Source organism: Cuculus canorus, chromosome 3 (genome assembly GCF_017976375.1).
Source record: "Cuculus canorus isolate bCucCan1 chromosome 3, bCucCan1.pri, whole genome shotgun sequence".
Taxonomy (NCBI): Eukaryota; Metazoa; Chordata; class Aves; order Cuculiformes; family Cuculidae; genus Cuculus; species Cuculus canorus.
Genome location: NC_071403.1, coordinates 95,759,766 through 95,903,944, shown reverse-complemented (window position 1 = coordinate 95,903,944; position 144,179 = coordinate 95,759,766). Strand labels below are relative to the sequence as shown.

Genomic DNA, 144,179 nt, shown 5'->3' with positions numbered 1-144,179 from the left:
GAACAGCCAAGAGTGTCATTTCAGGTAATGAGGATTTGACTAGGGGGAATACAACATGGAATAATAAAACAGCTTTCTGCACCGTTAAGCAATAGATGATACTAGATGATGTGATTTCAGAATCTTAAAGCTGTATTGAGGGAAGGTGAATTACGCTGTGTCACCCTCGTTCTGGTTTGGATACTCAAGAAAACCATTCTCTGTCTTTGCTGTTGAGAAGCTGGGTTAAGTGCTTAGGTTGCCTCTTCCTAAACTGCTCCTGTTTGAAAACTCAGAGAATAATACCATTTTTACACTGATATATGGACGAAGAGTGAAAATGTGTTTTATGGATGAAAGATGGTATAATTTACACGAGGAAACTTTAACACTGAAAGCTGACCTCTGAAATCTGATAGCTCGCCACTGTACAGATGTAGAGCTACTGCAGTCTCAGTCTGCAGAAGCAAGTTTTTAGACTCTTCAGAAAAACTAAGCAAATTACAGTCATTTCCTGTTCTCCTTACGTACATCACTACATTTTTAATTGTCATCCATATGTGCACCACAACCAAAGATAATTCCTGCCCTAAGGAAGTGTCAAATCTAATTAAAGATTGATGAAAGTATATTATATTACAGGTAAGCCACTTCCATATTCTATAAGTATCCAATTAAACTTGAAAACATACCTGGGGAACCATCCGGTACCTTGTATTCACAAAGATATGACTTCTCTAACCGAGTTAGGCAGGAATATGTATGCCCAGTGCACATCAGCAATGCTTGCTGATAGGTTTGCACTCTATTCCTTCGGTATCTCTCTGGGGGCCCTCAGGCCAATAAGAAATCTGTATGCTGTTTATTTTCATTTTAGGCTCCCTCAGCGACCACATAATTTGTTCACTGACAGCACACTTGAAAGGCTCTGTCTCTCTAGTGGTTTTTACTTACAGGCTGTTCAAGATCTCTTTGGACGCCAAGGTGATAAGCATCACAGCGGGCTCATAACGCGGGCTAGGAGGGCTCACCTCTGGGGAAGGTGGTAAGAGGGGAGGTGCTATGGCTAGCTTGGGAGAGCATAAACAAAGTTATCTTCACAAGGAGTAAACAGATCTACTCGGTGTGGAAGAAAGGTGGGATTTAAAGCTGGATTAACTTTCTCTGTTTGTGTTACTGTGGTTTTAATGTGTTTGTAGAATGAGTTTAGAGAGATGTTCGAAGTTTACAAAGACCTTTCTGCTGCTTTCTGTTTTAAATACATTCTCCTTTGAAATACTGAGCCTTGAGCCAAATGCTTAAGTCTTTAATGAGAATTTTGCCAAAGTAATAAAATGAATAATGACTTCAGGTTTTGGCCCTGGATAAAAACAAATGTTCTTCCTGTGACAGAGAGAAATAATCCATTGATATGAAGTATCTAAGTGGTCACTGACACCATAAATCATTTCACAAATCCCTGACCACTGATCTTTCAAATGCATTTTGTTTGAAATTGATACAACACATGCTTTAGAAAGTCCTTCATTACGTTGGTTTTCCAATCCAAGTTATCAAACCTCTCACATGAATAATACTTGTTTTTAGGACAAAGCCGAGAGAGAGAGTGAGGTTAGCTGGCCTTCAGTGTGATGGCTGTCTCCTGGGCAGATGTACTGGAAGAGAAAAGGGCCCTTCTGACACATCCATCCACAGGCAGCCACAGCTTAGTTCTCCTCTCTGGGTAACAGCACCAAAATATTCCTGTCACATCATTTACTTCAGTAAACCCTCCTCCCCTTCATGATATATTGGGTAACATTGCTGCGTTCATACGAAGCATAATCAATACTGTGACTCAAACAACTCCCAGTTTGGTGTAGCAGCAAGATCATAGAATCATAAAAGGGTTTGTGTTGGAAGGGACCTTAAAGATCATCCAGTTCCACCCCCCCTGCCTTGGGCAGGGACACCTCCCACTAGATCAGGCTGCCCAAGGCCCCATCCAACCTGGCCTTGAACACCTCCAGGGATGGGGCATCCACAGCTTCCCTGGGCAACCTGTGCCACTGCCTCACCACCCCCATCATGAAGAATTTCTTCCTAATGTCCAATCTAAATCTTCCCCCTTCCAATTTAAAGCCATTCCCCCTTGTCTTGTCACTACCTGCCCTTATAAAAAGTCCTTCCTTTCTTTTAGCCCCCTTCAGGTACTGGAAGGTCGTTATAAGGTCTCCCTGGAGGCTTCTCTTCTCCAGGCTGAACAACTCCAATCTCTCTCACCCTGTCCTCATAGCAGAGGTGCTCCAGCCCTCTGATCATCTTTGTAGCCCTCCTCTGGACCTGTTCCAACAGCTCCATATCCTTCTTATGTTGAGGATTCCAGAGCTGGACACAATACTCCAGGTGAGGTCTCACGAGAGCAGAGTAGAGGCGGAGAATCACCTCCCTCGACCTGCTGGCCACACTTCTTTTGATGCAGCCTGGGCTATGATAAGCCTTCTGGGCTGCAAGCGCGTGTTGTCAGCTCGTGTTGAGCTTCTCATCAATCAGCACCCCCAAGTCCTTCTCTGCAAGGCTGTTCTCAATCACATCATCTTCCATCGTGCTTTGAAACCATGGATTGCCCTGACCCAGGTGTAGGACCTTCCACATGGCCTTGTTGAACCTTATGAGGTTCACACAGGCCCACTTCTCCAGCTTGCCTAGGTCCCTCTGGATGATGTTCCATCTTTCTGGTGTGACAACAGCACCACTCAGCTTGGTGTTATCTGCAAACCTGCTGAGCCTGCACTTTATCCCACTGTCTACATCACTGATGAAAATATTAAACATCACTGGTGCCAGTATGGCCCCTTCAGGGACTCCACTTGTCACGGATCTCCATCTGGTCATCAAGTCATTGAACACTACTCTCTGAATGTGACCATCCAACCAGTTCCTTATCTATCAACCAATCCAACCATCAAATCCATACTTCTCCAATTTAGAAAGAAGGTTGTTGGGGGGCACCGTGTCAAAGGCTTTACAGAAGTCCGGATAGATCACATCCATTGCTTTTCCTGTGTCCACTGCTGTGGTTTCCCCATCACAGAAAGTCATTAGGCTGGTCAGGCAGGACTTGCCTCTGGTGAAACCGTGTTGGCTGTCTCTATTCACCTTCCTGTCCTGCATGTGCTTTAGCATGTTTTCTAGGAGGATCTGTTTCATGATCTTCCCAGACTCAGAGGTGAGGTTGACAGGTCACTAGTTCCCAGGATTGTCTTTTCTATGTATTTTTAAAAATGGCCACAATGTTGCCCTTCTTCCCGTCACCAGGGACTTCTCCTGACTGCCATAACTTTTCAGATGTCATGGAGATTGGCTTGGCCACCACATCAGCCAATTCCCGCAGGACTTCAGGATGCATTTCAACAGGTCCCATAGACTTATACACATTCAGGTTCCTCAGCTGGTCACAAACCTGATCTTCCCCTATAGTGGGAGGGGTTTTATGCCCCTGGTCCCCATCTTGTTGTCCATTGACCCAGAAGGGGTAAGGAGAGTGGTTGTCAGTGTATACTGAGGCAAAGAAGTTGTGGAGTACCTCAACAATCTTCCTGTCTGTTGATACGAGGTCATCATTTTCATCCATCAGTGGTGGTATGTTCTCTCTAACCTTGTTCTTCTGACTGACGTACTTGTAGAAGCCCTTCCTGTTGGTTTTCATTTCTGTTGTCAAGTTCAGCTCCAGCTGCACCTTGGCCTCCCTGACCCCACCCCTACACAACTGGGCAGCATCCCTATACTCTTCCCAGGTTCCTTGTCCCTGCTTGCACTGCCTGTGCAGTTCCCTCTTGTTCTTGAGTTTGACCAGCAGGTCTCGACTCAGACATAGCTTTCTAGCAGGAAGCTAGCCTCCAGCTCCTCCCGTTTGTTGCCCAAGCTGTGTGCTTTTGTGTACAGGCATTTCAGCTGGGCGGTTGGCTGCATCGCCTTCTTAGTGGAAAACCCCTTGTTTCCCTTAAGGTGTTCCATGAAAGTTTTCTTCCTGGCACCTACTATCTCAGGATCCTCCTGCTCATTTCCACAAGACTTCAACTGTGCTGTGGTATCTCCAGCACGCCCCGGGACGACAGGTGGAGGGCCCATACCAGCACCCTATCCCCTCACCGTTGTGTGTCCTCCCATATCTCACCGCATTCAAGTCTGATATTATCCCTCTCCTCTTCTCACCTAGTTTAAAGCCGTATCGATGAGCCCTGCAAGCTCCTAAGCAAAGACTCTCCTTCCCCTTTGAGAAAGGTGGCTCTCATTTGATGGCTGTAGGTGCCATGTAGGCCATCCCATTGTCAAAAAAACCAAAGTTGTTATGGTTGCACCAGCCATGGAGCCATGTATTAATAGACTGGATCTGTCTGATCCTTACAATATCACCGCCTGCAACTGGAAGGAGGGAGGAAAAAATCACCTGGGCCCCAGATTCCCTCACTGGCTGTCCCAAGGTGCTGAAGTCACTTTATATCACCCTTGGGCTACGTACTGCAGCTACATATGGTCCTCCACAGCTAGAGCCTCGTATCTGATGTGCAGAGGCACCTGGGGAGGTCTGGGCAAGGAGGGGGTTTGTTTGCTGCCCCTTTGATGGACTTGCTTCCACTCACTACATCCCTTTAAATCCCTGACTATATCAGGGGTGCTCAGGGTGTGGTTCCACCAGTCTATCCCTTGCCCAGACTCCCTGGTATTCCTCAGCATTTCTGATTCCTCTCGCAGCTCTGCCACGAGGCTGAGGAGACCTTCCACCTGCTCGCACGTCACACAGCTGTTGCCCCTGCTGCCCTCTGTTTCCAGTGCCAGCTGGTGGCACTCCCTGCAGCCTGAGACCTGGATGGCTGCATGTTTTCCTGGGAGCTCAGTCTGGGCTGACATGTCCTTTCTGGCAGGTGCAGAAGATATAGCTTCCCAATGGGTGGACACCATGGCTGGGCTCCCTCTCATAGTCCTAGAGGACTACATTGCAACTTCTGTCAGTGACTGCTCCTGGTGCATTATCTCGCCTACAGCCCTCTTTCAGAATCCTCTTCAATGGAGAGTTTTTTTGTTCTCCTAGATGCTGTGTACTTACACAAATACAAGTGACCAGGAAAGGAGATCCTGAAGGAAAAAAAAAAAATCCCAGGTAATCTGCTGAATTTGGTTACTTTCTTGAATGTGATATTCCTTTCCTGAGTTTCTTTAGCATCTCTGCACTATGCCAGAATTTCTTCCCCTGAGTGGGTGAGGTAGAACAAGTATGTAACATTTCCTAAAAGGCAGGGAGTGAGATGCATCCTCAAGATGCAGAGCAAGAGACAGGTCCATGAATCTCCTGGACAGCTTTGTGTTTGTCATCTAAGCGGTGCATCATCTGGCCAGGAGTGTGTGTGATGGGAGATACAAATAGGACAATGGATTGGTTATGCAATTCACTTCCCCCACTCACATACTCAAACAGGGTCCACTGGTTGTTATCAAAGAAGACAATCAAACATTTCAGAAGTCTAAAATCTACATTTTTGTTCCACATTATTGAAGGAAAAGACGTATATTTCCCTAAGCTAGGCTTAGGTCAGCAACTTGATATATTCTTAAGGCTGAGTATTTGAATATCAGTAAATTACCCATAAATTAGCCCATTATCTCTGTGCGAGGTCTAGAATTTTAGTAATAAGGTTTTTTTCTGACCAGGAGAACCAAGCTGATTTTTAAACAAAACTGAAATAATTTATTTCTCATATGCTCTGGGGGCTAAAAAAAAAGTGGGTAGGTATATTTGCATAAAATTTGCAAAAGTGACTATTCTTAAATTGCCCCATTTGTTCACTCAGATGTGTTTCTCTCCCCATAGATATTTTGTAGAGGAATAAAGCTCTTATCTTGTGTGTTTAAAATGCCACAAACCCACCAACCACGCAGTGTTCAGCTCTGTGATGTGTAAGTTTCCTGAGAGGCTCAAAACCCTCATTAGGGAGACACCTTTATTACAGAGCATCCACTTTTGATGTCACAAGAAATCCCCCTAAGCTGACGGGATACTTTTTACATTGCTACTGAAACCTGCCAGTCTAACCTCCATCCCAAGGCAAACCGTGAGAGGTACATAATGGACCAGCTATACCTCCTCTCACATGGCACAGCACTTCACACCATCTTCTGCAGCTCCGCAGTTTCCATGCATCCGTGAGGGTCCCTCCAGCAGAACTGAAGCCTAATTCCTCTGCGTCAAGGAAGAAGCCCGATAAAACCTTTACAAAGAAGGACAAAAAATTATGCATTATTTTTTCTTCTATAATAGTGACCACAGCTTTACGCAAGAGCCTAAGGAAGGAAGTGAATCAAGTGGGTTGTCATGCTCTCCCACACCAACAACTTTCTGCAGCTCCTCAGGGTAGCGAGAAGGGGATCTTCTGAAATGTGCTATGATAGGCAAACACAGCATTGGGTGTATCAAGGATGTCGAGGGTAATATTAACCATATCCCAGGGTATCTCTTTGTCTTTCTAGTTCAGATGCCATATGCAAACATCAGACATATCGACAAATAAATACACTACATATCAGTACCATGACTATGCTTCCAGATGGGATGAAGCAGGGTAGAACTTTGCTGAGTAGCTGCCTAACATTATGTTTGTTTTATGAGCCAGATTCAGCTGCACACAACTCACACTCATAGAAGACTTGCCTACTGTATGCCACAGCTAAATTAATTGCTTGTGCTTATCAGCTAAGTAGTTTGCAGTTCTTTTTCTCCTGACTTAAGACACACTTACAGTCAGAGGGAAGCTGATGCACAGGTGGCATTTTCTTCATCAGTGTTTCTATTTCTTGAAGGGAAAGTAGTTTGTTGATTTTTTACAAATGTTACCTATTTTTCCACAATAATGAGCCTTTCCACACACTTCCATGGCTCTGGGACAGGTGTCTCTTCATCAGACCCTGCACAGCTAAACCCTTCCTGCAGGCAAGTGCCTCCTTTTCCAGAAAAAGATTCAATTCCATCCTCAAAACTAATCAAGCACTGGCTTCTGATTAACACTCATGCCCCATCTTCAAAAGTTTTCACCTTGTGCTGCAAATCCCACTTTCGCTCGCTGTCAGTGCTGCCAGTCCCAGTACAGCGCCTGCCACCTTCCTGGTGGTCTTGACAGGAAAGAAACAAAAGTGGAGAGGGTTGTGAGGGTCCCCTCAGTGCTGGGTGCATTTCAGCTGTTCCTGTTTTAAGTTCACAGCCTTCTACATGGCAGCTGAATAGGATGCTTTCCAAAATCTACAGGAGGCTGGGAAGAAATCCAGCATCACAAGGAGTATCCTGACGGAAACAGAAGAACTGGCAAATAAGCATATGTGAAATGTACCCCTTTTTGTCACAACCAGAGGCACTGTTTTCCCAACAAACAACCTACCCATTAGGAAAAGAACAGTCACTACCTCTTTCTGAAGATATCCAGCCAAAGAGTTTAAAGCAAGCAATCCCTCCTGCCTGTACATTACACTGATCCTATCTCTTGTTCCCTTCTCAGTGCTGCTACCCTTTTTTTACCAGATGGTATTTTTCTGATATCCTAGACTTACAAACTATAGTAGCATCATGCAAGTGGGTTTGTTTGCAGGGGCAAAGACTTACTACAAGCATGAGTTTTGAAGGACCAGGTCTTATATTTCTCCTTGAAATCCTTGCAACAATTTCTTTCCTGCCAAATCCCTTTCTGTCTAGATCCTGCTCTTACATTCAGACTCCATTTCCTGTGGCTTTGGTTTGGCTGGGGTTTGTGGCTTTTTTTCCCTTTTTAATCCCTCAACTTTCTTTTGCTGTATAGTTTTTTTGCTTCTCAAGCTCCTAATAGCGTTTCTGTAATCAGATTTCTTCTGCACAGCACTGGCAACACTGTGTGTCTGTCTCAGAGTATTACTTTGCAAGCCTGGGAAGAGGCACAGAAAAACACTGTGTTTAAATCCTACCCTTTAAAGTATTATAATTCATTATGGCCGCAGGAAGTCTTTAAATGTGGGGGTTTTTTAAGGATTATGATATCTCAAAAGTCATACACGTTGCAGGCACAGACTTTGTAAGTCACAGATTTGAGCCAAAATCAGTGCCTCCTGGACTTTCTCCATAAGCAGAGTGCCTAGCTCTTCCCTGATTTGCCCTTCCCTTTCTCCAGCAGCTGCAATAATACCAGTAGTAATGCAGAAAAGAAAGAGGCTCCCGCTCTGTGTATATCAGTGAAAAGCCCAAGGACAGAGCGAGCCAGTGTTTCTGGCAGCACAGCCACATGATGATTAAACAGCCCTGGTTACATATCTGTCGGTGCAGGAACGGCATACTTTCCTGGTGAGTTGGCAGGGGCAGGTAATAAAGCTTGCATGCTCACACGTTGATTATGAACAGTCCTATTAGAAGCCTCTCCTCTCAAAGGAATGCTGTAGGATACATGGAAATGAGTCTGTGGTCACCCAGCACTTCACCAGTATCCAGCTGCGCACTCAGCAGACACCCAGCATGCAAAGGCGTACCGCGCCTCCCAGGCAGAATCCAAATACTCTTGCTTAGAGAGGAAGGATCCTTCTCATTTGAACAAAGAGTGGGTCCATTTGCTTTTAGCAGTTTGGACCACAGAACGAAGCCATTTCTCACTCTCTTCGAAGGAAGATGGTTGTACATACGTGCATGTATATACCCCAAGGAATTTTTGCTCCATCTACAGTCATCTCAATTATTTCACAAGTTTCCTAGCCAATATCTCATTGATTACCGTTGCTGTAACTCCTAAACAAATAATTTCAAGGGCTCCAGAGAAAAGAATGTCCCCTCTCCGCACTGACGTGTGTAGAAATGCCTCTCATGCTTTCTGGATCTAGCTTATCTTTCCCAAGGGCTGAGGCATGACAATCCTTTGCTATTCTTTTTCCTAGCATTTAGGACAGTGCTTCTGCCTTTTTCAAAGGATGAGGGAGGTCAGAATCTTCTCCCACAGATTTTGCTGAAGTTACAATATTTCAGACAGTTATTAATGTTAATGTTACTAATTGTTTTGGAACATATTTTTACTGCCTTATAGTATTTATAGATTTCATTGTGGATAATCTAACTGTTCCCTTCACAAGCATTTCCTTTGAAGTAAGAGGTACAGTGTAAAGGCTTGAAATCTCAGGGTTTAGTATTCATGTAATGAAGATTAGCATTTCCTTCAGGAACTTCACGTTTCTGGAGTATCCTTAACATTGTACTCTCACATCCCTTGGACACTCAAAACTCCCAGAGGATCTAGGGAAGTTACAGTCCAGCCAAGTCCACACATTCCCACAGTTCGCTTTCCACAACTCATTTAAAAAGTGATCCAGGATTTCTCTTCAAAGCCTCAGCAGTCCTGCACATGAAGAAAAACCTTCAGAAAGAAACCAGCATATGCTGTTAAGTGCATGCAGTTCTCTGAGAGGGATTATATGGCAATAAGGAAATATTTCTGTGCAAAAAACAAAACAGAGAAATATTTTTACAAAGCAATGCAATACATATGAGGCCAGCAGCTCTGCCTGAGTCCAAACAAGATTCCAAGGCCTTCAAGGATTCATCTGTGCTTACAAGTTCTGCTACTTTAATTATGCTAACACAGAGCAGCATAATGCCTTTCTGGCATTGCAGCAGTTGTACTGGTATGGTATCATCCACTTACACAAGGCAAAACAGGGTATACCGGCATAAACTGTTTTACAGCTCTGTATGCAAAGGGCAGATTTTACTGGCTATATATCAACAGAAAAATCATATCGATGCCAATAAAGCCTTGGTGTCAACCAGGTTTAAGTCCCAACTAAAGTCACCTTTACTTGAACTTGCTCATTTCCCTATCATTCCTCTCAGGATGTTTCTTTGGCGATTTCTTTATCACACACTCACTTTGCCTTCCCTGCTGGGCTTTTGTGTGTGCTTCCACAGCTTCCAAACCACTTCCCAGGTATGACCCCACGCCGAACTCCTCCCAATCCATTTGCAATACTTTCAGATCAAACTGATGGGTTTGATCATCTAAATTCCAATTTCCCCTCCAACAGTTTCTTTCTCTTCCTTCCTGTCAGATGGGTTACCAAACCAGCTGCAGCAGGCAGCCAACATGAACCCAGTTTTTCCAGCAAGACAGGTCGATGTTAGGCAATACTGTTACCTGCTTATCCTTGCATTTTCATATAGGAAGAGAGGAAATGAATACAATTTGAGAGACATATAATTTTTGTTCTTACCATCAGACTGCCTCCCCAGCCTATTTTCCATTGCAAAGAGGTTTCCCTAAGTACAGACCTTAGTTTTCCCTACACAGTTTCGCTCTGAGGCTCTTGCGCATTTAGATTTATCAGCTATTTGACTTAGAAATTAACAACCACCTCACGAAACTGGGTAAGGTACCTATGTGTGTACACCTCTCTTCCCTATGGCTTCTCTACTGCAAGTCTTCCTTGAAGATGGGGTAGGTTCTGGGCGACTGCAAGACATCCACAAGCCTAGCCAAGAAAACTCACTTTCGCCTGAAATGCTTTCAAGCTTCTGGGAACTGGGGAAATGAAAGGCTGCACAGTGCTGAATGCAGTGGGGTTTTGATCCCTGATTACTTGGTTTTGGTCATTTAAATAAAGTAAGAACAAAACAAGGAAAGAAGCTAACTGACATGACTACTAAAGAAAAAAAAAGCCAAGTGTCAAAATCTGACTTCATGTTTACTCAACTCAAGTAAGAACAGACAGACTGCACACAGTGGTAAGAGTAGGAAAATGGAGCTCTGTATTGATTCAAACATTAGCCTGAATCCTGCAGTGACCCAGATCACAAAGATTAAAAGCACCACAATCCTTGAACTAATGAAGTAGGTAAGTGGATAGAAAATAATGATGGTGTGATACTTGGGTTACAGTTTTTATACATCTTGCAGTAAGGAGAAACTCTTTGGCTAACCGATGAATTTACTTTTCCCTGTCTTCCAGCCTGTCTGGAACCAGTACTCTCATAGCATTTTGATCCTGCCAACAATTCTGGGAGAGATATTAACTGCTAGTAGCATCAGAAATGTAGTTGTACAGAAATGGCTTAACTTTCTCCCCATCGGCTGCTCTTTTTGATTTAGTTGCACTGTGAGCTGTTTAACTAGGGCAGGGACAATTTGTTTTTATGGATTTGCATATTGGATGCAAACCATAGCTCCTACATTTCACTGGGACCATTAGCTGCTGTTATAAAAAAAATAAAATAAAAAAATCATACAGGGATGTGCAGTGACGAAGCCTAATGGTAACTGAAAAAAAAGCACATATAGAAAGTGATACATAGTACAGTTATGTGACAGTGACAGAGACAGCAAAGAATGCAATAATAGCACTTGTTATCAAAGGAACGGTTACAGCACTAGCAGATGTGTGTGAATGTGAAATCTCTGTAGAAAAGCCTGAACTTATATCATGCTGCTTTGATAACCAAAGCAAACAAGACACTGAACTACTAAACTGCTACATAAAGAAGAAGGACGACACAAGAAAGTTGAGCATTATTGCGAGTCACTTCAAATTTTAGGTAGCCCCCAAATATATCACATTTTCTAAACCTATATGTAGGCAAGCACCAGCAGTTAGAGCTTGCAGCAATGGTTTTATGAGGTGTTCAGGTGCCACAGTGATGTCTGCCATAGATGTCTGCATGCTTAGAAAATATTTCATCAGTGGTTGCTGCTATGGAACTCTCTTTCCATTTTCAAATGAGTAGCATTAGGCTGCAAGGGGCATCACACAGTGGGAGAGACTCTGTCAAAATTAGTAACCACTAAAAGACTGCAAAACAGGATGGTGTAGGGGGGATGGTTTTGTTTAGGAAGAGACAAATCATGGAATGTGATGCACTTCAGCAGGGCTCTCCAACCCTTGGGAGACAGGATGGCAGTTCTGGAGCACTTCCGTGGACCAGCTCTGACTTTTCCTGAGCTCCATAAGCACAGAAGCTGGCAGGACTTTGGGGTCCATCCATGTGCAGGGATGTTATGAAGCCTTGGGCTATAGCCTTGCCGTTAGGTACCCCTATATTACTAACTCTGCATCTCTTCTAAGACCCCTTACAGACTAAATACTTGGATTATGCATCTACATGCTGCAGGAAAATACATTATCCTGAGCCCTAACATGGCTACCAGCCTTGTACTGACTGCTTTTTTGTAATCAAAGGAGTGAAGACTGCAATTTGTTGTTCATCTTTCAAGCCTTTATTTTCAAGAAAGTAACAATTCCAGCTACAACCAAAATAATTAAGACAGAAGAAGATGCAGAGCAGATGAGTAAATAATAACCATCTGACTCATCTCCTCACTCAGAGATGCCTGCAAACTGAAATTAACAAGTCTCAGAGCAAAAGGCTTCATCTTTCAGCAATCTCGTCTTTTGTTTGTATTGTACGTGATGAGAGAAAATTCTGCAGTGAGTGGGCTTTGTGACAGTGTCTTGCTAAGGCCATTAATAGAGGAACTTGCCCTTTGTGATATTTACAGGCACACCATGCCTTGAATAAGAGCACATGGCCAGCAGATCTACAATGCCCTGTCATGAGCCGTTGGCACCATGGGGCTCTCTGTTTCTGGGCCCTTCTTATTGCAGATGCAGGTTGTTACGTATGATAATGGTCAGATGGATCCGGACTGATTTTAAAACAAAATTGTGTTGCTGCAAGGAAGGTTGAGCTTTAAAGAGTAACTAGCGTGAATTAGCAGCAACCACAAATGAAAAGAATCCTTCTTATGTTCATGAATGAACTAACCGGCTGAAGGTGGCTGGTCTCTACCAGCCACTGCTGACACCAGCCTGCTTTTCTTTGCAAATATGTTGATTCACAAATAGACCTCAAGGACTTAGGAACTAAATTGACTGCTCTTTGTGAATCCTACGTATCCCTTAAGCTGTAAAGAAGCCTAATTTTGAGGGTCTAAGCAGCACACGACTGCCATGTAAGGAACCTTGCCATGGATGTACTCACAGAAATTCGTTACAAGAGTGAAAACACAGTATAGCTATGATTCATTGACAACTTGCTGTCTGGATTTAGGAGGTCAAGAGATAAAATGTTAAGGCAGATAAGAAAACCGCTTCACCTGAATGCAATTTGAATGTCCAACAGAATGTCATTGCAGTTCCAAGTCACCCAAATAAATGACTGCTGAGAAATTAGATTCAAGGAACATTATTCAGAATTTCAAATTAAGGAGTTTAAAAAATGGAGACAGCCCACATTATTCATAGGGGCTGGCCTAGTAAGTGACCCAAAGAGCCCAAGCTTTCAGAAAGTTCAGCCAGTGATGATCCCCTGTCTAAAGCCATTGGACCCCATATATCACTCCACCACAGAGGAGTTCACCCACAGTAGAGAAGCTCAGATAAAAACAGGAAATTGTTAAGAAAACAAAAAGTCAATAACAATCCTGAGCAACAGAAGATAGCTTTCAAATCTATGAATCAGTTGCTTCATTCTTATGTTTGTATCTTTGTTCTTAAGGGTTTAAGAGTAGAACAAACTGTACCAAAACCATAACCAAAAGATATGGTCTACTTACAGTTTTGGCAATTATCAAGTATGCTATTTTGAGTTAATACAACTACTAGCAAAGGTTTAGCAAACATTTTAGATGCCCTGATAATTCAAAACAGGCATGATATGTGCTCGCCTGTACCTGCAGCAGAAACAGACGTGTTGAGGTCTTGTTGTCCTCCTTGTCAATGCTCTAGAGCCGCTTGCCTGCTCCAGCAGTCTCACCAGCTGGCTGAGGAGCAGTGCCTGTACAACAGGCTTTAGCTTCCCCAGCTGCCCCAGCAATCCCAACACTGGTAGCAATGCGAGGCTTCCCACCCTCACGTCTGCACCGTCTGTCTTCAGAACTGAGGTGTACTTTTAATCTTTCTATACGGTCCCAAGTGGCCATCCCCTTGGCCCTTCCTCTCTTCTCCTGCCACAGGCTGTCTTCCTGTCCCCATTACTCAGCAGCTCTCCACCCATTTTACAGTTATTACGAGTCAAACCCAGGAAAAAGCAGCAAAAAGACAATTTTTGATGAAAAGCGGTCAACTGAACAACCCATGCACATCTTCATCTGGCATATCACCTTTTCCTTTGCCTTTATCTGACCGTGGCTTTAGGAGGCTTCTCATGCAGCCTTGTCCCCATTTGTACTACCCATATAGCTTCTGACCTAGTTTTCTGCTGAAATTCCTAGTTGACATTAGCATGACTGTGCATATACAGCCAGCTCAATGTAAGCACAATAGTCTTTCATCCAAGGTGACACAGTCACTTTTCTCCCTCCCTTTTTACTGCATCTTTCAGAGGTGGAAAATTTAACTCTGTTTGACTCCAGAGATTTAACCGAGCCTCTTAAGCATCCACACCCAACCATCCCCAGCTCACTGAGGCTGCAAGAATGTAACTTCAGCCCACCTATCAACTGCCTCTCTCCACTGACTGGTGGGGGAACATAGATCCCTAATTCAAGTGCCTTAGTTATATGCCCAAGATTAATTTCTAGGAATCCACGCAGTCATGTGTTGATTCGTATGAGTACTGACGTCTGATATATATATGTATATATCTTATTTTGAGTAGTTACCATATTTCTGTAGGCTTATCCATACCCAGGGAATGGGCCTGGAGCTATTCTGGAATACAGATAAAAATAACTATGTGCAGAAGTTGCATGGCTGGTGCGGAAATGCAGGTTCTCAAGCCCTTGTAGAAAACCTGCCCAAGGCAGGAGCTCTTTAGCAGCCTCAGGGGAGTTCTGCATCTCAGAACTCCACTGTCAGATGCAGGCTTCATGAGAAACAAATATGCCAAGTCCTTAAAAGGAACCAGTTTGGATCCTAGATTCTCCTGCTTGAGCCAAAACACAAGTGAATGCTCAATAAGGAGTACTCTCTACACACCACTATCAATAGACAGAAGACATCAACATTCAACATTATGGAGCATTTTCACCACTATGGGTAGGAGCACTACCTTTATGTGTGTTTCACTTGGGCCCTGGAATCAAATATGTTTCTTCCCTGTACAGTTGTTGTACACTAGACGGGTGAGCACAGCCTAAAGAATTTTTTTTGTTCGTTTAAATCTTGCTTGGAGCCACAAGGTATTGAAATTCACACTTCTTTTCAACTGCTGATGCAATAATTCAGGATGTCATATCACAAAAGCGAGGCCAACTGCTTTCCAGGAGGAGCTCTATCATAAAATAAAATAAATTATAAAGAAAAATGGGCCAATGTAAAAGCAAAAGAAAAATACTAGAATGTAGTAACATGAGCAATCAAAGAAGGAAGCAAAAAACCCATACAAGAGCTCACATCAGTCTCTCAGTCCACCAAAATATTCGTATAAGAGCAGCAGTATTCAGTGGAAACTACACAGCAGAACCATTGTCCAGCTGCTTTATTCTTCTCTCATAAAAGTGGATATAATACTAACACTGCAGGTCCTCATTAGAACATGAGGAACTAATGCTGGCCATGCACTATGAATCAAGGCAAGTTTTGATCTGCATTTAAATTTTCTGGGCCTTGAACAAACTGACCCAACAGCTAAAAATACAATCCAGTTCCCATTTCTAAAATCTCATTTCTGCCCATTCTAGCGGTTCATAGCTAGTGATGGGTCATTGTGAAGGGACCAGAGATGTGATACAAGCTCTTACTGATTGGCGTGGGTAGGTATTCAAACAGACAGTTTCTCTGAGCTATCAGTTCTTACTTCGGTGTTGCCCAGACATGATGACAAGGATCTAGAAGTTAATTACCTTGTACTTTTCCTTGCTTAAAAATATTTTGTAAAACTGACTTCTGGCTCCTGCTACAAGACTGTGGGAACACTGTTAACTGCCTATTTTCAGTAGTGAGTGGCACTGGCAGTAGGAAGCAGTGAAAGCAGTGTCTTCTCACCTGCCACAGAGATAAACCATAGAAAAGTAAGAAAGAGTGGATTTAGCATCAGAAACACCACATTACCACTTTTCTAAAAGATATAAAGTTCCACACTGTCAACTCTGACCTACAAAAACATCATTCAAAAATAAACTGACAATTAAGAGTAAGTGGCTGTATCAAATTTTGCCTAGGTATCTGTACAATACTATGCAGACAAGGCTAATTTGACTTGAATTTCAATTGGACATGTAGACCAAGCCTTTACAATGTGGAATTGAGGTCTTCTGTCCTGTATAAAGCATCCCTATTCCGTAAGTCAAGTTTGGAAAATAATAATGGTTCTTATGTAGTCATGTAACTACATGATCAAGAAACTTCTCCAAATACTGCTAGTCACACAACACATTTGGCAATGCCGTGTAGTGGAAATAAAACAACTGCACAAAACAGGGTTATTTCATGGAATGATAGAATGTTGGGTTGGATGAGACCTTAAAGATCATCCAGTTCCAACACCCCTGCCTTGGGCAGGGACACCTCCCACCAGACCAGGCTGGTCAAGGTCCCATCCAACCTGGCCTTGAACACCTCCAGGGATGGGGCATCCACAGCTTCCCTGGGCAACCTGTGCCAGTGCCTCATCACTCTCATAGCGAAAAATTTCTTCCTAACGTCCAATCTAAATCTTTCCCCTTCCAATTTAAAGCCATTCCCCCTTGTCCTATCACTACCTGCCCTTATAAAAAGTCTCTCCCCAGGTTTCCTGTAGCCCCTTCAGGTACTGGAGGGCCACTATAAGGTCTCCCTGGAGGCTTCTCTTCTCCAGGCTGAACAACCCCAACTCTCTCAGCTTCTTTTCATACAGAAGTGCTCCAGCCCTCTGATCATCTTTGTAGTTCCTCTGGACCCGTTCCAACAGTTCCATATCCTTCTTATGTTGAGGATACTAGAACTGGACACAATATTCCATGTGGGGTCTCATGAGAGCAGAGTAGAGGGGTGACCACATGAGTGGAGACAAGAAAAGCAATGGATGTGATCTAGCTGGACTGCTGTGAAACCTTTGACACAGACCCCACAAAATTGTTCTCTTTAAACTGGAAAGGTATGGATTTGATGGGTGGGCTGATTGGTGGACAAATAATTGTTTGGATGGTCACATCAGAGACAAACAGTCAACTGCTCAGTGTCCAGATGGAGATCCATAACCAGTGGAGTCCCTCAGGAGTCTGTACTGGGACCAGTGATGTTCAATACCTTCATCAATAACATAGACAGCAAGATTGAGTGCACCCTCAGCAAGTTTGCAGATGAGACCAAGCTGAGTGGTGCAGTTGCCACACCAGGAGGACGGAATGTCATCAAGAGGGACCTGGACAAGCTGGAGAAGTGGGCTTGTGTGAACCTCATCCAGTTCACCAACGCCAAGTCAAGGTCCTATACCTGGATCAGGTTAATACGTGGTTTCAATACAGGATGGGGGATGATGTGATTTGGATCAGCCCTGAGGAGAAGCATTTGGGGGTGTTGATTGATGAGAAACTCAACATGAGCTGACGATGTGCACTCGCATCTCAGAAGGTCAGCCATAGCCTGGGCTGCATCAAAAGAATCGTGGCCAGCAGGTCAAAGGTGGTGATTCTCCATTTGTTTAAAATAACTAGCAGATCTGATTTAAGAGTACACATTCCTTGAAAATAAAACCAGGTGTCTTTTCAGAGGAGTGGTGGATCTTGTGTGAAAGTTATAATCCCATTTAGCTGGCATATTCATTTTGACAGGAAGCATGTACAATTATATTTTTACAATTCTTTGGCCACGAGAACAAAAAAGCGCTCCTAGGTCATTAAAAACAAACCATGTTAGAGAAGGCTTATGCAAAAATCATGGTGGTAATAAAATTATATAAATTTTAAATTGAACACTTTAACTGATAAATAAGAGTTATAAGAATTTGTAATAAGTGAAAGAGCTGCAATGGCAAATTTCAGAAACTTATCTGTTAACCGAGGGATTAAATTAACTTTATAAATAAAGCAGGAATTTTCATAAGTTTGTTTTGCAAATAATGCTAGATTTTTTTTTTCTCTATACATTACGCATTGTTTGTATCTCATGCTCATTTTCTTCTGCCCTCCAGCCAGGAACAGCACTACCACAAAGTAGCCAAATTTTGACCCATGACTGGTAATTCCTTTTCATTCTCAAAACCACAAACCTATCCCATGCTGGAGCAGAGGGTCATTGTTCTCCATAGAGGCAGAGACCCAATCTGGGACTACCCCAGAGAGCTGAGAAGTCATTATTTCTTGGGTACACAGTAAAGATGATCTATATCTGACCGATGACCTCTCCTAGTCCCCTAGGAGTAGTAGGGGTAGACAAGGAACATTACCAAAGCTGGCAGAGCTGGAGCCTGGTTCATAAATGACCCTGGAGTTCCAAGGGAACCATGGGTGCAAATCTTGTGCAAGCCAAGGGGCAGGTCCCATGGAACTCTTTGGTTGAAGGGCAGGCATTGTGGCTAGATCTGGGCATAGGTGAAGTGTATCTCAGGCCAGGATTGAGAGTGCAGGCTATAGATCTGGGGTCTCATGGGGATGAGTGGGGCAGCGACAGCCAGCTGTGTCCCACCATCGCATTCCTCTAAGACCTCCTGGCTGCCGCCTCCAGCCTCACGTTGACTGATGCACTGGTATGTAAAATGGATGTCACTTTATTACACCCAGAAAAATCTGATGGTAGCTACATCTTTGCCTGCTTTCTCAAGGAAATGGGACTTGCGCAATCACACCGGCTGTTGGTACGTACGTTAGATGTACCCCTGCAACAACCCCCTGAGTCTGTTGGCCAATTTTAACCACAACTGACAGAAGGGCAAGGGTCTTAAAGATAAAAGCTCTTCTAAATGCTATGCAAATCAGCATGTAGGTTGCAGTGGGGAGAGCACAGCAATTACTCTAGTGTGAGAGAGACCAATATAAGAGCTCAACAGCCATGGGGATTTTTGGCTGGTCAGCATGCAGTAGACTTCAGAGCCAGCTATGGCATCATCTGTGTCCAGCCCACGGGAGCACTGAGGAGGTCATAAGGACCCACAGAAGACACCTATAGTTAGTAAAATGCTGTAGGGCATTGGACACCTATCACATGAAATCAGGATCCATTAGTTCTGCTCTGCAGGTTGTTGTTCTTTTCTTGAAATTAATCTACAGAAGAAAGATTCTTATTAAAGGTCACAACAACAGAGATTAATTTTGCAAGAAAGTGTGTTCAAGAAGCCAATATTTTAATGTCTGATACTTCATAATGTGTTGCACTGATATTATAGCATGACAACATAATAATATTCTAACTTTTGATGCTCATATAATCTGTAGGTTACCATGCTGAAGCTCTCATTTGAAAAAAAAAATCCTACTACCTTATTATTATTTGGAATTTTATGTTGAACTAAACCTTTAAAAGTCTCTAACTCACGCAAAAAAGAATGAAAACTGAAGAGCGTAAGTAGTTTTCTAGTGTCTTCTCTCATGAAGATGAACAAGCGTCTTAGGAAGCCATTAATCCTTAGCACTGAAGGGAGAAGTATGTGAAATCTGATGAGCATACTAGGACCAGTTTGCAGTCAGTTGATAATGTCATCTTCTAACTGTGAAAGCATCATAAAAACCTGTATTTCCTCACCTTCCCCATCACCACCAGCATTTTCTGCACAGAACTATCCTAATCATGAGGAAAGCAGCACATCTTGAGGTACCAAACACAGGAGGATGTGGTCTGTGCCCCTGGAAAAACCCAGAATCACCAGTTCATAGAATCATAGAATGGTTTCAGTTGGAAGGGACCTTGAAGACCATCTGATTCCACCCCACTCGCCATGGGCAGGGACACTTTCCAGTGGATCAGGCTGCTCAAAGCCTCATCCAACCTGGCCTTGAACACCTTCAGGGATGGGGCATCCACGACTTCACTGAGTAACCTGTGCCAGTGCCTCACCACCCTCACAGTAATTTTTTTTTTTTCTAATATCTAATCTAAATCTCCCCTTTTTCAGCTCAAAACCGTTACCCCTCACTCTACCACTACACTCCCTGGCAGGGTCCCTCCCCAGCTTTCCTGAGAAGGAAGAAAAACTGAAAGTTTCAGAATCTGAATGGCAACCATGAAAGCAGCATCCTGCTTCTTTTAACCATTTCCTAGCTAGAATCAGGAATGTTCAGTTTATTTTCTGTAGAAGAAGAAATTAAGACCAATATTACATCATTCAGTTCTGTTAATTTATAAAGAAGGAAAAAAATCCTGCCACTTTGAATGCCAAAGGAATCAAGTAGCAAGAGGCATGGGCTTTTCTCATAAATCCAATCCCCTTTATAAGCATCACTCTGACCAAAGGTCCTCTTTTTAAAAAGTATTTTTAACATTTCCAGACTATTGGTACTTCTGTGGCTGTTGCAATCACTTTCTTGCTGCCCTATCTCAGTTTCTCTGGGGTTTTTTTGCCCTTCCTCACAGAACCACAGATATTTACCAAATAGCAATTAATAAAACCTCTTTACCTGCTTATGCTTGTGCATTGGAAAATAGCTTCTACTGTTTCAGCTATCTGCTCCAGAAAAGACCCCTTTTCTTATCCAGTTATTAGAAGTTACCTAAACTTATTAGAACTACTTACTCCTTTTAAGGCCTAATTAATGTTTAGATGCAGCAAAATGATAGCCCCGTGCAACCTGATTAAAGACACCCAGCATGATATGACCTACAAAAGTAATACAAGGAATTCTATCTGTGTCCTACAGAACTAAAATCTACATCACATGGTGCTACAGCTCCTACAGTGACAAATTGTTGCAGTTAAGTGACCAGTGGTCAGTGAAAACAGTAAATGTAATACAATAAAAGGGTGGGGGGGGAGAGGAGAGCAGAAAAAGAGACTTATTAAAAAACTGACAGATGTTCAACTAACATAAATCGGTATATCTTCAGTAAGGTGATGAACGTATTTAATGTAATGGAGCAGAGAAAAATGGCCAAAACAATTATTAGAAATTGTGATAGTCATAAAAGGACAAGGGAGAAAAAAGAATAAATTATTGGAAAGTAGGTTCATCACTTTGCATTATCTAGCAAAACAAAAATACTTCAAACAACAAGCTTATTTTTACTCAAATAAATAGGACATTCTAATATTCTAGCTATAAACCAAATAGCCCTATTCCTTCGAGTGCTGCTGACAGTCTCCTCTTGTCACCTGAGCAGACTTCCAAGTATCTTCAAACCTACTTCCAGTACTATTCCTGGAAAGAATCAAGTGCCTGGATTGTGATACCCTCTTTCTAAGGCATTAGAAACAAAGAGCTTGTATCTGGGAAGCGTCCCTCTATAAGGAGAAACCAGCCAGACAAAGGGAATCAGAGCACATAGACATTTTGCAGTTTGGGATAACACAGTGACTTGGCCAAGGAGTAACTGCAGGCTGAGCAAATATATAATGCAAATGAGTGTGAGCTGATTTACAGGTGTTTCATGGGTTAAGTATACTTCTATTCTGATGAAGTATTTCTGGAAACCAATTCTTGGCACTAAGAAAACACTTCTAACCTTAAACCCAGGGCAGCACTTGTGTGTGGCACACTGGCGGCTTGGGAAGGTCAGCCTGGGCCAGTTGCCATTCCAGTAACATACCAACAGAGATGGGAGAGTCTCAGTACCTGGGTACGATCCCTGCATTGTTTAATTTATAGGTATAGTCACATAGTCTCAGATTGCTGGTGATCTTCATGAATTCCCTTCCATAGCTCCAACTTTATAGAAGTTTTGGCCTTTAGAAGGCGAAGTGTTGGTCATGGCTGGCACCTATACGGTATAATGGTCATGGTAAGCTACTTCTGTAGTCAGTGTAGAGAGAGAGGTAGTCTCCAGAGAGCAATTCAGCCCTCTTGAGATGTGACTTTCTGCTACAGAGTGCCTAGCTCCCTCCACTGACCAGAGAGCACCTTGGTGATCAGGCTTAACATTCAGGTATTTCAGGTTGGTGCCTGCACTGGGTAGGATCAGGCTGTGTGTAAATCTCTGGATGTCTATGCAAAGCAGTGTTCATAGCCATGCAGACTTTGTACTGAACTCTAAAACAAGTGACTCTGTACTTAGCTTGTAAGAGAAATACACAGTCATGCAGAGAATAATAAAATTTAACAATATTTTTCCAAGCCTTGGTTTCCACCTTGTTATTTGTCGATACGTCAGGCATCCTTTTGCACATATTCAGTCTTCTTGCATCTCACTGCTTCTCCTCAAAATCAAGGAACCCTCCTCTGATGTTGTAGGATCTTATAGTTAAATCAGATCTTTTTTTTTCTCCTTCGTAAAAAATCACCTTTATTTCTCATTCAAAACCTTTGAAACACTTCATAAATATTCCCTTCTGTTCTCTCTGTGAGTCCCTCTGGAAGTGCCATTCTCTTAATTTCTGTTCCTCCTTCCTGTTTGAGAACTTTCCACTTTATCTGGTACAGCCATTAAAGTTAATGGCTCTTCATCACTCTGGCAAATATGTGGTATAGATCCTGTCATCAGATGGTCTGTTCTACGTTAAAAATATGACATTCATAATAACATTGTCCAAAATTCATAAGATATGTAGAACACACTGTCCACCCCATGTGCCTGGGATCAAATTAGAGTTTAAAAGGGATGCACTAGGGGGTTTTCTAAGACAAAGCGCAGGACGGAGCTTACTTTAATCTCATAAACAGCAGCTGACCAGCCAAGTCAATCAACCCAGATATTTAAGTAAGACTTTGGTAACAATGATTTTGAAATGTCATTCATTTTTTTCCCCAGAAAAACAGGCAGGCAATCATAATAATAAAAAAGCAGAAAAAAAATGCAAGTAATTGAAATCCCCACTGTCTTCTTGGGCAAGGCAAACAAACACTAAAGATATTTAAGTGACAATACAGATTTGTGGTGTTTAATAATTGTGCGTGTAGACAGCAGGACATTCAACACTGGACTACAGTAAAGGCACTTTTTAAATTAAAAAAGAAAACAGGAACTTGTACATCCTCTGAAACTTCTGTGGTAAAAGTTGCTGAAGAAAGAAAATGATTTTTGGTTTAGAACACACATTCAGAGGTATGAATGGGCCATTTCCAGACACAAAAATCAAATATATATAGCAATTTGTCTATGTCATTTTGGAAACAAAGTCAACATAAAGAGAAATTGTCATAAGAATTAATCCCATCTTCTATCCATAAGAGCGATCCAGAAAAATAGCCAACTATGCCTATACTCCGCAAAACTGGAAGACATCTTTTTACTACACCCCTGTCTTTTTCTCAACACTTCAGTTTGCATGGAGGAAAAGCAGGCATATGTTTCAGAGCACCATACCTGACACATGGCCAACACAGCTGTTCACTTCGGCAGAACAGAGACACACTGCACAAGAAGCTCAAGAACCCGCAACAGAACTTACCAAAAAATCCCTTCTCACTTTATACACTTACTAGTGATGCTTCTTAACAGATAGAAAAATCCAAAAGTGAGAGTAAGCATTCTTAGGCTAGACAGGAGCAATAAGGTCTATGCTGTGATGTCTGGGTTTTTTTCTTATGTCATACAGCTGAAATCAGTAGTTAAGCGTTTTGGGATTGGTGAAGAGCCTGTTTCACCAAGGACTGTGTTGAAAGAACACGTAATGTTTTTCTGCCTTATTTTTCAGAAACAGTTTATCAAGTATCCGCTCAGGTGCATCAATGTTCTTTTGTGATAAACGCATGTTAAATGTCTTTAATCTACAAATTAACCCATATATAAACCTACTTATAGTTTTCCTTGATTGTCTTAATTTATCACCCATGAAATAGACTCCTATTTCATAAGTTTCTAAGCTGCCTTGAAGGCGTGTCCCCTGTGGTGGCTCCCCAGACAAGAAGATTCCACAAGTAGTGGTGTAGTAAGTGGGCAATGCATGTAGTGACAGAGTGATGCATCCTATGGAAAAGGTGATTGCTTTTTTTTCTTCCTTATGAAAGCCCTCTCAATCATTAAGACAAGGAGAGTAAACTCAGGCACGGTCCTACCCTTTGTTGCACTGGTGCTCAACTCAAAATTGCCTGTAACACAGGTGAGGTGTGGAGTGGGCTGATAAATCCTGTGGGACTCATGCCAGCTCTGGGCAGAGGAAGTTAAGGACAAAGTCAGGTGAATTTTCCAGCTGGGGCCAGAACTCATCCTGACTGCAGCCAGCGGAAGCAGTGGGAAATCAGAACACCACATGGGTGAAACAGGGAGGGGAGGCAGCAGCACCAGAGCCAAGAAGCACAAAGATGCTGAAGGCATCTAGTGGAGGAAGGATGCAGTGTGTGCAGTCCAGCAGGGCACATGCGAGGAATGAACGTTAACGGGAACCAGCTACGGAAAGACTGACAACCAGTGCTTTGTGTGATACCCTGCTCACAGTGGGACGGAACCCTTACACATTTCATTAACTTACAGAAGGACACAGCAAACGCATCTGTCTTTGTTGGATATTTTTGGTGTTAAGGGTTGCATGGATCTTGAAGACCTGTTACTGCACTCTGCAATTACTAGGCAGATAATATAGCAAAGAGTGGCACAGTGCAAAGGAACATCACAGGCCCTTTTATTCTGTCAAATCAGGGGACAGTCTTGAACTCAATTTAATCTTAACAGAATAAATAGAAGAGAACATACAGTATTAAATTAAATATGAATTTGTCATTTAACATAACACAGGGGCAGGACACTAGAAGCAATCAGACAGGCAGCAGCAATGGAGCTGGATGTCAGCAAGATGTTCCAGGCCATTTGAGCGCTCAAAGAGATAGAGGTCTCGTGGTCCAAAGTACACGTATTTCAGAATATATATAACTACATACACCAAATAAAACTTAAGTTTCCGTATATGTATTAGTCCTGTCCTATCCCAGTACATATTTAATGTTTTTAAATGTGGAAAAGTGATTAGGATAATAAGTTGCTTTTAAAAGCAGCCCTCTTAGAAGCGCACTGAGCTTTACTTACAGATCCGCTCAACTTCTGCTGCCTATCTGTTCTGTCAGAAAATGGATGGTTTTACTTTCCAAACATCCGCTCCAATTTTTTTTTAAGAAAAATTTAAGATTTAAAACAAAATTTTAGTTTCGGAAAAATGAAGTCTATACTTTTAATTTAGCAAATCCAGTTTTTACAGGAGAGGAAAAATGGAAGAGGAATGTGAGACAGCCATGCATATTTTTCTTTTAAGGTCTGTTTTATGTTTTAGCTTGTTAAAAAGTAAGAAATAATCTAGAAACGAATTACAGCATGTGCTTAGTTATATTATAATTATTCTGCTTCATCTCAGATAGTTCTGATGCCTATTAACACAGATAATAGCCTGATTCTGTTCTTTCCTTAAAACCTTGCAGCTTTTTAACTAAGAGATAGACCAGACTAGCATATGTAGTCATTGCAATATGTTCTGTTCAGTGTTGGCTAATTAAGGCTTTAGCTAATTTAATTTTGAAAGATGGTTTGAGTTAGAATCTGAAAGCTCTTGTTTAATAATACAAACGAGAACTGAAAACATATGTTACAACTGAGACTGAAACAGCACTTGTACAGCTCGTCTTAATGAAGGCTGTAGGTGTCACTGACAGCAGTTCATTTCACATTAACAATTTCAACTCAAGGAAGACTGTCTTATTTAAGAATGAAATAACCTACTGGTAAACTCCGATATTTGAAAACGGACACTAAAAATGAGAAAGTCTAAGTAGGAATTGGTGGGATTGAGTGGAAAACCTTCAAAAAAGTCTTTATTCTCTGTAAAATTATGTTTTCCAACGATTCAGTTTGGTTTCATTTGAAGAAACGTCAACACAAATATGGAAATGGAAAAAAATCCAGGTCATTGGCCTTTTTAAATAGACCTCCGGCAATATTAGTTTGACCAGCTATGGGGAACATTTTCCCCAACACCTTGAACTAACTGTCTCTCCAAAGAAAAGCTCTGCCCTTGCTCCTTGGCGTTTTCCTGAAGGACTAAGCAGGACTGGTAGAACTTGTTCACAGGCAGCTTGCATCGCACGGTTACTCCATGGCATACTGTGGGTTGAGCCAGAATAATAGTAAAGATATGCTTATAATTTACTGCATGAGGTTCAATTATCTGTGTTGTCCATTCTACTCCTTCCCCAGTAAAGACGAGATTTTGAAGAAATGTGGTCAGGTGAGATGATGGCTTTGGCCTGAGAGAATTTCATTCTGGTCCACCTGCTCCATGGCTCAAGGGGAGAAGTGTGTTGTTACCTCCGAAGCCAGCTTTAGACTGAAGTCAGTACCTTGTAATGGCACAGTAAACACCACAAACTTTAGAACACATATTGACTGGCATTCAGTATAAAAATTGCATCTTTTTATGCTTTTACATGACTGGGTAAAGATAAATATGTCTACAGCAAAATTTCATGTTTGAGCCCATTATGCTTACTGTCATCAGCTAATTTCATACTATTAAAATCATTATGTATTAAAAAAAATGTTTGGCTCATCTTTTAAGAATATCAAACATATTTAATATTCCTGACATTTGTCTACCTCTTTGCATTCACAAAGCTCTGTCTTGAAAGTGAAAATACAGCACTATTTTCTCAACAATATTTAACTTCCTTCTTCTTAAATAGTATAGCTATACTGCTATTTAGATTGCAAGAACAGCAAGAAGAACCTTTGCTCTGTTTAAATCTTCCCCTTCTGAAAACATGGTTTACTTATTTATTTATAATACATGGAAACACACCTGGGGGAAAAAAAGTAAAAAAATAAAAGTAACAAATCAGAATTATGAACTGAAGCCACTATAACAGTATTAAAAGTCAAATATTCAGAGACTAAAAACATGCCATGCTGATAACTGGTAATTCAGGATGGATTTCATCTTTTCTAAAACTGGCAAGGTTGCATACTGTCTGATCACATTCATGCTACGTGAAGTTTTATTTCTCTCAAAATCTTTGTCATTTTACTTGGTGTTAATCTAAGATGTTAGAAATCCTTGCAATCTACAGCAACAAGGGGGAAAAAGCCAGTTGTTAAACATGTCTGACTCTTGGAGATAATTCAAATGGAAAAAAATCCAGGTCATTGGCCTTTTTAAATAGACCCCCGGCAATATTTACTCCTCCATAAATAGCACAGTCACATGAAATAAAATTGTGCTCAGTAAAGCCTGCAAAACAAAAGAACAATTTACAGACTGAAACGCAAACTGTGGCTCATGTGTTCGCTGGGTAGGATTAAGTGAGCTTGCTGCACAGTCTGTGCTTAGTGACCGCGGTGTCAGATCCACTGGAAGGAGAGCAAGTCGGGTCAGTGAAGGTGGTCCATCTTTAAGAAGAAGCAGGGAAATGCTCAGATCCTGCTCTAGACAGTGACCAGTGAGAGACAGATTTTGCTATAAGGTCACATTTCGCTGTGGCAGAAACAAGTACTGCTGCCTCTACCATCATGATTAGGAACACATGTAGACAAGGAAAAATCACGGGCATTCCTATGCTGCTTTAATTTGACCACTGTGGCTCAATCACTAAAGGAAAAGCAGTACATTTCCCAAAGATAGACAAGTCCTAACATGGAAGTACATACTTATGAAATCTCATAAGACTATTTCTTTCAACTGCTGGCAAAAGATAAATCTTTTTGGATGCTACAAACAAAAAGACAAATAACTAAATAACTATAAACATAATTTACATCCCTCTAAAGCTCATGACAGGTTCTTCTGTGCACTTACCCACGCTTATCACTTTATCTCAAGTCTTACTGCTTTCCTTCCCCCTCAAAGATCCAGCTTTGGGAATCACATCATTACATAACAATCACAGCTGTCTCTTTTAAGTCTTTTTTGCAGCTCTAAAAACAGTTGTGAAAAAAAATGAAAACATGAAACAACTACATACAAAAGCCACGTAACCTATTTGAGAAATTAATAGTATCCACAAGTGCATGGGACTTGGTTTCATTCATTAATTGAGGAGTGGAAGGATTGATTATAATTAATCAACATTTAAGACTCCTCCTTAGTAGCAACACTCATTCTGCTTTTGCAAAAAATAAGTTACAAAAATGTCCCTGAACAGGTACAGTTTGAAACTGATCTTAGTTTGAGAGGGCAGACCTGCGGATGATGGGTGCCAGCCCACTTGCTAGCAGCCTGCTGAGAAAGGGCTATTTGGCAGACTTGTTTCTTTGTTTCCACTTGCTCAACCACAGCAGAAACAGATGAAAAGATAAAAATACTTTTCCTGCTATTATTCTCCAAGGAGAATAGAATGACAAGGGAATAGAACTACAATTCAAGATGCAAACCCATTTTCTTACAGAAAGTATTTGACATTGCCAAAGTTTTCAGAAACCCTGGTACAGTGAACCCTTTCCACCTTGGATTTACGTGGAGGTTCCCCTATCCTCTTCATATTGCTTCACTACAGCCTATATGTCTGGCTTAGAACCATTGGCCAAATTTTGTACTTCTCTGGCTGCCACACTAATTAAGTTTCCAAGATTCTTAGCATGCAGTAGTGCTTGTTAGCCTGCTGAGAAGCTGACAGAATAAACCTTGCTATTTGTTTGTTTAATTCCCTTCACTGAGCATTAGGAATTATTTCTGAAAGAACTCAAGCTTCCAGGTGTTTGCTTTTGCATGCAAACATTTCATAAAGAAATAGCTCCCTTTTATTTTCTATATGCTATGTTGAACAATCCTTACCGAAGACTGTAACAGCAAGGATAGCTCTTGTTGGCATTTACAAAGGTCTGGTTTGCCACAGACAAAAGCATTTAGAAAGTAGTAGAGGAAAGGCTACAGTGTTTCTTGGTGTAGTGGTTGATGGTTGTTTTTTTGTACATTGCAGCAAACGCAAGTGTGATTTTTTTTACATTTAAGAAAACTCTGAATCCAATCCTCTCACTGAAGATCTTCCCCGTTTTACACACAAAATGCAAACAAATCTTCAGCACAGAGAACAGGTTAATAAATAGACATACACTCATGTTCTGTCGCTTTTTGCTAAGGAAATGTCATTACGGCAAAGATGCTAACTGACTCTGAAAGCTTATTTGTAAACCTCATATCCCTCAGGGATGCTTTGCATCTTACTGAGCCCTCAGCATTGTTTCCACCCAAAATGACAGTTCAAGATACAGGCAGAATTAAGGAGTTTGATACATTTCCATCGGAATACGGGTTATGATAATCAGTGTATGTGCCCATCCGTGTGCCTGTGTGTACAAGCTTCTTAAAATACATTGTTTATTTGAAACACAATCACACTGGATTGTCTGACAGGAGATTTAATTAAAAGGCATTTAAAATAACAACATGAATCAGAGCTAGTTTTCACAATCCGTTGCCTGCACATACCCATACACATAGTTTTGCCTGCAAAGACTCTAATGATGTATTTATAGGTATGCTGAAGGAAATCAAACTCAGGGCTCTCACAGAGAAGGTCTCACCAACTGACCTCTGAGTTCCAGTCCCAGAATTTCAAATGCTGCTCTGGGAGGAAGGTGACAGATGGTCCCTGAGATAACCAATGCCATAATATTTGAGGATTTACCAAGCAGAAGACTTGGAAAGACTTTTGCTAGGTAGCAACTAGCCAGTGCAGACCACAAAGCACGTAAACGTACAATTTAACCCAAAGCACATGAATGGCTTATTTGATTTTACTGGGACAGTCCAAGTGCTTCCACTTAATTCCATGCATGCTTGAAAGAGCACAGCCCTAGCCCAGAATGTAAAGTTAGTTGAAATACCCTGAAAACCTCATGGAGTGATTCAGTAAACATAAGCACGGCTGCAGCCAACAGGGCTTTTCCTTAAGAATCTGCATTTTGAGAAAGAAATAAAAGTAAGTTTTCATAACCTTTTTCCACAAGCCTTCCTGGCTGAGGGTTCACCCACTTAGGGCATCCTCCTTACTAAAATATTCAAATATTCCTCCCACTGCCTCTAAGAAGAGCAGGATTTCTTGCAGCTTGGCCTCTAAGCAGCTGTAGAGAAGAACAAGAAAGCAGAGCTATGGTTAACGCCTTGTCTGCAGGCAACCATGCAACTCCCTGTAGCAAACACTTGGTAGCAACCTGGTACTTGAAGCGTCCCATCTCCAAGCCAAGTTGGTCAGGATTCTGCAGGTTACTCAGTCACCTTTTCGAAGGTTTCCCTCCTGTGTAAAAAGATGCTAAGAAGGTGCAGGAAATAAATCTCTATGATTGAATGAAAGGACTGCAAATGTGACTCTCTAGTCAAATCTGTTCCAGAATGTTGCTTATGAGATTTGAATAATGATCATGAATGCTAATGACTTTTTTTCCAAGCCAAGTTAGAAACACGTGTGAGGTTTTGCAGAATCAATACTTCGGTGCATATTGAGGGCTCTGATTTAACAGTGGGAATAGCTTGGCATAAAATTACTATTCACAACATTCTCTGCAGACACCTCAGACTTTTATGAATTGGATTTGCAGCCAGCAGTTTATAACCTGGCATCATAGCTGTCTGCCTTTAAATACACTCTAAAAACCAGGGGGTTCAGAAGCTGAGTCAGAGCAGCTCCAACAGCTGTGTAGGAAGCACTGTGTGCTGAAATTGGGGAAGGGCAATCTTCAGCCTTCTCAAACACAGCTATTTTGGATTGCCACTCAGAGATCTCACTTTCATTTTATTTTCTGAATATCCCAGTCCCACAAACCCTGTATGCTCCAATGATTTCATAGATCCATATAATTCCACTGACTTCAAGAGTACATTAACTCAAATATTACCACTTCAGTTTGGGAAACTGTAGCTAATCTACAGAGCTGCTGCTGACTCTTTCCCCAAAAGATAAAGAGTTACATTAAAAAGGCAAAACAAAACTCAACAGCTAAAATTACTTATCATTTACTTGAGAGAATAAAACAGTTTCCTTTTGTTTGGCTCAGATTTCACCAACATTTCTTTTGTGAGCGGTACATGAAGATACTGTCAGAAAAGATCTTCCAGTGCAATTGATATGAAAATGCCATCACTGCACGACTACAGCTATTATTTACGGAGGTCTTTGCATCATGAATTTCAACGGCCAACAGTTTTTTTACAACCTAATTTTAAACAGCATGGCAGCCATTCCGAAGCCTAGTAATCATGAAGAAAATATTTTAAATCTCAGAAAAAATATTTTTACATTACTTAGATAACGCTTTTCATTAACAAATCCCTAACTATTTAATTGATGAAACTTTAAGGTAGATTCTTTTATGCTAGGAACAGGCAGCGAGGCTTGAGCTGCCAATGAACAGTATACAGGACATACGAGACAGGGTCACTTTCTAAAAATGGGTGCAGAAGAAAATGACAGCTGTTAGAGGGCAGGCAGGAACAGAGGAACACACCAGTACGAGGTCTGGGCCTTTGCATTTTCTCAGTAGGACCTGCGAGCCATGAAGTGAAATCTGCATTAACCGGCTAAGGAATGCAAGGATTTCCTTTACTGCAATACCAGCTGGCCATTTAAAGGATGAGTGCCTAAAGACTACTCTTTTGTCTGTAAAATGGATTTTATAATACACTGAAAAAATGAAATAAGAAGTGTACACACCTACAAGAAAGGTAACAGTATATTACACTTGCCAACTATCATTTCTAGAGATGCTGTATTCAGAATTGAATTGAAAGTATACAGCAAAGAATTCTCTTTCAGTACTCTCCATCATTCTAAAGATTATTTCACCAAAAGCAAAAAAGACGAGAGGTACACAAGTAATCATACATTAAAAAGTTGGTAGAGGTAGTGCTGACAGAGGAAAGGAAAAAGCAGAGTGACCAGAAGGAAACACAGACAACAGTTTTTATTGAACAGGCTTCCACAGTCTTTTTATGATGTTCACATAAAGCCATAGTCTATACTTGTTTTTTGAGTAATGGCTCAAACATATAAAGACTAAACCCTAACCCATGAAAAAGTTTAACAAACACCCATGATTACCTTGCGGTATTTATGTCAGAGGCTGACATGTGAGTGTGTATTTCAAATACTACAAATACTTCTTTGCTGAACTGGTATATAAAACTGTGTAGCAAGAAGAAACGTGATTATGTGCATAAAACTTATCTCTACATTAATAACTATAAGCCAAGGCACTTGTTTGCAGGTCAAAAGGGGGGGTTGTTCATACATGGAAATGGCATCAGTCAGACTTCAATGCAGCCATGTCCTGCACACACAATCATCATTTTCACATGCAATCGGAGTTCTCATATCTCACAACCTGACTTCAGCCTGAACCATACAAATGGTACAAAACAGAATTAGCAACTCCATAAATAGTCACTCCTTGAAAGTGCTTGTTTTGGGCAATTTTGTGCTTTCAGCCTACAAAATGGGACCGTGACTCAGTGCGAGAAGGTAAAACACCACGGTAACACAGACTCCTGAGCCTCCAACTCATCCAGAGATCATAGAATAGTTTGGGTTGGAAGGGACCTTAAAGATCACCTAGTTCCAACCCCCTGTCTATGGACACCCCACTAGACCAGGCTGCCCAGGGCCCCATCAAGCCTGGCCTTGAACACATCCAGGGATGGGGCATCCACAACTTCCCTGGGCAGCCTGTGCCAGTGCTTCACCACTCTCATAGCGAAGAAATTCCTCTTTATGTCTAGCCTAAATCTGCCCCTCTCCAGTTTATACCCATTCCCCCTAGTCCTATCACTACAAGCCTTTATGAACAGTTCCCTCCCCAGCTTTCCTGTAGCCCTTTTCAGGTACTGGAAGGTCACTATAAGGACTCCTCAGAGCCTTCTCTTCTCCAGGCTGAAAAAGCCCAACTCTCTCAGCCTGTCCTCATATGGGAGGTGCTCCACACGGTGCTCCAACAGCTCCATATCCTTCTTATGTTTGGGATTCCAGAACTGAACACAATGCTCCAGGTGGGGTCTCACTAGAGAATAACAGAGAGACAGAATCACCACCCTCGAGATGTAGGGAAGACTAAAAACACGCTGAGCTGCCGGGAGGGTGTGAGGAAGAAAAAGCGATAGAGGCACTTGGAGGGCGGCACAAATCGCAGCTGCTCGCATTTAACACCCTTTTTTCACCTTCCATCGGCGAGCAGCAGCCGCGGTCGCAGCCCGAAGCTCCCCCAGCGGCTCCAGCACTGCCCGCCGGCCCCCAGAGGCGGGATTCCCGAGGGGAACCCGTCTGCATCTCTCTCCGCGCCTCCCCAGAAGCGACAGCGAGCGGCCTCCGCACGCTCCGCAATCACCGACGTCCGGGACCCCTCAGTAAGTCTCACGCTGCTCCCGCTCCGCCCCGTCCTTCTCTCGCGCCCGCCCCCCTCGGCGCCGATTGGCCAGTGCTGCGAGAACCCCGCTCGGAATGGCTGCCGTCTGCGCCCGCCCCTCCCCCCGAGGCCGATTGGTCAGTGCCTGAGTTCCTCCAGCGCGGATTGGCTGGCGTCCGCGTCTGTGCCCGCCCCCAGCGCGGATTGGTCGGTGGCCTCACCACGCCGGCGCGGATTGGCTGGCGTCGGCATTCCCCCTCACTCCCCAGCGCGGATTGGTCATTGCCCGCAACCCACCCCTCCCTCCCCCCCTACACACAGCGAGGACTGGTCATTGCCCGCTCCCCCCACAGCGCGGATTGGCCATTGTCTGCATCCCCGCTGCTCGGATTGTTCGGTGTCCCCACCACCCCCCGGGGGACTGATTATTGCCTGCCCCATCCCGGCGCGGATTGGCTGGCGCCAGCTCCTGTGCCCGCCTCCCAGCGCGGATTAGTCAGTGCTCGCGCCCCGCGTCCCCCCGCGCGCGGATTGGTCGGCTCTCGCCCCGCCCACCGCCTCCACCCCCCGTTTTACGTCACCGAGATCCCGCCCTCTTCCTATTCCGATCGGACGCCGCAGCTGTCAATCACCGCTCGCGCGCCCCGTCCCTGCACGCTCCCCCCTTCCCATTGGCCTCCTGGGCTCCATCCATCCCTCGGCGCCTCCAACCGCGGCAGCTCCCCTCGCCCCTTTCCCCGCCTCCTTTACTCGTCGCTCCGCCCCTTTCCCCTTTCCTCCCTCCCTCCCGTAACTCCGCTCGCTCCGCGGACTTGCGCGGAGGGGGCTTTGGCGTCGAGGCTTTGAGGGGCGCGAAGAGAACGGCTGGGGGGGACACCAGGATGACGGCGGAGGCGCGGGGAGCGCCCGGCGGTGGTTGAAGAAAGGAAAGAAGAAAGAAAAGAAAGAAACAAGGAAGGAAGGAAGGAAAGCGTGGGAGCCTCCTTTGCCCATGGAGCTCGGCCGATGACAGCGCGGGCGGGCGCAGGGGAGCCCGGCTGAGCGGGGTTGGAGCCTGCTCGGAGGAAGGCGGCAGCTCCGTGGGAAAAAAGACAAAAGTTTGGCTCCCTCCCCGCTGCGGGAAAAGTTGTTTCTTTGGCTTTGTTTGTTTGCTTTTTTTTGTTGCCTTTTCTCCTTTCCGCTCCCCGAGGAGCCAGCGCGGAGCCCGCACCGCGTGTGTGCGCGCTGAGCAGCGAAGACTTGGTTGTTGCTTCTTGGGGTTTATTGGGTTTTTGTTTTTTTTTTTTTTTTCCCCCCAAGTTTTCTAAGCCCCTTTTTTTCGCTCTCGGCCCGCCCGGTGCGATATATGGTGGCGGCGAGCCCCGTCCCGCCCAGCCATGTCGGCGGCCGTCTCCGCCGCCGAGAAAGTGGACGGCTTCACGCGGAAATCCGTGCGCAAGGCGCAGAGGCAGAAGCGCTCGCAGGGCTCCTCGCAGTTCCGCAGCCAGAGCAGCCAGGTGGAGCTCTCGCCGCTGCCCCAGCTCAAAGGTACCCGCCCGCCTCCCTCCCCGCCGGGGCTGCGGCTCCGCGCACCCCTTGGCCTCACACGGGTCACCGTCTCCGCGCACCGCCCCTCGTGTCCCCCTTCTCGCCCCCCGTGTGTCCTCGTCGCCTCGTGTCCCGTCCCCCCCCACTTGCCACCCCATCCCGTATGTTTCCCCCGCTCGTCCCCCACCTCGTGTCCCCCCTGCTCGTCTCTGCGTGTGCCCTCGTGTCGCCCCCCGTGTGTCCTCCTCGCCTCGTGTCGCCCCCTGCTCGTCCCCGCGTGTCCCCCGCGTTCGCCTCTCACCCCGTGTGTGTCCCCGTGTTCCCCCGTCGCCCCTTGGTGCCCCCTTGCTCGCTCCCTATGTCCCCTGCTCCATCCCCGCTTCGTGTCCCCGTCTCCCCCCGTGCCTCCCCCTGCTCGGTCCCGCGTGTCGCCCTTTATCCGTGTCCCCCTGCGCTCCCGGTGCCTTCCAGGCGCAGTTGTCTCCGCAGGCGGGCTCGCTCCTATAAACCAAAGCCGCACAGGTCGGTTCTGTTTAAACCAAACTCGTATAGGTCGGGTCTCGCTTGCTGCCGCGGGGACCCGCTCCCTGAACTCGCCCCTTTCCTTTGGGAGATCCAGGAGCCGGGGCTGGCAGGGCAGGTGTGATTTTTTGAGGGCTTACCGGTGGAAAAAAGTAAGTTGAGTTTAGGAGTGCAGGGAATTGAGCATGAAAACTTAGGAGCGAGTGATGGCTCCTCCCACGGGGGGGATTTTGCAAAGACGGGGCTCTGTGTTATAATATCCTGAGTTACCGGAGAGAGTTTGCCTTTGGCTCAGAGGTTACTTCCCATCCCTTTTGGACAGTGTTTGGATGACGTTTTGCTTGTCTTGTTTTAATGATCAGGAGTTGCCTCGGAGATCTTCTCCTGCACAGCGCTGTATGTCAACACTCGAGTGAATGAAAATTGTAGGTGCTGGCGTTGATGACATTTCAAATAGGTAGTGAAGGTTTTAACCTTTGTACTGGAGCTAAAATCTGAAAAGACTAGTTTCAGAATAGAGTCTGTTAGATTACAATTATATTCCCTTTCATTTTTGTAACCTTCCACGCCTTTGAACATCAAAATAAGTTTCTGTGTATTTCCTCTTTTAAAAATTACAGGTATAGTTATTAGGCAGAGAATATGAACTTGTTATTAAACTATTTTGAAATGAGAGAGTTTTTACCTTAACTTGACCCAGCACAGTAATTTCACCTTACTAGTGTTAAAGTCTTAAGGTTTTTGATGCTGCCACATGTGAGCATGGAAAAAATCTCTCGAGAATTTTGCAGCAAATATCCAAAGTCTGAGTGAAATACAGCAAGCTTAAAAATATTCCTAGATACTAACCTTTTTTATTTTTTTTTTTTCTGTTTAATTTTTGTGGCTTTTACGGTCACATCTGTAGTATTACAAGGTTGGGGGTTTTTTTCCCCCCTACTTTTTAGTGGCAGATTTACATGAACCATAAAACTGGCAGAAATGTTGCTAAACACAAATAAGCTTGGGCAGGAGAGTAACTGAGAGAGGGTTGTGGTTTTTTTAGCATGTCGTTGCAGCAGCTTTTGCTGTTACTTTTAATAACAGCAGGGGTGTTCTTACTACTTGTTTGGGGCTTTCTTTTCTCTGTGAAGTTGTGTCCCACCTTAGTACACTGGTTTGGAATAATTTGATTGAAATCAAGATTTAGTTTCTGCTATTCATGTGCTGCTTAGACAGGGTATTTTTGAGATCATTTTCATGAAACCACACTTGAGACCTTGCAAAAGCACTTGGTAAGTATCACACATAGGTGGCAGACTTAAGAAAATCTGAGTCCTTATCCAGCAAACAGTTAAACATACTTTATGCACACAGTAATTCCAGCTTAAATCAGCAAAATTTTCAAGTTTACATTCTTTGCTGAGCTGGGACTTTAATATTAAATTTTTAACTCTATATGATTAAATCTTGTTGTTTTGTGAGTGAGGTTTTACAGCTTTTTACTTAGAGCACAGAGAAATTTCATTTGGCATCAGCAGATCAGATGTTCAGAAATTTGAGGCAATAAAGTATTGGAGGAATTTTTTCAGTTACAGAGTTTTATAGCAGCTTGAATTGCCATAAATTTCTTAAAGGAAAATCACATCTGTCTTTTTCCTTATGGTTTAAATGTGAAGACTTGCCCTCTAAACCTGTTTCAGAGCTTAAATTCTGGGCAGAATTACACTTTTATGAATTGTAGTATCCCAACTAGCCAGTTATCAGAAAGTTGAGCGGCACTCTTCTGTGCATTTTCTTCCCTGAGTTTGTGATGTTAGATTTGTCCTGAAGTAGCTATGGATTTCTCTCTGTCTGCTTAAGACTTCTGCTCTTCCTTCCTCTCTGGAACCTCATCTACCCCTCAAACCAAAAAAGCTTCCAGAAACAAAGCTCTCTGTAAATCTATTGTTTTGTAAGACTTATTGCTCTAATCATGCATCTTGGGAAGATGAACCTTTGCTTTATCGTTCAAAGCCAGTATGGAATTCAGTAATAGCTGTGATGCTGTCAGTGTAGTATCATCTATAGAGCAGTAGCTGGAGTTTCCAGAGAGGGGCTGAAAAAAGGAACGTATGGTCATCATACTGATACCCAAAGGTGCTCAGCATACACTTATGAAATTTGATTAAGACTTTTTGCTTTTCCAGGTGTCTTCAAATAGATAGTTAAATCTGAGATGTTCGAAGCCTGTACTAGGAGAAAAGTAGTGTTTTGTAGCTGAAAAAGCAGTTCGGTATTATGCTGCTGTGAAACATTTAATCTCTTTTATAATTACTGTCTTGTTTCATCACTCTTAAGGAAAAATATCCTAAACCAGATATAAACAGTATTCTAAAACTCCCCAATAGGTTTGCCAGACTGCACCAAAATACTTACCTCTGTTTTACTGGAAGGAGAGCCATCCCAGAAGGAAAAAAAAAAAATAGTTACCTGTCCCCTTAAAAAGTACCCTTTGGGATAGGTAGCATTGTGGAGGGTTTTTTTTTCTATTTATCTTGGAACTGTTGTTTGTTCGTCACTGAAATGTCCAGATCAGATTGTGTAACACGCTTCCATAGTTGTGTTGTTTGAAAGCCTGTAGACAGATAATCTTAAAGGTACATATTTCTGGAGTTAACTGTACTGCTACTCCGTGTTACCAGAATTCCTTAATTTGGCTATGTATTGTTATTGCTGGCAGGAGAAGAAATATATCTGTAACTAATAGGTAACAGTCCCAAACATTAATTACTCTTACCTCCTGAGGTTTTGTTGGAGGAGTGAGATTGAGCGGAGGGGCAGCAAGATTGTGTGTTGTCTTTAATGTTCAGCTTATTTAGTGTGTGATGATGCCTGTTATTGTTAGACAAAAGCTCAGTAAAACCTGACCGATTTCAGGATACATAAAAGAAATCAGTAATGTGTTCTTCAGTTAAGTTAGGGGGTATTCTATGTATTTGTTTATTCAGGAGGGTGTCTATTTTACTGTATTATTTAAAAGCTGGATAAGAAGTACTGAAGGCCCAGTGACTGTTTTTAAAAGAAAAAAAACCCAACTCATTAAAGCTGTTAGAAGATGAAGTTACTTGCTTTCCCCCTTATCCTTTTCATTTTGTTGCTTTATAGTTTACATGATACAAGTCCTTTCAAAAATCTGCAGCCAAAATAACGTGCCGGTTAACAGCAGGTTTTTATCACTTCATGGACAATTCTGAGAGTGTTGAGTTTAAGGAAATCTGGCAAAGGAAGTGTTATTTTAAAGGGCTTAAGAAGTGGTAATTTTGTTTCCCTAGCAAGTTATTTTAAAAGACTGCAATAGCACATGCAGTTATCCTCATTTTTTAAATAAAGAGATAAAAACTTGATCTTGGAACCTGATCTGACTCATGACAGTAAAAGAAGGCATACTTGTTTCTGCACTTTTGGTTGAAGAAGCCTGTAAAAATACAGGTGGAAAATGATGAATAGAAAATACAACTTGCTGCTTTTATTTAGCACAGTTAATATGGTCTGTCAGGCTGTAAGGCAAATGCACCTTTTCTTCCTGTGTACCAAATGTGTCAAGCACAGCTGGAATGAATAAACATTTCACAATGCCTTTCTGTGATCTTCTCAATAGCGAATATCCCTTTGGGAAGATGCATATCACTGTAGGATATCAAGCTTGGAGAACAAATACATGAAAAGAAATTCTTGGTATTCACTTTCAAATTAAACCATCTCCTTACAGAGAAAATGGTAGCCCTTTTAGCAGAAGAACTAGAAAGTGGTCCAAAAATCTTTCAAACACAGGCTAGCAATGGTTTTAACGATCTCTGTGGAGCTGAGGGTTACAGTGATGAAGTGTCCTGGTATAAGAGATTTTTAAGAAGACCTTCCAATGTGTAGTTTCAGCATTAAAATATGAGGTCTAAAATAGGTGTTAACAGTAGTATTTTTATTACTTAAGCCCTTGAGAGAGAGCTTGGGTTTGACTGAAAACCAGGTTCTGTGTTCAAGCTAAGCTTTTGTGGAAATGTTACAGGAAAGCCTAATAAGCTTGCTTATGGGTAAAATTTTAATGTTATTAATTCTACCAGGGTCTGTTCAAACCTTAAACTTTGAGTGTTTTGAGTCATGTGGTGTGTGCCTCACAGTGACAAAAGTAAGCAGAGTTAAAAACAGCTGGGAGGAATTTTCTTCTTGTACCAAGTTGCCTTTGCTCCTCAAAAGAAAATGTCCTTCAAAATTTCAGAATGATTTACTTTTACTACAGCCTTAATAAATATTTGTAAGTGAAATGATGTAAGTTTTCTGTCTCAGATTTGCACTTTTTTAATATCCCTTGTGATTCATTGTTATTTCCTCTTCTGTAGTCCCCCATCCTCTACCCTTTGTATTCTACATCCCTTGCAACTGAGATCTCTTGGGTGAGCTTTTCCTTAAGAGAGTGAATCTTTGTTTCAGATGAAGAATGAGGATATTCTGTGAAGAATTAGGTTTAACTCTTACATATAATCTCAGCAGGATGTACTATAGAGTAGTAAAAACTGCTGTTCAGTGAAGTTACAGTCTTCTGTAATAGGTTCTATTACAGATCCTATAATAGCTAAAAGAGCTTTAAGTATTTTTTTTTTAATATTCTAACATAGTTCCATGAAAAATGCGTTGCTTAACTTTTTTCTAATTTAAGGAACTATTCCTGGTTCACAGGGTGGAACATTTAGTCTTTATTGACCTTTTTTTATCTGTAGACTTGAATTTTTGGTCTTAGAATATGCTTCCATCAAGAGCAACTCCTAAATATAGAGCCTATTGACAGTCTTCACATGAACTTTTCTATTTAAATCTTTCACATCTTCTGTGTGCCAGCTTAGTATCAGATTTCTTTTTCCATATTCGTTGCTTTCTTGTTTAGTCAGATATTAGTGTTACAGGTGGTGGATTTAATGTTAGTTGCTGTAGGAAGTGAAAATAGAATTACTTATTGCTCCAGGCTTTCTTATCAAAAGAACATTACTTCAATCTACAGATTTTTATTTTTTTTAATATCTCTCTGTCTCTCTGTCTCTCTATCTATCTATCTATCTTAAAATCATCCAGTGCTTTTGAAAGGGTGTCATACCAGCAATTGTGGACTGATTAATATTCTGTTTAAGCACAGAAGGGATATGTTGTGTTGTTACGAAAAAAAGACACTTCCCTTGGGAAGGGTATAAAATTGAGCTTCTATACCATTGTATTTCTGACTTGTGTTTTAATCTAGCAGCCTAAATTATATTTATAGTCTCAAAACAGCAGTTGGATTTTGAAGGTTGGAATCACGGCTGAACTAGATGAATATGTAGTAAAGAAAATCTCTTATAAGATTCCCTTGGCAAAATGCTCTGCTGGAAACTGAACCAACAGTGACAGCTTCTTTTTAATGTCTGAATCATTGATTTGTGTCAGAGTCACTGAACTAGTTTCTGTTAAGCTTTACTGAGTTCATGGCCAATGAAGTATGTCGTCTTCAAGATGCCCATTTCATAGTATGCTTTTGACTTAAAGGCAGAACTTGTAATTGCTAGGATGGTCTACAATTTTCCTTCACAAGACCTTATTCTCAGCTGCTTACAGCATTGCTTTACTGTTTGGACTGAAGTTTTCCATGCCAAGTATGGACAATTGCATTTGGTACTGTTCCTCAGGCTAATTTTTGTAGTTTCAGCAAAAACAGTTCAAAGTGCTCCTAAGACTAGAGGAAAAATAAATCGTATAGCATCAATATTAAGAACCATACCGAACATACCAAACCGAAACTGTCTTGAGGTTTAATGTTTCCTGTACTTTGGGGCTTAGTACATAGTTCTTAATGAAAATAGATTTAATTTGATCCAAATTCTAAGACATGCTCAGTAGCTGCTGTAGTTCAGTAGTAAGACAGGTGAATCAGGGTCTGCTACACTGTTCTTTATTGATATTTCAGGATCTACTGTGCTGCTTCCATCTGCTGTGCTCTGGGAGGCTGCTGTGCATAGCTCTTCTTTGTGTTTCTTGTCTAGTGCTGCTAGACGTGGCAGCTAAGTGCATGGAAACCCTGTAATGTACTTTTCTACAAGCAAGAGTCCAAAAGTCTATATTCTTTTGTGAGACCTCTTCAGGAATACTGTGTCCAGTTCTAGAATCCTCAATGAAGAAGGACATGGAGCTGTTGGAACGGGTCCAGAGGAGGGCTACAAAGGTGATCAGGGGGTTGGAGCACCTCCCATACGAGGACAGGCTGAGAGAGTTGGACTTGTTCAGCCTGGAGAAGAGAAGACTCTGAGGAGACCTTATAGTGACCTTCCAGCACCTGAAGGGGCTACAGGAAAGCTGGAGAGGGGCTATTCATAAAGGCTTGTAGTGATAGGATGAGAGGGAATGGGTATAAACTGGAGAGGAGCAGATTTAGACTGAACGTTAGGAAGAATTTCTTTGCCATGAGAGTGGTGAGGCGCTGGCCCAGGTTGGTCAGGGAGGTTGTGGCTGCCCCATCCCTGGATGTGTTCAAGGCCAGGTTGAATGGGGCCTTGGGCAGCCTGATCTAGTGGGAGGTGTCCCTGCCTCTTGCAAGGGGGTTGGAACTGGATGATCTTTAAGGTCCCTTCCAACCCAAACCATTCTATGATTCTATATCACAAGTGAGGGGGTAGCATGGAAGTAGTGGGCTGGTTAGAGAAGCATAGGTGGGAGGAGTGGGCAGAAGTTAGCTCCTCTCCAGTGTCTGCATTAAGCTCAGTCTTTAGAGTCTCAATGCTCCTGTTGGCTGTGAAACTTTCTGGAAACGTTACTTATCATACTCTGTACTACCTTCCTCATAGTTTGAGTGCAGCTATGGTTTTAGAATGATAGAATTGTGCATTGGTTTGGGTTGGACAGGAACTTAAAGATAATCCAGTTCCAATCCCCCTGCCATGGGCAAGGACACCTTCCACTAGGTCAGGCTGCTCAGTGCCTCATCCAACCTGGCCTTTAAACGCCTCCAGGAATGGAGCATCCACAACTTCTCTGGGCAGCCTGTGCCAGTGCCTCAGCACCCTCACTGTAAAAAATGTCTTCCTGATATCTAATCTAAATTTCCCGTCTTTCAGCTTAAAACCATTCCCCTTCATCCTGTTACTGCACTCCCTGATAAAGAGCCCCTCCCCAGCTTTCTTTAGGCCTCCTTTAAGTACTGGAAGGTACTGAACTTCCCATGAATCTTCCTGAAACTTCATGGGCTTAGGGTTTTTGCTCTGTGCATCAGGAGTTGATTGCAGATAAGTTAGTCCATCAAATGAGAGTCTTTCCTTGATGATTCAAAAATGAGGAGAATGTAACTGCAGTGACCGTGATTGGAGCATGAAATTCACTTTCAGTTGTTGAGTTTAGTGGTGCTGCTTCTAGCTGCAGCCGAGAGGCCAGTGAAATGTAGATGCAGGATAGTGTGCGTGCCTTAGTATTTTAGGCGTATGGAGGCTACAGGAAGAGACCGTAGTCTGATCGGAATTGTAGGTGACTTGTAGCCTCTTATAGTTGTAGCATATATTGCTGCTATAAATGTGGTGAAGGGGAAAAGGCTACAGATTGTTTTTACAAAAAGATTGTGCTGTTGTCTTATCCAGCTACTATTGGGAAAAGATTTCTATCTTGTTCTCATCTCAAGTTTCCTTTCTCTGCCACTGTTTCTCATTGTCTTATCCAGCAAAGCTTGGGTGAAATTAGTACTACTTGTCAGCTTCACTGATAGGATAGAGTTCAGAAGAGAAATACGAATTTTGCTGTGGAGCTGGGAGGTCAAGGTGTGAGTGACAATGAAAATAGCATTTGCGCATATTCAAGAACAGTGCTGTAAAATGAAGCTATTCTAATTCTAGTAAGTGTTTTTTGAACCCTGGAGAATTAAAGGCATTAAAGCCACTCCTTACCATTGCAGGGAAAGTTTCCATGTGTTGTAGAAGTTTACATTATCAAGTTATCAATTAAAAGTTTATGTCCAAGACCATTTCACACACTGAGAGCTGACAAGCTCTGGATAACAGCACAATAGATTTTCTCAGAACTGAAAGAAGAGGTGGAGTAAGCGAGTTTAGAGAAGGATGGTATAGCGTGGGCCATAAAGGCTGATCCAAAGCTTTATTTTTGCTGTTGCTGCATTTTGAGGCTTAGCAGAGTGCATCACTACATTAAGGTGAACTTTTAGAAGTGATTTAATGGGTTACTTTGTTTCTGTAAGTGGTTGATCCTTAAAAAAACCCAAATGCATAGCTTTTATTTTATTAATTTCTTCCCAAGTAAATTTCCATGGGAGAGTGGGGGAGGGGAATAAAATGGGGGTTTAAAACAAAAAACGTTCCTATTTACTGTGATTGAGTAAAGCTTTTGAAAAGAGTGTGATGCTTTTAATTAAAAGCTTCTCAAAATGTGTGTGAGACTGAAGTTCTGTTAAGCAGCATAAATTTTGGTTCTACATGTATGTAACAGCAAGAATGCTGAGAATTTAATTTAGGTTTAGAATTACAGATGTGAAATAAATCTGTGCCTTTCAGCGTTGTTGAATTCTATAGGAAAACAGTCGTTTAAGATACAAAAGTCGGACTCTCCTAGGGAAGCATAGGCTGGGTCCCAACAGTACAGCCAGGAAGGACAAGGTTTGGTAATTTATACTTCTGTGTATTTAACCTTCAGAGTAGGAAAATAAACTCGGTACATCAAAGAGGTGTAAATGGAGTTTAAAAACGGCCAAGAGATTTTTGCCAAATGGGAATGTATTTAAGTGTAGGATCCCTCATTACAGAGTACTCAGTGTTTAGAGTTCTTGATAGAAAGAGCATAACTGTTAGAGTATGGTTAAAGTTGGAAAAAAAAGTAGCCCAGCTGTTTATTTATAAGGCTAAATGCTTAATTTAAGTTAAGCGGGTAAAGAGGTTTGACAAATGCTTGAATATCAGTTCAGGATGATCTATTCCTGTTGAGATCAGTGGGAGTTATGTCACCAAATGCAGCAGAACCAGGATTTCACCTGTGTTTCTAGTCTAACTTAATTTTAGTTCTTACTACTGTAACGCTTATCACTGTGAAGTATCCCATCATTTTATTTGTCTGAGAAAAGTTTGACAACAAAGAAACATTGGTTTAGCCAATTCGTGAAGTATGTGTTTATCCAAAGAATTAATCCATTACCTGTAACATCCAGCTGAATTTACATAGGGATTCAGGGGAAGAAGAGGTTTTTCCCTGGCCTTTGAAGAGCTCCATGGCATTTTTCCTCTGGCACAGCTTTCCTGTTTAATTATTCCCCTATATGCACTTAAAATAACAAAGTGCTATATTAACTTCAGAGTGAGTTTCTGTACTTTGTGAAGCAAGTTAGACAGCTACATCTTGGTTTCAAATGAAAGTTATTTTTGTGTTGCACTCAGTGTTAATTTTGCCATGTGAAAATGACAAGCATTTCTCAGTTTCTGAGAAACTACAAGCAAGCTTCGTTTTTACCCATTGACTTGCATTTTCTAGTGTGATGCCAAACTGGAGCAACTTCAGCATCTTATTCAAAATTACTTTCATTCTTGGATAAAATGAAGAAATTGGGGAAGAATACTAGTTAATAGAGTTTAAAAAAGGATCCCACACCAGATCTACTTATGGCATACTTAATGGTGAATACTTACTAATTATAATATACCTTAATTTCAGTTAGGCACGAGCTTTAACTTAATAAAAAAGGAAATTTATTCAAATAGTAAATAAAGTTTTTGTCCCTTCAAGCTTAAAAGGTGCAAATCAGATTGGTTTTGTCTTCTGGCCAAGCAAAACATTTTATATTCGTATGAATAGAGAGTGTGTTTAATACACTGTGTGATGGATATTGAGCTGAAGTTTTTACAGAGCCTGTGTGGCATGGCACTCTGTCACCTGCTTTTCAGCTGTCTTTATTCCCTGGTAACGTACATACAGAGCACTACAGTTGTTGCAAGAAGGTATGGGTATAAAATTGGGAGCAGAGCAGTTCAGATTACTCTTCTTTTAATTCGTAGCGGGGCAGGTGTGAAACAGTTCCTTAAGTCTGCCTTGTCTCAACCCAAAGGGTTGTTTAAATCATCTTCTCAATCGCATGTGAGAATCCAAAATTGGATTCCACACTTACACTTTATTCTTTAAGAGTATTTCTTTAAGAGCAAAAAATTTGGAGAAAATGCAAAAACCAGTTCCTGTGCTAGTAGCAAGCAGCATCAAACTGATTGTCCCTTCTATCTTTTTTATTTGAGAGCCTCGGAAACTTGGTCTGTAGTCTCCTGTCCCTTTCTGCAGAGTCTCTAGGGTGTTCCTGGTGGTTGATTTTTCCTGGCACAAGAGTGAGTTACCAGGAGTAACAAGTTGTTTTGTGCCAGCCTCTCTGTGGGTGCTTTCAGCTTGTGGCTAATACAATGTAACCTGAGTTGGACTTTAAAGAGGGGACCTGTTTATATACCCAGGACTTTACCATGACCATTTTTTGTCCTCTTGTTAGGAGGACTTTTTGAAATGGTGTATGTCTTACCGTAACAAAACCCCTTGTTGCATTTCAGTATAACAAAAGCTATTTAGGAGTATTTTAGCTTTCTGTTTTGGTAAAGCAGTTTTAACTCTCAGGCCTTTCTAACTTTTGTTAATTTTAATTTAAATGCTGCCATCTATACCACATTTCCCTTTCCAGACGTCAATGACTCTTCCCTCTTTTCCCAATTTAATGGCCTGGTTGTGCATGTTAATTCTGTGATAGGATTTATCACCCTTAAGATAATTTAAAATAGTAACCCTGCCTCTTTAAGGAAGAGTGTGCTAAATTTAAGATCACTGTTAATTAATAATCATGAGCTAATACACCTTTGTGAAGCTGGCGAAACCATTATTTGATCTGATGTCTTGCATGCAGTAGCAAACGCTAAACTCTTAGAGCCACTAGTTATATTTAAGATAGGTATGTGGTCAGTCATTAAAACTACTTCGTGGTTTTTGAGTGAAGACAGCAAATACAGTAGCAGTGTATGCCAAAACCATATGTGAATGCAGTAGACAACACAGTAGTTGGCTTGTTTGAAATACAAGAGGAGTAAGCATAATTGCTTTTTGAAAACGTATGTTTCATCTGTGTAAGAAGTGAGGGTTCTTTGCCTTTTATAATAAATGTAGTGTCACTGAACAAAACTTGTGTGTGGGTGACAGTATGCAAATTGTTCAACTTCTCTGTGCTTTCCAAAGCAGCATTGATTCAAATGTTTTGGGTCGTCAGACAACAAATTTCTTTTCTGGATATTCTTTTTGTTGTATGTAGCTGAATTTCAGTTTGATTCTGAGCAGGTGGTGTCATTTTGAGGAAAACTTTGCTTTGTGCAAGTTGTATACTTTGTTAAAGATGACTTAGGGTGTTTTATGTCCTGTTCTGGTGGTTGATGCATTTGGTAGGTGGGTTGTTGAAGGAATCAGTGGTGCTTTAATTCTCCTTTTTGAGAAAGTGTGGTAGAAATGAGGTGAATTGTGGTGGGCCTGGTTTACTAGAGTTTTGCTGTTGGACCTTTTGAGGACTAGGAGAACAATTTCTGTTGCTTTTTACACCTGACTGCATGTTGTCTTCCGTAACTAGACAGTAGGAAATAAGGCTGTTAATATGAAAACACTTCAGCAGAGTACTTTATTGCTGCCTGAAGTGTCTTGCTTGACTGAAATCTTCTTTAAAATTACAGGATTTAGCCTGGTAGTAGCTGAAGACTCTTAACTACATGAGATTATAGGAAAGCTTGGAAGATGGTAGAAAAAATCTAGCCAAGACACTTGCAGTTCACCATCGCTGCAAGGAGTCGAGTAATCATGACACAGATGTTGTTAGACCAGCATAGGCTTTTCATATTTTCTGGACTGATATTTTAAGGTCAACAAATGGCCACATGGAGTGGCAGATGAAACTCTTAGAACAAACAGTATCTGTTATTGGATGCAAGAGAACTTTCCAGGAGTACTTTGGGTAAACAACTTTTAAATTATCTATAGCCTAGACTTTGTCACTAACTTCATAAACCACAGTGCTGTGTGTGAATAAGTCATTGTTGATTGTTATCCCCATCTAGTTTTACTTCTAATATGTGATTTATTTTTCCCCCCTGCATGTATCACAAATAATCTTAAATCCAGAATATTCTCATGAGCAAAACTTGTGATTTCTTAGCTATTTCAAAAGATACTTGGATAATGGTATGATTTTTAGCAGGTTGGGTTTGGCAGTTTTAATTTGACCTTTATAGTGTGTATTAGCTTGAATAAAACGTGCTATAGGGACAGCTGAGCAAGTAGAGTGTCACAGTATATTTTTGAAGCATTGTTCATGTGGGTTTCTTAGTCAAAGACCTGCATAACAACCATCTGCAGAATAGTTTACCTATAAGTAGAAGTACAGCAGAAGCTCAGCCCTTGGTCTTGATTGCTCCTTTGCAGTCCTTTTGGTTTCTGAAATGAAGGGATTAGGTGTTAGTGTGAACAGATGGGTCCTAGATAGGATTGACCAGTGTGCCTTCTGCACCTTTAATTCTGTGCCAAGTCTTTGTTTTGGTTATTTCCTAAACGTAGTATAAATTTCCCTATAGCATAATGTTTGAGAATGCCATTCTTTGTCTTCCAAACCTCCTCCCTACTACTGCATAGGGAGCTGGTTAACTTGTAAGATATATAATGTTCTATCTGACCTGGAAGGTCAGAGCTCTATTTACTGAAAACATGCGAGGAACTTTCTCAGCCCCTTACAGAGTTCCAGCAACAGCTGTATACTTTAGAGTAACAAGAAATTAGGAAATATATACTGATAAACGCTGAATGGAGGCAGTGGGGGGGAAACCTACAGTGCTAGTTCGTTAAGAAATGGTACTTGTTTTTTCTGTGTGGGAGATCTGAAAATACTGATGACAAAATTATATGGATACCTAAAGTGCTGCACGAGTACTTGTCTGACTAACTTCACCAGTTTGTCGGTTTGTTGAGCTACCAAAAGCTGATATTGCATGAACTTCTCTTCTGGATGCATGGGGGAATTACTGAGGAGTGTTATAGACTACCAGTAAAGCCAAGTACACTAAGGTTTTATATGGGGCTACATTTTTCTTTAAAGAGGAGTTTAAAGTGATTAAAAAAAAAAAGAAAAACAAAATGAAACAATCCACCCCAAAAGGAAAAAAAAAGAAGTATTATTCAAAAAAGTAGCTACCTTAATGTGTAGGTAGGATTCTTCAGTTATCTCATACCTCTGTAGTTGGATGATATGGTTCCAAAGGAGGTGATGAACTAACTTAACAGCTCACAGCAGCTGGAAGGAGTTTCTGCTCCCATTGCTAATCTTGTGCCAGAGCTGGTGCATGTCAGGCCCCTCCAGGAGGCATTTAACCTCACTAATATGGCCTTGTTATTGAGTTAAAGCAGCTCACGGAAGAGTTTGACAAGTTCCAGAGCCAGTGTTGAGGGATGGATGTGACTGAGCAGAGGAGGGGGAGGGAGGAATAAATGTCAGGGGGGTAGCAGAAAGACCTTTCTCTTTTTCATTGTCAGCCAGCTATTTTGCTGCCTGTCAGGCTGCAGCTGTAGACTTCTGAAAACCTGGAAATGTACCCTCTGTCCCCTGATGTAACATCAGTTGCATCAAAACTGCGTTTCTCAACAGTGCTTTACTGTTTCTGTAACAAACGCTGACACCCAAATGCTACAAGAGATCCTGACAATAATGCACAAGAACCCCACAGGGCAAAAATAAATCATAAATTTAGGTTGAACAGGACTCCCTATGCTTGATTTATGTAGGCCAGGACAGGATTTAGGAGACTTAACCTCTTTCTGGACTAACAGTATATCTGAAAAGAGCAGGCTGTACAACGGTGTTGATAATTTACTGACGTGGAGAAATAAATAAGAAATCAAACAAAGCTAGACACTTGATACCTCATGTACTCCTCCCTTCACATTGGTGTCAGGCCTTCATTGGCTCTGACAGGTCGCTCTATCATTGAATACAGCTGTGTACACACTAAACTCGATGATCTTAAAGGTCTTTTCCAACCTAAATTATTCTGTGAAATATAATTGGGCAACAGAGACTAAATGCCAAACATCACATTGTGGAAGATGACATAACTATCGCACAATCCTTGTCATATATCAATCCTTGTCTGAGTTTCAGTTTGTACTGGAATTATGTAGAAGTGTAGGATTTCCCACCGAGTTCAGTTTACTGCAAGGAGAGATGCAGTACTTAATTCCAGAATATCATTGTCCTCTTAAGTGTTTGTAAGGGCTGTACATGAACTGCTCTGAGAAACTGTTGGAGGAAAACTTTGTGGTTGTTTCTCTGCATTCTATATCTTCCTGAAGTAGGAAAAAAAATTTTTTTTAAGGAAAAAGTAGAAATATTTAATTGGAGATTATTAATCATTTTAAAGAGGAAACTTGTTGCAAGTATTTGAGAGGGTTTATTTTGTATTAATAAGGAGACTAGGGTGTTTTTTTTTAACTTCCAGTTTGTGTAGTTGAGAGAGGGGTTTTTGTGAACTTAGAATCTGGTTCCTGCTGCTGAAGCAAGGATTATGCTAGGTTTTCTGGCTTTGCACAGAAAGTCTTGGGTAAATTATGAAATTATGGGTAAAATATAAAAATTATATTGAGAAAGCAGTAGTATCTATCTTTTCCTTCCAGGAGAAAAGCCTGTAGACATATGAGATAAATATACTGTGGGAAGACATTGTAGTCCCCTGGCTAGTGATAACGTGGTGCTTGTCTCTCCAGATATGTACTAGTGAGGTAGCTTGATAGCTGTGAACTCTTTTCTTTATCTCGAATTTTTTCACGAAGGGCCCAGACAAAATAATCTTTTAATTTGATATTCCATGCTTTGTCTTGGATTGATGACCTTATAAATTCAAAAGCATTAGATTTGGAGACAAATCTGTACAGTCATGCAGTTTTGACGTTTAGTAACTTTTGCTTAGGAGGAACTTCAAAGTCAACTTATTTGTAACTTCTTATCCTTTGATATTGTGGCTGTCTATAGTGATCGGGTTTTTTTAAATAGCAGAAATAGTCTGTTAAGTGCTGTATTGTGAAGTGCAGTGATCAAATGAACTAGTTTCATCAAACATTTTACCATCTATTGTGGAAGTGCCCAGAGGCAATTAATATCCTTAGAAAGAGTCCTGGCTACAGTGGGCCATAATTTACAATAATTTTTTTGATGTTGGATGGAAATTTGTCTTCAGGATTTTTTACCTTAACACTCAATTAAGAATCTGCTTTCAGTGGCAGCCTAAAATCTGACTGCTACTTTTCAAAGGACCTCAGATCAACTTACAACCAAACTTTCAAAGAACATAACAGTGGATTTAAAGAATTTCCTAAATCACACTTCTGTTGAGCTGCCTCTAGAAAATAAAGTTGAGGCAATTGCATTTGGACCACCTGGATCAGAAGGTGTGTAGACACGTTTCTGGGGTGTGGTTTAATTTATGTATCTTGTCAGTCTTCAAAATAGGATTAAATGCCTTCCCCCCCCCCCCCCCCCCCCCCCCCTTAATTTTTCCTGCTTTAGGCTTCCTCATGTTTTGTTCCCCTTGGGTTTTTTTCCCCAAAAAGTGTCTTTTCCAACAATGCGTGGCAGTACAGGGACAGGCTGGTGTTAGAATACAAGCTTAATTTTTTTATTCTTCCCCCCCTTCTGCCAGTCAACAAGCTTATTTTATTGAGGCATCCGAAATACTTTGAACATACGTTATCTGCTGTGGTCATTGTAGTAAGAGTATTTGAAGAAAAGCAGTCATCTCGAACTTCAGAGCTATGGTGTAAATCTTGATAGATATTAAACGGAAACTGGTCTAAAAATCATGCCCTGTTTTTTACTAAAGCTAAAAGGTCTGGTGTTGATGAATTGTGGTATCACAGTTTGTTTTATTCCTAGAGCTGGAATTAATTTTTGCAATATGATTTTATTGTGGTATAGAGTTGTCTAGCTTCCATTGTGCTGGGACAGTTAAAAATAGTTAAAGACAAGGCCTTAAGAAGAACACTGTTCAGCAAACAAGTTTTCCCTATTCACTTGGTGGTTCCCGTGGTACTTCTTAGAACATTCCTGGGATCAATGTGCTATGTGTCAAGCAGGGGTTGAGCACAGGAAGACAGGTAGCACTGATGAAACATAATTGGCTTTCTTGTTACCTTGTGTATCCTCAGGACAGGAAGGACATAGATCTGTTCTGGGCCACAAAGATGATCAGAGCACTGGAGCACCTCCCATACAAGGACAGGCTGAGAGAGTTGGGCTTCTTCAGCCTGAAGAAGAGAAGGCTCTGGGGAGACCTTCTAGCAGCCTTGCAGTACTTAAAGGGGGCTACAAGAAAGCTGGGCAGGGGCCCTTTGTCAGGGAATGCAGCCAGTTTAAGCTGTCAGAGGAGACATTTAGAACAGATTTTAGGAAGAAAACTTTTACTGTGGGGGTGGTTAGGCACTGGAACAGGTTGCCCAGAGAACGGATGCCCCATCCCTGAAGATGTTCAAGGCCAGGTTGGATAAGGCTTTTAACAACCTGATCTAGTGGGACATATCCCAGGCCATGGCAGTGGGGTTAGAACTGGATGATCTTTAAGCTTCCTTCCAACCCACACCATTCTATGATTCTATGGTTTATTACCATGGTTGCACATAATTTTCATCTCCTGCTAATGGCCTCTTATGAGTATGGAAAACGAATGTATGCGTAGAAGAAAATGCTTCTTTTGGTTTTAATTTAAATCATGAGAGTAACAAAACAGATTAATGGGCAGGTTTTTAATTTGAGAATAGGTCTAATTGAGGTGGATCAGCTTGCTAATGAAATGGATTGGTGATGCATGACAGGAGGGATACCATCTCCGTTAGGGTAATGTCTAACTAAAAGTGGCTAATGCAGTGAGTTATTTGCTGGGGAAGGTAATAAATGGTTTGACAAGTTTATCTGAATTCCTGCTACTTGCTTTTAACTTTAGTCTGTTTTAATCAGTGTTAGAATTATTCAGAGCTTGCTGCCTGGTTTTCGAAACTTTTAGGTAGGTTTTTGTTAGTGATACTTCGTTTTATTGAAAGTCAGCTAAGTACACTGTATAAGCTGTATCCCACTGCAGGGTTTTCATAACTTGGAGCATACTTAAGTCTGTAGCGAGGAAAAACAAGAGCGTGTTTCACTCCTGTTTGAATCTAGCTGTCAGCTTCAGGCTAGTATCACAGCAAGCTGTCTTCACTGTGTCGGTTCCTTAAATTAGGCTTTTTGGATTTTATCCTCAGCATGTCACTGTTATTGCTTTGTTGCTATGATACAATACTTACTCATGCGATCCACTGTAGAATATTAGAAGATCTAAGCTGAAATGTTATGTAACTTACAAATGTTTTTACAGCTGATGCTCATTATTTTGCAGAGCATAACAATTCCTGTCTTTGTTGCTATCTGAGCAAAATAAGCATCTTGCAAGATTTTTATTCAAAGGGAAAATGGTTAAAATTGCAGAATTAACATTCAAAAGTATGAATTGTCCTTTGAGGGAGTAGTAATTGCTAGCTTTTTCAAAAGCTTACTGAAGTTGTTATGCTCAGTTAAGAGGATCATAACTGTCAGATGGGGAAAGGGAATACAATACAATGTTCTGGTGTTTGAACTTTCAGGGCAGAGTGAGTGGTTGGGATTACAGTGGAGGCATTTCAGTCCATTTTAGCAATTACTTTTTGCTTATGGAAACTAAAGAATTGTCAGATAATTACTCAATATTAAACCTGCTGTTGACTGTTGTTGTTCCAGCCACTAACTGGAAAGTGTTTTGGTGAGAAACTTGAGGAACTGGCATTACCAAAGAGTGTTTGAGTTGTTAAATGTATAAACTTAAATAGAAGTTTGTTAAACTAGAATAAGCCTAAAAGAATAAAGAGAAGCATGAGGTCATCTTGTGATTTGTTCAAATTTTAAAGTGAGACTTAAGATTTTCCATGCTCAATGTTTCAAGGCATTTGCCTTGTTCTTGTCCTAATAATTTCCTGATGATGAAACAGCAGTGCTAATACCAGTACTGCAGTGAATGAATGAAGCTGAAGGATGAGTAGCCTGGCTGTAGGTCTTGAAATTCCTTCAGGACATGAGCATTCTTTATCTGCACATAAAATTGGAAATAAAATTCTTGACCAGAACAAGTGAAATCCCAACTGATTGAAAGATGAGGTGATGCTAAGTTGCTGCAGTGGCTTAGGACCCCAATAAACAATTAAAAACAGGAATAAAAGACCCATCAAACCAACTTTTCAAATAAAACAGTGTCTGCTTTTGTTGTGATCGTGCAACTTGTGAACCGTTAGAGTATTTCAAGAATGCATTACATTTTTGAAGTGTACCATACTTAACAATCCATCTCTTTTTAGAGCTAATGTGAAATACTAATGGAGGAATTTTCCTTATCAGCTTACAGAGAAACTGCAGTCTAAAATGAAAATGTCAACTCATAGCCAAACGCGTTGTCTTAATAGGCCAGAAAAGCTGGACAACCCTACATGACTAAGATTGCAATAAAATATTTAGACTGAAGCATGAAAGTTCAGGATTAATCCTTTTGAAATATTGGAGTTGATTCTTAAGACAAACATTCATCACATGGTGTCAAAAGTATTCGAAGCATTTTGCATTGGGGTAAAAAGACAAGGTTCCTTCAAAGCAGATTTTACAGCTTTTAATCAGGTTACATAATAAAGGATTAGGGAACAGAATGAGACAAATCGGATGAATGGAAGGTTAGCATGGTGCACTGCTTCTGTATATGACTTTCAGAGAGGAAAAGCTTCTACATATTGATGTCTGTGTATTTCAAATAAAGTTAATTCAGGAACTTGTTTTCTGTAAATGTAGTCACTGACGTGTGTTTATCCATTATTTCTTGTATGAAACACAAGTTGTGAATGATGGTTCTTTCATTCTAACATATTTAAACAGATGTTTCAACAATATTATTTATTCATTTGCTGACTACAGAGCATAGTATTCCCATAATAAAAGCTCTGATAGCTATGGAAATTTAATCAACAAAATAGATTTAGAAATACTGAGTTTACTTCTACAGACTGAAGTGTTGATTGATTTAGATTTCTTTTTTTTCCTTTTGTAGATGCCACCTTCAATGAACAGCAAAATCTCTTTTGTCAGAAGTTGCAACAGTGTTGTGTGCTCTTTGACTTCATGGACTCTGTTTCAGACCTGAAAAGCAAAGAAATTAAGAGAGCAACACTGAATGAACTGGTTGAATATGTTTCAACAAATCGTGGAGTGATTGTTGAATCAGCTTATGCTGACATAGTGAAAATGGTAAGTAGAATACTCTTGTTATAGTTTGAATTTTAATAAATAGCTTAAACTAATCAGTTTATAACTGATGGCATCTAACTTGGAATTGCTTATACAATATAGCATATTTTGCTGTTGATAACTTGGCTTAAAAGAATGTTTAGAAAGGCCTGTAAAAACAAACAGCTTGTATGTTTTAATTATCAGCTGAAATATGGTGTATTCAGGTTAATTAAAATAAAAGAACTGGTATATTGCAAGTGCTTGCAGCCTGGGTAAGCTTTGAAGTTGTTCCCATTCAGAAAATGGCAGTATTTTGGTGCTGCCTGTCATTAAGGATGGCAGTGGGGTGACAGGTTAAAGTTTTCAGGTAAAGATCCTTGCGGGTGTGAGCGTCAACAGAAAGCTTTATCAGTGTAAGAAAGCAATTCTACTTTGTAAATACTTTATATGGCTGTTTGCTACTGTTTTGGCCTTGGAGAGCTGTGCTAGTGTAGTCTGGGTGGTTTGCTTGAGTTGTAAACCACAGGATGACTTCTACTGTGCAATTTCTACAAATGGCTTGTTGAATAAGCAGCAAAATATTTGTGGTCATTGTCTGCTGACTTTCCCAGTTTTTTAATATGCGTTTTCAAATGCTGCCTAAGTGATGTTTTAGCTTATGCCTGTAGTCCATGCACAGGGAACACAGCTGAAGGATGTTTGACAATAAGCTGAAATTTGAAATATAAAAGGAACATGTTCAGTACCTGTGCATTTAGGCTAATCGTTCTCTAAACTTTGGTTAAGTTTACATACGCACAGTGCTGACTTCCGAAGTAGCCATTGGGAACATAAACGGACCAGTTCAGACATATGGCTTAGGAGTTTGGTAGTTTTCTATACAATGCAAGCTATTCTTTTCTTAAGGTTTTGGGTTTGTTTGGTGTGGGTTTTTTTATCTTTTCTTCTGTGACTAGCTGGTGTGGAAGATCACATCTTTAGTATAAATAAGTGTAGAAATCTCGCCATTACACTTGAAGGGCTAGGATTATTGAAACCCTTTTAATCATTTTGGCTGTTTCACTAGATGCTTATTAAGTTTTACAAAAGATCTAGGACGCCGTGTTTTTTTGGTATAGTTTTGTTTTCTAAAGGACCTAGTTTTCCATCCTAAATGTTTTCTATGCAAGGACAGAGTATGTCCGCTGCCTCTTTTTTTTTGCTGCTAGTGACAGCCAACCTGAATCCTTGCAGCATTTTCTTACTGTGTGCCCTCTATAGCCTCTTGTTAGAAGAAAGAGTACACTAACTAGCCTATCATACTTGAAGGGAGGATTTTCTTTTATGTTCGAGTTGTTTTCTTTTCTTGGAGATAAGGTGATGTTAAGTTTTTCTTTTGAGGTTATTGTTGTTGGGCAAATGATTGGGGTCTGTGGATGCATGTGTTTTCTTTCCATAACAAATTTCCATCTCCTTTTCTCCTCTAAAATGATAGAAAATGAAGAAGGCCTTAAATGCTCAGTGAGAACTGTTTCAGAGCTTGAGACAAAAGGCCTCTCCAAGCCTGAATAGTATTTCTAGTCTCCCTGGCAACTGGCAGCAGCAAAGGTCTTTGCTGTGAATTAGGGCGAAGTACCAGCTTTCAGAAAGAACTCTGGATGGGTCTCTCTCTCCAAACAACACGTGTGTCAGGCTTCCAGCCAGCCTTTGTACCAAAACTTCTATGAGATTTATAAGGTGGTTAAAATTTTTTTTTTAGACTGTTCAGTGTTCCTACATTAAAATAAATTTCTGCAGAGTTTGAAGGATAGTCTGTTTGGGACAAAAAAAGTAGAAATCATTCTTGATTAAACCTGACTATCATCGGCCTGGTAGTGAAGGGTGAACAGGCTACAAAAATTCCCTGAAAAAAGACAGAGTGGCCGCAGTGGCAGAAGCAGAGACAATTCCTTTCCAAAGACCCTTGTATTTCCCTAGGCCTGGGACAACTTTCCTCCAGCTTGTAGAGGAGGCAGCCCAGTTTCCTTGGAGTTGCCCAGGGATGGGGAGGTAAAGTCAAGAATCCCATACAGGTACCAAGAGGAAAAAAAGTGTTGTTCCTGACCATAGGCAAGGTCTGTGCAGGTGAGGAGGTCTTTTAGCATTCCTTCCCTTCATGTTCTCTACCGTGATAGCTGCTGGGCCAGTACAACACAATCATGGCTCCTGTAGTTGTCCCTGCTGTGCTCGCATCCTGAAGGCGAGAAGCCCTGGCTGAAATGATACCAATATCTTTTCAAGCCCCAAAGGATGGAACAAGATCATTGAAAAAAACCCACTTTTTTGTTTAGACAGATGTGCAGGACTTACACTGTAGGTGATATTTTTGGTGTCTCAGGCAACCTGATTCTTCTATAATTCCTTTGCCAAAGCCTTTGAATTAGGGGCCGTGGGAGTTTTGCTTACAAATGGTTGTGAAGGGGTAGTACAGTGGTCTGTGCACTTCCTTTCTAGGTCTTATAAAATTAGTGTCTTTTCTGTTAGGAAGTTCTCAATTGGAAGTACTCTGAAGCTAACAGGAAATTAGGGTTTGGCATTGTCAATATTTTAAGTTTTACAACTTCCTGGGAAGTTGGAAAGCTCTAGCCTTTACCAGGTTTGTGAGCATAACAGAAATCTCCCTCCAGTACAGATTACTCCTCCATTTCCTTGTATCTGCCAGACTCCTCCCCGGCATATAAAAATCCAATGTAAATGAGATTGTCCTAGCAGCTTGTGCAAGCTGTGAATTCAGAATTTCAAAACCACTCATTAAATGTCCCTGTCAGCATGCTGAGAAATTGGAGTTGAATCTAGTATCTCTCCAAATGCTTTGCTCCTTGGGATGCACACAAACAATAAGGAATTTTTTTTCCCTTCATTTTTTTCTTTCTTCTTTTTTTTTTTTTTTTTTGTTTTAATAAAATATAATTGCTGTCTCTTAATACCTTAACTGGCACATTTTCAGACATTGCTGTCACAAAACTTTCTGAGCTTTAATTTAGACAGTGAATTCTGTGTTTTTCTAGAAACCTATCCAGCCTTTTTTGGTTTGTATTTCTCAAATCGCAGTTTTGGTCAAAGACCCCACTTATGAAGGAAAAGGGATGTTTTAAGTAACATGAGAGGATATAAAGAAGAATTTACCCATAGAAAAACATTGGAGGGTGGTTAACCCAAACCACATTTTTGATCAGTACTTTTAGCGAGGCATTAGAGAGAAGCAAATACGATGAGAAGCAGACGGATTTCAAACGTAATGAAGTAAATGATCCAGCTGTTTAGGGAGACAGAACAAACCGTGCCATTTTTATGTACTAGCCCAAGTTTCATGAGGTCTCAGGAGACCGGTAATGCTGGTAGAAGTACTGAATACTCTGAAAATCCTGAAATAAGTTTTCCGAAGATCTAGCCAAGAGGCTTACCATTTGTTTCTGCTATAGTAGTACATTTAGTTGTTAGAATGTTTGTTTTGTACTTGAAGCTTTTGCATTCTGTACTCTGATGCTCTGTGCTAAACAGCTGACTCGTTTGGTTCAGCAAGGTGCATCTAGAAATGCAACAATGCATGGTCAAGAGACTTCACCAGAAGACTTGCATGCAGAGGTAGGGAAGCCTCTGTAGAGGACTGATTTGTGTGGTGGATGTTTTTGTTTAATACCCAATAAGAGCAGGCAATATCAAATAACAGAACCAAGACTGTAGTCTGGGGCTTTGGGCTTGATTAAAATTCACATTCTCTCAGACTCTTATTTCCTCCTCTTCTCCCCACAGCCAGTTTCTCTGGTGCTCCCTTGTTTTTACAAGATTAAAGGACAGCTGTACTGTTTCGGGGTGGTTTTCTACTGTGTGGTAAACTAAGAGACTGCTGTAGTGCCCATCCATACAGATGGATGCCCTTCTACACTAGAGCAGCAGCATCTGCAGCTTTGCCACCTACCAAAGGCGGTGACAGGGCAGGCAGAGTGAAGCACATAAGAGGAAATGAAAAGTCAGTTTTTGCAGTACATTTACATCTTGTTTAATGAGACAGCTGATTCTTCTATGCAGAGCCAGCTGCGTGACTTCAGGATCTTTTAAAGTCTTTTTGCAAGATTCTTCAGGTACCTTGGAGACTCCATGGAAGCTGTGCAGTAGCCTTTGCTGCAGACTTCCTAACATTCTTCCTTTTGTATTTGGTAGGCTTGGGTGGTTGGCAGCTATTTGAAACAGATTTGATAAAAAGGACTCGAGTATGAAAGATGATGAAAAAAGTTGAGCTAAATGTGTTCCTGGAAAAAAAAAAAGTAGGAAATGCAGAAACAAAATTAACTTCATATTCTCTTTTGTTCATGTTAAAGATTTAAAATCCAGTATGTTACATCTGGCAGAAGAGATGGCATTTATTTTTCTTTTGATATCTGAGAGATTGGTCTTCTATCCAGGCTTCTTTATACTTCAAAAAATCCCTGATGAAACCTTTGTAAATTTGCTCTTTTGAAATTGATTTGATATGACTAGATCATACTTCAAGTCACTTGGTAGCTGTTTCCTTAGTTTTTTCAAGGTGACTCTGTGTTAAATCAAAAAGTATTGCTGTTTATCTCTAACTCTCCAAAACCTGGTGATATCTTGAAATTACGGAAGGTGAAAAACTGTAAACAGTTCTTCAGTTACTTGAAAGTGAGAAATATCTTGAAATTAAGTGAAGAACTTTAAACTTACATATATTTTTGGGATTGTTTGCCTTACATGTGAAGAGAGCTCTGTTTAAATCGTAGTTGGTTAGTCCAAGTGTTTGTTGCCCTAGGTAAAATCTTGGCTCTCGGTGTCACATAAGTAAAAATTGGTCTTTAGAAGGGGAAACTGAAATTTTCTTTAAACTTCCATGGCTTCAAAGAAGAATTTTAAATATGGCCATGCCTAGCTACAAACTTGTAAAACAACTGAGTAAAAAAATTACTTTTTTTTTTTTTCTTCAGTCTGTTTCAGTATTTTAGCTAACTGGACTTAGCAGTTTTGAAAAAGATAAAGAATAAAATTAGTTTATTGTACTATTGTTTTTTAAAGCAGTTTAGTTGCATGTAACTTTAGGATAAAAGCAGTACTTTGCTGAGTGTGGTCTATGGAAGCTTAAAAAGGAATACAATTAAACAATTTTTTTTTCTTGCAGATTAGTTCTAATATTTTCAGAACACTTCCACCTAGTGATAACCCGGATTTTGATCCAGAAGAAGATGAACCAACTCTTGAAGCTTCATGGCCTCATATACAGGTATGCGATTTCTTTATTTTCAAACCCTCTTGTAAGGCAAAAACTGTGAATGGATACTTGAATCTGTTTGTTCCTTTGATAAGAATGTCAAAATTAGTTTTATAATACCGTTCAGTTTCTATACTTGGAAAGTAAAAAACGTGGTACTTTTTGTAACGTGAATAAATATGGCAGAATCCAAGTCTTCCAGATTGTTTAGATACCCTTTTTTTTTTTTCCTTAAATGGAGTGATTGCACTGTTGAAGTGTGGTATACGTATGTCTTAAATATTTGGATATTTTAGGTCATTATGCTCTTAAGAGGTTTGGATTTTTGCACTTGAGCAACTTTTTTGTGTGTTTTCAATAGAAGTGGATGTTAACAGTTTGGTTTCTTGGACAGTAACAAAAAATGGAGCAATAGCTTTTATTTGTCTTTTGAGCAAGAAACTGATATCTTCTCATTCTTCCCACCCTCTTCCCTCCCTCCATGCAAAAACTTTACAATATAGACGTTGTTTGGTAACGGTTAGTTATTCTATTGTTGCACTCCTGTGCCAATCTCGTGACCATTATGGCATTGCTGTGTCAATCACATGATTGACTTGAAATACTGCTAAATATCGGTGGTTTGCGGTTTTTTTTTTTCAATTAGCTGTTAAAAGTTGAAAAAAACAAAATGACTTGTGATCATCCAAGTTCATATCTCGGTTCATTACTGAATTTAAGTTAGTAGTAGTATCTGTTAAATAAAAGTTACATAGCAGCTTCTAGTAGTGAGTGGAGTATCAATAGCTACCGCATATCTGCTTACTGCTCTCTCTCGTCTCTTAAAGGAGTTAAAATGATACTCTGCCCCTCTAATATTACAGTTCTAAAGTATCAATGATTGTTTTTATTTAAAAACTTAATATTGGCTAGAAAAAGTACATGTTCAGTATAGTATTTGAGATTTAAATCAAGTAAGAAACAAGTTATCACAAAAAATAACTGCAGGCTAAAGGGTGTAGTAATGATTATCTCACTGCTGATTCTAATGGAAAAATGGCTATAACTGAATCGGATAAGAGGCTTGGTTTTTGAGCAGTGGCAGGGCGCAAGGGCTATGCCAATGTCTCTGAGTCAGTAGCGGTGTCATCTGACTTCAAAATGCCCCTGTCCCTCAGGGGTAAAATTTGTAAATGTTTGCTCAGTTCACTTTAGGTCATGAGTAAATGATGGTTCTTTTTCTATAGGAAGACTTGTGGTTTCTGTGATTAGTTCACTTGTGCTGTGGGCTTCTCTAAGATAGACTGAAAGAAGTTCCTAGCCTGTGGAATCATTTGCAATTTTATTTTCAGCTTTTTCCTTTGTCCTTTTCTAAATGAGTTTTGGCCAGGCCATCTGATCATTGATTTTAGGTTTACTTCTACTGCATCAGTTGTTCATCCTGTCCTTGGAATAGCTTGCTTGTTGCAGCACAATGGAAATGGTGTGTGTGTTCCTCTCCTTTCTTTTATTGTTCACGTACTACTGGATGGTAGAAGACTGATAACTTACTAATTGCCCTGCAAAGGAGCACAAAGCTGCTGGAAGTGTTACCCTCTGTATCAAACCTCATTATTACTTTAGGTATAGTCTAAAGAATGGCTTGAGTGACTATGTTTTGCTGGCTACAATTTGTGATTGCTCAGTTTCAAAGAAATTCAGAGTTCTATCCTGATCTAGCAGTCTGGTAGCCAGTATTCTAAGAAGAAAAAGAAGAAAATCTGGATCTCTGCTCTTCTTTGGTTGAATCTGTTGGCATTTCTCTATAAAATAGCATGATACATAATGGCTTAGTAAGTTGCCAGTGTGTGTAGTCACAACAAAAGACTCTAGACCTTCAATCAAATGAATGGTACTTAAAAGGCATTGCTTTAAAGCAGTACTCAAGGTGGTATGTAGCAGCCAAACTAAGTTGAACACATTGGAAATGAAGTTAGCGTGTATTTTGAAGCTTGGAGAGTTGTGGAGTTGGTGGAATTGGTAGCTTAAAGCAGTATATTCTGGTGGTCTCTGTAAGGAAGAAGATTGAATCACCATAGTAATAATTATATTTCATAGCTCTTTGACCCAAGCAGACCAGTTGTGAGAACCAAAATGGCTAAATATAAGAGTTCTCCCCTAATTTAGTATTTCCAAGAGTAATGCTTCAGTTATGTACAAAGTTGAGCATTCTTGTCTCTTTTGTTTTTTTTTTTCTTTTTTCCCCCTTAGGTAGGAGCAGTCAGTATTTGGGATGGCTAGAATCCATTCTTGTCCCGCTAGTTGACAGTTGTTGTTGTTATGCTTCTATAAGTTTGCAAACATTAGCATACAGGAGAAGGGAGAGACTGACTATCCAGAAATGACCATTATAGCTTGCTTCCTGAAATGCCTCAGATAAAGCTGTATGTATTTCCCAAGGCTCTCATGGATTTCCAAAGTTATTTGAAAACTTTTACAAGCTGCACGTGTTTTAGGAGCAGAGGTACTAATTATCAGGAAGCTAGATGATTCTGTAAGCATCAGAACTACATAAATATTCCTTCAGTGCTCAAAACATCCCTGCAATACATCTCAAACTAGATTTTTGAGCTCTAATTTTTTTTTTTTTTCAAGAGCTTTTTAAGAACAAGAGCAACAGTCATGTTTCTGGAATTGCATGTGTCTATATGAAGCTTTTACATGGTTACTAACGAACTCTCCCTATATTCTAAATGAGAGATGTAACGGACTAATTTGTCATCGTATGTTGAGAATCTTGCATTAATATTGATTTATTCTATTTTATAGATGAGGTGTATGTTGATTTTGATCCTAATTGATACCCTAAACCTAATCTTGGATGGCTTGTACCAAGATAGAACATTCTGCTTTAACTTAGTTCTCCTGCTTGATGTTTATTGTAGTCTGGCCACCCTGCTTTTGAGGCAGCCCAGGATACAGTTGGCCTTCTGGGACGTGAGCATTGACAGCTCACGCTGAGCTTTTCATGCATCAGTTTCCCCCAAGTCCTCCTTCCCCAACCTGTCTTGACACTGGAGGTTGTCCTGACCCAGGTGCAGGACCTCTTGTTGTACCTCATGAAGTTCACATGGGCACGCGTCTGGAGCTTGTCCAGGTCCCCCTGGATAGCATCCCATCCTTTGGGCATTTCAACTGCACCACTCAGGTTGGTATCATCGTCAAATTTGCTGAGGGTGTACTCGATCCTGCTGTCTGCATCATTGATGAAGATATTAAATGGCCACAGTTGATCTCTTTCTAAGACAGAGGATGAACTATGGCAATATTTAAAATCATATAATTGGATTGTTTATTACCAAGCTTTTAACAACTCTGTCCTACATTGCCTATTGTGCAGCTGTGGGCTGTTGTGTTTAAGCACAAGAGGACAAATTAAGGCTGTACAGGGAAGTTTGGATTTTAATATGGTTCTGTTGCATGACATTTGGATACATTTAAACTGCTGATATGAAAAGCTCTTGTTGCAGCCTGTCAGAGGGGAAGAGAGAGTGAAGGGAAGCTTGTGTTTCTGAGCTGCTTTGCAGAATGAGCAAACCCTCCTTGAGGCTATGCATGAGTTACTGCCATGTCTGATGTTCTAGATAAAAAGGACTCATTGTCAAGCACTTCTCTCAAGTGAACTTAGTAATCACAATTATGCATTACTCAGGTGTTGGCTTATCTTAATAAGTACTTATGGTGGTAACAGTTGAAATATATGGCTGTGTGACCACAGCTATCTGCCGGTTTTATTTAGAAGTCGAGTGCATGATGTCTTTATGTATCTAAACTGCATTTTAATTTTATTACTAATCGGCTATTTAACTAAAATAGAGTTAAGAAATAGACGTTGAGAACATGATCAGCCCTGAATGTAGGTAAAGACATCTTACCTCTCAATTCTGTCTTGTTTGAGAAATGCCTAATGCGTATCTCTAGAAATCTGCCATCGTAGAGTATTTTGTCTTGAACTTGTAATGAACCCCAAAATGTGAGACTTGTGCTCTGGCTTCTTCATGCCTCTCCTAGGGAAAGAGGCGTGTTTTTCCATTTGTGGGCATTGTGGGATTATAGCGAAGAGGGACTTGAACTCAATAGAAATAATATACTACAATATATAAAGGATGTTGAAGATCAGTCTCCAGGGGGGTCCTGTTCTTTTAATTGAGTGTTCATGACATAGAAAGCTTTATAGAAGTGTTAAGCCAGGCTCTTTAAGTTTCTGTGAATTCATTCGGCTTTTTTTGATGTGACTTTCCACTTTTGGAGTTCACAGTTGAAACCTAATTTCAGGAGGTTTAGTTAATAGACTTTTCTTTATCTGTTTAAGGAATTATGTGATGTTAGAGCACATAACTTTACCCTCGATGTTGGTAACTTATTTCTACATATTAAATTCTTAATATAGTAGGAAATGTTAATATGTATAGCACTTAGAACTTGGGGATTTTTGTCCAATAGTGATATTTTCAGTAGATTTATTAAGCTTTGACTCTTCCGGGAGTTAGTGTTCTCTATACTCTCTGTAATTCAGTAAATTCTGGTCAAGACTGTGATTAAGCAGTGTTGTGTTAGGCTTTGGTTTCCTCTTGTACCTTTTAAGCATGTGAATAGTCCGCCTTGACTCTGTGGCAGTGGCAGGGCCAAGATCTGTCTTATTATTTGCTTATTAACTTCAACGTTTTCATTTCCATGTTTATAGCTGGTATATGAATTTTTCCTGAGGTTTTTGGAGAGCCCGGATTTTCAGCCTAGCATTGCAAAGCGATATATTGACCAGAAATTTGTACAGCAGGTAAGTAGAGAGTTTTCCACCGCAGATTTAAAGATCACCTCTGAAGCTTAACTTATCAGATCACTGTACAGCTAAAGAGATATTAAAGCTTTCATGTTAACACAGGGTTAAATTTTAGTTGTTCTGGCAGTTGTTTCTGCCTAACACTGAATAAACAGAACATCATACCACACAGGCTATACATAACTAGTAACTTCAGGGACACTTTGTTTCCAGGTACCAACCTCAGTGCTTTGCAGTGCAAGATAATTGTGATTTGTATATATACATTGTGGTTTTAATGATTTGTAACTTACTGCCAGTCAAATCAGCAATGTGCTAATTAAATTTTTGTGGCACTTTTATTTTTATTTTTTCATACATATAGCAATACTTACAGCAAACTCTTTTCCTGTAAAGAGTTCATTTACTTATTCTACACGAAGTGTGTTCCAACATCTGCTAACTTGTGACTAAAGAGTGTCATTCTCCTTACTATCGTGTTAATCACAGAAGGAGAATCAAGAAAGTCTATAGAAAATCATGCTACACTATGGAAAGTAACTATGAGAAAGTGAAGTGAGATTTCATATTAAATATAATTTCTCGAGGAATGAGGCTGTAGAATGCCATAACAATTTTTGACCAAGGTTAAGTCAGTGGAGATGTTTTTTTACCGTGTCAAAATACTTGTTTGTCAAGGACAACTGCAGTATCTGAAGAGTGAGTGCTGGCAGGCTATCGTAGTACAGCAATGAAAAGTCAAAACATAGGTGGACACTTTCCTTCCCAGCCTCCAGAGGTTGTGTTTAATTTCCACTTATTTGGTTTTACAGTTCTTGTTTATAGGTATTTCCTTCTTGTCTTGTTTTATTTGACTTCACCCAAAAATTTGAGCCTGGAGCTGCTCTTGAACGTTTGGCTGTGGGGGTTCAATTTACTATTTGACCGGTGGCTCTTCAGAGCCATGTTGCAGTGTTTCAGTTCCTGACGTTTCACTTGATCTTTCTCTAGAGTACAAGAAAGACAATGCAGTGAACAGGTAGCTATATATGGAAAAGTGGAGTACTGACCCTGAGAAATTCCTTCTAAATATAAAAATCAAATGAGCTGGAACAAAGCTCCCAAACAGCTGTTTCCAGTGCCATATGCCATGCTTGGTGTAGAGATACCCAGGCTCACAGATCTGGACTGAACAGGAGACTGTAGTCAATGCTTGAGCTAAATTACTAACTCATTTAGCATGGTTAGCATTTTTGAATATGCTCTTGGAAGTGCAGAAATAACTAAAATAATGGTCTGAAATGGAATCTTTTGATGTCTTCATGTAAGTGTGGTCTTTTCTGTATCCTTGCAAGACTTTCTACAAGAAAGAAATGTGTGAAAATCTCGCTAGCTTATTGTGGCATTTAGTCTGTGTTAATAGAGAATCAATTAATTATTATATATCTTATGCTTACTTTATGACCACCCCCTCATATTAAATCATTAATTGTGATATGTCTTGTGTAGGAACAAACCCAAATATGTTCATCCTCCAAGTAGTGTTTATAAAAAAAAAGGGGGGGAGGGGGGAGCAGAGAATACCAATAATAGTTTTGGACAGAAATGAACCAATTCCTACTTAGCAGTGATTTGGGGTTTTTTCCCCCCATGGCTTATTTTTAATGCATTATCATTCTGTTAAATGCATCTCTCTTTCATCTCCCCTTGAGGAAATGCACAAGAGTCTTATCTGTTTATGCTGCAAAGTGATTCTGCAAAGAATATGCTTTTGCTTAACCTTCAAGACGCAAGTAGCTTTTTGAGATGAGGGGTGGCAATTAAGAAATTGTAAATATCTGACAGAGATCTGATTAACTCTGATTTCCTAAAGACCAGGAGTAAACCACTTATCTGAGGTTTGATAGTCTCATTCTTACAATTTCATTTTTGTTTTGGTACTGTAACAGTTGTTGGAATGGCTTTGTCTTTTGCATACAGACTTTTGAAGGGAAGGAAGCTCCTGGGTTTATTTTTTAAAAAATAATCAGCTTTATTAAAAATCTAATTTTCTAATGTAAACTTGTAAATGACAGATAAAGCTCAAATCAGTGTAATATAACAGAACTTTAACTCTTTGAAAAGTAATACATTTCAATTTAATTTTTTCGAGTTGCTGGAACTCTTTGATAGTGAAGACCCACGAGAACGTGAGTTCCTAAAGACAGTTCTTCATCGAATTTATGGAAAATTCCTTGGTTTAAGAGCATTCATCAGGAAACAGATTAACAACATTTTCCTCAGGTATGCTGTGTATGTGCGTGTGTGACTAGTTTGAGGAATATTTCATGTTTTCTTCATAGTCTGGGTCTGCAGCAATTTATTCTTGAAATGAAAGACCAGGTTTTGGTCTGTGATCTGGTTTTCAAATATTTGGAGCTTTATATTAAAGCTTATTTCTTTGGAATGTCTGCTCCTCTGTTTTGATTTTTGATGATTTCTTTTTTTCATAACAGGTTTATATATGAAACGGAGCACTTCAATGGTGTTGCTGAACTTCTTGAGATATTAGGAAGGTAAGTTTGATCTGACACAGAAAACATACAAAATGTTATTGTGGGTGCTTGCTTTGGCTTTCTTGCTTTGGGAATGGAGAGGGGAATTAGAATTATTGCAGTAATGAGTGATGAAGTGCAGTCACTGATAATGTCCTAATACTGTGTGGGTTACCATGTGAATATCAAATTAGGATATAGAGTGTAAATTATTCTTTTTCAGTGCAAGTTTTAAAGATGACTGGCAAAAAATTACTCAAGGGTCCTTGCTTATAATATATCTGACATATGAATTGTTCTTTGATTCAGAAAATGAATGCTAACTTTTGCCCTTGTGCTGAATGAAATGCTTTAATCTTCAGCAGCCTGGTTTTCTTTAAATTTTATTCAGGAAAGCCTTTTAAGTGCAAGAGTTTTTTAGTTACCTTTTTTGACATTGTTTCACTAATTTAATTTTAAACTGTGAAAGTTTTTTTGTCGTAGTATTTTACTGTTTTTCCAAAACTATCACATATATTTCTCAGTAGAAGATTTTGAAAGTATTATGCCTCTAACAGAAAATCCAAACGTGGTGAAACTATTGTGGAACAAATGTTTATGAAAACCGGGTAAAAGAGATACCATTTTTTTTCTCAGATTTATCTAAAATACTGGGGTGATGGGGATGGATACGACAACACCCCCCCCCAACCTCTTCCTAAAGAACTCTTATCTGTGCTACCACTCATCAGCTCTTAAAAATAAGATTACTGAATCAATGAGACAACTTTTTAACTTTGTTTTTGGAGGGGAAAGGTTGTTCAGCAGTCTCAAAACATGTTCAAACTGCACTGTTAACACAATTCAAAATTTTATGCTACCTCATTTTTTTCTCTGCAAGTCGTTAGTGGGTGAAATGGATCAGCCTCCTAATGCATCTGTTGAAGCTTCACCATTAGACAGCGAGACTTAATGTAGATGATTTTACTTAATGGAGGTCACAAAATGAACTTGGCTCATCTAATGAGTATTATTTAACTTCTACTGAGGTTCTCTTGTATTCTTACCAAGAGCCTAAACTTGCATGATACCAACACTTTAAAGTATGTGTGTATTTATGTAGAGCTATGTTATGGCTTCAAAATAATCAGGTGTAGAAATTGAATCAGGAGTGGGGTGTCTCTTGAGTTTACAGAAATTCTTGACTTGCTAGGAAAAAAATATTTTTTTAATAAAATGAATCCTGCTTATTCATGTTTTCAGTATTATCAATGGTTTTGCACTGCCACTGAAAGCAGAACACAAACAGTTCCTTATGAAAGTTCTGATTCCCATGCATACTGCAAAGGGATTAGCTTTGTTTCATGCGCAGGTAAGCTTTTGCCTATTTTTAAGAATGGTGGGGGTTTTTTAATTTGTATTTGAAACTGATGAAATGTAAAGCAGTGTGTGTTATAATATCAATATTCCGAAATATCTGGAAGTTCAGTCACTTTTTTTAAACCACCTTACAGATCTTGTGTCTAAATGCTAAATTTTAGGTAATATTTAGCATATATTAAAAGTGAAAGAATATAACATGTCAAAGTCACGGGAACTGAAGTGGGAAGCTTTTTAGTTTGCTAGTCTTGTCACACCTAAGCTTTGTTTAATCCTAAGGACATTGTTCTGTTATCACTTCCTTTATGTAACCTAAATGCTGTGTGTCAAAGAACCTTGAGTGTGGCCAGGTACTTATTTCAGAAGTGCTTTTTTATTTTTAAAACCACTCCCGTGACGGGGAGCAGAGGATATAAATGGCAAAAATGTATAGTAGCTCTCTGGATCAGCCAGAAATTATGTAGATCCATGACATGCTGTCAGAATGTTTCAGTTCTTCATTTGATTTCCATTCTTAAGCTTTGCACAGACGTTCAGCGTTTTATTTGAAGAATAATATATATCCTTTCCAGGCATATGGCACTTGAGTATTGAATACATTTGATCCAGATTTGCAAGTAATTCTGCTGTGGTTAATTGAAACTAATTAAAAATTTGCTTTGTTAACTTAGTCAGCTCACTAATACAGCTCCTTATAGACTAAAGATACAAGGAAATGAGTTTCTAATTAAAGTGAAATCATTATGACTACATGGCCTACAAACAGGATCAAGTCAAGAGCTCAGTTAATCCCTAGTTCTCATATGAAGTTTTAATTTAATTAAATCACTTGTCTTTGGGGTTTATTGCTCTGCAGTAGGCTGCCCCATGTAATGAGTCAGTGATGTGAAAAGGACCAGTCACTTGGCAAAGTTGTTCTCGCACACAGATCGGCACAGCAAGCTGTCCTTTTATCTACAATAAGTTTAATCTGGTTCATCGGTACCTGAAAAGGTCCTGTTACTTCAGCTGTACTGTGTACCTGAAAGCAGCATCTAGTTTCCTGATGAGGCCACTCCTCTGTCCCTTTATAAAACGCTAGTGGCATGTGTAGTTTCAGTGCTGTGTGGTTCTGGTTTCATGTTATCCTGTAGATGTAAACCACCGCCTGATTGCTTTGTTGCTACAGTACAAGTTTAGCCTACCCTTAAAAGTTAAAGGCTTAAAGCTAAATTAAGTCTGAATCTTTGTTTCTTTGAACAATAAAGCATTACTGTACAATATATATATTGGGATTTTAGGTGATTAATGTGTGACGTATCATTTTTTGAATCTGCACATTCATATCCTTAACTAAGGGTAAAAAAAAACAAATTAGGTTGTAATTACAGCATTGTAATTGTCTGCTTTGGGATAACAGATATTTTTTTTAAATGGAAAGGTAAGGCTTGAATTCAAGCCTCCCGAGTATTGAAATATGCATTTAAGTGGTTTTTGTCTTTGCTTTATATTGTGAGGTGGAAAAGTACTGTGACTCCTTAAAATCAGTCTTAATGGAATCTAGTATTGTAACTGTTTTAGTAGTGGGATAATTGTATGGGTTCTGTACTGGACAGAGGTACGGTTGTTCGGTTAACTATGTGCCAAGTACCTAAACAGTAAGTAATTCTGTGACATAGACTATCACACTTTGGCCTAAGAAGGCCCCTGGACAGAAATCACTGGAGGCTGGGAGAGCATGCTGGTGACCTTATCACATGGTGCTTTCCCTGCTTCATACGCTCTTCCACAGGCATTTGTTATTGGCCATTGCTGGGGACAGGATACTCAGCTGGACAGATGCTGCCTGATCTCTTGTGGCCATGTAATATATTAAAATTCTTTCACCTGTAATCTTATCACAGAGTGTTACATGCTGTGCTTGTCTCATATTTGAGCAATGTGTGCGTTCAGTCAAACCTGGTTTTAAACTTCGGGTTTTTTTGACTGAAAGTGTCACCTTTTCTACTTCAATATAGATGTTTGAAAATGATTGCTTTGTAATGTTGATACAGGAATTGATGTTGAGAAAAATCTGTCTGAATACTGGATCCGAGTTAGAGGGAAATACCTGTCAAGCTTAAAAGTCATTTTCTTCTCGGATGAAAAAAACCCACGATTTTTGGTATGCAGGAAGTTTTTGTAAGAGAGAGCAGACGTGTATATCTTTCTGCTTTAATTGCTGTTTTGTTTAATTTGAAGAATTTAAAATGGCTCTGTAGGGGTGTTCTGGGTTGCCCTTCTCCCTCTCTCCCAGTCTGAAGTGCTTCCATTATAAGTTGTGATAGTTCATTATGCTTCCATGTCTAAACAGTGTCTGTTTAACCTAAATAATCTTATGACTTATATTCTAGCTCGCCTATTGTGTTGTACAGTTCCTGGAAAAAGATACAACTTTAACAGAGCATGTAAGTGGTTTTTGGTTGAATGTTTTTCTATTTTTAATTTCAACTAAATATTTCGGTGTAACTTGTTAGTGCAGATATCACTGTGATACAATTCTATTTCGATTAATGGTCCACAGACGGGTTTTTCATAAATAAATAAATAAATAAATCTAGGACAACTGTTAAGAAAACCCTGGGTTTGAAAGTGCAGTTCTCTCTGACCTATGGCCCAGATAGAGCACAAATATACATAAAAGTTTGAACCCCTGATAGCATGTAAATTACCTTATGAGAAAGCATCAACTATATTCCCTCCTGATAAGAACTGTGCTGATGCCATGTTCCTAGGCACTTCATAAAGCTGAAGTATTTCAGGGAATAAACAATCCCAAAATAAAAAATGGAAAGAATAACAGTGCTTTATTTAGACAGAAAGAACTCTGAAATTCCAAATGTGATGTTTCTGTTCTGTCTCTTCAGTTACTGGGATGCCTCTTGCAGTTGTAATACAGGTGCTTCAGGCATCTGTAGCTTTTGCCAGACTGCATCTCCCATGATACATATTGACAGTTCAGCTAAAAGGGGGTTTGCAGTGGTTGTGCAAGGGCTTTGGCAATGCCCATAAAGAAGAACTCAGGCTCGGGGCAGTGCAGCAGCTCGTGGGGACACAGACTGATATCAGACCAGCTAGAACAGCAGCTGGTTTTAGTTGGACAATGTTTCTTTTAGGGGGTTGTTGATTATTTAAATACCTTATCACTTTTTTTTTGGCGGAAAAAAATGCAGAACTTAGGCAAAATCTAAAAAGATACTGTGTTGTGGAAACAACGTAGGTCTTCACCAGTCTCTTAGTACAAGTTTTCTGCACAGCCTCTTAAGTATTGATGTTCCTCATCAGAAGACAAGTTATTCTGTAGGTGGAGGAAGGTGGTAGACCTGACTGTCTATAAACTTGCCTTATCTGATTGAAGCATCTTCTTTCCCACTGCACGGCAGCATTGCCAGCTACACTGGTCATTAAGCATATTTTGTTGGATAGGACAAGGAGAAAGGAATTGCGTGAGTCTTGTTCCTTAAGCCAAGCAGTAAAACAGTCCAGGCATTTTGACAGTTCAAGTTGACATATGAGCAGAAAATGTTTAGTATTGCATAAAAATCTGCAAAACTGAATGAAGTGACAATGTGGCAAAGTCAGAACTTCTTGAAGTGAATTTACAGAACTGTGATACAGGATCCAAACCCAGACTTTGCAGTAAGAAGGCAGGGCTTCTGGAAGCAGGAGGGGCCCTAGTACAATTCAAAGACTACATCTGGATCGTAGTATACAATTCCAGTCACTCCTTAAAGATGAGTTCAGGATGGAGAAGATACAAGAACTCGGTGGGCAGTCACTACCTGTGCTTGCTTGGGTCATTACTCTTAGTACGTAATAAAGTTAACTTCATGAAGCTGTGAAACTTAACAAGATGATAGGAAGTGAAGCTGTAAGAAACTTTAAGAACTGCTTCTAAAGCAAATGCTAAAACTTGGGGCAATTGGTGACATCTCAATTGGAATTTTTTTTTGGCTTTAGGTCAAGTAATATTTTAAGAACTCCATCAGAAGACTGCCTTCACAAGTACCTTACTGTTATTTTTCTGGCAGGAATTGTCACTCAGGGTCAATTTAGAGGGCATTCATTCCAAGCTCTTGTAACTCTGGTAGTCTGCCGTAGGTCAGCCCTGATGTTTGCAGATCTGACAAGAAGTTGGTTACCTAACCCTGCTGAGTGCAGTGGCCTTTGTGTTGAAGAAATCAGGCTAAACATGCAGTCCTTGTATGTAAAATAAGTTTTCTAGCAGGTGCCTACTGTTGTTAATCACTTTATGGGAGTTTTGTAGCTTAGAGAGGAATATTTATTTTAAGAGCTTTGTGTAGTAAGCGCAGCAGGATTTCAGATCTGCTGTTGAATATTTGTTTGAATGAAGTCTTTGAACATAAATTTGTGTGTATTGGCTTTTAATAGGAAAGGGTAGTCAAGCTGGAAACTGATACTCCCTCTGAGGAGCAAGGAATAGGTATCTTGATATTGGAATGCATTATTTCTTTATCAAGTTGAGAATACAAGCCTGTACAGTGAACTATATTCAACACTCTGACAACAGTAACTGCTAGAAACTGGACTCTTCCAGCTAATTTAATTTTATGCTTTTGAGACCAGTGAACTCATGTTCCAGTCAGGGGTGGGTTGTAGGTTCTCACAGCTTTTCTTTTGCAAATGTGCTTGTTGGAAATGTTTTAGCTTGCATTTTTCTGGGTAAAGGGAAGGTATTAACCGAATGAGCTATTACACCTGCAAATGTTTGTTTGTTCTTTAAAAGTACAGAATCTCAATAGTACGTATTTGAGTCACACAGTTACGAGCTAATTAACAGAAAATGGCCCTGGATTTAAAGTGTATTTACATCAACTACTTTACATCGGTAATCTAGAGAAACAAGTGCATTGAACTCATGTAAGTCTGATTCCTTGAGGATGGAGAAGCTGATGAGCAAAGGGCTGTCCAGATCAGGTAATTGCAGTGAAATGGGGGAGATCAAAATTTCTCCTCCCTTTTCTCTGTGCCTTCTGTTGCAGCTCTTCTGCCGAGCTGTGGAGGCAGCAAGGCAGCCAGGTCAGCAGCAGCTGAGTGTGTCAGGGAGGGAGCTCAGCCTCTGTGGGCTGAGCTGCAAAGCTGTCACCTGTGTGGTCTGACCCAGGCCTCCTGGTCCTTTGTCACCTGTCAGATGATGGCATTCATGTCTGTTGTCTCTGTAGCTTTCAGCAAGCTAGGTAGAACTGTATGGTCAAGGATCTGTAAGGGATCTGTTCTTTCCATGTAACTTGCTTTCTTTTTGTAGATTTGAGCATTGGATTTTACCGGCTGCCTGAGGCTTCTGCGTTTGCTCAATGTCATTTGAAGTGACATTCAGTTTTGTATTAGCAGGATATGGGTGTATCTTAGGTTAAAGACTTGTGAGCACTTCAAATTCATATTAACTTTTTCTCTGGTCACTTGACAGTATGCATAGTTGTGAATAAAATAGCCAGCTGGGAAGCTGACAAAAGTCAAATATGTAAGATATTCAAGTAGTTGAGTAAGTTTTACAGTTGGATATGATCAATTAGGTGCTCTTGTATCATAAAAATAGAGGCCCTTCCTCAGAATGAAAGTTCAGAAGACGCTGAGAATGTTTCTGCTTCCAAAACATAGTTACAGCTTTTTTTTTTAGCCTGACAGATGTTTGTTTCTAGGGAATGAGCCTCCAGTGTCCGTTGTTTGTTTTCTCCCCTTCCTCTTGGGGCTGTACTGTCTAATTAAGTTTCCCGAAGGCTTTTTCCCCAGTCTTGTGTTAAGGTAGTTTCCAGTGTAGATACTGGAATGTATTTCCCCTCCAAATTCACTTTTTTTTTTCTAGTTTCCAGTTTTAAAGTTTCAAATTGTAGAAGAAAAAAGGGAGTAGTGGAGGCCATGGCTCCTCTGTGTAGCACTCAGGCTTCAAACCTTGACACCAAGTAAGGTGCTTCCTGAAGTTCGGATGAGTAGAAGACAAAAGTATTCTAGGAAATTTAGCTACAGGGGAGTTATTAATTTTGCTGTGCTTTGATGTTATCAAGATCCTATCAATTCATCTGTGTGCTGGGATGGGATCGGAATGTGAACAGATTAATCAAAGGCTTGTGAAGTGATAAGGGTCTAAATTATTCTCATAACCTAAACAAGATAAATATTTAAACGAGACAAGGCAGAATTTATTTTTCAGTGAAACTACATTCAGCTGTTTTCAGTTTTCATTGAACCTCTGGATGAGGAAAAGCACACTAGTACTTTTAAAAAAAAATATTATCAAATATGTAATAGAAACTTGTTCTGCTTTAACTTGTTTATTTTTAATATAGGTAATCAGAGGACTGCTCAAATTTTGGCCAAAAACCTGCAGTCAGAAAGAGGTTGGTTTTGTTTCTTGCTGCGTGTGTCTGCTGTGATGTAAAATGTCGTGTGGCAGGTTCATACAACTTACCTCTGCTGAGCTATGCCAGAGATCTTGCAGAAAACTTGCAGTTCTTGAAGATTCTTGAGGTGCCCATCTTTGTTGTGCAACTCAATGCAATTGCTTTGTGTTTTTGTTCTTACTGTGGTGTTGGTATCTTAAAACTATATTAAAAGTTGCGTTCCAATTAAGATAGTGTATAGAGAAACAGTTTTCTGAGCGGGGAATTTTTTTAGTAGATACAGACCAGGCTGGAGGTAGTCATCTGCAAATATCCAATCGAGATGTCAAATCAGCATCTATAAAGCATCCATACATTCTTTTTCCAAATAACTTTAAATGGCCTTAGGAAATTCATTTTTTCAGGTGTTTTCTATGTACTTAAAATAAGTACAAATAGCAGGACTTTGATTTATGCCACTAGATTCCATCCTTTCAGTAGTTCTTTAAAAGTGGTGTCCCTTAACACTCTTGTCCTGTTTGTGTGAGCGGTGCTAAATTTTCTGTGCCACCTACTTAGTGCTCTGCTGGTTGAAATTTAAAACTGGAATTAACTATTTATCACTTCAGAAGCTACTCTGGAGATCTCGGGTTACGGTAACCTCTGCAGCCATTCTTGAAGAAATAAAATAGAGGGATTTTTTAACTGTTAAAACTCTCCTTCTGGAGCAGCAGTTCTGGGAAGTGTTTAGAGCGATTACACAAAAGAAGAAATCCACGATGAGAGCTGTAACCTGGTAGCTGAAACTGATGATTGACTTCTTTGAGGCTGCAAAAAACCCATGGATGTCTAATGCATAGTAATTACATGCGGTGTTCTTTGTTCATGACTTATGTATAATCTGTATCTTGTTTGCTTCTGTTTACAATGCCAATATAAAACATTCTCATACTTTTTGATGTATTTCTTTTTATACAAACAGATAATGTTCTTAGGTGAAATTGAAGAAATCTTAGATGTAATAGAACCGACACAATTCAAAAAAATAGAAGAGCCTTTATTTAAGCAAATATCCAAGTGTGTGTCAAGTTCACATTTTCAGGTAAACAACACAAAAAAGGAGTATAAAAATTAACCTGTAATAATTTATTATGTGGTTGTTGACTCCTAAACTTTGTGTTTCAGGTTGCAGAAAGAGCTTTGTACTTCTGGAATAATGAATATATTCTTAGTCTGATTGAGGAGAACATTGATAAAATTCTACCAATTATGTTTGGCAGTTTATACAAGATCTCCAAAGAACACTGGAATCCGTATGTAATATTTAACTTTATCTGTAGTACAACAGATAAGTTGTCCACTATTTCAGGTCTGGATTGTAAGCTTGCAAATGTGGTTTCATTTTTATTTAAGTCGGATTAAATCAATGAGATTCTGAGTGCCTAAATGGATGTCTTTTTTTCAGCTGTATCATGCTTTGACTGTTCTGCATTTTTATGATGGAACTGAAAAAGCATGAGGAAATGGGATCATGATCTTGATACTGTAATGTCACGTGATCTTATGCATTAGTTAAAAATGCAAATTAATAACTACTCGGACCAAAAGAACTGTTCAGATGAACAAAATCCTGTCAGTGTCTTCCATAAGTAGAAGACATTATTCATTACTGCTACCTGGTGAGATAAGAAAGGGGATAGATAGAGAAGAGCAGCTCCCTACCACTACAAAGGATGGTAGGGATGAGAAATGAGTGACTACTACATTTTTATACATAATGCTGCAGGTTGAATGTTAAATGTAGTATTTTTATACCATGATTGAAAGAAGCAGTAATTACACTGAAATACTAAAATGCAGAATTTGCTTGCGTCTCCCATTCTGAATTGATTTGCAAGTCAGTTTGCAGACTGTAAAGCTCCTACAGGCAAAAGCCAGAGTAGGCGGAAGCCTTCCACAACTTTGAAGTAAATGGGATGTCCTGTTCTAAGCCCTTGGAGGCTCTGAAATTATTCTGAATTTATCTAGATGGGTTATCCAATTGCAAATGTATCAGCTGAGAATGAATGCAAGTTTTATAGTTCTCGGAACACTACTAGTACTTGGGACCTCAGTAAATTTGAAGGATGTCCCATTTTCCCTAGCTGCAGGCAGAAGTTGCTTTTCGTGAAGGACGTGCGAGATGCAGGATTACTGTGTACTTTCAGGACCAGGAAGTTCAAGGAAGAATGTCTAGCCCTTTGGTTTTAATCTGGTTTTGAAGAGCAGAGAAATGTCCACCTGACTGTCCAATAGGGACCTAACTACTCGCTCAGAATCAAGCTTTTCTTCTCAGGAAATCAAAAATCCACATGAGCTTTTGTCTTCAAACCACAGAAAAGGCAGTGTTTGGCAGGGGGGAAAAAAAAGTGAGAGACAGGCTGGGTTACTGTGCATTTGGAATGAGCGTAAGGCCTCTGAGTAGCTGGGAGATTTCCCAGTGCCACAATGGACAAACAGAGCACACTGAAAAGGCAAACCTGGCCCTTTGGTTACTTCCTTAGATTTTTCTTTCACTCATTTTTTGAGGTCACAAGTCTGCACAGCACCCCTGCTCCACAACCGGACAGTCATACTGCTGTGTGAAGGTGAACTGCTAGCGAGAGGAAAGATGGGGAAGACAGTTTACCTACTGTTTTTGATTAGCGATAAGCTTAACAACAGACATCTTTTTAGTGTTATATTGTGGGGTTTGCAATTCTGTGTTAAGAGCAGGCTTAAAGGAGATAAGCAATACAATGTTTAAGGTAATTAATATATATGAATGCCTTCACAAAAAGAACAGTAATGCCTAAGGTGGTGGTAAGACACAACCAATATTCCTTAAGCTGTTCAGTTTCTTAAAGAAACTGAGGTACCAGAAACCATTACCTGATGTTCTTGGTGAAGTTCTCCAATGAGTCACATGCAGCAAAACTATCTACTGCCCAGAAATGCTTCTGGTAGAGCTTTTAGGAGCTGTATTAAACTATGTGCCTGTGGTTCCTCTGCTGCATTCTTTTGCCCAGTCTTGAAGGTATTAGCCAGAAGTTTATTTTTCTAGACTCTCTTATTTCATTACCCAAATATTACAATATTGTTGTTAGAACTCAGTTTATTAAATATTGTCATAATTGAACAGCTTTATAGCAGAGCCAAAGCACCAATAATAATACCCTGTGCTGTTACAAGAGTCAGAAATGTAAAGTTAAATGCCACTTCAGAAAGTGTTTAAATATGTATTTTATTAATTTTCAGAGGAAATTATAGTAAAGGATTTTGTTTCGGAAACTCGCTAACCTTACATTAGTAGCTTAAATAAGCTCAGAGTCCAAAAAAGAAATTCAACGTTTGCTTGCTAAAGTTAATTTTGTCTTGAGTAATTCTAATGGTTGTGTTCCTTCTGTTCCAGAACTATTGTGGCACTGGTATATAACGTGCTGAAAACCCTGATGGAAATGAACGGCAAGCTTTTTGATGAACTTACGAGCTCATACAAAGCAGAAAGGCAAAGGTACTGATTGTTCTTCCAAGCGCACGTTGAATACCTGTCTAGAATGGACCATCTGAAAAGAAACAAAACCTCTCTGTTGTGGCTGTGGGGTTCTGTAGGGGGACTGCTCGTCACGTATTTGCTGCTGGGTGTCACCCGAGTACAAAGCACCAATGCAGGTGTGTCTGTCAGTGGTGAGGTGGCAGGAAGGCCCTGGCACCCCATCCTGCCTGGGCAGGGAGCACTTTGTCTCCTATGTGGTAGAAGTGGGCTCAGCCACTGCTGCGAAGGACCTGCCTGGTGCTGGCTCTGCTGCTTCAGGGAGTGATGTCTGAAGAAAGCTGTGCTAGAGAATACTCTCTCATCCTACTAAGTTGTACTGTTGGAGTAAGAGAAGCAGGGCATAGATTATCCTAGGCCAGCTGAGGCCACATGCCAAGTCATTTTCAGCAGCTGTGCTTTTCTCCCCCAGAGATGCAGACTTTCAGTTTGTTTGGATGTGATAAAGAGCCTCCTTAGAACTACAATCTTCTGTGCAAAGCCACGCTACAGCAGTAGCTCAGAGGTTATTGGAGCAAAGTTACAGTTTTACCACTAACCGTTACCCACTTGTATGCTCACTTTTTAACAGAGGAAACTGTAATTGCCTCTAAAAATAGTTTCGGAGAAAAAACTTAGAGGAATTACTAGATGTAAATCACAGTTGTTCAGTAACTGCGTCTCCACATTGCATTTAGAACACATCTGAAATTGACACTTCATTCTTTCCTACAGAGAGAAAAAGAAAGAATTGGAACGTGAAGAGTTGTGGAGGAAGCTAGAGGAGTTAAAGCTTAAGAAGGCTATGGCAGAAAAGCAGAACAGCACTCACAACGTACTGAACGCACACAGTACAAGTGCCAAATAAAAGAAATGACCACCTCTACTCGGCAGACATACTTTTTTGTACCCTTTTGAAATACATAAGGATTTGCAAAAGAAACCTCGTCAGTATAATAGAAGCAGCCAGCTTTTTTCTCTGGCAAATGTAAAGATTTGAATTTAAATACAGCAGTTAGGTGATGTCATTACCACAGCATATTGTAAATTTGTCTAATTATTGATAGACTGTCACTTCCAACGTTTCACAGAACTGAATTTTCATCCTTAATGAGTGAAATAATTACGGGAGTGGTGAGAAATATGACTTGAATTTTTGATTGTGTTGCACATAGGTGGTATAGTTTGCTATGTAAATTTTTTTTCCTTGTTTTATATGTGCTTTTCACATTGCTGCATACTTTGGTTAAGATTATAGAAAAGGCTTCTAGTTGTGCTGTATTTTCTCAAATAAAAGCAAGGTACATTACCAGCAACTTGACATATTCGGTATCTGCCCTTTATAGCACTTAAAGGAACCCTGAGACAGTGCTGTCCTTGAATTCCTGATTGGATTCAGATTTAGTTATGTAATGCTCACATTAGAATGAGGCAAAGTAGGGAAGGAAAATCAGCTTGAACAGATTGGGGTGGTCTGTGTGTCTGACCTCCACCACTTGGTGAGTGTCTCTGCCCGGTTCTCGCTGCCTCTTAGTCCTGGGCTACTTAAGAGATTTCCTCCTGCTACAGCTGAGGATGGAGCTTCCTCCAGAGAGCCCATCAATGATGCTCCTCGTCAGCCCAGGGACTCCCTGCAGATCGGTGTAGGTTGCTGAGAGACTGTCCAGGATGTTTCTGCATTAGTTCTGGCATCTCATAGGCTAAAGAATGAGACCAAAACTGGGATTACTCTTTTTGTAGTAAGGAGAGAAGGATGCTAATAAATAGTCCCTTGTTTTAATTAAAGAAAATGCAGTCTATTTCTTACAGGTGGAAAGTTGACAATAGAAGTCTTGTCTGTTTACTTGATCAAGTATTTTTCACATCTTTTATCAGAGTACCATTCCAATCTCTTAAATTGCAGTTGTGTGGAAAACTTTTGTAATGAAAGATCTTTGGGGAATTGAGCAGCATTCAATAAAGTCTTTATGTTTGTATTTAGTGCTGTATATCACATTTTTGTGTTTATAAAGACCAGGAGAATTAGAATGACCTCTGCAAACAACCTTTTAACTGCATGGCTCTTGAATAACCTGTGGCTTTTCACCGAGTGTTGGAGGCACAGGCTGCTTGGGCTTTTGTTTTTATGAGATGGGGGTTGGCCTGAGCTGCTGTTACCTCGTGCTTGGCTGCTTTACTGGCATTATTCAAACAGCTTTGAGGCGGGAAAAGTCACTACTACTCTGTTTAAGTTGACTTAATTTCACTTTTATTGTTAATTTATTTTTGTCTCTAAGTAGTTGTGTTTCACAGAGGAAATGGGAAGTGGTTTTCCCTTCCATAAACTCCGGCTGGTCAAAACCAAGTAGTTGCTACTCTCTAGTCGTCAGTTTTATATAAAAGGCTACCAAAGTCAACTCTGCCGTGGTATATGACTGCCCAAAATTTGGGAGGAAAAAAGTCCTTTATTTGTTCTGGTGCTTCTTGATGCAGGATGTTAAACCCCCCTGGGGCCTGCAAGGGTGTGCTCTGCCAGCTCGGCAGGGGGTGGCCCTCTTGTTTACCTCAGTTCTGTACTTTAGTGCCTTTTTTCCATAGTAAAGTAAACCCCTCAATTTGCAATATAAGTTATTTTCCAGCTGTCCTACAGGGTAAAGGAAATAAATTATATACTTCTTGGGGAATCTAACTCTTACCTCCCAGTGGTACTAAGAACAAATTACTGGCACTTGAAATTGTTAAAAAATGTATTGATATGGACATGAAGAGGAAGGAATAGAAAACCAACACAGTAGCTGTAGGAAGAGGCTATTTCAAGGTGTGTGACACTTGCTGTTAGAATCACTCCTTCTATGAAAAAGAGGTTTCTTGGCTGCTCAGCTAACAAGATGTCTTTATAAGACAGCCGAGATGTAGTGACTGAAGTTGATTACTTGGGTAGTTTATTTAAAAAAAAAAAAATCCAGGTACTTTAAATACTGCAGAAAGGAGCGTAGCCTTCATTTAAGCGTACTCCCTTCTCATTCCAGCTTTGTTCTCTGACCTTAATGGCATAAAAGAACAAAAAGTGCATCTAGCAGGGTGCATCCATTCCTGACCGAATGATGGTTTCTAATCATGTCTGTGAAAGCCAAGAAACAGCTGCTGTAAAGAGCATTTCTTCAAGAACACAGTAAAGAATCACGGACTCGGAATAGTTTGGGTTGGAAGGGACCTTAAAGATTGTCCAGTTCCAACCCCCCTACCATGGACAGGGGCACCTCCCACTAGATCAGGCTGCCCAGGACACCATCCAACCTGGCCTTGAACCCCTCCAGGGATGGAGCATCCACAGCTTCCCTGGGCAACCTGTGCCGGCGCCTCACCACTGTCATGGTGAAGAAATTCCTTATGTCTAGTCTAAATCTGTCCCTCTCCAGTTTATACTCATTGCCCCAGTCTATCACTACAAGCCTTTGTGAACAGTCCCTCCCCAGCTTTCCTGTAGGTCCTTGGGGTACCAGAAGGTCACTATAAGGTCTCCTCAAAGCCTTCTCTTTTCCAGGCTGAATAAGCCAAACTCTCTCACCCTGTTCTCATGTGGGAGGTGCTCCGTCCCTCTGATCATCCTTGTAGCCTTCCTCTGGACCTGTTCCAACAGCTCCATATCCTTCTTATGTTGAGGATTCCAGAACTGGACACAGTACTCCAGATGAGGTCTCACAAGAGAGGAGCAGAGGGTCAGAATCCCCTCCCTCATCCTGCTGGCCACGCTGCTTTTGCTGCAGCCCAGGACACGGTTGGCCTTCTGGGCTGCAAGCGCACATTGTCGGCTCACATTGGGCTTCTCATCAATCAGCAAGAAAACTCAGTTGTCTCCAGCTTACCTGTAGAACAGGTCCTCAACAGTGTATTTGGGAAGGCAAAGGGCTGTAAGCAGGCCAAGGAAGTCAGTGGCATGCTTTCCCACCAGTGTAGGCTGTTGCATAGCAAAATCAGCAGGGATTTCCTTGATAGGGATGGTCTAAGTTTGTGGGGGGTGTTTATTATTCTTTCTTTTCCCTCCCTATTCCTCCCTCCCCCGTTCTGATTTTCTGTCCCCTTCTGTACCACACCAACCCCTAGGAATGAAGTAGCTCTCAGTTTGCTTCAGCAGTGGAGTGTTTGGTCTTAGCTCCCCTCTGGTTCAGACTCATCCCCTTACTGTGAGCGGTGCTAACTACCTCGTCTGAGGCAGAGGCACAGGATTAGCCCTGCTGGGCCAGAACCATCGCTGCAAGACACTGAACATGACACCACCTCTTCCTACATGCAAACATCTTTTTTCCTGCAGAAGAGTGCGATGAATTAGCTCAGACTCCACCATGATGAGCTGTTTGAAGCACCAACACAGGATCTGGGGAAGGGGCAGGAGTGGTAACTACAAGTGACTAGTAGGCTGTAACCACCCCCCGCCCCACCTGTCTGGACACAGGAGAACCCGCATGCTGCCTCCATGGTGGCAGCCAGTGCTCCCGTTTGTTTTTTCCTCTTATCCCTGTGAATGGTTGCTCCCTTGTTTAATGCCATGTTTGGTCAATACAGGGCCCTGCTTTGCTCCAGAGCAAATCAAGGCTCTGTATTGACCAAACATGGCAAATTTAGTTCTAAAATGCTTCCTTAGACAAAAGAAAAAAGAACGAGGAGTAATTTCTGATAGTAGAGGATAGAAGAAGCAAAATAGAGTTAGTGTGCTCCGCTCCTTGCAACAAAGCCATCGGAGCAAACACAGAGTGATGCACTGCTGCCCTGTAGCCTCCACAACTCTGAGTTGGGTATCCAGAGGAACAAGGGACTTAGAAGGAAGAAAAAGACTACACCACCCCAGCACAGTTTGTTAGCACACAGGCCAGGCTGGACGGGGCCTTGGGCAGCCTGGTCTAGTGGGATGTCCCTGCCCATCGCAGGGGAGTTGGAACTGGATGACCTTTAAGGTCCCTTCCAACCCAAATTATTCTGTGATTCCATGATTTTCTATAGTAGAGAATCGCATTGAAACGCCAGGCTGATGAAAGATGATTTTTTTTCACTACTTTAGGAACAACAAGGAAAGACAGACTTTGAATTCCATCATCAGCTCAGGCACCCAGGTACTGAGTTGCTTGAGTTTACCTTGGGTTGGATTAATTTTCACCTTATCCTCTGGCAGTAGTACCCTTGCCTTGCCTACCTCCTGTAAAGCTCCAGCTGAACCTGGATATGGAGAGTTTTCAAGGAATGTACACAATATCTTATTAGAAGTATTCTTTTAATATTAAAGTCACTATGTTTTAAATAAAAAAAAATGACACGTAATAGAATTCCAGTGTATTTTGTTTTAATACATACTTCGGAGAGGGGAGGGCAGGCTGTTCTGTTGAGTGCTTTACCTTCCACTAAACACAGTCAAGGAAGTAACTGCGTTACAGTAGCAGTTGCAGGTCGTGGCTCACGCAGAAGTTAAAACCCTCCTCTTCTGAGGAGCACACAAACACCATCCATTTTTTCTAGAACTTAACCACTACAGCACTGACTTTTTGAACATCAGTGAATTACCTCCTTCCCCTGGGTTCTCCCCATACACTGAAGTAAGCTTGTTAAATTTGGAATAGAAAAGCATGAGTTTGTTAGATCTGTCCTAGAGTTAGCTCCTTGTTGAAGTTCAGAGGCCACTTCACTCAGCTGTTCCTCCAGCTGTCGTTTTTATGGAAGAAAACACACCTGGTTTCCATCTTTAACTGCTGCATTGCTGATTGGAGTTTATTCCAGTTATTTTCTATCCCTCCTGCTATGAAGAGTTAAAAGGCAGTCTGAGTCTCAGCTTATGTGGTTCATTGCTTGACTCCTCCTTTTCAGATGTCTCTTTCGGATTTTGATCATCCACTTCACACTTAACTTAGCAAAGTCTGCTGCCTTAAACAGGGCCAAAAAGATGCCACAAAGAAGAGCAATCATGTTCCAAGGATTTGCTGTGATAATCTGAAAAAGATTAAAAGTATTATTCCCCTCATCTGATTCAGCAGATATTACACCTATTCAATAACAATTTCATCTTTCAAACTGAAGTGTTTTGCAGCACATTCCTTTATGCTGCAAAGGGGGCCTGTAGTGCCTTCTCCACACATCTGCCTCCCACTATGGTTTTCTCATTCCTTCCATCAGGAAGAAGACACATTGTACCAGCTGCTAAACTCCTTTAATTGTTTAACACTGTAGAGATACTGTTACATTACTAATTTTAAGGTTACAGACTTACTATATTAAAGATTAACAAAAATCAGCAGTCATATTAAGGATGACCTTCCAGAAGACAAAGCTGAAAGAAGCAACTACTGGAAAGCTTTAACAAGACAATGTAAAACAGCACTGTAATGCTAAACCAGCTTTTGACTGTTTCTGCAAGCCTACAGCAAGTATCATAGAATAGTTTGGGTTGGAAGGGACCTTAAAGATCATCCAGTTCCAACCTCCCTGCCATGGGCAGGGACACGTCCCACCAGATCAGGCTGCCCAATGCCCCATCCAACCTGGCCTTGAACACCTCCAGGGATGGGGCATCCACAACTTCCTTGGGCAACCTGTGCCAATGCCTCACCACCCCCATCGTGAAGAAATAATTCTTTATATCAAGCCTAAATCTGCCCCTCTCCAGTTTATACCTGTTCCCCCACATCCTGTCACCACAGGCCTTTATGAAGAGTCCCTCTCCAGCTTTCTTGTAGGCCCCTTTCACGTAATGGAAGGTTGCTATAAGATCTCCTCTGAGGCTTCTCTTCTCCAGGCTGAACAAGCCCAACTCTCTTTGCCTGTCCTTGTATTTTCTATTTCTAACTACGTTTGGTTCCAGAGGAGCTGTTTATGTATAGTTTGCAATTCTTCTCACACCTCTAGGCACAAGGATGACTTCTAGGAACTCGGATGAAGCAAGCAGAGCTTAGGCTTAGGCAGCAATAAAGTAGCACACACAGCTTTGGGACTTGCCACAGAGTCTGCAACTCAAGACAGTCAGCATGAGTGCAGTGCCCACAGGTCACCACCTGAGCCAGAAGGCCTTATGCAGCGTTTCTGTATTTGTTAATCTTCCCAAAGGCAGCAGCGCTGGCTGCCAGTGCTTGTGAACTATGGCCTCTTCAGCAAAAGGAAACACTGGACCGAGGGCAGCTTCCAGCTCCAAGGCGGCAGAGGTGTGAACCCCATCGGACAGAGAGGAGCACGAGGTGCTGGGAATAGGACTGGGCTCTCGAAGCCAAGAAGGGGAGGGGGCCCAGCTCTAGCACAGACACAGCAGCAGGAGTGCAAAGGAGCAATGACAAACTCCTGCTCCACATGGTCTGCAGCCGCACTCTGGTTTTGGGCAAGAAAACAAGAACTCTGTGGATTTGGCTGTGGTTGGCAGGTAAGGTCAGTTTAAATGCTAAGTTTTAAACAGATTGTGTTTGCACACTCTACCATTCTACATTTATCTGGGGAGGGCAAACGTATCCAGCCTTCTCTCCAGAACACCGGGAAAACAGATCCAGCTCACATGTTCCAAGCATATGTACCTACAGCACACACCTGTACATCTTTTAAGCACTTCAGTGACTGATCTTGTCCGGCACATCCTACGCCTCTGGCTGCAGCACACTGAGTTACATTTTGAAGTGCTTTTGGTACACTTGATCACAGATCCAAATTCTGTTCTAAAATAAAAAATTACACTAGGCTATTTTTATTATTCTCATGTAAGTCTGGGATTCTTGCTTGTCAATTAATGAAAAAAAAATCATTATCCAAGCACTGTTCTTTAAGCAAAAATTTCAGGCTTGACCTGAAGCTACACTTTGCTTGAGCACAGGGACACACGCTTTTTCTTAGCTCTGTGTACCTCTAGTCACAAACAGAATGCTGAGTATCACCAGGCCAAGGGAAAGGCACAAGATGCTCTTGACCTCCACAGAACATGCAGTGCTGGATGTAAGGAACAGCCTGGACTGAAACGTCAGAAGTAACCTCACACTTCCTCTATATTTCTGCTTGGAGTGAGGTAACAGAGGCATATACACGCAAACATGAGCACATACAGTCAGATAACGATTCACAAAGTAACTAGCATTACTCACGTCTTGAACAGTCTGTATAAAAGGATCTTTCCATTCGAATACCACAAAAAACAGCTGGTCACTTCTTGGTTCAGCTCTCTGGTCAATATAGTTAACCACACTAGTCTGGACAGAAGGGAAATAAAAAACAACATGCAGGTAACTTTCCTCAGTGGTGTAATGAGTCTTCTGTGCATCACAAAGGACTTACAAGAAAGTGAAAACAGTAAATTATTTAGGGAGTTCCAATTCAGCCTTCCTCTACCTGGAACAATAGGCTCCCAAAATAATGAAAGGGCACTTTCCTCCACCTGTCTCATCTTCATATTCTTTTCCCGTTTCTCACTTCATAAAACAGTGCAAGGCCATTTTTACATCGATATCCAGGGCCTTCATTTTATTAGATAGTTTTTCCCTCTCAAGGGAGGAAATTTCATTTAAAAATCCATTCACTTGGACTAATATGGCATTTGGGAAATTCTCATGAATTAATACTAAATCACTTTTATTTACCAAAGAACTACACATTGGCAGCAGGAAGACTCTCTTTTTTTCAAAAACCAGTTGTAGAATAAACTAGAAGATGCCAGCAAGTGCAGAATAAAAAAAAAAAAAAAGGAAAGAAGCCTGAATATTAACAATTGAAACCGTACTTCCCAGAGAAGTCATGGCTGCCCCATCCCTCGAGGTGTTCGAGGCCAGGTTGGATGAGGCTTCGAGCAACCTGATCTGGTGGAAGGTGTCCCTGTCCATGGCAGGGGTATTGGAACTGGATTTTCTAGCCAAACACCTTTGCTGCAGACTTACCCTCTATTTCTACAGCTCATTTAATTACTGCAGTGTACCATCATCCCTGCTACACTCATTCAAGAAAACTGCACACCAGAAAGCAAGCAGTACACAAAGTTAAATGAAGGCAATGGGAAAGGAAGAAAAAAGTAACATCTACTAGGCTAGTGAGCAGACTGACTGACTGTGCTATTCGACCTAATACTTACGACCCATCTTTCTGGTATGCTGTCTCCCAGTTTCACATTTGAAAGGCTAATGGACTTCCTTATGCAACTTGAGCAGATGTTTTACTCTCAAACAAAGCAAGTGCAATTTATGTCTGAGCTATTTCAACTTCTACTGTATTATTAATTTACAATTGTACCAATCCCTATTTCTTAGATTTTGGTTGGGTTTTTTTTAAAAAGAAACAAAGATGTTCACCTACCCAGATGATCAGAGAGTCCATAACTGCTGGACGAAATGGATGTATACGGTGACAAAAAGCTCAGCTTTTTCTGAGTTTGAGTCAGCCGTTTGTTTCCACTCAGCAACGCATTAGACTTCGGCACACAAAGGAGGACTTTTAAAAATGCTGCACTAGGTTAAGTACCAAACGGCAAGTGACACACAGGTGTAGGTGATGAAGGACAGACAGACAACCGTTGTTAGTGCTTACATGGCAGCAGGGGACCAATGCATCCTTTCCTTTCCTCCAAGCTAAGGCATTAGTTTGGGACTTGCATGAGTGAGGCATCGGAACAGATTGCTCAGAGAAGTCATGGATGTCCCATCCCTAGAGGTGTTCAAAGCCAGGTTGGATGAGGCTTTGAGCAATCTGATCCGATGGAAGGTGTCCCTGTCCATGGCAGGGGTGTTGCAACTGGATGGTCTTTAAGGCCCTTCCAATCCAAACCATTCTACAATTCTGCCCCAGTGGGGCAGGAGGGTATCCACCTCAGTCACAGCTCTGTTCTTGCCTTAAGTTAGGGCCTCTCCACAAAGTACTTTCCAAGTGTACCATAGAATAAGACAGTGTTGTCTCTGAAACACATACTCTATGAAAAAGACTGCTCTTAAAATTCCCACCTCTCATCATCAACGAGATTCTTTCTCCCTAACCAACACTGGGAGCAAGATAACAAACTCAAAACACAATTAGTCTCCTGTCCATTGGTATGAACAGAACGGGAATGAAAGTCAAACTCATTTAATCTCTAGCTAAGTTTGCATTTTCCACCTGTGTTTTTTCTAGTTTTAAATTATGCAATAAGTTGAGTTACTCCATGTTTCTAAGGACATTCAACAGATAAATCCCCAAACCCAAACAAAAAGCTGACATGGGAATGCTACAAAGAATGCAAGGCTTACGTTTACCTCTTCATGCTAACATCAGCCCTTGTGGTAACCTAAACGATAACTCTTTCCAATACTAGCTATTATTTAGACAATTCCTTTGGCAATTGTTCCCCATCTTGAACTCAAGGTAGTTGTGTTAATATTTCTATGCTGGTCTCTTTTACAGAACCTCTCCACCTTAGGAAAGAATGCAAGTAACCATAGAGCCAAAGCTGCTCAGTGGCAAGTGGATACAGTGAAACAAAAACCAAGCTCCTCATGTTTCACTTACTTAACCAACCAATCCATCCACTCTTCTTCCAACTCATATTGCTATTTGCCCCAAGAACTGGTTCTGTTGGGCAGTTATCATTGAAACCACGGCAGTAACCAGTTCTTAATAAACTAATAGGTCCAAAACCAAAATCTTCCTGAGGAGCTGGGGTCTTTTTGTGGGGTTTGCTGGTTTGGGTTGGTTTTTTACCTCTTGTTTGAATTCAACCGTCTCGCTACCATCTTCTTCTTTTGTCTTCACCAAGGACATCTTGACCCAAGTCCGAAAGCCTCCGGAAAACTTCCAGCTGGAGTATGAACTTTCACAATCCTTCATGAATTCTGCTTTTTCTGGACTAAAGGAAAAAGACCATTACTTTACTGAGCAAACTCAGGGATATCTGAGCACTGTAGACAGGAGAATGTCAGACCTACAGGCATGTCAAAATGTGTTCACGATTACAATTCAAAATACCTAAAACATTGTTAGTGGTGACGTTTTGATTAGTGGTAACACTTGCATTTGTGTTCTTAACTGCAGATTTACCTGATGCCCTACCATCCTGGAAATTATTCTGTTTTATAAAGGAGCTTTGTTCTGCTCATCTGTCAGCTCCGGGACAGAAAAGAGCAGAGCCACGATCCCAGGAAACAATTTGCCGCAATGCAAGGAGCCAGAGATGGAAGGAACAGCCTAGAGTCAGGGCAGGCTACTTCACCCCATTTCTGCAATCCAAATAAACTGGTTGCAATGCAGACATACCTAAAATACTTCAACATTTACATTCAGTGTATTCCTCTCATTTTGGGAACACTGTACCCTTGTTGTAAGGCTCCCATCTGCAATAACATCCCTTTTTTCCCAATACACAATCCCAGATACTTGTAGCCCCAGAACAGCCACTTTCATGTCATCTCTGTGAAATAAGCTGCTTTTTCAACAATGTTTCATTTGAGATGAAGGGGTAAAACCACTGGTGATGAGTCATGAATCATTGAAGGACAAACTGCTGATTTTTACTAAAGATAGATTTTAAGTTGTAGAGATGTGGTAGGGTATGCTGGTCCTTGAGACAAGGAAAAGGGGTTTGACTCATTAAATCCACCTTCCTAGATAAAGGGAAAGAATATACTTTGCTCATACGGCAGAATTGTGCATGGCTACCTCTATGGGGAGATTAAGGTATTTTGGTCTTTCAAAGAAAGACGCAAAGAAGTGAGGAAGAACAGCAGCGCTGAAGGAGCTCTCATTCCAGAGAACAGACAATGAGGATTCGTCCTGTACCAGCACTGAGTGGATTTTATCTTTTTCCTTAGTTTTCAGAACTGAGGCTCCTTTTGTTTCTGCAAACCAGGACATCTTGTCTAATAGGCAGCAAGAGCAGGGACTGATAAAAAGAATATCACACTGATGTCTACTCTGTACTACACTGCCTGCTCAGCCTTAATAGCTGAATACGTGCACATTTGTAGGAAAGCAAAACTTAACAAAGCCGATGTACTCAAGTCAGGGCTTCAGCTGACAGGCTCAAACACGGAACTCTATTGTGTATACAAACAGCAAGGAGATGAGTTTCTGGAAGGAAAAGCTAATTCTTTGCTACTCATCAAAACAGATGATATTCCAAGAGTGGTTTTAGCAGGAATATCTTTATGGATTTGTAACATGAGCTGCTTATTTAGTGAGCCAAACAGGATGGCAGTGCTCCTCTTTAAACTTCACAAGACACGAGCAAAGCATCAGAACAAAGCTCCTTCCCACACAAATCAATGACATAGGGAGACCTAACCTGACAGTGACTCCCTCCCGCTTTGGTAAGTGGTAGAGCAGCAGCTGATGGGATGGTGCGGAAGCGCACAGTGCCTTGCCACTCAGAGGAACATATATAATTAGCACTCTGCCAGCCAGTCATACGCCTAATGCATGACTAAATACAACATCCTAGAAAAGCCTTCCAAACCAACATGGAAAATTGAGGCAGGAAGTTATGAGATAGAGCTGAACATTACAGCCACAACTTACGTGGTAAGCAGACAGCAGCAGTATACTTTGCCTTCAACAGTAATTGTAGGCTTGAAGAAGAGAGATTAATAACATTTTAGGGAAAGTTGTGGAGGAGTGATCTAAGAAGGCATCTCCTTGCATGTGCCCATAATCCAGACGACTGTCACAGAGTCAGGGAAAAAAAAGGAAGGCAGAGAGGCACAAACTTTGCATAAATGATGGCAGAGGGCAAATATTGCTGCTTAAAACCCACACACAACTAAGCAAACACAAGACAGGCAAGGGATTTTAACCTGAAGAACAGTTCTCGAGGCAGAAAGCTTATTTTTAATTCCCTTTTCACCCCAAAGACACACAGCCTCCAAAGACTGCACATCATTTTTTTTTCCTATTCAGTAAGTTATTCTACCTGTTACACTGTCCTTTAGTCGTAGAATACTCTGCAGCAGGCTCTCCCAAGATATTAACGGTACTTTAAGACCACGCAAAAATTCCTACATCACAGCTGAAGAGGCCACTGTCTCTCTTGGGTGGCCTACAAAGCCCTGGTCTCCACTCAGTCAATGCTCTCTGGTATCCACAGACAGTTCAAATGACTAACATTGCCCTACAGCACAGACTGATCAACATCAGACCATGAGACATTGTATTTGTCCCAACTGTGGGAGTCACTAACCCAATTCTGGATCGGGCCGTAGCTCTGCAGTGGATCCTTCTAACACTACTCTCTCTGGACCAACCCACAAGAATAAGAGGCAGCTTGGGATGTCCCACCAACAGACTCCTACGCAACAGCAAGAGCCAAAACCACAGATGGATCAAAACAAATTTGTCTTTATGGCTTTTGCTTTCCTCTAGACTGGGGAACTCTCAGACGGCCATGGGATCTCATAAAGGGTCAAATGGTATAACACCAGAAGCCTCAGCCCTTCTATGTCGTAAATTATTTCTGTGCATGCAGCTATCCAGACCAGACACGTGAACATGGAGCTCTCTTTAGACCCTTAAATAATCTCTGACCTGTTCAGAGTGGTATTCATCATCTCACATGATCCCAAGTTATTTTACATGCTATGCTAACAATAGTTTGTCAGTAATATGTTCAGATTTTCTTCTTAAACCCATGTATGAAAATAATGACAGTTCAGGAAAGGAAATTGTAGTTTTAACCACACTTCTTCGGTAATTTGCAAGGGTTTCATTATTTCCTACCCTCCAATTAATATGGTACAGACAGCAGCTCCTACTGTCTTGGAAAAAAAAAAAAGAAAGAAGAGAGAAGAAAGAAGAAAAAAGACAGTGGTGGTATCCCTCCAACCCCCATGCCAACAACAGCACACAGTTTAGCAGTGTTCTGTGAAGGCTAGGACAAAACTAGCAGGGCAGTGCCAGCTTCATGAATTCTGTCGACCCAATTTTAACAGAAGAGCTGCAGAAAATAAAACCTTTGACAGAAACAAGTGGACCTTACTTGAGTCCTCACCACTTGCTATGCCTCAAAAAAACTCAGTAAAGATACAAGTCTCTAGATGCCATTTTTATCATTGCTTATGACTGATACTTCCAGCAGCCTTCACAGATACGATTATTGCTATTTAAAGCAAGTGTGAACTGTGCATAATACTGTCTATACAGAGAAACTGCAGTGCTTAGCAGAACGCTTCTCACCAATTTCAAGGGGTTTTGCATTGTAAATCAAGACACTGGAACACCCTACACACGTATTTTACAGCGGTCTGCCTGCCCAGCCCAACCTAAGCTGTTTGCAGCCATGGCAAAAAAAAATGTAGAGGTAATTATAATATCTGATGAGTTTTTGCATATATCTCAGCATCTATAATAAGACTTTACATGAATTGCGGGACACAATGCTAATAATATGTACTCATAACCAGTGAGAGGCTTTGGCAGGAGACGTAGTTAACACTGGGCAGTAACTGAAGTTTTTAAAGGCTGTACAGAAGGACAACATCTGCACTGTCTATACACAACAGTTTCTATGGATATCTTAGTCCAGACTTCCCATCAACTAAATTTAGCATCTGCTGATGAACCGGAAATCATTTCTATTTTCTGTTCTGCTGGAAGCTGGACAGAATGAGTACATTCCACATACGTATGTGGTTTCACATGCACTTTGTAGTCAGGAGAAAACGTAAATTTCCATCCTGCCCTGAGCCTTCCCAGTTCATGCCCTGGGATGCCAGGACTGCAATACACAATACCGAGCAAGACAAGCCATATAGCTTGTACCAAGCTTTGGAGGAAGCTGTAAAAGACACTACTGGCCTCTTGTGCACAACTGGCTCTCTTACTTCATTTGGACACGCACATCTTTTACTCATAAGTTCAAAGGCTTACAGCTGTAAAGACCAATTCTATCGTTATCTAGGTTAGTTCAAAACCAGTTTTAAGTCACATTCCTACTACTTGCTGCAAATGGGTACAGAGGATGCATCCCCAAACAGATACCACCATTTCCTACCTTTTCACTTTGCTCCAAATGTAACCCAGGCTCAGCCCTCACTCTCCCAGCTTCAGTTCTGGTGCCTCCAAACACTGAGATACTGCAGCTTCTCCAAGAACAAAGCAACACTTCCCTGTCTCTTCAGGGATTGATTCTGACATCTAACTGGTTTGACCTAGCAAACCTGGAGGCAGGAGGTTGTGATCCAGGTTTCTCCCAGGCAGCTTATAGATGATTCTCACTGATTCACCTACACTGGGACATACACAGCCTTGAAGCCGGGACCTTTGCAAAACTGCTTATTGCTTTTTTGTACTTCTAACCTGCGTAACACGCAGCACAAGTGTTTGGGACAGTAGCATGCAGACTTGCGGCCTGCTTGCAGAAACACTGCCAACTTAAGCAGGACATAAGTGTTTTAACTTGGGAAGAAACAGCTCTTTAAAATGGTTTATCTGCAAATTGATACAATGAGCACAGAAATGTGGCTCCCAAGACTTGAGTATGCACAGACCAAGTAGTGTCTCAGTAAACTGGCTCATTCTGCAAAGAACCACGAACGAGATACAACAAAACCATACTTAACTGCGGCACAAGCCACAAAAAATGAGAAAAAACAACACAGAAGGAACAAGTAGCACCTTTTACATCACTACTCTTAACTGGTATTTTCTCACCCTAAAATATCAAAGCCTAAAATATCCAGAACATTAACATTTTATAAGGTGTTATAATACAGTTACAGAAAGTACTTAATACGATTTCTCCTACACTGAAGTTGAAACTGCTCTGATAAAGGCAAATTCAGATAACTAGTTTTGGCCACAATTCCAGTCCTTGCTCCATCTGTAAAGCATCAGTATGATCACGTCCAAGCCTCCAAGAATTATTTGTTGCGATAAAAATCTGTAATTTCTCTTCCCGTCCCTCACCTAATTTTGTTCTGCGTATGGCCTTCATCTTCTGTCCCTTCTTCACTGAGCATCTGACTGTTACAAACTAAGGCTTTCTATTAGGTCTCACTGTGACTAATTCCTCTTGTCTAGCTTTTTAATCTGGATCACAGAGAGAAGCACAGAACTTGAATTTAAATTAAAACCAAAAATTGAACAGTAAAGTATGGAATTTAGGGTGGGAAAAAGGGCTGGGCTTTCAAGAAAGTTCATGACAGGATTAATCCCACTGCTGTTAAAATTAGAAGAAGGTTGATTAGTCACTACAATGTTAGGCCAATAGGAAGCAATTTTGAACACCCCATCTACGAAATGACATCATTCTGTAGGATCTTACATAAAGCTAACAATACAACGAAATATAGTGAATCTTTCAATGAAATCACAACAAATTAATCTAGGGACCTGACTGCTTTTAAAAAAAAAACAAAACCAAAAAGTACGATGTAGAGAAGCATTGGTGAGAACATAAAAGTCTGTCAGATTTTTATTAAAACAGCCCTGGTTTCACTAGTATTGGTGTGGCAAGTTCAGTGCAGTTACAGACTCATCCCTTCACATACCTGTTGATGAATTCTTCAAAAGAAGAAAACAGAAGGTAGTCAATAGCACTAAAGTCTTGGTCTGTTCCATTTAAATGAAACTGCAAAAACACCAGTTCCTTTTTCTTCACGTCACGAGGGCCTTGAACAATCAAAGCATACTTCTGTAAGCAAACAGAGGGATGGTGAGAGTAGCAAAAGAATCCTCACTGACTGTTCGTGAATTTGCCATCTGTCACTCATACTCTACAGAAACCTAATACACACTGAGATGTCCTTGGCCACTACTAAACATACGTCTACTAAAATATTTAACAAGAATGCCAACTGAATCCCTACTTTAGTTTAAAAATTAAGTCTTTACATTGGGATCTAGTGTTTTTATAAGAAATCTGCTTTAGTTCTCTCACAGTCCTTTGGGTTCACGTGGAATTACCAGGCCACAAACTTGCATTCTGCAGAAGGACAATCAAAACTGTTTTAAGCATTAAAGTTGTGGAAATTTCAGCTCTGGACATGAAACAAGTGAATGTGGAGTATGATGTGGAGAACATTTGGCTTTTCCTTAAGAAAGGGGAACAGTTTCACAGCCCCTGGCATCTCAAGTAAGCTGCTGGAAGGGGAAAAAAAAAAAGAAAAAAAACCTGCTAGCAGGCAGAATACAACTTAAAGTAGTGCAGGAGTTATATCGAACAGTGAGCTGATTGCAAAAGGACTCAGCCAATTTTAACAGAGCTCTACATAGTGCCTCTCCTTTCCACTCCAGGACTTGGGTTTACTGGATTCACAAGCTTCTAAATTAATCTACCACATAGCAAAACAAACTAAGAACCTGCATTTTAAAACACGCAAAAAGAGTATCTGAGTGGCAGAAATTAAATTACACTTGCACCTGTAATACTACTTTCAATTACACCAAGAAGCTGCTTCCCAGGAAAAAAAAAAAATGACTACTAGACAAAAGGCAAAAGATGAAGAGGAAAAAAGCTGACCAAACATGTACCTAGATTGTTTGTTCACGTTTAGTTTCCCTAAAAACAATCTGAGCAACTACTTTAGATACAAATGACCGTATTTACTTATTTTTTGAACATTTATTTATACAGATGCTAGACTCCTTGCATTTTTAAGGGCAATCACTCACTGTACCTATCTTATTGGCTCACAGTATTTCAGTGTAATGAAAAATCTGATGCCTAGTTAAGAGTTCTCCAGGTGTGACAAAAATAGTTTGTAATTCCCAGCAAACATACAAAAAGAAATAAGCTATCCTGCTTTAATGGAATAACTGCTATAGCTTTCAATCACAGTTAGATTTACTATATCAAGGAGTATGCTTGGCAGCTCATTTAGGAGAGGAATGAAAGAAGAGCCTGACTGTTAAAAATTGACTTATTTTGTCCCATTCAGGTTTTCATGCTGCATACACCCACATGACATCTGATAGTCCATAACACATGTACACACTGACTGGGGTCTTTTACGTTTCTGAAAACAAAAAGACAGATGGCTTGAAAAAAAAAAAAGAAAACTAGAAGGAAGGTTTTTTTTGCAGCGCTTTTAGTAAATATTTTTATTTTCAAATAACATTACAAGCAGAAAACCCCCGACGAATAAACTATGTTCCATTATACTATTATTACCATAGTTTGATTAGTAAAAGGATCTGTGTAGTTGATTCTCTGAGTGATGCATTCAATGTCTCCTGGCTGACCTGGATTTATCAGCGGCAGAATGTGATCATAGTAATGATGCTTGCAGCTGAGCAGCTGAGCCTTGCCTGGGTAAAAGGCAATACCTATTTTGGGAGGAAACACATTGAAGAGAGATGATTTTTTTCCCAAGTACACAGATTTTCATTCTGGGATTTAATCCTACAGCATCCTGAGCTATCCTCAAGATACAGCAAAACAGTCAAATCAAACCACGTGCCTCAGCGTTTTTCTGGAGCATGACAAATGTGCCAATTGCATCAGGACAGAACACCCATGATGTGTTGAAAGAATCAGGGTTCATGTTCTGTTACAACAATTCAAGGTTCACAGAAGCTATTAACTGTCCTTAGTCTTCCCACAAGCTGGCAGCTAATACATCAACCCCTCTCACCCCACGTGAAATGAACATATAAACTAAGTTAGGAAGACAACTGAAGTTAAATGGGACTGGTAGCACTTTAGCATGCGTATGTTTTCAGACATTATTGTTTAACATGTCAAATTTTTATTGGAAACAACATATGTACTATACATGACAGATCAAAGATCACTGGCTGATCCAATAAAAGTGGAAAGATGCTCTTCAGAACACATACCATCTTCTGTTCACTGACTATCATGTCATGATAAAGATCAAAGCAATCAAACAAGTACTAACTGTTACCATCCCTTATTACTGATATCATTGGGAAAGCACACTACCACTTCACCTGCATGGAAATTCACATACACCACAAATCTACCATTTCAGACCATTTCAGCATGCATTAAAAGAACCTCAGTCACCTCAGCTGTAAAAGGTTAGCAAAATACAGAGCCCATAACCAAAAATGCTGTTACACCACATATGCCACATGCTACTGGAAACAATCTTGCTTGAAGATAATCTAGACCAACTACCAAAAAACAAGTATGATTTTAGTTACATGATTAACTCGCACAACAGAGATGACCTGTCTGCCGAAGTGCAAGATGTCAAAGCGGTCGGCATGCATCAGTCAAAGAATGCTTTAACCCTTCCTTCAGTGCTCCATGCTTGCAACTTGCCACCTCATCACTTTAATAGAGCAAAGAAGTAAAGGGCTACATTAATCTAGGCACTCTGATCTGGCAGGGATCCTTGACAATATTTTTGGATTTACATGTATCTTGCTCTGTTTCTTCAAATGATATTTTCTTCCTGTTGAAAAGCTCATGGAGAAAAACAAACAAACAAAAAAACACAAACAGAAAAGCCTGTTCTTACAGCCAGATCCATATGGTCCAAACACAAGGACTAACTTACAGAGCTGAGTCTAACCGATCATAAAGAAAAAAAACAAGTTGAAACACTCACCTTTCAGCCACAATTACTGCAGTGCTTATTTGTAAAATGTGGTAACACGTCAAATAGAAGTGTCATTTTTAAATTAGAAACTGACCTACGAATGTCTGAGCTACATTTGCTACCACAGCTCTATTTATGAACGGCTACTAGATAATTTAAAAAAATTATTATGTAGAACTCACTACTCAAAAATGCTCCTGTGGCACAATCCCTCCTGCGAGCTGTAACACAACTTTCTGATGCCACACTGCATTTTTATGCCAACACTGTTCCCTGCAGTCACATCACATTTGCCTACTGATGTAATACCAAGTTGTAAACAATGCAGAACAGAAGCAGAAAGTGGGACTGTGGCTATTTTGTGGTTGGTTGGAGAAATTCACCTCCTTTACTGTCAATGGCATCTCATTGGTCAGTGCAGCAGCACTGAGATCCTGATACACATCCTGTGTGCTACCCTGATTGAACGATACAGTTCGGGTAGTAATTCCATAAGACATCATCTTCTTTCCCTAAAAGATGACTCATTCTAAAGTCTGAAAACACTTCTTATCCCTCAAACGTTGCACAATGCTCCATAGCTACTGTCATTCATGTTACAGGCACAAAAGCTTCCAAAAATCTCCCATACAGTATTAACACTTCTGTACAAAGTCAATACAACACAGATTTAAAAAAAAAGAAAGTGAGACCTGTGCCAAAGCACCACAGGCACCCCGGGCCCTTGAGATCAACACCAAAAAATTAAAACAATCTAAGATAAATGTGAGCAACAACTTAACCAATTTTGTTTGTTACCAGTCTTACCAGGTGCATCGTACAAGGACACTTCCTTGTACGAGACAGACATCACCGGGTGCTTGAGCTTCTCCCTGAAGTCACTGATGGTTTGGTAGACAAGGAACACAGCTACAGCCATGAGCAGCAGATAAATAAACAGAAGAATTACTGAAAAAACATTCTTTAGGCAGGTCTTGCTGAAACGCAAAGAAGGGGCAGAGGTACCCAGTTCACTATCTGGAACCAAACAGAATATGGATTAGGACTTTAAAATACAGATATTTGGGCTGAATTTATATAGTGTTCATTTAAAGATCAATCGCTTGAGAGGAAAGTAAGCCTCAAACTCAGCTTGATTTAATAAAAAACCCCATGACTATTGCTGGTTTTGATGACCACTCAATACAGAAGCTTCCTTCTCCAGCAAGAGGCAGAATCACCTAAAGACTGTTTCTCTTTTTCACATGTTGAATTTGGCACTCTACTTAAGGACACGGCAGGCAGGAAACAAGGCTCATTTTCAAGAAGGCCAACTTAGAAACAAAGTTCAAAGTTCATAAGAAAAAAAAGTCTGTTGATAGTCAAGCTTTCCTCCCGGAAAAAACAACTCCTTTCCCTCCTCCCCAGTCTGAAGCGATTCTTATGCACTCCAGCAGAGAGATTTGATATTCTAATGGTCTTACACAGCTATCTATACAGGAGATGCATTGCATCTCCTCCACAGCAGAATCATAGAATCACTAGGTTGGAAAGGACCCACTGGATCATCGAGTCCAACCATTAGACTAGAAGTCACTAGATATTTATTACCCTCTCATCTTTGGACTCTAGTTCAAATTCCTTGTGCATACTACATAATGTTTCACAAAAGGATTCCTCCAATTACAGCTAGAAAAAAACCTACAACCCGGTTCTCTCATGGTCTCCTTGCCTTCAAAGCTTACTCTCTGAAGAGCTTCACATTAGTCTCAGTAGTGTACAGACACTGCTTTCCCCACACTCCTTGCATTCCCATTTCTTTCGGCAATACTTGTGAGGAAAAATTCATGTGCACATCATGTTTGGATTGTGAGAGATATATAGATGAACACACAAAAAGAGTATTATAACTCAGTGTACAGAAGGAGATAAGTAGGCATATTTTATGCTGACTCTTCTGTGTGGTGTAATTAAATGAGTCAGGCCCTCTCAGGCCGTGCCACACTCTGCCCTGTGCGAGAGCATAGTTTGGCGTTTGTTCCTTACCACAGCAAACACTAGCCTTTTAGTAAATACCAGAACACATAACCTCTTACAAAGGTCCATGGTCAAACACATGTTCCCGAGTTACATGCCAGGAGATGGCAGCTACAGCAATTAGGATATTAATATGCATTAAATTGCACTATTGAAACAAGTATGCCCTGAACAGCTGCAAAGCATTTAGGTGATAGTCATTTCAGGTTGGCTTCCCTTAACGCCTACCTCTGAGCTGCAATAAGTCCACCTAACACTGCATCATACCCTCCAAGGGCAGGTCCATACAGTCTAAAATCTGTTTAAACGCAAATCCATTCAATATTGTGTCTTGCTTACACAAATCTAGCACAGACTTTGCTGGCAACATCATCACAGAAACTGCAACTCAGGTAAGGTATACCATAAAGGAAGATGACGTACTAAGCTATCTCAGAACCAGATATGCTGGATCTTCTTTGATTGAGCACAATTCACACAAAAAAAAAAAAAAACCAAAAAAACAAACCAACTTTCTCATCTTAATCCTTGGAAAAACTCCTTGGCTTTCCATCAGTATTTATTCCCCAAAAGAAGTAATTTAGTGTTTTGCTTGCTTCCGGAAGTGCAATTAAAAAAAACACCCAACCAAACCCATACACAGAAACAGCTTATCAGGCACTTAAAATTGGTAATTTCTGGGCTAACAGTTCTCACCTGGTAAAATAACAGAGCTGGCATCTTCATGAACTTCCATCTCTCCTCCTCTCTCATCTGTTGGGTTTTCAGATATTCTCTCCACATCTTCACTCAGCTGTGTAGTTAAAACAGTGGTTCAATTTCCAAACATGCTCTCAACTTGCAATTGCTGGAATTTCTATGGTACAAATAAAAGAGGCTCCAACTAACCAAACACACAAAAACATGCCCCCCGTCCAAGAGCGCCCAACATCTGTGCCTCTTGTTCATAAGAGCCACATTTGTGTAGACCTACAGCTAAAAATTAAGAAACTTGCATGCTGCAAAAAGAGAAAGATGGCACATTAAATTTAACCTACTTCTACCCTGCTGTTTCAATAATAACATCACCTTTTCTTTCAAGAACAAAGTAATTGTTTCTCTGGCAGCTTCAGCTCACTTTAAACCTCCAATTAGGACAATGGCCTCTGAAGTAAGCAGGAACTTCGTTCTGTCACTCCAGAACATATTTTTAGGCATAAACAAATCACAACACATACCAGCAAACAAAGCATTAGCACTTTTTAATAAAGAGATGCAAATGGAGCAAGTTGCATTTTGACAGGTATTAGGGCAAGTAAGTCAAATGCAGTCCAAGCCACGTAAGTAGATGGGTCATCACCAGAAAACAGTCAAACATCCCTACATTTCTGGTGCTTACTTGAGCTCACTGTACATATTAATATATATTAGTAGTTATGCAACTAATTAGTCTTCCAGTGTTTCTAAAACAGTAACAGAAACCAGATGTTTTCTTGTTTTGCTGTTCAGAGCTCTGGGCCCAAACTGTCAAGACACTTCCGTTAAAGTCAGAAGCTTGTCACATCAGATCGGCATCACGTATGATCATGAAGCATTAGACCTTTTATACATCTAAATAAAGTATCTCCTCTATGTTTTAAAAATTTCTTGCATGGCAGGGAACAACATACAAATTATAGCAAGGCAAACCAAGACACAAGCTTACACCTTGTCATGTGCTGCACAGTAACTGTCCAAGCTGAACACTCAGTATCACCTACCTAATTAGGGAAGGGAGATGAGCTTTGTTCCTATTTCAAGCAAAATGGGTGCACAGTTAATGTAACAGCCACAGTGAATGCAATTAAACTTTACACCCCCAACCTACTCAACTTGTACATACCCATAAGGAAGTGCTTTTCTTTCACCCAACTTTAATTCAGTATTGAAATGATCATTCATTATACCACTAACAGATCATCATTTGCATTTATTAGGAAAGAGTTCACTCATTTTATGTCTTCAAAGCCTGACGTAAAATCCCCATTGCCTCCTGCTGTATTTCTGTACTCATTTCCACCACGCAAAGCAAGTTACCCAGTTGTTTTTAAATTCTTTGCACATGAATAAAGCATGATTTCCCATGGAGTGAGGCATGGAGTGAACAGGTACCTAACAGGCTAAACTCAGCTCATTGGCAGGGGACTTACCAGGGGCCAGCTGAAGACTTTTTTTTCACTTACCTTCACTAAAGAAAAGGGAAAATTAACACTCTGCTCCTTTCTGAAGGACCACACCAGTTCTGTTTCTTTGCCTGACCTAGAATAAGCTATTCTGACACAATAAGAGTATTCATTGAACCTTTCCTACTGGTTAAGCTAAATCAGCTAAAATGCCAGTTCAAATTATGCTCATGCAAATGCCTTATACCAGAGCTGATCCAAAAAGTTAAGTTTAAGTTACAAAGTCAGCACAGTTTCTCAGCCAAGTCCCACACCTCTCTAGCCACTGTGCCCCAGGTACAGGCATCTCATCTGCTGGGGTTATGTAGATGGTAAGTGAATTCTATTCCTGATAGCAGTAAGATCCCAACACAAGTCTAAACAAGAACACAATATGCAGCATTTCTTGTCCTCTCAAGGATAAAAAGTATGCTTAGTCCAGATGGAGATCTGTGACAAGTGGTGCCCCTCAGGGGTCTGTACTGGGAACAGTGTTGTTTAATATTTTCATAGACAGCGAGATCAAGTACACTCTCAGCACGTTTGCAGATGACACCAACCTGAGTGGTGCAATTGCCACACTGGAAGGAAGGGAGCTCATCCAGAGGGACCCGGACAAGCTGGAGAAGCAGGCCTATGTGAATCTCATGAGGTTCAATGAGGCCAAGTGCAATGTCCTACACATCCACAATTTCAAAACGGGATGGAGGACGATGTGATCGAGAGCAGCCCTGCGGAGAAGGACTTGGGGGTGCTGGTTGATGAGAAGCTTGACATGAGCTGGCAATGTGTGCTTGCAGCCCAGGCAACCAACCATATCTTGGGCTGCATCAAAAGAAGCATCGCCAGCAAGTCAAGGGTGGTGATTTTCCCCCTCTACTCCACTCTTGTGAGACCTCACTTGGAATACTGCGTCCAGTTCTGGAATCCCCAACATAAGAAGGATATGAACTGTTGGGACGGGTCCAGAGCAGGGCCACAAAGACAATCAGAGGACCTGGAGCACCTCCCATATGAGGACAGGCTGAGAGAGTTGGGGTTGTTCAGCCTGGAGAAGAGAAGGCTCCAGGGAGACCTTATAGCGGCCTTCTAGTACCTGAAGGGGCTACAGGAATGCTGGCAAAGGACTTTTTACAAGGGCACATAGTGACAGGATCAGAGGGAATGGCTTTCAATTGGAAGGGGGAAGATTTAGATTGGACATTAGGAAGAAATTCTTCACAGTGAGGGTGGCAAGACCCTGGAAAAGGCTGCCCAGGGAAGTTGTGGATGCTCACTCCTTGGAGGTGTTCAAAGCCAGGTTGAGCAGCCTGGTCTTGTGGGAGGTGTCCCTGCTCACAGCAAGGGGGTTGGAACTGATGGGCTTTGAGGTCCCTTCCAACCCAAACTATCCTATGAGTCTATGTTTTATCGTCTCTGCTCACAACGCACAGTTTCATAAGCTTTTCACACACAAAAACAGTGAAGGACAGCTAGTCAAAAGCAGGAGCGCTGACATTGCCTCAGATGCAGGGAGTAGGTTGAGATGATGTGTGAGACCCTCTAAAAACCGAGTAATTTTACCGTGAATCCTAAACACTTGACTTGACAAGAGATGACGCTGCATAACTTCCCTAAGGCCACCACAATCTTAGCACTGTTCCTGGCTCAGCCACTGCGTTGTGAGCCACCGTGTTCCCACACTGACTCTACAAGGCACAGCAAAACTACAGACCCAAGAACTCACAGACATATTGAGCTACAGCCTAACAACTAGGAAGCTAGCACTGCATGACAGCCAGTCCTGGTTTCTCCACACTTGAAAGAATCCTCAAATCAAGGCAACTGACAACAGTGAACCTGTCATTCACCATCACAGACCAGCTCTTTCTATATCCTGTTTTTGATCAAGAGGTGAAGCATGATGCTAATGCAGAAGGGAACACAAACTTCCAGGGCAGTTAAGCTTGCAATAGGATGCAGAGATAGGGCAGGATGTCATGAGCGGAAAGGGCATGAAAACAGACCCTTGTTTAGCATTCTTCCTAGGCTCAGCATGTGCAGCTGAGTGAGATACAACTGCAGGAGCCTGCTCGTGACCCAGGAGTTCCTTTTCAATCCTGCATACAGAAAAGCACTGGACAAACAGAAGCTCAGAAAATGCAATTACAAGCACTTGAGCATCCTTGCTAGAGGCAGGACTGTCACAGACTGCCCCAGGTGCCAGCAAAGGAATCGAAAGCAGCCACTGCACTTACACTCCATCCAGACTTGCACCACCAAGTTTGTTACAATACCAAACTTATGAAGCAGTGTCAGCAGTAGCTGACACACAAAGTGGAAACGTAATGTGCATAGTGCAGTCCATAGTACAAGCATCAATAAGACTTCCTTAAGACCCTCAAGTACCTCCTCTAAATACAAGCTCTTACACAGTTAATTTCATCCTGATAATCACAGAATCATAGAATAGTTTGGGTTGGAAGGGAACTTAAACATCATCCAGTTCCAACACCCCTGCCATGGGCAGAGACACCTCCCACTAGATCAGGCTGCCCAGGACACCATTCAATTTGGCCTTGAACACCTCCAGGGATGGGACATCCACAACTTCCCTGGGCAACCTGTGGCAGTGCCTCACCACTCTCATGGTGAAGAAATTCCTCCTTATGCCTAGCCTAAATCTGCCCCTCTCCAGTTTATACCCATAGCCCCTCGTCTTATCACTATAAGCCTTTGTGAACAGTCCCTCCCCGGCTTTCTTGTAGCCCCTTCAGTTACTGGAAGGTCGTTGTAATGACTCCTTGGAGCCTTCTCTTCTCCAGGCTGAACAAGCCCAACTCTCTCAGCCTGTCCTCACACCATAGTATATCTCCTACCATGGGAACAAATCCTTCCTACCAGATAAAACCCTCTTAAATAAAATGAGAACTTGTCCATCCAGGCCTTTTGCTGGCCCACTGATTCATCACTTTCCAATGCCTTCTAGCCTGGCATGAAAACCAGAAGCTGTAACTAAGCTGACAGTACTCAATTAAATCAGAATGGATTAAAACAGAGCCCTATACTACCCATTACACACAGAGGAAGGCTAACACCTGCATCCCGTTCACCTGCAGGCTGCAAACAGCGCCCTGCCGCAACTTGGCACAAACCCCTCGTCTCTCCATCGGGAAAGGTAGGAAGGAGGGTGGAATTCTGTGCTGGAGCCCGTATACATTGATATGCAAACCAGGGGTTCCAGGCTAACGGGGCCCTCGGTCGCACATGCGGGAGCTCTGGCACCAAACGCCGCTTCCCACGCCCCGCAGCCCCTCTCCCTGCAGGGAAAGGGAGCGCCGGCAAGCCAAAAGCGCCTCTGCCCACGATTTTAACTCCTGGTAAAGGGTAAAAACGTCGATACAAGAGTGCTCAAACTCGGCCTGAGCTCGAGGCACCGGCGCCGAGTGCGAGCAAGCCACCCCCACCGCCCCCCGTACCTCCTGGTAGGATGCGGACCCCTCCGGTCTGAGCATGGCATCGGCGCGCAGCCGAAGCGCAGCCCTGCCCGGGCAGGGACACGCAGGCGCCGGGACCCCCCGCCCACGGAGCGGGAGATGCTGGGAGACGTAGTCCGGGACCGGGCGGTGCAGGATGCGGGATGAGAGGAACGCTGCCCGGGGGCACCGGGCATAATGCTTTGAATGGGAGGATTTAGAGTGATTTAGGCAGGTGACAGCGAGCTGAGCGGTGCAGATCACACCAGAGGGACGGGATGTCATCCAGAGGGACCTGGACAAGCTGGAGAAGTGGGGCTGTGAGAACCTCATGAGGTTCAACAAAGCCAAGTGCAAGGACCTGCGGCTGGGTCAGGGCAATCCGCGGTTTTAATACAGGATGGGGGATGATGTGGCTGAGAGCCCTGCGGAGAAGGGCTTGGGGGTGCTGGTGGATGAGAAGCTAAATGTGAGCCAGCAACGTGCGCTCACAGCCCAAAGGCCAACAGCATCCTGGGCTGCATCAAAAGAAGCATGGCCAGCAGGGCGAGGGAGGGGATTCTGCCCCTCTATTCCTCTCTTGTGAGACCTCATCTGCAATACTGTGTCCAGTTCTGGAATCCTCAACATAAGAAGGATATGGAGCTGTTGGAAAGGGTCCAGAGCAGGGCTGCAAGGATGGTCAGAGAGCTGGGGTACCTCCGCTATGAGGACAGGCTGAGAGAGTTGGGCTTGTTCAGCTTGGAGAAGAGAAGGCTCCGAGGAGACCTTATAGTGACCTTCCAGTACCTGAAAAGGGCTACAGGAAAGCTGGGGAGGGACTGTTCACAAAGGCTTGTAGTCATAGCACTAGGGGGAATGGGTATAAACTGGAGAGGGGCAGATTTAGACTAGCCATAAGGAGGAATTTCTTCACTATGAGAGTGGTGAGGCACTGCCACATGGTGAAACTATAGATGCCCCATCCCTGGAGGTGTTCAAGGCCAGGTTGGGTGAGTCTTTGAGCAACTTGATACAGTGGGAGGTGTCCCTGCCCATGGCAGGGGTGTTGGAAGTGGATGATCTTTAAGTTCCCTTCCAACCCAAACCATTCGATGATTCTCTGATTCTATAACCGCCCCCATTTTCCATGTCCAGGCTGCAGGGCACAGAGCTGTAAAAGTCAGAAGGTGCCACAAGGTTCACAACACCATCAAGGGTCTTGTTTCAGCTTCCAGGTCTTGCCTACAACCACTCTAGTTGTGGGCTGTGCGAAGCCACCCAGTGTGGTTGCTCATAGCACCCATAAGTGGATTTTTTTGTAAGGCTTATAGGGATGTTGACTCTATGGAAGGTGCTGAGGCATGCTTTGTAGTGGGAGCCTTTTCTACACCACATACTTAGAATTATAGAATCGTTGAGGCTGGAAAATACCTCTAAGATCATTGAGTCCAACCGTCAGCCCCACGCCACCACACCTACTAAACCATGTCCTGAAGCGCCACGTCTACAAGCTTTTTGAACTCCTCCAGGGATGGTGACTCTACCACTTCCCTGGGCAGCCTGTGCTGCCTGTGCATTGGGAAGCCAATGCTTCACCGCTCTTTAGTAAAATTTTTTTATGAATATCCAGTCTAAACACACCCTTGTGCAACTTGAGGCCATTTTCTCTTGTCCTATCACTTACTACTTGGGAGAAGAGAACACTTCACAGCACAAACTCTTCTATTCAAGACTGAACTAGACTGGAAAAGCAATTCAAAACAAGTTTGCCAGCTCTCCCTAAAATACACACAATGTTGCTTTGGTATTTTTAATGGTTTTTAATTTTTGCTGCTCAAGGCTGTTAGCAAAACACCAACAGACTTTCTTGGCAATCACACAGAACTTCTGCAAGAAGGAAGACCCACCCACACTGCGCTGGCAGAGAAACGGCAGCAATGGGGCGCTCTAGAAAGATAAAAGTCAAAGCTACGTAAAAGGTGACTCACGAGCCATCCATCCACAAACACTGACACAGCTATTTTTCTTCCACAGAACAGAAGAAAACATTTCATCATTGAGAAAAAGTATGCATAATATTTCTTCCACTGAGATGCAACACTGTAGTGGAATCCCTCCTCAGTAGATCATTTCCCTGTGCCTAAGATCCACATCTAGTAAGCTAATAATCAAGGTTTGAAGTCCTTTGACAACAATCTTATACATAGCTTGTCCTTTCATAAAGGAAGTATTTCAGTTCTTTTTCATTTTTCAGATGTCTGTGGTTCAAAGCCTGGCTCTCACTCACCCCCAAATCAATAATACTTCAGACAGATGTTGGCTAGCATTCAGCACTGGCAGCTTTCCCCTGGGGAGACACTAATAATTAATTATTTCAGAATAAAAGGTAAATCTATAGTGTGACTTGAACCAAACTGACAAATTAGACTTTCGCTTATTTCCTAGCAGCATGGGGCTCTGTGGCAACAAGCCATGCTGGGTATTTGCAGGCAGAGCAGCCAGGCAAATGCCAAAGCTTGTTCTTGCATGGAGTGTTCAGGAGCTGTTCTGTCCTTAGCCTTACTAAAGGTCACTTTTCTGCTTGACATTTCCTACCTGTCTTATGGTGTGTGGAGTCAGCAAATGAATGTGATGGACAGCCAGGTTGGGAACCCCATTCTGAAGCCCAGCTATTGTTCCAGCAGCATAGGCAAACTTCACTGCCTGAGAAGAATCACAGCAACAACCTTGTAAACTTTCACCCCAACAGGACCCATACTCAGCTTGCCACACCGGATAGCAGCCTGTGGCAGTCATATAGCCACAGCCACTGACCTTCTCCATGCCCTGGCTCTGCAGGCTCAATACAGCTCCTCACACAGCGATGTGGCCCATTGGTCGTCACCTCCATTGTCTGGTGATGTGCCCTCACTCCCCTGTGCTTCTCATCTTGTGCTGCTTTTGTCATCTAGAAGAGATCAATGGAGAGGTTGCTTTGGATTAGCTACTTCAGCTCTGCTTACACCAATGTACAGAAGTGCCTTTGGACAGCCTGTGGTAAAGAGTGTTACTTCAGGCAACATGGAACAGGTGCCCTCTGACGTAGATGTACGGATTTTATGCAAGAAGAGTTTACAAACAATCCTTAAAGCAAAGATCAAACACATTTCTATCTATTATTTACCGCCCGGATCCTTCTCTGAACTGTCCAGCTTTCACAATGCATTGTGCAAGGAACAGGGATACTAAATAGAGATTTGAATTACAGCATGGTAGCTGGAAAGACTGGATGCTTGTCTGAGCTGCCACAGGCAGGCTCCAGGAACAAACACAAACCACGGATGAAATGTGAAGAGTGAATTTACTTTTGTTACCTTGCGAACTGGAGGACCTCCAAAACAACACTCAGGCAGAAGCACATAAGCGGGAACGCAGGCACCGTGGAGCTTCAGAGTCTGCTTTTGAATGTGCTGTTTTCACCTGCATATCAAGGATTCACACAGGTGTAATTTTTCACTGTGCAGGGCAGGAATCTCAAGGATTCTCTCTGTTTGCTAGAGTGCCTCTGAGTTTATTACAGGCCTGTGTTATCTGAACACAAAGGTTCTACTTGTCAGGCACACGAGGCTGAGCCACGATGAGGATGACATACACGGCTTTTTACTCCCCAGCTGCAAGTCCCTTGAGCGTGTTTAAAGTCCTCCTCACCAGTCTTCCATTATACCCTGGAGTGCTGCAGCACCAAACATCCAGGTTTCAAATCCTTGAAGTCCTCACTTGCCAGCTCTATAGTGAGGCCTGCTGGCCTGCAGGCAGGGGCGGGTGAGAAGACCGGGGCAAGGCCCGGGGGCGTGGGCGTGACGTGCGGGCACGGGCGCAGCCTGAAGGTGGGGGCGCGGTCTGAAGGAGCGGGCGTGGCCTGAAGACAGGCATGATCTGAACGCAGAGGCGTGGCCTGAGTCAGGGGGCGTGGCCTAAAGACGTAATGGGCCTGGCCTGAAGGAAGAAGCGTGGCCTAAGGACAGATGAGGAGCCCGAAGACGGGGGCGTGGCCTGAATACGGAGGCGTGGCCTGAACGAAGGAGGCAGAACCTACAGCACGGGCAAGGGGGCGAATGCATGGCCTGAAGGAGGGGGCGGGGCCAGAAATTGGGGCACGACTTGCAGGGCGGGCACGTGGCCTGGAGGCAGCGGCAGGGCGTGAAGACAGGGACGTGACCTGAAAGCGGGGGCGTGGCCTAAAGGCATAGGCGTGATCTGAAGGTACAGGCGTAGCCCGTTGGCGGGGAAGGGGGGGGGGGTCTTGGCCCGAAGGAGTGGGCGTGGCCTGAAGTAATAGGCGTGACTGGGCGAGGGGGTGGTCCGAAGACGAGAGGGGCGTGGTCTGAGAAGGAGGCGTGATCTCAATTACGGGGGCGGAGCCTACGGCGCGGCCGAGGGGCCGCATGCGTGGTATGAAAGAAGGGGCGGGGCCCGGAGGCGCGCGCTAGAGCCGGAGGGGGCGGTGCCCGAAGAGGCGTGTCCCATCGGGGCGTGTCCCGCCGGGGTGCCATGGCGGGGCTGGCGGCGGGGGCGCTGCTCGTGTCCGCCCTGTTCGGCGCTTTGCTGGGCCCGGTGCTGGTGCTGCCCGAGGCCCGGCGGGAGCCGCGCCTCAAGCCGCCGCCCCCGACCCCCGTACGGCTCTTCACCGAGCCCGAGCTGGCCAGATACGACGGGCGGCAGGTAGGGGCGGGCGGCAGGGCCGCTCGGGGCCGCCCGGCGGTGAACCGGGGCGGGCGGGACCTCCCGGCCTCGCCCTGCAGCGCTGTCTCGAACCACCTCTTCGCTTGTTTTTTTTTACCTGCTGCGATATGCCCTCCCTCACAGGAATTGTGGAATAACTTACTTTTTTAGGCATTGGTGAGAAGTTTGTCTCAAGTTTGTTGACATTTATCTTACTCAGTGGTATAGACAGCGAGATCGAGTGCACCCTTAGCAAGTTGGCAGATGACAGCGAGCTGAGCTGTGCGGATCACACCAGAGGGACAGGATGTCATCCAGAGGGACCTGGACAAGCTGGAGAAGTGGGGCTGTGAGAACCTCATGAGGTTCAACAAGGCCAAGTGCAGGGTCCTGCACCCGCGGTTTCAATACAGGATGGGGGATGATGTGATGGAGAGCAGCCCTGCAGAGAAGGACTTGGGGGTGCTGGTGGGTGAGAAGCTCGACGTGAGCCATCAGTGTGCGCTCACAGCCCAGAAGGCCAACCATGTCCTGGGCTGCATCAAAAGAAGCGCAGCCAGCAGGGTGAGGGAAGGGATTCTGCCCCTCTATTCCTCTCTTGTGAGACCCCACCTGGGCTATTGTGTCCAGTTCTGGAATCCTCAATGTAAGGAGATGGAATGTTGGAACGGGTCCAGAGCAGGGTTACAAGTATGATCAGAGCGCAGGAGCACCTCCCATATGAGGACAGGCTGAGAGATTTGGGGTTGTTCAGCCTGGAGAAGAGCAGCCTCAGAGGAGACCTCCAAGAAAGTTAGGGAGGGACTTTTTGCAAAGGCTTGTAGTGATAGGGTCAATGACTATAAATTGGAGAGGGGCAGATCTAGACTAGACATAAGGAGGATTTTTTTCACAATGAGGGTGGTGAGGCACTGGCACATGTTGCCCAGGGAAGTTGTGGATGCCCCATCCCTGGAGGTATTCAAGGCCAGGCTGGATGGGGCCTTGGTCAACCTGATCTAGTGGGAGGTGTCCCTGCCTGTGTCAGGGGTGGGTAGAATTACATGATCTTTAACTCAAACCATTCTATGATTCAGGTGTTGCTGGCCTGCTCTTTGTCTGTCCTGGCCGGCAGCTGGGGGTTTTGGCCCATTGAAGTCATACTCTGACACTTAGATGGCATGTTCCTATTTTATCCTACACCTGCTTGACAGGAAACTCGTGCCAAGGAATTTCAGATTACTATGAGTTGAAGCCTAACTAATCCTCTCTCCATAATTCATTAAACCATGCTTTTAGACCCATTTTTTTTCTGCCTACAATATTACAGAAGTCAAAAGCAATTTCAACTTAATAGTTTTTAGCTTTCTGTGACACAGAAATCTCAGCAGAACTTGACATTCAACATGATGAAGTCCTATATTTGGGCCCCTCACTACAAGAAGGATGTTGAGGCTCTGGAGTGTGTCCAGAGAAGAGCAACGAAGCTGGTGAAGGGGCTGGAGAACAGGTTTTATGAGGAGCGTCTTAGAGAGCTGGGGTTGTTTAGCCTGGAGAAGAGGAGGCTGAGGGGAGACCTTATTGCTCTCTACAACAACCTGAAAAGAGGAGGAGCTGGCCTCCCAAGTGACAGGTGACAGGACAAAGGGGAATGGCCTCAGGCTGCGTCAGGGGAGGTTCAGGCTGGACATCAGAAAAAAACTTTTCACAGAAAGGTTCATCTGGCACTGGAGCAGGCTGCCCAGGGAGGTGGTTGAGTCACCATCCCTGGAGGTATTTAAAAGATGGGTAGATGAGGTGCTCAGGAACATGGTTTAGTGGTTGATAGGAATGGTTGGACTCGATGATCCAGCAGGTCTTTGCCAACCTAGTGATTCTGTGATTCTATATTGATACACACCCATCTTCTCTTTAGAAAAACTTGCTGGCTGACCTTCTCAGAATCTTCTCTTAGAAGAAACTAACCAGCATCTGACTAAAAATGTCTTGTGCATGAAAGACAAAAGAAACACTGGCTTATTAAGTAAAACAGATATCAGCAGGCAGAGCTGCACACACACGTGTGCTTATGTATTTATCTGTTGTCCTTGTAACTGAATAAAGAATGCTGTTTGCCATAGACCTTTTATCTTGGGCAATATCCATCTGCAGTAGCAATAGAAAGATGCAGTTGATCACCTTCAAGCAGATGTGTCACGAGGTTACTTGCAAGAGAGCCACATCTTCTATGATTGTGACATTTAGGTGAAAAAAAGATTCCTTCCATATGCTTAAATCCTCAAAAAAAAAATTCTCAGAGACAGTTTAAATCACAAGCAAGGAATTTAAAGAGAGATAATGTGTGTGTTTGTATACACAAACAAAGAAGAGAAAACACACTACAGAGAATGTCATTCTCTTCTTTGTGTCTTGAGCGCTTATGAATTTCATAGCTAAAACTAATTGTCTTTTGCCCACACTCAAGTGTTGAAAAAACTTGCTTTCCAGGAAGGACAGCCCATTTACCTGGCAGTGAAAGGAGTAGTATTTGATGTCACTTCTGGAAAAGGTGAGTTTGTCTCCTCTGTTACCTGCTTTGTTTTCATGCTATTGTTCAGTCATTTGTTTTTAAATATCGCCAGTCAGAAACGTTCAGTTCGATTGCAACAAAAACAACATACCTTTTTCTTTTTTAAAAAACTCCGTTTTCCTCCTCTTTCACACTAATGTTTTGTCTGGACCTTATACTGGTTTAAGATTATGTTACGCATAGACAGACAAACCAGTGCAGTCCAGTTAGCTGGAGCGCTGATGACAGAAGCGCTGAAGACACCTGCCCAGGCTCCCAAATCCTCCCCGGATGTGGGGTCAGCCCACACAGTCCTACAGTGTTTTATTGTAGTGGGTACATGAACTGACCAGATCAAAGCTAACCTGGATGTACTCGTACTGCACTACACAATATCCTTTTGTACTGGTGTTGGCCTACCCACGCTGTTCTGTGCCTGGTCAAAACTCTTGGAATAGCTGACTGTGATTTTGAAGGGGAGAGGAAGGATAAATATTTTTTCTCCTTTAAGATTTTCTTGTATCTAAACTGTTTATTGCTGAATTTGCTGTTTATGCCTTCCCTAAGAAATACAGATGTTTTCATTTGAACCTGGGTTACTTCATCCAATTTTACAGTTCTGATGATGAAAAGACAACAATGCAATTTTAACTGTGAGCTAGCTGAAATTGTCTTTATGAAATGTATCTTGGGATTTTACAGATTTTTTTAGTGGAAAGCAGGAAAGGTAGCATGCGTGCTATAAAATGTTTGAAGGGACCAAGGGGTTCTGGTCACTCACCTAAGTGTCGTAATAGGTAAACTAATGACTTGCTGCTTTGTTTGTACTAAGCTTGTTAATGCAGCTTGTCTGGACATACTTGATGGCTGATCTTCAAACCAGGCTGGCCAGTGCAAATTCTGGAGTCTACAAACCTCTCATGAGAACATGAAGCACAGCTCCTTAAAAATTAAGTTATATTTAAGACTGCACTATAGGAGTTCACCAGTTGTATTGTACAACTCTACCCTCTGGGTTTTTTTTAAGGACTGGGAAATATTAGCAAAAAGTAGCAAATCAAAAGTCAGTTTTGGAAAGAAGAGAGAGTTATTTCTTTCAGTTTGCTGATGAGGCTAACAGGCTGGGGAAAAGTAGAGGCTGAACATACCATGTACATTGTCAGATCATGACTGGATTATTTGGGGTTATTTTTCAATCTGACAGAATTTTATGGAAAAGGGGCCCCATACAATGCTTTGGTTGGAAAAGACTCAACAAGAGGAGTTGCCAAGATGTCTCTGGATCCAGCAGATCTTACTCATGACATAGTAAGAAACCGGACTATTAGTTTTATTCCATTTTGCAAAGTTTTCTTCTTTTGCTTTGTGTTCTGCTAGTCAGTGCACATGGAAAGCTCAGAAAGATGAAGAATGATAACATGAACTTGTATTAATATATTTGTTGATTCACATCTTTTAATTTAAACGCAAAATGCATTAATATTCTTTAAATACATAGAATGGATATGTGCTTACTGCTCAGGAAAGGTTCAGTGCTAACAGCCTCGAAGAGGAAAGTTTTTAATCTGCCAAATCCATACAATTTACGTAAGCACGTGAAGGGAAAATTACCTGCTGTTTAAAAAGATGCTTCCAAAGAGAGTAAATCACCTTGTTAATTGATTTAGTTTAGCCTCTGTCACTGACATAGCAGTGGATGCTACCTCTGGCAGTGGCTTGTTGCTTGTATGAGGTGTGATGTATTTATGCAGGGGAAACGAAGGGAGAGTAATTGTTTGTTTGACTTAAATATATTAAAGTTTATTCAAGGCTGAATTTGAACGAAAAGAATAAAATTGCAGGTTATACTATCAATTTTGTTAATCATGTTGTGCAAAGCTAACTCAAAAGCTGACCCTAAGGTTTACAGTAATCAATGAAAAAGAAGAATACACAGAAATATCTGACTTTCATTTCCGTATTTCACTTAGACAGGGCTCACAGAAGAGGAACTGAAGTCTCTGGATGATATCTTCAATAACGTTTATAAGGCCAAATACCCAATTGTTGGCTATACTTCTCGAAGGATTCTGAATGAGGATGGCAGCCCCAATCTAGACTTTAAACCTGAAGATCAGCCACATTTCAACGTTAAAGATGAGTTTTGAGGAACACTTCTGTACCCAGAGAATGCCTGGGGAGAGACATGATAGAATATTAGATGGATTCCCTGTTTTCCGGAGTTCATTACAACAATTAGCTATCTTGAGTCAGTTTTATGTTTAGAGAATATCTTATGTGTGTACACACATATTTTTCATAGCATTCTCGCTTCAAGAAAACACACAGATCTGTATTAGTGTCTTACACTCTGAGTGTTTGCTCTGAATTATGGGAATTTTTTCATACAGAAGTTCTTTCTGCCTGGATCTCTCTGTTTACAAATTTGGAATGTAAAGTTACGTTCCTTAGAAGAGATAAGGTAGTTTTTAATAGTTGAAACATGACTGGTCTTTTTGTAAATCCCATTTTGTTTCCCACTCCTTGGAAAACTGTGTATGCATTATCTGAACAAGCTAATATCAATTCTGTCTGCTTCAGGTGAGTGTAGGTATCACATGTACAAGCAGATGCAATAGATGCTTACGTTTTAAAAAGCAGAGAGGGATTTAAGATTCGATAAGTTTGAGAATACTAGATGTAAAAACACACAATCACTTAAAATGCAGTTACTGTAGAGTATTTCTGCAAAGCCTACAGGTGTAAACCAGGAAAAATAAATCTTTTTTTTTTACTCTATGAGAACTACTGTGACATTTTAAGTAACACTATTATTATATTAGTTTTGAATAAATGATACTTTATTTTTTAAAAATAATTATCAAAGATGTCATCTATATTATGATGATGATTTCCTTCTGGCTTCTTCCACTTCTTCTCTGACAAATAAAAAAGGAACCGGTAGCCCACTATTTACCCCACGCTCTTACAGCACAGGTTTATATAGTAGGTTAGTACTCTGTAGTTATTGTTAGCATCTTTATATTGACAATTTAAGCTCTCCTTTTTAATTTCTGTTTTTCTTTGCTTTTACTCCATCATTGCTGTTGCAAAGGAAGGGTGAAAGCAGACCCCCTCGGTCGGGTTTCTTTAGCAGTGAGCAGACTGTAAAAGCACATGCTATGTGAATTGCTGGTAACTGCTGGCTTCCACTAACTTAAGTAGAACGTAAATTCTCATGTATGTGGGTTTATCCGCCACTGTGGCAGGTTGAGTTGACATGGAAAAACGGAGCAGCTACTCCCAATTCTATATTAATAACATAGATATAATAATAATACAGTTCTATATTTTTTCTCTTTGTAGCATTTTATTTACATTGAAGGAAGTATTTTATTAGATGATTCTCCATTTTATGGTGTGCAGGGGACAGCTGCCTGTCAGTTAAATATCTAGAAAAGCCTTTCTTTCACTGTTACTATCTTACTATTGTTTTGTATCTTACTATTAGACCACTTGATTTGGAGGAGGGACTCCGTAAGGCCCCTGCTCTTGGATCGTACTCTGGGGTGGAATAAATAATTTAGCATCAAAGAAAATACTGTTGCTTCAGAGAATTATTTTTATTATAACTGCTGACCATTGATTAGATTAGACCAACAGCAGCTGGGAGTTGTCCCCCTGATCATACCTGCCACCTTTATGGGAACGGGTGTGGGTTGGTGGTAATGGTGGTTGTTCTGTTGCCAGCATTTCATGATTCATTTTCTAATGCCTAATGATTTTCCCCCTTCGCTTCCTTGCATGTTTCCTTACGGGACAGCTTGCGTAGCTGTGCTGCTGTGGTTGCTGTAATAGTCGTGGCTTCATCTGGAATCAGTGTATCCAGCTGCATTTCAAAAGTGTTATACAGAAATGTTGCTGATCACTACCGCGTGGCTTAGTGTTACTCTTCTCTCCCTGTGTTTCCTATTCATGCTATTCACCTTTGCTGACCTCGAAGTGGGTGACTCGGCTTCTATTTGTACTACTTTTCAGTGAAGAAACCGTCCTGCTGCAACAGGAAATGGTGATATAAACCCCAGTCTCGTAGCGCGAGATCCTTGCAAATCCAACCTGTCCTTATCCATGTCTGTGAATGGAGGGAGATGCTCTAGTCCTTCCTATCTGTTATTAAAGACAGGATTATCACAACTGAGTGCATTTTAGAATGCAAAATGGTTCCTTTTTTGTTTTATTTCAGTTGAGGAACTGAAGGACTCACATTTAACTCCTTCTACGCTTGAACTTGAGGTTCCCACTCAACAAAACTTTGTTATGATAATAAGCTTTAAGTGGGCACATCTCCTTAACATGTTTTCACTGATTACTTATTAAAAATTTACTTGGAGTACCACAGTATTTCTTTAAGTGTTAATTTAATTTCTTGTAGTGTTAATTCAATGACACTATTCATGTCTAAGCTTGTTACTTGCCAATAGCCTGAAATTTATTTTGCTTAAAAGCAGACTGTCTGCCATGGTGGTTCAGTTCGGTACGTCACCTCTCCCTGACTTCTGTGTTATTCCAGTAAGACAAGTGCCTTCACTAGCTATAAATTGCACTCAAAACAAGCAAGCTGTGTAAAGCTCTATGGTAGCCCTCCTACTACTCCACGCCTCCTTTGGAGAACGAAGAATTTCTTTTCAGTTTACTTGCTGTTTCCAGATAACATTACAAATGTCATTATTTTTTGATGTGCCACTTCTAATCTGGATCTTGCTAATTTAACAGGGCTTTAATGAATGCTGCACCAAGAATTACCTTACCTTAGTATTTAATAAAAGTTCACTCTTCAGAATGTTAATTATTAAATAGGCTCACTGCTTAGAGGATGCATAATATGAACTGCTATTTCCCACCTGACCCTTTTTTTTCAGTAGTCCCTCAGTTCGATCCTAATGCATTGGACTCACTTTTGTGGCAGGATAGATTCTGTCATCTGTACTTTAAAAAGGACTTCTCTCATTAACAACTGGAGCAAGAGTACTAATAATATAAGCAAACAAAATTCAGTAAAAGGCTTGTGAAATGCAGATCTTTACTTTTGCAGTTGTAGAGACTGCAGTTAGTTGAAATCCTAGTAAAAGTGAGTAAGGCGTGCTATCAGCTGTTAGTCATGATTATTAATTATTGCATCCTAGTCTAAACAAGACCACCTGCCAGAATGCAGAGACTCTGAATCCAGCAGATTAAGTGGCTGAGATTTTTCCAGGAATTTGAGATTAGACATAATTCCAAATTAGTGGATGTCCCATCATTGGACCTCTTCAGGACCAGGTTAGATGAGGCTTTGAGCAACCTGATCTAGCAGAAGGTGTCCCTGCCCACAGGACACCCAGACCGCTCTATGATTCCATGATAAAACAGAGCTATTTCTTTCCTAACTCTAATGTGTATATGGACACCGTTCTTTTTGTGGCCCTTTGACAAAATATGAGCATTCCATTGATTGAAGTGAATCAGTTTCTGTGTTAGCGTTACTTTGAAAACTGCAGCCTAGGCTAATGTTCTTTCTGGTCTGATGATAGCAGCTGTGAATTCATAACATCATGGCAATCAGTGTAGGAGCATGTTTCAGACTGCACTTGTCAGACTTGCTAGACTTTCAAATTTCAGTAAAAATTAAGAGAATGTTTATCTGTTTAAGTAGAGTGATTTGGAGTGGTAGAAGCCTCAACAGTTTTTAAATCACCTCCTTGAACTTCTGTTTCAAAACCACCATTAGACTACCTATTCAACAAGTGGAAGTCTGGAAAGGGGGTTAGTTGCTGTAGTTTTTTCCCTTGCAAGACTCCCAAGAACATGTAGAACTCGCTTGATGGTGCAGGAGAGAAAACAAGAAAAAAAATGGTTTAGCTGACTTTTACAAATGTATTCTGTCTCTTTTATAGATAAACACACTTATCTGAAATGTGTTCAATGTAATTTGCATCTGCTCAAGAGAAAACGGAAGAGATGTGAAAAGTTTCATTAAGGAAGTGCAATGCTAATTTTTCAGCTGATCTGGTTAAACTGAGAGGAGAAACATTCAGAAAAACCTTCTGACTACTTTTGTGAGTTAAAAAGCTGCCGTTCAGTAGGATTCAGCTGCACATCAGTAAGATGTGCTGAGCAGCTCTGATTAATATTTGGTTTCAGATGAACACTGGATATACTCAGGGATATCTTGAAATCCCCAGAACTGACATAAGCGATAACAATAATACATTTTGTATGTATTTATGTATGTATTCATCCATTTATGCTTTCACTTAATGTTTTTCCATCCATGCAGGAAACAATACACAAGCCATGCAACTTCTATGACAATTCCATACACCATGAGTATTAGTCAGGTAAAGTAAAACACACATGAACCTATAACCTGAAGGCTGTTCGCATGATATACATGTGGCTGTTTTCAAAGAAAATCAGTCCTGTCTGTGAATACTTTGATTACGGCAAAAAAAAAAAAAAACCTTTTAGATTTGTAATAATTACTTCACTTGGAGGCCTGTCAGAGAATGCTGATTTAAATAGTTACAGACATAATATAGAATGTATCTGACTGCTTTGACAGAAAAAATAGTGCTATATCAAAAGTATCAAAAGGTGATCTTTTTTTTTCACTCTACTCAACCAGAGTCTCAAAGAACTAAGTATATGAGAGGTGTATACCACTGCTAGAAGTACTGTAATAACATAAGCATGATTTTGATCTTGGCATGACCTATAAAACCCCAACCCAGAAAACAGTATAGGTGGCAAACAAGAGTATATCTCAGTGTGCTGATGGGACAATTTATACTGGTAAGGTAGATGTGGCAGAGCAGTACATGCAGGTGTGTTAGCAGACAGTGCTTCCTATTATTACTTCTGTCAAATATGGTCAATGGTAACAATATAAACTTGTACCCTTAGCCATCTGCTTGTCTTTACATGATGCTTCTATTTTGGCTTTTTTCTTTCTGTTCAGTAGAAGGTGTGAGTCCTAATTTATTCGTTTACAAAACTTACGCTTAGATCTTCTTGGTTACGTTATCTGTTGCAAGAAATCCAAAATAACGTAGAAACTGATATTAACATTTGATGAAAACTAGAGCTTGTGTGCCTGGTTGAAGAACTGCAGAGACACAGGAACTATTCTTGAATAAACAATTCATATTAGGTTTCCCATAGCTTATTTGTAGCAGCTGCAATCAAAATTCTGCATTGTTAATGAATGTTCAGATTACTGCATTCTGCAGTACTTTTTGACATAAGCCTTTATACTTCTGACATGAGACATCATCTTCTTGAGAAGTGAAAAGTTCAGAAGAATCTGAATGCAAGCCATCTTGGGGATAAACCATCCAAGAAAAATCAATATATGACAATTTTTCCTCAACTTAAAGAAATCTCTCTGAAAAAGGAAAAAAAATCAATGCCTCAGTGTCTAGATTTTGCTGGAAGTTTTTTCATACTACGTAAAGGCAGCAGATAAAATTTGAGTCCACTTCTTGGCATTTCTACTTGGGCTTTAATGTTTATGACCTCACAGGTAACAGACTGATGACAAAGATCCAAACACATGAACTGAGTGCAAACAGGTCTAAACATGTAGGAATGTTCGAATGCAGAGCTGAACGGAAAGCCTTGCACCCTACTTTTGTAGGCAACAAAGTCTTTGAATGAAAAAAAACCCTTACAAGTAGCATTTGTTCAGCCAGTAGAGGAAAAGGAAGTTTCTTTTCTGGCACTTAGACATACAGAATTAGACGATGACTGGAGTGAAAACTTTCCTGTGCCTAATTCTACGCTCCTTTGCAGAGACAGTAAAATCACTTGTGTTGGATATGCAGAGCCTGGAGGATACCTTTATAGATTAAAGTGATAACTGGTTCAAAATAGCTGTGCAGATCAAAAGTATCCTGGGAGGTTACTGTTCTCGTTGGAGGCTGTGCCTACATACTCTTTATTTTACATCGCAGTGCTCTTTGGTAATGGTCATTTATAAAGGCCAGGTAACTCAAACTTATTCATTGCACTTAACCCTTTATTAATTTTTAAGCCTGCACAAGGCTCTTAAAAACATACTCTCACTAAAAAGAATAAATATTGATCCACAGCAAGCGAAGTGTTAATTCTTAACTGCAGAACTGTGCAGCTTTGCTTCAGACCTAAGTATACTTACAGCAAACATATTAATTGAAGGTATTACACATGCAAAATGTGATTATATTCTTAGGTTACATGTCTGTGTCCTACATTATGCTTGGAAGCATCTCAAGAAGATCACTGATTTTTCCTTATTTATTGTTTAACCATGCTCTGAACTTTAAAGTATTTATGCAGTGCTTTTAAGAATAGGACAGTAGGACTTTCAAGGTGTTTGTGATGTATTTTCATGTTACAGAAAGACAAACATATATGTATGTCCGAGATACAAACCAGACAGAGTGTTTTAGACAAAGGCAACAGTCTTACAGTCTTTCTAAAACATGCTCTATTCCATATATTTCTTAAACTGAACTGGCGAGGAATAACACCCTGTGGTTTTGATCTCTGATACAACAAAATTGTAGACAGATATGAAATTATGATGGTGGCCTGTAGGCATATCTGAAAAGCGCTCGGTATTAGCATGCTAAAGATCAACCTGTAAATTTTAGTGAACCTGAAATGATTTTAAGAATATGTGCCTAGTAGGGATGTTTGAGTGCATGCTGAGCCTCTCTATGATTCTACACATTATGTTATTTTCCTAAATTGCTGCTGCCAAGGGTAAATACTTCCTTCCCATTTCTCTGAATGGTCTCCACTGGGTTTAGCATATCTTGGAGCTGGAAGAAGATTGTCTGCTGAAAAGTTTATGTGCAAAGCAGCAGCCTATCAGCGGAATATAACAGTCTGAGGCAGAAGGAAGGTAGGTGAGTGAATTTCTGCTTAAAAAGCAGCAGGAGATTATAAATAACACACAGGAGAGGACAGTTTCAGAAGAGGTGAAACTTGCTGATGCACTAAGAGAAAAGGTTGAACTTGAGAACGGAAAAAGTGTGACATCCTCCTTGGATACAGTTCTGGGAAAATCAGCATGAATTAAACAGTTCATGACTGCTGGCTCCTTGCTTGACATCCTCTGTCTCATTTTCCAAAAATACTGATGCCTTTGGCTTTGACAGCTTGCAGGTGCCTGGATTCATAGAAAATCATGCTGCTGCTATTCAGTCCACAACTTATCATTTTTTTCTCATTTTGTGTCTAAATGCTCATTCTAGTTTAAGAAAGAAGGCTGGAATGTTGCAGCTGAAGAGGTGACTAGGGACAAGAGTCAAAGATACAAACCTCAGCTTCACTACAACTTTCAATCCTTAATGCTAGGTTTCCTGTCTGTTAAGTGAGCTGATGGTTCCCTTCAATCGTCTTTCAACCATCCCTGCTGGGACTTCCATCCATTTGAAGATTATAGTGTTGGTTGGCCATTTGGGCTGGTGGGACCTTAAGATAGCAGTAATATCAAGAATGCTACTTTCTGAAGCTCTGGCTTTAACTTCCTCACTCCAAAGAGGTATTGCTTTGTGGTGCTTCATCTTTCAGCTGGAGTGAGTATACTTCACCCATGTTCGTCTGTGTCTGTCATCACTTGGAATTTGTCGAAATGTCCATTGGTCATTTGTTTGTTGAAATACTGATAGAAACCATGATGATCCCAAGAGTATTTCTGGCTCTCGCCTTAAGAACATTGTATAAAATGTGTTAATGATGCATTCAAAATGTCCAAAGTGAAGGTGCAGCTGGAAGCTAGAGGTAAACTTTTCATCCACTAGGCTTAGTTAATTTATGGTAAATAGGCTAGCTATTTCAAATAAGTAAGAAAATAGCTGCTAATCCCCAAACGACTGTTCTTAACCTTTGCAGAATGAGATACATTAACCTGAACTGCCCCAAGTGCCTAAATGAGCTTTCCAGCCTGAAAAAAAAAAGTAAAATCTTAAGCAAGATTTTATCTGAATAATGATGGTAGCTGCATCAGCTTCACAGAGTAATATATATTTATGGGAAACTTTAATATATAGGGAAATAGTTACAAACTATTATTCCACGATACTGTAGCTCCCCTTATTGCAAGCCCTGTCAGAGGGTATGCATATGGATTCCTCATGGTACTGTGAAAACACAGAAGTAAGCTAGTCTAAGTCGGTCTTTTAAATATATCTGGCTTCTGTTACCTTTTAAAAAAAAATCACTCCCATTCCACTAGGCTGTTTGATTTAACAACAACAGAAATAAATCAGGGGTTGCCCTGATACTAGCTGAAAAATTATCTCACCGTATGTGTTCTCATCACAGGTGGGAACCTGCTGGCCACTTAGAATTGCAGAATGTTTTTTGTTGGAAGGGACCTTATGGACTGGGAATTCTGGTTCTGATTGCACACACTGTTCATAGTCACCTAATCTCACTGGAATAACCACATCAGTTATTTACCTAAATACTTTTAAAATTCTACTTTAAAAAAAATGCATTCTGTTTTTAATGCAATTGAACCAAAAACAAAGGCAGCTAGCACCATGTGACTAGAGGGGTCTCCGTGAGCCACTGGAATGCACTTCTTGATTTACGGACAGGGTTTGGAAAGCCAAATGAATTCTGCGGAATGTTTATATGAAAGCAGTACTCTCCATAATTTCCTCTAACTGGACTGTCCTTTCGTTTATGTCTTTTTCCATCAACTCATTTAGACTGACTCATCACACCTAAAAATAGGTTTATTTTATCTTTTTATACTCAGAATAACACCACAAAATGGATTATGCCTCGATGCAGTTATCTGAGAAAACCTACTCTGTTATTTCAGCTCATTCCTTTTGGTGTCTGAAAAATCACTGAACCACACATTAAGTTGGTATAAATTTACAAAACCATAAAAGTCAAAGAAGTTATGTGCAAGAACCTGCCGCCAGCTTGCAAAGATTACTCTCTAGGCCATAGAGAACATCTCACTTTTAGATATCCTGTTAGAAACAGAGGATCACTGCAGTGCTGTTAATGGACTCATCCCAGATCTATGTTGGTGTTGCTTCAAATAAATCCAAGATGCTTGAATTCTGATTTTTGGCATGTGCTGGAACAATTTTTCTATGCAGCAGGAGCTGGCTTTTCACCACTGGAGCTGAAGGAGGAACTCTGTGAATTCAAGCTCTTATCCTGTCTAGGACAAACCACAAGAAAGAAACAACCCCCACATTAGTTTATTATTCTATGCCCTGAAATGTGGTCTTTTCAGAGAGGGGGGGGGGGAAAAAAAAAAACCCAAAGAAAGGAGTAGAGGAACTTCAGAGGAAGAAATGGGACTATAGTGCATACCAGAGAGCTGGTATGAACTTCAACAGTAAAGCTTGTACACATTTTAGAGATCAAAAAGCTCAAAAATATTCTGAAACACTTAGTACAAGGAAGTACGGCACAGATATAATTTACCTGTTATTTATCTACTTCAGAAAACAGATTTCTGTTTCAAGCTATAAATCATTAAGACCTCTAACTTTCAAACACTGCATCGCAAATTGGCTTTCCGGTTTATAAAAATCATCCTAATGCGCCTTAGCACTGTTTTCTTTCAAGAAAGTCTACAGAAAGCCAGCTGTCTGAGCTGGCTGTGTTTTCATGTCAGATTTGTGCATAAGTGCCTCTCTGGGAGTTTTGTTTTGGTTCTGTCATTTAATATTCATGACAATCTTCATTAACCTGCCAGCTGAGTCGTCTTAGCATCCTGCCTCCAGACAAAGTCAAAAGTTTATTCCTAGCCCGCAGAGCTCCTGGAATCCTACATTTCCACATTACAGGCTATTTTGACTCGGAATTCTTTAGTTTAAACTAACAGGATGAATAAAACAAAAACCCAGAAGAACTGCTAGAGAAAAGATAAAACAAGAACAAAAGGGTGTTCAGTACTCCTAGTTGGCAATGACATGGTTAAGCAATTAAATTAATCTGATCATTCCAGCCCATACACCAAGGCTTTGGGAAAGCTGACAATTCAAATGTGTCCATTAATAATAAAATGTGATGGGGGAAAAAGAGAGGGGGAAAATCTTTGCTTTCAAGCTGCATGGAGTAAACTGTGCCACCTTAAAATTACTCATAGCCCACTGCATAACTGTCAAAATAATATTTATGTATTGGGAGTATTAAATAATTTCACTGTCACTGAGAACAAATATATTCATGCTAAAAGCAAATTCTGTAATTACATTATGATTTTAATGTACATATTTTTTCATCAAGAATGTCAGAATAATCAAATGATGACTAACACTCTAGACAATCCAGTTACACAGCACTCGGAGAAATCCATGGGATGCTGAGTTCCAGCCTCCCCTACGAAACAGAAGAAAATATGCAGTAGATCCAGTCCTGCTGATGTGAAGCGAACTGAAAAGCTGTCAGAGAATCAAGAAAAAGAAAGAGTGGCATGAAGAGGAGGGGGTAATCAGTGGAAGGAGAAGAATATGAGTAGAAAAGGCCCCCCAAAATAAGCAAGGGAGAGGTATGAGAAATTTTGATGCTGACGGCCACAGCAGAGTAAGAGAAGACCAGAAGATACTATGCACACATTTCAAAGACAGTACTGTTGGGAATTAAGTTTTATGTTTTATTGTACCTGGTGATTAGAAGAAATATATATTGAATTCTATTTCTCCCTCTAAGTTTCTGTGGTGTTTTTTGTTTAACTGCAGTTGAACGCAGGGAAAGGGAGAGAAGCTTATTTGTTGTCTGAAGGAAAATAATGTTTTTCCTTATTGCACACTACACCCTGCAATGGAGCATCACAGATGGATTTGGCAAAAAATAGCAGCTGAAGGAACTAAGAACTCACTCGAGTCAAGACTGTGACATCTCATCATATTTTCAAAGGAGGCATACATTTTCCAGAGAGAACCAGTCTCCCAGGGGCCTTCCTAGTAACAATGTACTCGCAGAATTACCTTTCAAAAATAAAGGTTTTGATAAAAGCTCCTACATAAAACTTGAGATAACAGATTTCTAAAACTTGCTAGTGGATAAACAGCTCTACGAATACTTCTTCCTCACCGACAAAGAATGTGGGAGACTCGAGGAATGTGAAATACAAATATCTAAACAATGAATAGCTATCTATGCATAAAATAAAATTACCGAACCCAGGACCAGTAACAAAGAGTCAGGCAAAAGCCTTTTAGTTTCTATCTAATGGGGACCCCAAACGGGGATGTAGATATCCCGAACTAAATCACAGTTCAACTGCACTTCCCCGGTGGCATCAGCTCTCATGATGAGGAGAGTACCAGCAGCTTTCACCAGACTCTTCCCATGCCACAAACCAGCACTGCTTCATCCTGTTTCAGCCTCCTGCTGCCTTCTGTAAAACCAACTCTCCTGCATTTAGGGTGGCTTAAGGCTCTAGCAGCAGAAAGTCCACCAGAACTCAAAGCTTGCTATCAAATCCTAACAGAATGACCCAATTTAACTAGCATCTCCTCATACTTTGCATGTCTTTTCATAAGTCTGATCCTATGAGCTTTAGAATAATTATAAGTCCCCCAAGTATGACACAAATATTAAATGTAAAAAGAATGAAGCACAGTGTAAAGTAATTTGCCAGCAGCTGAGTATTCTTCCAGCTCTAAAGAGAGGAAAGAGCACTTGTATTCTCTGAGTGTGGCCATTATGACTCTTGTACACATCACCAAGCCTACACAGAAAAATAATGATTTTATATATTTTGTAAAAGTTGCTTATCAAGATTGTTAGGTGCCTTAACATCATTAAAATTAAAATCAAGAAAAATAAAAAGGCAGCAAACTAAAGGAGGAGCAGCTCCTGCTTAAGAAGTAGCAACTCAATACAAGAAAAAAATCATTTTTCTCAGACTCCTTTCTGGAACCCACTTTTTGAAAGATTTCATGTTTTCTTTGAAGCCAGACATGGTGATGTGGCATAGCTGTTGCATTAAAAAAAAAAAAAAGTGTCCCTCCATTAGACTATTTCTGATCCCTTTATAGTAACAAACTATGCTTAATATTGTTTATTTTCTATAATTTGTTAGATCATGTTTTACCCTCAAGGACATTTCATTTAAGTATTGCTCTACCCACAGTTGATTCAAAACAGCTAAAGGAAGTAGGAACAGGACAGCAAAGTATGCGCTAATAGATAACAGGCCTAGAGAGAAAGCTTAGAGAAAGTTTCAGTTCAGAGAGTAGCTATTTCTGTATAAGTAAATATCACCTACAGGCAATTTTCCTTGATTTTAGGAGCCTATTAACTTTGGTATTTATGAAACTATTAAGCTGTTTCTCTGGAAACAATGATAGGAAATACTTCTTAAGGGGGTAATGGAACATGGGTATTTTTCTCTAGAAAGCTTCTTTAGAAGTAATGAAAAGAAAAAAGAAATTTAGTTCTTGTAACTATACTGACAAGGTAGCTACAAAAACAATCAAAGTTTGCTTCAGATTTCAGTCCACACTTTCCAGGAATTCCCTACTAGGAAGCTTTATTAAATTCAATATTAAATTTAATTTAGTAAGAGTTCTGTTTTCACTGCATTTTTCTTCCCCCAATGTTTTCCTAGATGGATGCTTTTGTAATGGTTTCCTTGGTTTGCTTTGTTTCTATGCAACTTGAAGTCGTAAACCCATTTTTCAACTAGTATAAATCAATAGAAATAAAGAGCTCTAACTGAGCTATGCTGATTTTCACTATTTCAGAGTCCAGCCCCCACTTCTTTTCCATGGACCACAATAACCACATGCATTGTCAGCTTTGATATTTTTTCCATGGTGCTCAGGAACCTAAATATTTTACATTATGCAGATTAAGCATCAAAAAAAGGACCTCTCTAATTGAGAACACAATTACAGATCCACTTTTCTTTAATTCTGGAACTAGACAGACATTTGTGTTTGACCAAAAAGACACTGGAACTTCAGAGCTCTGTACAGCACTCATCTGTGTACATTATTATCCTTTTCTCTTCACGTCTCCTTTTGCAGAGTTTGAATAGATTCACACTACCAGGAGTTCTGACAACACTAGGACAAATATTGTTGCATGACACAGTACAGAATAATTCATGATGAACTCTGAAGCAATCGCTAAATCTCCTGAAAGCTATAGAAGGAAACCATACATTATGATGATGTTTGTTCTCAATTTTGCATCCCCCCAAAAAACCTCAAAGCAAAACTCCTTTTCTAATTGCATGCTAGTTTACAAAATCAAATAACTCTCCAGAGGTTTCTCTGCCAGTCTAAGATAACAACCATAAAATCTGGCTCTTGCACTAAATAACCATTTCTCATTATGGTTTTTACACATAATCAGGATTAGGCAAAGATCTTTCCCATTACTAAACTGGAAAAGCTGAAATCTCAAAGGAGTAGAGGCCTTGAAATATTCAGTATAGCAGAATGTCAGGTTGTCTGCCCTAGACTTTAAGAACATGGCAATGATCGCATCCCCCGTTTAAACCTTAATTTAGACTGTTAAACAAGATGTCTGATGTTGTTTAAAATATACTGTCCAAGATAGGAGAGAGCAAAACTTCTCGGATGACCAAATGCTGTTTAGAACCTTTAGAAAGAAGTGAAGCTCAAAAGAATTGATAACAGCACATTTCAAAATGTGGTAATAGATTGGTTCATAAACCCACCTTTTACAAAGAAGTGGGAGACACACTTTCCCTGCCTATTTTCCTTAATGGCTGCAGAGAAAACCAGCAAGAAACAAGAGTGGAATGAAACCAGTTTATAATCATAGAGAGGAAAATGGTTTTGAAATATAACAGTGGTCAAACAAAAGATGCATACAAACAGGCATCACCTCCCAATACCAGCCAAAAGACTGGCAAATTAAAAAAATCTGAGCCACATGGATGGAAACACCAAGGTGTATATGTAATCTTAGCAAAATGGCGTAAGCGACTCCATCCGAAGTGTTACATACGGAGGCAAAACCCCCTCTAAAAAAGTGAAACCCTTTGCAGAATGATCCCAAATTCCAAAGAAGAGAAAAAAAGAGGAAGCAAGAGTTTTCCGAGTGCAGCGCTGATTGAAAAAAGAGGCTTGGGTTACTGCCAAAGGAGCTGTTTCCTATTGTCTTTTTTCCTACTACATTCAGGGAAACAGGACCTCAGTTTAATCCCACTTTGATTACAAAGAATGTACACAAAGATATATCACTTCATATCAACATTTTTGACAGAAATAAACTAGAGGAGCTCAAATCTTGGCCAACCATCAGAGTAAAAAGTTACATAACTTCTTCCATGTATACTGAGAGGTACAGAAAAAAATCCAGCAAAAGTCTGAAAGATATCAAGATTTTAGCATTCAGAATTGGTAATCTAAGTTGGTTTTAAAACTGAAGAACTAAACCAATAGTATGAACATAAGGAAATATACTACGTCACAATATACAGACAAAAATCCTTCTGAAAATAGGGTGGAGAACGGAAAAATTACCTAATCAACACATTACCTTGAAACTTTAAGATCTTTATTACATTCCTTCCTAACCCCAAATTCCTCTATTACCCTAGCTAAATCACTGAAACCCTAAATTCTCAACACTCACCTTTATTGGTCCTTCTGAAATCACTGCCTGAGGCTTCACTCTGTTCTTCCCTGTATGTCACATCACCAAAAGCTATGTGCTATGAAGCAGTACAAAAATCTTGGATTCTATGCAAGTCAGAGACCTTGGCTGTTCTTAACTTCAAAAGGATTTCTTAAGCATTTTCCTGCATTTGTTTATTTTTGATGCCTAAAACAGACAAGAGCCAATAATGCCCATGCAGAAAGCTCTCCATTGCTTAAGCAATGCAGCTGAGCAAAACAAAATACCTGGTCTTGTACCCTTGACTCCAAAAGTATCTCCTAATGCTTACTTTTCCAGAACAGGATTTTATGGGAAGTTCCGAATGTGTCTGTACCTCAATTCACTTACAGAACTGACAAATTAATAGAAGGTGCAGACACTTTCAGAAAAGGGGAATCTTGTTCTTGTCTCACTGAAGTTACCACCAACATCAACTGCCCTGAGCCAGAAACCCTTGGCAGGAAAACCAAACATTTACCTGGTGCATGTCCAGTATCCAGCCTAAAAGAGTATTTGCTTACACACTGTAACCGTTGAGAAAGGCACTACTGATTTTATTTTGTAGAATAATATTCAGTTATTTGCACCAGGTTATTTAATACAGTTGTGCAAAGCACAACTGAGAAGAATGGGGCTGGTAAGAAGTGTTCTTGTAATGGAAGAAATGCATTTCTCAACTGTTAATCTTGCTTATAACTCATACTCGTAGTCTATTGTGTCAAGAGCTGGATTGGTGTCACATTATTTTAGTCAGCTGGCAGCACTGGACAGCTGGCTTTCCATACTGACCCATTTATCTTTCTGATGTAGTTTTTTTCACTCTGAAAGGCCAGTCCTCATTCATGCAAGCAGAACGAGAGAGACATCCAGAGGTTGGAACTTACAAGTGCATTTTATAACCTGACTAGAGAGAAACTGTGTGACATTCTTACCTAGTCCATGCCCTTGCAGGTAGAATGTACCATTTATGAGCCAACTACCAGACATACAGAACCAGAGAAAAAATTATTCCAGTGGCTGCAGGATTACTAGGAGCTCTGTGGTGTATTTGTCTGGCAGCCTACAGACTTGCTCACTGTGTTCTCCAAGTCCCATCTCGACTTTTCCCTTTTTCTCTTAAGCTTAACTTCATTATTTTGATTCTCAGCTCACATGAATTGGTAGAGATCTATTAACTTCCATGGAGCTATAGTGATTTGTGACAACCCAGAATCCCATTCCAATTGTTTGCCATTCAGACCCGTACTTTCCACATCTACTATCTTATATTCAAATATTTTCCCTAACCTTAACTCTATTTGTACTACTTACTTTTATTTGCATAGTAAATAGACTTCCCAGTCTTTACTGATATGAAATTCCAGAGAATCAGTGGCAAATCCTGGTATTAAGTGATTTGATCTTCATGTAAGTCCAGGGAGAAAAATATTATTACATTTACTAATAAAAATTCATGGTATCTGTCTACAGTATTTGCTATTAAAATAATCCATACCTTTACGGTCACATTTAAACTATTTCTTTTATATAAAAAGACAGCTTATTTGCAAATACAAATCAGCACAAAAAGGCTTATGAACTAAAAAATGTGAAGACAGCATGAACACACAGAAGCAAAATGTAGGGATAATTTTTTTAAACAAAGTATTTGGTATATTAATTTAGAAGTAATTTATTTGCAAAAACCATTTTGGTCACTGCTACATCTTAAATAGTTCATTTTTTAAACGGCTTGACCCTTACGAACTTGAAAGGTCTGCATGAAAAGTTCTCGTAAGACAGCAGGGAATGGGTTAATTCTTCCATATTTAGTGAAGAGTTTAATTGCTGACTTTACTTAAAACAATACCGGATGAGGTGCTAGGGATAGAGCTAAGGGCTATGACCAAATTTCCCAGCTTCTAAAGAGAAAACCATGCACAGACAATGAGGTAAAAGCAGAAAATATGAGGTGATGACACCAAATCAGCAATATATGCTACTTATGAAAAAATCTGACATAGCCACTATGAGAAGAAATTTGGTTCACTTCTTGCCACATACATGTATGGAAAATCCATCACACATAAGCCAAACATATCAAGCTGCAACACAGTTGTTCCTAATATAAAGCCAAAATAGAAAGCAGCTCAAATCTTGTACTATGCCCTCTAAAATATTTCGTTCTGCTGTGCACATCCTTGAAAGGATTTTTTTAACTGATGGCCGCAGGACAATTAGTGTTCATGGTTAAACGAACAAAATTGGATTGCTCTGAGCTGTAATTACTTATCAGCAGTGGTTCCTTCTGGAATAGAGATGAAAACTTTCCCAAGAGTTAACAGTGACCTGAATGCTGATTTTTCTTTTGTGAAATGACAGCTTTTCATCAGTCTGGACTTGTGAAAATCATAGAATCATAGAATTGTTTGGTTGGAAAAGACCTTTGAGACCAGTAAGTCCAACTGTACCTGTCCACTACTAAATCATGTTCCTAAGCAGTTCATCCAGTCATCTGTCAAACACCTCCAGGGATGGAGACCAACACACACCTCTCTACAGCCTCCTTTCCAACAGTTGTAGGCAGTCATGAGGTCTCCTCTCAGCCTCCTCTTCTCCAGGCTAAACAACCCCAGTTCCCTCAGCTGCTCCTCATAAGACTTGTTCTCCAGCCCCTTCACCAGTTTTGTTGCTCCTCTCTGGACACACTCCAGCACCTCAGTCTTTCTTGTAGTGAGGGGCCCAAATACTGAGCACAGTATTTGAGATGCAGCCTCACCAATGCTACTCAGCTACAGGGGCAGAATCACTTACCTGGACCTCCTGGCCACGCTGTTTCTGATACAGGCCAAGATACTATTGGCCTTCTTGGCCACCTGGGCACACCGCTGGCTCATGGTCAGCCACTGTCAACCAGCTCCACCAGGTCTTTCTTTGCCAGGCAGCTCTTGAGTCACTCTTCCCCTAGTCTGTAGCACTGTACAAGGTTGTTGTGCCCTAAGTGCAGGACTCGGCATTTGGCCTTGTTAAACCTCATGCCTTTGGTCTCGGCCCATTGACCCATCCTGTTCAGATCCCTCTGCAGAGCCTCCCTACCCTCAAGCAGATCGACACTTCCTCCCAGCTTAGTGTCATCTGCAAACTTGCTGAGGATGCACTTGATCCCCTCATCCAGATCACCGATAAAGGTATTTAACAGTACTGTAATGTTTAAATCTTACCTAATTGCTGTACCCTGGAGATCTAAAGTCCCTCAGATTACTGCTTCACCGAGGTCAAAAGAAGTGATGCTGGCTGGAGGCAATGTTTAATTTCTTATGAATTGCTTTCTTTCTATACTTACTCCTGTGGAAGAGTGCAGAAAAATGCATGTGAGTTTTCTTCTGTTAGAAGAGCTAGTAATTAATAACAAGGTAATTGGTGGAATTTTCACCTGTCTATCATTAGTTAGATGGATACTAGACAGCAAATTGAAATGATTATTACTTTCTAGTTATCGCATAAGAATTAATACTTTTTTTAATTTAAAGGTTAAATCAACAACTGGCTAGCACTAATTAATCAATGATTTAATAATTTAGGTCTAAGCATATTAACAAAACATATTTGAATAAATCTACATAAAAATAAAGGAAAAGAAACATTTGAAATTTGCTGGGCTTTTCCTTAGTCTCCATCTTGCTTTGGAGTCTGTGACCATAGGTAAGAATTCACTGAAAAACAAAGAACTTAAATGCTACATATAGCAAGAGCTTATCCTGATTTTATGCAAACATGAAAACCTAGCGCTCCTGAGACAGGATTCTCTCAGAGTTTGGTGCTATTGTAACAGACAGCGTATAACTGGTTTTTACACCACACATTCCTTGTGCCAAGCACCTTGTTTCCATCAACAGCCCTCAAATGCTGATGAAGTAGCTATTATCATCACTCCATTCTCCATACATGAAATGGTAGGGAAAAAACATATCTAAAGTTTTGCCAACACTCTACAGTTGAAAGAGAGCAAGAACTCAAATGCCTCGACTTGATGTTTCACACTTCAACAAATATTCTTCCACTTGTAAGCTCAAGGAACAACACTGAAGAATGGCTGAAGCAGCCAAACAGAACTTTAAGCTAAACCCAAGACTGAATTATGTTAGCGAAGTTCCGCTATCAAAGTTTACATAGAATCATAGAATCATTAATATTGGAAAAGACCTCTAAGATCATCCAGTCCAACTGTCAGCCCAACACCACCGTGCTTAGTAAACCATGTCCCAAAGTGCCGTGTCCACATGCTTTTTGAACACCTCCAGGGATAGTGACTCCACTGCTTCCCCAAGTAGCCTGTTCCAATGCTTCATCACTCTTTCGGTAAAGAAATTTTTTCTGATATTCAGTCTAAACCTCCCCCTATGCAACCTGAGGCCATTTCCTCTCGCCCCGTCACTTGTTACTTGGGAGAAGAGACCAGCACGTCAACTTTATTACAAAGTTCCTCTGTTAAGAACTTCTTGCTAAATGTTTTTGTTATTATTAGGCAGCCTTTTCAAAACTAGGTGGTTCTTCAAGAGCAGTATTAACGTGTGAATAACAGAGAAGAAAATGCCCGAGAGCACCCTGCTTTTGAGGCAAGACTGCAAGCAGAACCTTTTACCACTAGAGGACAGTATAATATAACGGCCTGGAAATAACTGCATTTGGCAGAGAAGACTCGTGGTTTCAACCCTGTTTAGAAATCGGACAACCTGAAGACAGACGACTCAGTCTTGTAAAGTGAGGAGGTGACAAAAACCTGGCACATTACTCACTTACTGGAACACAGATAGGAGCATCAATGTATAACCACAGCAATGCTAACCTTGTGTGTGAGCCTGCTTGCGAGCACCAGGCAGAGTCTTCGCTTTCCTGCTAGGCTGGGGGTTGAGAAGCCTTGAAAACTCTTAACACCCACTATGTGGCACACATCTCCTTTTTACTGCCCCCCCTTACTCGGGTAAAATGGCATCAACTTTAATGGGAAAGTTTGCCAGTTGAGTTCTGAATAAAAACTGGAGAAAGGCTTCAAGCAGTTGACTTGTTAACACACTACGTATAGAACTAAAGGGATCAATGAGTTTTAAGAATAAAATTAATAAAGATGATGTCTTTATTAATTTTAAAAATGAGGCTCCCTTATGTGGGCCTGTGAGAACCTCATGAGGTTCAACAAGGCCAAGAGGAAGGCCCTACACCTGGGCAATCCCCGTGTTCAGTACAAGATGGGAGATGATGTGATGGAGAGCAACCTTGCGTGGAAGGACCTGGGGGTGCTGGTGGATGAGAAGCTTGACATGACCCAGCAATGTGCACTCGCAGCCCAGAAGGCCAACCATGTCCTGGAGTGCATCAAAAGAAGCGTGGCCAGCAGGTCAAGGGAAGTGATTCTGCCCCTCTATTCCTCCCCTGTGAGACCTCATCTGGAATACTGTGTCCAGTTCTGGAATCCTCAATGTAAGAAGGACATGGAGCTGTTGGAATGGGTCCAGAGGAGGGCTACAAAGATGATCAGAGGGCTGGAGCACCTTCCATAGGAGGACAGGCTGAGAGAGTTGGGCTTGTTCAGCCTGGAGAAGAGAAGGCTCAGGGGAGATCTTATAGCACCCTTCCAGTACCAGAAGGGGGCTTATAGGAAAGCTGGAGAGGGGCTATTCTTAAAGATTTGTAGTGATAGGACGAGGGGGAACAGGTATATACCAGAGAGAGGCAGATTTACACTGGACATTAGGAGGAATTTCTTCACCATGAGAGTGGTGAGGCACTGGCACAGGTTGCCCAGGGAGGTTGTGGATGCCCCATCCCTGGAGGTGTTCAAGGCCAGGTTGGATGGGGCCTTGGGGAGCCTGATCAGGTGGGATGTTCTTGTCCACGGCAGGGGGATTGGAACTAGATGATCTTTAAGGTCCCTTCCAACCCTAACTACTCTATGATTCTATGTCAGAGGATAATTATTTTTCTTTATTATTTAATATCATTACCTTCTCATTGATATGACACAACTCTGGTCCTGTTTAGGTTTCTGAATCAAGTCACTGACTTCAATGTGCAGGCTCTTCTTAGCCTTCAACTCTTAGAGGAACCTCTGTCCTTCAGGCCAAGAGGAACTGAGCTTCATGATATCAACGGTGTTTAGCAAGTATCTATCTACATTGTACAAGGACAGCAACACGTACTTTGGCAATAACAGCACAGGAAGAACTCAGGAGCAGAACACGATAAGTAGCACCAGTGAGTGTGGTCTCAGGTATGCAATGAGAGATGCATGCAGACACACAGCAGGATTTGATGGGCTCTCGTTGAGTTTATTTAATGACCTAATTAGCCCATATTAACAAAAAATACATACCACAGAAACATAATATCCACATACAAAAATAAGTAAATGGAGTTGCTGAAAACGAATGGTCCTTTGTTAAAAAGCAGGTGACTTGGGCAATGGCCTGAAGTGAGGAGAGCAATTTAACCGTTCCATGCTCTGCTGGAGACCAGGCTGTGATCTTGGCCAACGTGCTACAATCATTAATGTCTATTTTTCTGTGTAAGAAATGAGAAATGGTGTTTACCCAGCTGTGAGAACTATAAGTAGAAAGCACTGGATAACGATCAAAACCTTACTATAATACACCTGGAAAAAAGAAAGGCAAGGGATGTCTTTACCTGAGGGAACCACAGTTTGGGTAAAGTTGTGAGATAGACAGGAAAGGAGTTAAAGTTGGTTGGTTTTCTTTCAGTGATGAAATTTACATCCATTCCAGTCTAGCACAGTACACTTTTCTAGAGTTTAGAAGCAGTGAGATTCCTGTTTAGCCTGCTACAGGAAAGAGGAATCTGCATAGGGGTCCACCGGTGCTCAGAGCTAGGTCTCAGTTCTGAACAAAATGACCACATTTAAGCCAGCAATTCCCAGAGGAGCTAGTTTCACTCTTTCCTGCTGCCCTGCATCAAATTTCCACAAACACCACTTTCAGCAACAGTGCTGGCTTTAACACCCTGGTCTCTCCAGCTTATTCACACCTTGCACCACAAACCTTATTTGTGCCTGAATGATTGTTGCTACATGCACACGTTGAACCGTATTGAGGATTATAATCTTCTCCTACACCCCAAAAAAAGATTTTCTAAAAACTGATTTAGTTTCCTGGCCTAATTCCCTGTGCAGTCCCTCAAACTGTTAAACTGGCATAAATGAGCATGTGGGTAAAAGCAGGCAGTGAGCGAGAATGAACAGCAAGAGGATGGCACTGCTGTGAGCAAGAAGTGTTTGTGAAACCACACCCTCAGTGGAGGCTGAACCTGATCATTAATCACTGGTGAAGCACATTTAACTTTGGCACCATCTGAACTATTTAGCTTTTAACATTTTAACCTGGGCACCTAGACAAAACTCAGGTAGTCTTTCCAGTTTATCTTCTGTTACTGGTATAGAATTTAACTCTAATAATTACTGCTTTAATTATTATTGTGTGAACCTCATGAAGTTCCACAAGGCCCAGTGCAAGGTCCTGCACCTGGGCCAGGGCAATCCCAAGCACAAATACAGGCTGAGCGGAGAATGGATTGAGATCAGCCCTGAGGAGAAGGACTTGGGGGTGATGGTGGATGAGAAATTCGACACGAGCTGGCAATGTGCGCTCGCAGCCCAGAAGGCCAACCATGTCTTGGGCTGCACCAAAAGAAGCATGGCCCTGGCACAGGTTGCCCAGAGAAGTCGTGGCTGCTCCATCCCTGGAGGTTTTCAAGGCCACATTGGATAAGGCTTTGAGCAACCTGACCTAGGGGAAGGTGTCCCTGCCCACTCCAGGGGTGTTGGTACTGGATGATCTTTAAAGTCCCTTCCAACCCCATTTTATGATTCTGAAGTTCACAAATAATAATTAGTTTTAACTGTTAGCTTTAGTAACTAGTATTAATTTATAATGTCAAGGCATTCCCTCATGCCTGTTATTCACTTCCACCTTGTTCACTGGACTTTCCACCCCACCAGCCAAAGCACAGCTGCAAAGGTTGCTGGATCAGCCTTTGCCACAGCAGAGGAACAGGAGTGAGCGGACAGGGGAGGAATGGGACTGTTCTGTAGCAGCTCTGCTGCGGTGAGTACAGAAACTTCCATCATCAGTGACAGATCATTTTTAGGAGACTTCTGATGCTGTATCCAGGCTGAGCTCCTTACCAGAGTATCAGGCTCCCAGCTGTGTCAAATACAAGTACTCAACCTGTTTGAGTGCTTGCACTCTATCTGAAGGGGTAGAAACCTCCCACAGAGAGAAGGCAGAAACAAGAACTGTCTTTACACTTTGTTTGTTTTTCTCCCCTCTCCCCCAATTTATTTATCAGCTATACTTTCAAGATAAAACTAACAAGCCCTTTTAGAGGGTCAGATCTTTTCCAGCTGTGCAAGAATCAAACAAATAAGACAGCTCAAAGTATCCCCAGCTGGTAAAGCAGGATGCTGTCCCAGGAGCTCTTACTCAGCTTTTCTTTACTGTTACCCAAGACACGCTTCCTACTCACTCTGTGGTTTTTCTGTTTTAATTCCTAAGCTCAACTCTTTCTTCTGTGTACGTGCTTCCCCCTCTCAAGACTACTTTGTATTGCCTACTAGTCCAAATTGTTCAAATATCCAAGCCTGCATATTTGCTTTGGTTTTTTTTCAGAATTGTTTAGATCCTTGACTAGCTTTTAAAATAGAATGTAATTTCTTTACAGTAAAATTACATAAGATAAAGGTCATCACTCCTGATTTCAGGAAATCACCTCACTAGTTAATAATGGAATATTAAAGCACACACACAAATACACATCTTCAACCTAGCTACACCCTTGGGTACAATTACATATGAAACAAACAGCTTAAATTAAATTTTTCCCCTTGAAAATTGTAAATTTTGACCTCAAAAAGAGGTAAGTTCTATGCCTGTCAAGAGGGGATAAAATCAGTTTTAAGATCTTGTATTGCATAATGCCTGCATATTTGAAGGTAAGTAATCAGACAGACTATAGAGTCATCCTCTTTCTTCCAACTTTTGCCAGTTCATACACTATATCAGGCTTTAAAACTTTCTTTTACCTGCAGACAACACAGTGGCTGCTAGAATGAAGCAACAGTCAATAAATACTTTGTAGGGGAATTCCAAAGATGTGCACTGTAAAACTTACAAAATTTATTCAATTCTATATAAATTAATCCTGCATTACCTAGAGAGGAAAGGCTGAAGAAACAGATTCATTTAGAATAATTTCTGCTTAAAAAGAAAATCTTCAAGATGGTATTATAAGAATGAAGTTATGGTGCCCAAGTTATGCTGAATCCTTGCTTCCAACAGTGCTTCTACTTGTACTGCTCAGTGTTTATTTTCATTTCTGAGCACATCAGGCTGGCATTCCACTTGTAGGTGTAGTAAGAGAAAACCAAACTTGAACTTCCTTTGTACGATGTACAACTTTCAAGCTTGGATGCCTACATTAAGCCAACTAAAGGTCAGAGCAGAGGAGCTGCAATTACACTTGTCAGAACAAACCCAAGGGCTCAGACCAGAAATGTATCAGTGAAATTGCTCAGTGTTCAGCTGCTCAGTATCATATAGAAGTTCGGCGGTACTTTCTGAGATAGGATCCTAAGATTCCAAGTACTTTACAGTAGATTTACCCATATTACAAATAGGTCTGTCTCTTTGCTTCACTCTGTAAAGTAGTACCCAGGCACATGATGGCTTAATCCACATGCAGTTCCCTCCCTACATCACAGCTTTGCCTGGGGTTGTATTACCCCGATTTATCGTTTTGGATGATGTGATGAAGGAGGAGAGTATTGCTTGTATCAGGTAAGAGACAGTACCTGTAGCTGGTGGGGCTTTGCATTTACATCAGTATTCATAACCTGGACTCTTTTCTGCTCTGGCTGAAGTTGTAAGGAATTCTCCAGTTTCCAAGTTTTGCTAATCTTAGCAAGAAGGTGTAATAACAAAGGGCTGAATGACTGTGCTGGTCTGAACTGCTTTTTCTGCCCTAAAGGTTGCATTTCCATGTGAGAATGGAGATGCCGTCGTGCCAGCAAGAGGAAAGCCTGCAGCATAACCATACGTATTGTATCTGTTAGGGGTATAAAGAGAAAGTGCCGCTTCCCAGAACTGCTAGCACGATACCTTCCCACAAGCATGAAATTGTGGATGAGGGGGAAATAGAAGACAGACAAGATTCCCTAATTACCATATTACGTTCCTCGTACTGTCAAGTGATCCACCATACTGTGGTGAAGCATGTGAGGCTGGCTAAACTGCACCACATATTCCGAGTTGGTGGTAACAGAGAACAAGGCACATTAGCCTGAGCAGATGTGGCATTTAAAAGTGTGTGAACTTCGCCCTGGACTATCTTAAAGATAAAAAAAATCCAAACAAAACTAACAAGACTCTTCCATCATCCGGATTACAATCTTTGGTGATTGTTTTACTCCTAATTTTTGTCTGGGACATGTGATTTTCCTTCTCTGTTTTCTTCAAACCCCAGCTGTAGGAGATTTCCAGTCTCTAGTGGCAATGAGAGGAAAGAAAGAGCGTTTTTAAAACCGCTGCACTGGGTCACATAAGCTGTCACCAAGGCTCTGTCCCCAGTCCCAACTTCACTATATGTATCTTATCAAGAATATGAAGAGGAAACACATCCTTAAGCTATGACACTTGCATACAATCACAAAAGTCAGAGAAAGGAACACGTTCGCCATCTTACAGCCAAAGCAATGGGCATGGTCCCTGCCTCCTACTTTTGCCAAGCAAATACCTCCTCATCTAAATTACATTTCAAAGATTTTGGGGATGTGGCCTATACTCAGACAGAGTGTGCAATTTCCCATTCAAGTCCAGAAAGCTATATTGCAACACCATTTCTGTTTAACCGATTTGCAGCCCAATTAATCTCTTGTAAGTTAGGTTCCCACAGTAGTACCGATGGCAAACTAATAAAGGAATGTACAGTCCAAATACGTTGAGCATACACTGTCTGTGCACAGTGAATCAGTGCATGATTCACCCACTTTCACAAAACAGTCGTGACCTTTCATCTGACTATTTCCCCAAACACAATACAGAGAAATATATATAACATACAGAAATCAGGAACCAGCTAATTGGGAAAATAAAAATAGCTCATCTCATGATTTTTCACTGTTGTGCTAATTCTTGCTAAATGCTCTATCAAACGTTTGTGTCATCTCTTGCTATCCTTCAACTAATTAACCAGATCGACTAGGGCACAGGTTGCTCTTTGTTATGAAATGAGTGAAGGCAGAGAATACCTACACTTTTGAAGTATCAGGCCCCAGAGGCCTTGCCAAGGGGTAATTGTAAAAAAATACTATAAAAAGAAACAATTTTATATGAATAACTAATACGCCTAACTGCAGGCAGAGAATCTAGTTCTATATTTCAAAAGTAATATTTATTAGTACATCTAACTTTCCTTTCTGTCGTTTACAATGTACAGATGATAACAAGCAACCTTGAGAACAAACATTGAATTTTGTCAACAAACACAGCTTCCACTTAGAATTAGGGAAGGTGAGGTTAACGTGTTACAGCATTGCACCACAGATATTTTCACCACAGTGTGTGAAAAATTGCAGGCATATAATTAAACACTAGACCAAAATCCTCTCAAGCCCAAACTAGCAATATCTCTTCCCATTAGGCACTTTGAAACAATTAATTAAATATCAGAGAAAAAGCCCTATTTGGTCTCTAAAACCATAATGTGATACACATCAAGAGGAAAACATATTTTAAATGCATTTCAAATCTCGGGCAGGAAGATTGAAGCAGCACTATTATAACCCAACCCCCAAACCAGCACAGTTCAGATAGAGGAGAAAGATCTGAGCCCCTTTGGATTCTACCAGGGCATCATACAAATTAAAGAAACATATGATCGATCTGAGAAGCAAAAGCTAAATGTATTTTCAAGGGACACCATCCTGTATATATTTTACAAACAGTGAAAAATACTGCATTTCTCTCACAATATACAAACCTCTGTAAACTGGTACTTGAATGCAATTTTTTTTTTCCTTCTAAATTATATCAGTTATTTCTTAGTAGCTCACTCCAGACAGGGCTTATGGTGTTCCAGGGACCACATAACTAATACCCTAAAGCCCAGGAGTAATGGTTTGGATATTACGGAGCTTGCTGCTTACTATCAGGTTGTGCTATTAGTTCATATCTTAGATAGACAGCGGAGATCAGAGTGTGTTGGAAAATCTCCAAGGAGACACAGGATAGTGAAAAATATTGACTACTAACCAGGTGAAGTCACCACAGTGCTGCTTTGTAATTGTTAGTGATCCAAATTTCCAGCCACGGACCCGTATGACTATTTTGCAACCCTCCAAGGGGTCACTTCAAAGCCATAGTACAGCATCTCCCTTTTCCCACATGAACGTGGCAATATTTTGCACAACTGAGTGCCTAATGCTTTGACGTATTAGACAACGCAGTGAATCAAAATGAGTCAACCAACAAACCACTAGTTAAAATCACACGTTTATGTTAAAGCGATTCTTATAAACCCCATAAGGAATTGGGTCCTATTATCCTTGACACTGTAACAGTAAGTAACAAAGAGCTTCTATCCTAAACAACTCACCATCTTGATTGCTGACAAGATGCCATTGGAGGAGGAAATGTAGGAACAAGACAAGGATAGATAAGCATAAAAATAGCTTGAAGAAAAGCAGAAGTCTAAGTTTCTCCTTTTCCTCTTCACTTATCCACCTCCTTTGGCAGAGCAGCAGATGACTTAAACCTACCTTATTTACCTTTAAAGGGAAATTTTCTTCTACACTGCACTTGGGACTGTTTCCCCATCACCTTATCAGCAAAAGATTAACACACTTCAAGCTGCTCAGATGTCCAAATGCTGACGCAAATTCTGAAAGACTGGGAATGTTTGGCAGTTACTCAAATGCTGCAACAGGCAGACACTCACAGGTATCGATGCAACACACCGCAACACTCCGGTCTGCGGTGAAGCTTAATCACACTATCAAACACAGCTGTACCAGTCACATGCTGGGGATTTCCCAGCTGCAGGCTGTATCTCCCAAAGTACACGTAGTTTGAGACAATTCAGTCACTATGTAATCAGCAGCCGTGTGACAATTTAATTTTCTCTTTGAAAGCATCCAAACAAGTCTGGATTCAGCAAGACTGTGGCTCTGTGACTCCTTCTTAGTACTTCTTCTGCACTTAGTAGGACTGTGCTGGCTTTTACAGAGAGTACTTCTGTGATCTTCTTTGAAGAACGAAATAGATTTTCTTACGTACTCATGAGATCTAGAGGTTTCTTTTGCAACTTTTTCTGGACAAACAAGACCACAGGTTAAGCATGTGACGCTCGGGCATCGTTAGGCTTTGAGTCTGTATCACTGGAAAATATTAGATGAAATCTGCATAAGAAGATGACTATTTTATCAGAGTACAAAGTAGCTAGGAATTAGGAAAAGAAAAGAAAAGCCTGCATTTATAATTCTTTGTACATCCTAATTCTGCTTGCTTATTGTTTCTCTGTTTCCTCAGTTGTAAGCCACAGACTGCAAGCCCATGAAGAAAAGAGCTATAGTTGAATTTTGACAGCTGTCATTTCCTCACTGGTCATCATTTATCAATATTTCTGTTTTCAAATAGGAAAACCTACAGAAAGAAATAATTATTTACTTCCAGTTTCCTCTCCAGTCTATGGCAACTGGCAGATTTAAGCAGGAATATTAGTAAAATGATTTTTAAGGAAATAGTTTTTGCTAGGAGTGCCTGCTGCAGACAGGCAATTCCGCGGTGATTATTATTTTATTTCAGGAAGGAAAAAGGAAGCCAGAGAGAAGAACTGCACTAAGGGCCCTGCCCTTGGAAGGCATTTGATTTATAATACTAAAGCAAGGAGGTATGTCCAAGCCCCATTTTTTGTTTATGGCTACTGTTTCCGAATGACGACTAAATTTAAACACTCACTGCAAAATATGCAGCGTGCTCTACTCCTAGGGAGCAGCCTTCAACATCATTAACAGATCAGCTGGATGCTATAGTTCCCTCAACACCCTTTACATCATTCCATTGAATTTACTACACACTATTCTAAAATAAGAAAGAAAAACACACACTACTTTGGAATGAAAAGCTGACACATTCTCCAGATATGCAGAAATCTGAGTCACAGAGGCAAAACACACAAAATTATAAGGCGGGTCTGCTGCATAAGGCGATAAAAGAAAAAAAAAAGATACTTACTTTTGGCTTCTGTTGGTATAACACTGTGGAAGGCACAATGGTGAAAACTTTGCATAGAGAACGTAATGTTGTGAGTAAATATTTCTGAAAACTCCTTTCTGGAGCATCACTTCTGGAACAGATGACATTATCCTCCAAGTAAGTATGATCAGATAGATAACAGACAAATGAGTGCATGACTTGGGAAGACTTCATTAACAGGGCTTTTATGGAAATCCACTGACGACTGTAATTTCACCTCTTAGAAAAACTCTAAAAGAGCACAGTGCAAGTGTTACTTCTTTCTGATTTGGAGATAGGCTGGAGTAGGCAGGAGAATGTTAAAGCAGCAACACCTGAAGTTCTTAAGAAGACAAATGCAGTACTTGGTCAAAGAGCCCCTGAAGAAATTGAATTAGCCAGGGAGAGTATTAAAATATTATATTTTTCAGGGCTTTAGGTACTGAGATTGGAAGACATAATAAGCCAAAGAACATGCCATTATTATTATTACATAGAACCATTTAGGTTGGAAAAGAC

General features: G+C 41.0%; 3 protein-coding genes across 10 annotated transcripts; 2 read left to right on the top strand and 1 right to left on the bottom strand.

Moving 5' to 3' along the window:
- The first annotated feature begins 34,025 nt into the window (after nucleotides 1-34,025).
- On the top strand, nucleotides 34,026-80,432 carry PPP2R5A (protein phosphatase 2 regulatory subunit B'alpha). Its single transcript, XM_054063858.1, has 13 exons — nucleotides 34,026-34,779; nucleotides 54,459-54,655; nucleotides 59,787-59,888; nucleotides 64,579-64,671; nucleotides 66,806-66,936; nucleotides 67,149-67,208; nucleotides 68,430-68,538; nucleotides 70,919-70,972; nucleotides 74,870-74,920; nucleotides 75,885-76,004; nucleotides 76,088-76,215; nucleotides 78,333-78,434; nucleotides 79,188-80,432. Exons 1-13 carry the CDS (start codon nucleotides 34,629-34,631, stop codon nucleotides 79,318-79,320), a joined length of 1,431 nt encoding a protein of 476 aa, XP_053919833.1. The 5' UTR covers nucleotides 34,026-34,628; the 3' UTR covers nucleotides 79,321-80,432.
- Nucleotides 80,433-80,577: 145 nt separating this feature from the next.
- On the bottom strand, nucleotides 80,578-109,351 carry PACC1 (proton activated chloride channel 1). Of its 8 annotated transcripts, XM_054063862.1 has the most exons (11): nucleotides 109,221-109,238; nucleotides 108,887-108,992; nucleotides 108,348-108,480; nucleotides 108,129-108,236; nucleotides 100,613-100,709; nucleotides 98,708-98,917; nucleotides 96,502-96,656; nucleotides 94,880-95,022; nucleotides 89,103-89,247; nucleotides 86,531-86,635; nucleotides 80,578-84,407 (listed from the first exon to the last, which is right to left on the bottom strand). In XM_054063862.1, exons 3-11 carry the CDS (start codon nucleotides 108,354-108,356, stop codon nucleotides 84,246-84,248), a joined length of 1,134 nt encoding a protein of 377 aa, XP_053919837.1. In that variant the 5' UTR covers nucleotides 108,357-108,480; nucleotides 108,887-108,992; nucleotides 109,221-109,238; the 3' UTR covers nucleotides 80,578-84,245. The 8 variants fall into 8 exon arrangements, with proteins under 8 accessions (XP_053919837.1, XP_053919838.1, XP_053919836.1 ...); XM_054063863.1 differs by having other exon boundaries at nucleotides 98,708-98,809; nucleotides 108,887-109,351; XM_054063861.1 differs by having other exon boundaries at nucleotides 108,887-109,344.
- A 672-nt stretch (nucleotides 109,352-110,023) lies between these two features.
- NENF (neudesin neurotrophic factor) lies at nucleotides 110,024-124,001 on the top strand. The gene is made up of 4 exons (XM_009559506.2): nucleotides 110,024-110,234; nucleotides 112,701-112,761; nucleotides 113,966-114,069; nucleotides 114,732-124,001. Exons 1-4 carry the CDS (start codon nucleotides 110,064-110,066, stop codon nucleotides 114,906-114,908), a joined length of 513 nt encoding a protein of 170 aa, XP_009557801.2. The 5' UTR covers nucleotides 110,024-110,063; the 3' UTR covers nucleotides 114,909-124,001.
- Nucleotides 124,002-144,179: the final 20,178 nt, after the last annotated feature.

Bases quoted from the DNA above. Each gene is read 5' to 3' on its own strand.
- PPP2R5A (XM_054063858.1), top strand. From the start codon at position 34,629: ATGTCGGCGGCCGTCTCCGCCGCCGAGAAAGTGGACGGCTTCACGCGG. The intron at 59,889-64,578 runs GTATGCGATTTC...CCATGTTTATAG, and splicing joins CTTCATGGCCTCATATACAG to CTGGTATATGAATTTTTCCT. The intron at 76,216-78,332 runs GTATGTAATATT...CTTCTGTTCCAG, and splicing joins TCCAAAGAACACTGGAATCC to AACTATTGTGGCACTGGTAT.
- PACC1 (XM_054063861.1), bottom strand. The intron at 100,710-108,128 runs GTAGGAAATGTC...TTAACTACACAG, and splicing joins CTCCACACACCATAAGACAG to CTGAGTGAAGATGTGGAGAG. The intron at 86,636-89,102 runs GTAAAAAACCAA...CCTTCTGTCCAG, and splicing joins CGGTTGAATTCAAACAAGAG to ACTAGTGTGGTTAACTATAT.
- NENF (XM_009559506.2), top strand. From the start codon at position 110,064: ATGGCGGGGCTGGCGGCGGGGGCGCTGCTCGTGTCCGCCCTGTTCGGC. The intron at 110,235-112,700 runs GTAGGGGCGGGC...CTTGCTTTCCAG, and splicing joins CCAGATACGACGGGCGGCAG to GAAGGACAGCCCATTTACCT. The intron at 114,070-114,731 runs GTAAGAAACCGG...TATTTCACTTAG, and splicing joins CAGATCTTACTCATGACATA to ACAGGGCTCACAGAAGAGGA.